Raw genomic sequence first — 110,621 nt, 5'->3', positions numbered from 1 at the left:
TTGTGAAGAGCTGAAAGGCAGTGTTTTTATTATATTGTGTAAAAAGCAGTCCTGCCATTGAGAGAGGGACTGCATGTTAATTAAGGCATTGTTTCTGTCATAACTGACCAAATTCATTAAAAAAAACAAAAAAAAAAACAGCTAAAAACATAATTGCCACTAGATTTGTCACATTTTGTTGTTATTTTAAACTAAAGTTGTAAATCAATGCCATGATCAAAATTGGATATTTATTAATAAAAAAGAGACTAACCTCTCAGCGTGTTTCTATATAATTTAAACACTGCAGGACACGTTCTAAGTAATGGAAAATTATACCCTTTGTTTGAATATAAAAAGGTATGCAAAATGAGGCAACTATTTTATCTGTTGTGTTTGTTTTTCTGTGAAAGGTCAAATGTACACTATCAGCTTCCACTTTTGTTAAAATCTGTGCTAGAGATTAGAAGTTCAAAAAAATATTCTGATAGTTTATTTTGGTATTATCATATTTGTTTGGATCAAGTGTGTCTGGTATTGCCCCACCCCCCTATTTTATTGGGAACAATATCAACAATCCAAGGTGCTAACGTCGAACCTCATTTTGTATACTTTGGTTTTTAGAGAAATATTACACAGAATACTTCCTGTGAAGCCTTACTGTAGACTGAAAAAACCCACAAATAAACTGTACATAGTGTATGAAAAAAAAAAAACTTTACAATTTCCAATATAAATGTATATGTTCAATGGTATGGTTTTGCATTTGGGAGTTAACAAAAATCTAAAAGTTAATAATTGCAAAATTCCTGTTAATAAGACTGGTATTTGCAAAGGGAGTACTATGGTAGACACGTTTCTTGCAGTATTGCTTCTACTCTGGCACCATAAGCAGGTTTCAAACAAAACCTCAATTTGAAACTTAATGGAAACGTGCATATCACAAGAATATCCCCATGCTTTTGCAAGATGTGTATTGCTAGTAACTTTAAGCTTGATATAGAGCTATTTTGAATTATTGCTGCCTCTTTGGGATGTGTTAGTAAACTTCTCTTACCTCACAAGATAGCTCAACATTCAGTTGGTTATCCACCCCACCCTCACCCCCAGCCCCCAGCCTTTAAAACAAAAATGACATAAATGTGTATGTTAAATTAAATATTTTAAAAATAACGGCTGAATGGTGGAATAGCCAGTTATAAACAGGTGCTTTCATTCCCTTACTCTTCTAGAAGAAGATAACGAAGAAGAGGTGGATATAGAACAATGTTGGGAAAAGTTTATGAGAAAAAATTGTTTTAATTTTTTAAATGTGCATGAACTAAGTAAGGTTGGACTTTAAATGGCTGTTAAAATAGGGAGTTTGATGTTAGCATGTGCGTGTGTACTGTATATATCGCTGCCTGTCCTAAAATTATACAGCTGTATAATCAAATGAAACAAACAGAAACAAATGAGGGAAGAAAAGTTTAAACACACAAATTAGAGGTCATTTTAACAGGAAACAAAATGCACTTTTTCACCTTGATAAAAAAAAAAAAAAAAACCACAGTCCCAAACTATGCAATCTTTCAGTCTCTCAGTTACTCTCAAATCATCAGACTTGAGAATTTACTCAATATTACAAATAGATATTATAAGAGGTTAAACCATATCAAAACTCAGGTTCAAGGTGAGAGTGCTTGCTTAAAAAAAATACTTTTTTTCTTGAAAGATTAACAATATAAAATGTTTGATTATGATTCCAATTAATTTTAAAGTGGCAACTTGATGGTTTTTTTTCTCCTGTTAATCATTGGTAACGAGATAATAATGTCCTCTACAGTACCACAGACAGTTTTGAGAAGGAAAAAAAAAGTTTGTAAATTTAAATTCAAGGCTGTAATAGTGGGGCACAAGTGTTCAAGGCACACTGCTTTTTAACCCACGCCAAGGTGGCAGAATCTGTGCAGTGTTATGTCTGATTTCTGTTTTGGCTTTCGTTTGTGGTTTTATGGCAATTGTCTCTTCTATACAATATATATATATATATATATATATATATATATATATATATATATATATATTATATCTTATATATATATTATTTGCCATATATTTATTATATAATATCTATTGTTTGCTTCTGTTCATGGAGTAATATAATAATCTCAAAAATGGTTTGCTCTGTTCTTTATACAGTAAATCCTACTTATGTTCTTTTGGGACCAGTGCTTCTAAGCATCTTGGTTATAGATTTTTGACTATTAATGGTGTAGCAGCACTGTACCCCTGGTAGTGGAATACTGTATATAATATCCCACTGCATTCAACAGTGGTAAAACTGTTTTCATCGCTTATTCTGTAATTTCCAAGGATGAAGATTGTATTCCTTATACAGCTGAGGACTGTTTTGAATTTAGCCAAATTGCCCCACTTCTGCATACAAAATTGAACGATGGGACCTTTAAAATGCTTCCCATTCATGTAAAATTACAAAGCTTTCTTTTTTTTTTTTTAATTGTTGCATTGTATGTCATAGTCAAACAAAGTCTTTACAAAGAGTTGTTTCTATGATGCTTTGGTGAAAAACAGTTGTTGCAAATTGATGAATATTGCTACCATAGAGACAACAACATGCTGTTTTTCTAGTGTAAACATGGTTTGTGAGTGTGTATTATTATTATTATTATTATTATTATTATTATTATTATTATTATTATTATTATTATTATTTATTATTGTTATTATTTGCATCTTAGTTACTGGGGGAGATGAGTTTAGAACCAGTACTTTGGTCCAGCCTAAACACTTTATTCAAACACTGGATTCATCGATCAGAACATCTGGGAGATCTACTATCAGTCCTTTAAAATGGGTTCTAACTGTTTTGGCAATTGGCTGAGGGCATCCCTAAATATCAGCAGAGCTGTGAAAGCAGTGATTTCTTGGTCTTGGTTGATAGTAGTGTACAATCATTGTTTTAGAATGCAGCTCACGACGAGGCTATTGGATGCCACACTGGCCTCCCTAGGTAATACACAATGACTGATCTGTGCTCCTTCAGTACTAGTAAGCTCTATTTCATGTGTGTGTTGACAACACTTAGATCTACAGCAGGCCTACTTGGTCCACTATCTAGTCTAATAGTCTAACCCACCAGTGACAACAAACCATAAAGAACAATATTGGTAAGACTGTGTCAGTCCTGTCATTGCAAATGGACTAAGGACCTCTTTCAAGACATCGGTGCTGGTTTGCAGCAGAAAAAAAAAAAAAAAAAGTACGTATATTAGTGGCTCCCTCTCCAAGTAGCTGGAAGACAATGATCTAATGAACAAACTGTGCTTTTATGTTATCATCCAGAATTCCTCTATCAGGATTTTGAATTGAATTTGTTGTGAGCTGTCATAAAACTGCAGAGTTTTTCATGGACTTCCAGTGTGCCGCCCCTCAAATTATTCCTCAATAATGTTGGATCAAAAGACACTTTCTGGTGTATAAAACTTGACTCTGTTTGTTAAATCTATTCCCAATTCAAAAAAGTAACTGGTTTAAAAGTATATATCCACATACAGGGAGCATTTATTTCATTGATTTTGGATGGGAAGCTTTGTTTGGGCTGGGCCAACCTGTGGGTTCTTTTTCCCCCAGTTGATGTGTACCTACCTCATCTACAAATGTTGAAGGTCGTGTCACTTGTAATACACTTATGTGGGTAAGGGACTCTTTTCAGTCATGGACCTTGTCCTTAATTCCTTTTTTTTCTTTTACATAAAGTTGTCCAAAATCTGAAATGCCCGTCTCCTCTCAGTTGTGACATGTATAAAGATTGTAATTCTTGTGTTCAATGCTCTAAAATTTGTTGTATGTTGGACTAACTGAAGCGGTAGTTTCATTTTGTTTGACTGACAAAAGATACTCCAGTCTGTTCTGCATCATTAAATGGGCTCTTTTTCCCCACTGAACACAACAGTATACTTGCAATATACCATAAATGTGTTATATTTACTTCTTTTTGCCATTTCCAAAACCTAAACACTGTTGACCATGTACTCACTTCCCAGCAGGTTACATTCCCAGTAATCACTAATACTAACATGTTTTTTATGTATTTTTGGGTTGGAAGGTGAGGTTCATAAGATTAATTTATACTAACATACTGTGCATAGAAATCTTCGAGTGCAGATTGAAGGTATATTTTTAAGCAGCATGGCATTGCACCATGGTAAATCCTAAGGTTCCTTTCCCATTTACTTTAATCCCAAAACAAGTTAATTTTCAACGGAATGTTTCACTTGCGTTTTCCAAATGACCTTTTTGTTAAACTAGAGTCAAGTGCAATCAAATATTATATATTAAGTAACTACAACTAGACAGTATTCTAAATGGTGTTGTAGTGGATTTATTCTCAGCTATCAAAAGATACTCAGGATTCAGGTTGATTATCAGCTCTAGATAATTAATGTATACAGAGGAAGGGTCTAGAAAAATATAGTTACAGCAGATATTTATACAGGATTTTTACAAGCTTGAAGATAGGGTGTGTCTGGTGCATTTTACAGTTGTGCTAACAGAGAGTTCAGCAGGACAATAACATAGGGTATAGCCCAAGATAAGATTACAATAGAGCCATTGTTATCAGAGGTGATGGCCTAAGGGTGGGGTGTAATTTTTATTCAGAAGCTTGAGGGTTAGCTGTTACCCTTAGCTGATGTAATCACTGTCTGCTATAGACTGAAAGGCATTTCATATTCAGTTCAATATATATCGTCAGAATTCTCCTCTTCGGTCCCACCTTTTTGGAACGCTGATGATTCTTAATCCGGAGATCCAAAGCCAGAGATTGCCAGAACGTGGTTTGTTTTAGTGGGGGTTGTCTTTACCATGACCCTTAAACCCGCTCCTCCTTTTGTTCTGACCCTTGTTCTCCTCGTTTCAGCGGAGTGTAGCCTTGGTGGCTATAGTTCTCGTGTCCTAGTGCAGTCAGGTTGTGGACCACTGCAGCTGTTGTGAGGTCCGACAGTAGTTTCCATTGTCGTTTCAAGATGGTTTCATATAACAAACAACAACCGATGATACAATCAATGCTACCACGAAACAGACAGAGAATATGTGTCCGGTCATATTCACCAGTCTGCCCAGTCAGTCCTGATATTGCTCAGAAGAAGATTCTAGAAAAGACTGTTAACACAAACAGAGTTATAGTAGATATTTATACAAGATTTTAACAAGCTTGATAGGTGTTCGGGAGCATTTTAGGACAGTAACATAGGGTATAGCCAAAGATAAGCTCAAACAGAGCCATTGCTATAAGAGCTGATGGCCTAAGGGTGGGGTGTGATGTTATTCAGACGCTTGAGGGTTAGCTGTTACCCTTAGCTATGTAATCACTGTCTTCTATAAAGTGAAATGCATTTCATATTCAGTTCAGTAATATATTGAATTCAATAATTTTGTCTTCAGTGTCTAACTTGACTACAGTATTAGAGTCTTTAGCATAACCTCTCCAGAAGTGTACACTTCCCAGCTATGACTTGAAACAGTGAAACTTGCAGCACTTACACTACCTATAGAAAGTCTACACCCCCTTGAACTTTTTTTATATTTTGTTGTGTCAGTGCCTCAGAGTTTCATGCATTTAAATGATTAATTTTTCCCACCTATCTACACACCATACTCCACAATGTTAAGGAGAACAAAGTTTTTATTGAGAAAAAGTTATATATTAAAAATGCAAAACTGAAAGATCATACACCCCCACTGAGTTAATACTTGGTGGAAGCACCTTTGGCAGCAATTACAGATGTGAGTCTGTTAGGATAAGTCTCTACCAACTTTGCACACCTAGATTTGGCAATATTTGACCATTCTTCTTTACAAAACTGCTCAAGCTCTGTCAAGTTCCTTGGGCAGCATTGATGGACAGCAATCTTCAAGTAATGCCACAAATTTTTGATTGAATTTAGGTCGGGGCTCTGACTGGGCCAGTCAAGGACATTTACCTTTTTTGTTCCTTAGCCACTCCAGTGTAGCTTTGGCTGTGTGCTTTGGGTTGTTGTCAAGCTGAAAGGTGAACTTCTATCCCAGTTTCAGCTTTTTTGCAGAGGGCCAGTTTCAGCTTTCTTGCACATGGACTTCTCTGTACTTTGCTCCATTCATTTTCCCTTCTATCCTGACAAGTGCCCCAGTCCCTGCCAATGAGAAACATCCCCAAAACATGACGCTGCTACCACCATGCTTCACAGTAGAGATGGTGTTCTTTGGCTGATGCACTGTATTGGGTTTGCGCCAAACATAACACTTTGCATTTAGGCCAAAAATGTTGCATTTTAGTTTTGTCGGACCACAAAACTTTTTGCCACATGAGTACAAAATCTCCTTAGTGTTTTTTTTTTGCTTACTTCAAACGGGATTCAAGGTGGGCTTTCTTGAGTAAAATACAGGCCAGATTTGTGGAGTGATGGGGATATTGTTGTCACAAGCACACTTCAACCAGTCTTGGCCATAAAAGTCTCTAACTCTTGAAAAGTTGCCATTGGCCTCTTGTTAGACTCTCTGCTCAGTCTCCTTCTTGCTCAGTCATTTAGTTTGGAGGGACAACGTGATCTAGTAGGGTCTTGGTGGTGCCATACACCATCCACATCTTAATAATTGTCTTGACCATGCTCCAAGGGATATTAAAGGCCTTTGATATTTATTTATTTATTTATTTATTTTTTATACCCATCCCCTGATCTGTGCCTTTCAACAACTTTGTCCTGGAGTTCTTTTGAAAGCTCATTAGTGCTCATGGTTGAGTCTTTGCTTTGAAATGCACTACCCAGCAGAGGGAGCCTACAGGAACTGCTGAATTTATCCTGAAATCATATGAATCACTACAATTTAACACTGGTGGAGGCCACATAACTTGGTGTGTGATTTTGAAGGCGATTGATTACACCTGAGCTGATTTAGGCTTGCTATTACAACGGTGATGGACACTTATCCAACCAAGCTATTTCAGTTTTTATTTTTAATTCATTTTCTACAAATTTCTAGAATATTTTTTTTCATTTGGAAGTTGTGGGGTAGGATGTGTAGATAATTGAAAAAAAAAAACTATTTTAATGCATTTTAATTCCAGGCTATAAAGCAACAAAAGGTGAAAATTTGGAAAAGGGATGTAGACTTTCTATAGGCACTGTATATTGCCTTTAAAATAACACAGTAGGTTAATTACAACATCCATCCTCCTGGATGTTGCTATGCACTTGAATGAAAAGTACTGTAAACACTGGTTTTCCTCATCATGACCCCTCCTCCTAATCTGCATGTTTATGGGTCAGATAAGCTTGCACTACCTGATCATGTTGTCCAGCCTGGGTCCGCCTTCATAACATTTGGTGATGTGATTTGTAAACCCCCAAGCAGAGCATAGAACAAAAACTCTGCACATACTTTTTCTTATAGAATCCAGCAAAATATATTCGTAGATATGAATGCAAGACAGATCCACTGAAATTAAATATTTCAACCTGTTCAATTCCTGACTAAATAAATAAACAATGCAGTAGATTTAAAAAATAAAAATAAAAATAAAAACTTGGATCTTAGAGAAAGGAATTAATTGTGGAACACTTAGTTCCGAGTCCTTAGTGCCAACAAATTCAACAAAGCCACAGCTGGGCTGGGATCTTATAGCCACAAGGTGCAGCATTAAACTGGGATAGAAAAGGAAACACATTCAATATGGACACAGATGTACTTTTTAAGAGCCAAATCAATATTGAAGCCTATATGCACCATCATAAAAAAGCTAACAAAATAAAACTGGAGTGTGACATTCAGACGCAATACAGTGAATCCTGTATAACATAGAAAAAACAGATGAAATAAATCAATGTAAACGTGCTTAGAGTCATAAGAAATGTTTACTGAAAATAATTTAGTAAGATTTGAGGTTCAGTTTACATAAAAACAAAAACTGCAAATGGTCATATTACCATTCATTTGATGGTGGAAGAAATTTGTATCAGTTCATTTTAAGATTTTCTATTAAAATGTAATTTATATTAACAAAACGGAAGTTGGCAGCATATTTTATTTACACTGCGATTACACAAGTAGTTGTGTTATTACAGAGTAGTTTAAATGTTACTGTGTGAAATTAAAGTGTATAAACAGCCACCAAAAATAAAGCGTGCCAATAATTCATAACCAGCACTGGGATCTCTTACAGCCAACAGCAGAAATGCATGGATGACCTTAGTACTGCAGAATGAGGGTATTCATCACAATCATTTTTTTTTGTGAAAAGAATTAGTGATTGCTGGGATGAACCTAGTGAAGCCAACATAGAAAGCCAAGTGTGTATAATAGAACATGTATGACTGGTAACCAGCTCCATTCAGTATTCTACCAAGCTATATTTCATCTTGTGCTTCTTCACTTACAGTATTATGTGTACAATTTCAAATGATTGATTTATTCAAAGGTGCTGATTTATTTTTCTTTTACATTAGGAGATGGTAGAAACTTGTCACTCTGCTATGCTTCACACTTTCTTTACGCTACTAAAACACAGATTACGGCCACCAAAACTTATGCCAAAGGAAGGACGACCCTGGTCAGAAAGTATGGGTTTATTTTTGGGGATTATGAAAAAATGAAAGCACAACTACACTCACATGTCAGTTTTATTTTTCTTCAATGTCTTTTAAGTAATTTTTTCCCTTTTTCTTTTAACCCTCCTATTAGGTTTCGGGTCTATTTGACCCGACTCTAGTTTCCAATTAGCTTAAATGCTATTTTCTTTTCACTTTCTGTATAATATTTTATGACTTTTCCTAAGTTGGGGTCATGAACTTATACACAGAAAACAGAAGCTTTGAGATATTTTTTTAGAACAGGTCATGTATACAAATAAGATGTTTCGGGTCACTGTGACCCATGGCATTTATCTATGTAGATTTGTGTGCAGGAATAGAACACATTTCTTCAATTTGTTATTTTATTATTATTATATTTGTATTACTATCTCTGCAAACGGCTGCACCTGTCTGGAGATATTTATAAACAAAAAAACAAACAATATATATCTACAAGGCTGAGTCTAATTTGCTCTGTCAGTATTAAACAGCATCTCACTGGTAAAGACATTCCAAAATGAATTTTATCACCGCTCCTGACTAAAAGAGAATAAAAGAGTAAAACCTTTGCAAATAAAAAACATTTAATCAATTTAAGGTTGTTTAAATTAGTCTGAAATTGCATTGGGTCAATATGACCCACAACATAACAGATGTACTTAAATTCTGAACATAATAGGAGGGTTAAGAATTGATATGCACTAAAATAATATACATACACACATATAAAGAAAGACAGATAAACTCTGTAGATTAATCCATACTCTTAATATTTAATATAGTAAAAAAGGTGTGTAAATTGATCATTTTATTTACAATGCATTTTTAGAGATTTAACAACCTCTGAAAACAGGGAAATTGAATTTACAAGTTAGGTAGGTATAGATATATTGATAAAAGAAGTGAAAGAAGTAAAACAAAACGAAAAACACAGAACAGAATTCTAGTGGAAAATCTAATATAAAACTATTTTCAATCTAAAACTGGGAACACATACACCAAAGATTAACTAAGACTGGAATTCTGTTATGTTATGTATAACTTTGTCAGCAGTGTTGCCACTGAAACTTCAAGAGCAGCACTAAAATAACCGAATATGTATTTCCCTTTAACCATGTAAACCGCTGAGCTGCTGCACACCATGTTAAATGCATCGCATAGACACGGAATTCACATTGCAAAGCTGCAAAACCATTACGCATGTTCATGGATCATCTGTCTAACATTTTTACTCTTAAAAGACTACCTTACTTTGCAAATGTCTACTGGTTTATTTGGGTGTAGTAAAGCTGACAAGCTTAATTTAAGTGCACAGTGCTTCAGTTTTGCCCTTGATAGTACATGTGCAAAGAAAATATTTTCACAGGGAATCATAGTTAAAATGGCAAACAGATTTACAAATCAAATGCTTGTGCTTATTGCTTTTTTGGGGTCATTTATGTCATGTAAATATACCTTTTCTTACCAAGTTAACATCGGTATATGTCTGTTCTGTATGATTCTTTGTTGCTTTTTGTCGGGAGACAATTATTAATATTGTTATTTTTGTTTGTATAGTATATGACCATTTTACCATTAAGGGATTTGTCTAATAAGTGGCTACATCCATGGTTAAAATGTTTCTTTTGAATCTCAGTATTAGTGGTATTATTGATGTCTTTCAGATGTCATAATCCCTGCAGTCATGATAATCACAGCCGTGTATGACCTCTCGATGTCTTCCACAAGACAGTGGTCCCTGAGTCTGGCTTACAGAGGCTCTGACTATGCAATCACTCACTAGGACGCCCCGTCTGCCTGATTTACAGCTAACTGTTCTAGTTACAGATCACAAGACATTTCATGTGGCTCAGTTTCTTTGCATAACATGCTGTGCCTACTTTATTTTATAAGTTCAGTTTGTTTTAGTGAGCTTTGAAGCCATTGATGACAACAGAGAAAGCAACAGAGAATCATACTAAACACCTACAAAGGAATATTATCCAGGTAAGATGCCTTATTTAACTTGAGAAAAAAAACAAAAAAAAAAACAAATAAGAAGTGTATTTAAAAGCTTCTCCTGTTTTTACAATAAAGGTGCTGACTATCAGTGCCTTTTTTTAAACCTGGGTGTGATACTGGAATCTAGTCTGTAAGAAAAGCAAAAAACAAAAAAAGGTGCTAGTACTATAAATTCTGTTTTGCCAGAATATCAGGGCTACATAAAATTATGTTTTTTTTTTCCTTATTTCTTTTTTTCAGTTACAGAATGCATTTTCATGGCCAAAATAATAATATATAGTTACGCTATCTTTCCTCAGTTGAGAAGCATAACAGGGTGATGAGTTTTATCCCAAACCTACCATCAATGCAGTTCAGACTTATTTTTCATGGGACTGAATTCATGTTTTTATTTTATTTTTTAAAGGTGTATGTATGTAAAAAGAAAGAATTACACAACTTTGTCTTTGCTATGATTTTATTTTATTTTTTGTAATGAAAAGAACAACATTAGTCTGTGTTTTTTTTTTTTTTTTTTTTTTTTGCTGGGTGTCTTTCAATCTGGTGCATGCAGTTCACAGTCAGGGACCTCTGTATACTTTATATCTTATACCAATGTGTTACTGTGATACTGTAATCTGAAACCCAGCAGAAAAATGGCAGTGATTTAGCCAATTTCCATTTTTGTTGTATATTTTCTGATTTGTACATGTATTTCACAAATGCAATTCATGTATGTATGTATGTATGTTTTCCATAGTACAGACGGGACTTTATATTTCAATGGATTAACTTCATGTTAGAGGGGGTCCTATGTGCATTGCTTCAAGACACCTCAACATGCGTGCTTAGAAATGCAAGATGGCCAGGGTCTTTGAAGCAAATTCTAGTTACAGCCAAGCCCCTTTGATTTAATTGCATTAAACATGACAGTTTGTCATTATATGTAATTTTCCTCAGAAATCTAAAGATGGTACAGTATCAGCAAGCTGTGCTTTCAAACCAGTTTGCTTGTGAATGAACTGGTTATTATTGCACCATGAAGCTGGTGCTGATGGAGCACACTTTCAGCCAGGACGGGAGTTATTATTGCTGTATTGTACAAAGTCAATATAAAAAGCTGATTGAAATGGATTGCGATGCATTGTTAAAACATATTGCCTTTTTATTGTTTGGCTTGAATAACTTGCAGGAGGTTCATGTTTAGTTCTACTGTGGTCATGCAACTCTTTTGTAAAAGCTGTATTTATAAGTTACTGTTTAACTTCTTCCATTTATTAGGTATTATACAAATAACATTGAAGATATTTTTGGCGTACCCTCTCTTTTCCTCACTGGAAAAAGTGGTGTCAGGAAGCAATGTGTCATAGTTACAGCATAGTTACAAATGGACAATGTGCCCTAAAGAGATGTTGGAAATAAAAGAAAAATGTTGGAAAAAAAAAAAAATAGAACATTATGATGTAAACCCGTTTTTGTTGGTGTTTTTTATAATACATTTATACCCTACCGTGTGTGTTGTCTTGATGTTATTCAGCTTTATATAAATATATATATATATATATATATATATATATATGATATATAGAATTATATATATATTATATATAATATATATAATATATTATATGATTCACTAATTTACACTTCGAAAATTGAGGCCATTTTACAATTGATGAGTAATGTGATTGGAAATCTTTTGTTGTAAACCTTTTATTTCCTAATGTTTAGTATTTAAAAACAAACAAAAATAAGAATTACAAAAATACTAAGCTGTTTTCTAGGATTGTGTAATGTTGTGTTGTCCGGATCCTGTATAAAACAAAAAGTGTATATGATGTATCTGATATTTGGCAGCCTTCGAATGGCTGTGTGTCTATCTGATATAATTAAAAAAAAAAAAAAAAAAAAAAAAAAATAATAATGCAAAGGTTTAAAACGTTAAAAAAAAAAAAAAAAACGTTTAAATTTAAATAAAAATATTCTAGTTAAGATGTTTGTGTAATCTTGCATGGTTAAAATGTACTTAGTGCATTGAGAAATGTTGTTGAGGTCTTCAGTGAAAGAAATGTTTTGTTTTGTTCTTTTCTCCTTTCCTCAGACTCTTATAATGGTGTCTGGTTTGTTGACCAGAATACTGTGTCCCCTTCTTTGTGCGGGTCTGTTTAATTCAAACATCTATTTTTGTTCATTTTCTTTGTTCTGTATTTTGTTCCAAACAAGAACATGTAAACTCAGTTCCTTAAAACCAAGTTGTACAAGCAAGAAAATATTTTAATGTCATCACTCCATCCATTTTTACTTCCATTTACTACCAGAATTGCATTTCAGTGCCAAAAACCCAGATCTGAAACATTTCTAACTCTTTGCATGACGGTATACCAAATACTAATAGTTTTTAGACACAAATAGTGTTAAACATAAGTCATAAAAACAAATACCAACAAAAAAAAGCATGGTAATCTATATTCTGTCCCACCTGTATTTGGTCTATGACTATTCAGTTGCAATAAAGATACCATTCAATATTAACTATTTAAAATACTGGCGGTATTGAACAATGATTAGAAAATCATAAAGATACTGTAAAATGTACCTTACCTCAAAATGCTGTTTAAAATGCCAACTCATAGACCAACTTTAGCAGAGCTCTTTAACAGCTGTTAGCATTATTTGTTTGTAACAGAATTGCATTATTTTATTGGATTCTACACTTGTAAGTGTTGTAAGCAACCCACGTGTTCTACTCTACGTGTCAAGGTAAGGAAATATAGTTAACTCTCACTCTAAACTCCACCCAACCTGTTGCCGAGTTTCTTCTTTAGCTTGGCTTTAAAATACCTATCACTGTACTGGTATCAAAGCCCTGGCTATCCTGTGACTAATATGACAGCTTTCAACCAACCCACTTTATTGCAGGAGTGACATTCCCAAAACTAAACAATAAACACAGTCAAACTCATAGACTATCCAATCCAATCAGACTAATCGAGAAGCTTATTAATCAATTAAAGACATGATTGGAACAAAGCTTTGGACTACTGAGTTCAATAATTAAGGCCATGGTTGTAACAAAGTCCCAGACTGCAACAGACTGAAAGAAGCACAAATGGGAACCACTGCAGTAGTGACAGTAGTGCATAACAAGTTCTCCAAAACACAGTCTAACCTAAGTTCATGTTTTTTTTAGAAATCAAAATAAGTTATAGTGTTGAAGTAAATGAACAATATTCTTCATCAGTTTTTCACACACAAATATATATATATACAAGTTTATTCCCTTCGAAAACAAATAGATTTTCATAGTGATAAAATGCTTACTGGTTTCTTAAGTCTGCAGCAGCAACGACACAATACAATCGGTGTATAATTTTACTTGAAGAGAGATAATTGGAATAAAAAATACATCTCCTTTGTTTTGTTTTAAAATATGTGCACCCTGTTAGTATATATGTTTCAGATCTGGGCTTTATCTAATCAAGATAATTAACACCATTATTAAGTAAGATAAATCAAATGATGGCCCTCTTTGTTATTTTCTCTTCCTGTTTTCCTGTCTAAATTGATGTTAGCCGCACACTGTTGCTCTGATTTTTTCCAGCAAGTTCTTTCTGAAAATGTTTTTAAAATGCCCAGAATTAGTGGCTGTCTTCCCTTTGGACAATAATGAATGTACAATAATGTACATGGAGTGGCTCATTGGAATTTAACATTTAAAAAAAAAAAAAATTCTGTGTGAAACATATTTAATTTAAAAATTGCAACGTTTGAGTACAGCGTTTACATTTTTAAACCACTAATTCAAATGGTTTTTGGGAACTTCCTTGTTGACAAGAAAATCATGTCAGTTCTGATCTAAAATTGTGTTTTTTTTATTCTCTTTTTTTAATTTTCAGAAGAAATGTTTTAAATGAGAATTCCAATGTCATGTCAAATGTTTTAATAATGAAAAGTAACAAAAACAAAAATCATGTGCAGATCATCCGGATTTACATGAATCAGAAAGTATTTATTTCCATTTTGTAGGTTTCCATTTTAATACATTATGATGTACTGACTGACACATATATTATATATATATATATATATATATATATATATATATATATATATATATATATATATATTTCATTTTAATAAAATATCTGTGTGGATTTTATTTCTTGTTCTGACTTTTTTTTTATCTAAGAAAAACATGTCTCAAAATTGACATCTAGAATTAAGATAAGGGAGGCATGTCGATGGAACTAAATTCCCTGCAACACCCTCTCTTAACTTCCCTCAAACTTCCCAGTAGTAAACCCCCCAATGTTGATTAGCATTAAGAATAGTGGGCAGTTTAGGGAAGTTTGGCAAAGTACAAGATATGTAGACTGGGTGTGGTTTGGGAGTGGAGAAGAACAGTCAATTGTTGCGCATGATTTTTCTCCAAAACACTTCCCCGTGAATAAACTGAGACTGCTGTGTATTCAATTAGCAATAGTTAAAAACAGACTACGATGTCGTACAGTACATATAAACATTAAAAATTGGTTCACTTACATGAAAAACTGAAATTAACACGCCGTTTAATTGACTGTTACTATATAAAGTAGTCATTTAACATTTCATCTTTATTTTTAAACTAATCTTATTGTAATCTATATTAGCATTTATCATAACTAGGGATGTACAGAAACTTGGTACTCCTTCTAGAAATCGTCTTTAAGGAATATTTAATAAACGAATCAATAGCCTACTTATACAGTAGTGTGCAAATTTATTAGAGAACACCAAGATGTGTCATTTATATTCTTTATATACTTACCTGCATGAAAACCTTGTGCTGTGAGAATTTCATTTTAATCATTTTAGTCAGTAATCAGTTATATAGAAACAACAGGCACTCGTGTGATCATTTTCAAGCACTTTATGCTTTAATTAGGCATCTGAAACAATTTCTAAAAAGTCTTATTTTATTATTTGTGGCTATGTGTTCCTTGTAGTGCATACATAAAGATATAATATTTAACATTATTACCGCAACATGTTAGGTCACACCCCCACAATGTTGGTACTATATAAATATATTTATATAGTAATATAAGTTAATATTAATTTAATATTAATATACAGGACACATCCTCCATTATGTGATTAATATTTAAATAGAAAAATTGGGTTTTAGCCTTTCACACATGTCAGATTTCTTATAAAATGATATTCACAATTCCATTGCTTGATTATTTCAAATATTTGAAAAGAACTATGGGCAAAGTAGAAAAGAAACATGAGGCTAAGTTATAAAAATATGCTTTTCAGTTTCAATATAATGAGAGGTTAACCAGTCAAATAACTAAGAGTCAAGACTAACATTAACAGCTCATAAATATATATTTAAGGATATCCAAATCCATCATAAATGTTTACTTTAGTACTCATGCCAGGCAAAAGGGAACTCAACTGATACAAATTATTAAGTTTATTAAGGTTCACAAAAGTAAGAAGAATATAGAATATAAAACAGTTAAACATTTTCATAAGCATGCAAGCTTCCATATGGTTACATATACATGCAGGCAGGATTCATGTACATTACATACAGTGACAGTGTTAAGCAGTGTCTGTTGTGCTGGAATGAAGACTGCATTTTTGTCAGGAAATGGTTGGGACTTTATGGTAAAGGATTACTACAGCTACCAATCTATGCTCTAACCGAGGAATTTAAGTGCGCCAAAGTCCAACTGGAAATGACATTAGTAGATTCACGTGACAAATGCATAAGGGAGGCAGCACCTGGGTTGAAAACTGGAAGAAAATGGATGGCAAAGAAAGCTGTGGAAGATGCTAAGACTGCCCTTCGAATCAAAGATATTATGGGGCAAGTTCAGCATGGAAAAGGAAGTTTTGGTCACAGTTCAGCTCCTCCTGCATGGCACAAGGCAACCCCAGCTCAACGGAAGAAGCTGGTAGTCAGTGTGGTACAAAAGGAGGAGGAAAGGATCAGGTGTGTAAAGGCCATTTCCCCGGCCAAACAGGGAGAATGGATGAGATGGGAGAGTGTGGAACAATGCAAGATCGTCTGGCAAAACCTATGGACAATGGAACAGAGCAGGATAAGTTTCCCCATCAGATCAGTATATGATGTTCTCCCATCACTACAGAACCTAAACCTCTGGGTGGGTGAGGATTCCTCATGTCCTTGGTGTTCATCACCTGCAACATTAAGGCACATTTTGACAGGATGTAAGGTGGGTCTTAGCCAAGGATGGTTTACTTGGCGCCATGACCAGGCGCTGAGATGTTTGGCCTTAGCATTGGAAGACAAGCTTAAACTGACCAATAAGTTGCCACCAGTTCCATCAAAGCATTACACACAAAAGACAATATTTCTCCATCCAGGAGAGCAACCACCAAGAAAAGGTGTTAAAACCAAACCTCTCCCAGGACAATTGGAAGCTGCTAGAGAAAGGAAGATGCTGGCAGATGTTGGTCAACGGTTTATTTTTCCACCTAAGATTGCCACCTCTAACCTTCGATCAGACATTGTCTTGTGGTCTGGATCAGAACGCCTTGTTCATCTGGTAGAGTTAACAGTGCCATGTGAAGATGCTGTGGATGAGGCGTATGAGAGGAAGAAACTTCAGTATGCTCAACTTGCTGCTGAAGTGGAACAGCTAGGATGAGTCCGAGTTTACCCAGTGGAGGTGGGTTGTCGAGGATTTGTGGCACACTCTACAACCCAGTTTCTCAGAGACATCAGGTTCAGTGGCCAAGAGTTGCGTCGCACAGTGAAGACTTATCTGAAGCAGCAGAAAGGAGCAGCAACTGGCTGTGGTTGAGACGGAAAGATTCTGGATGGGGATCTCAAGCACAATAGAAAGAAAGCAACGCTGATGTACAGATAAGTAAGCTGGGCTGAGCTGAGTGGGGGATGGAGGGGGATGGATGGAGATGCAGATGGATCACATTAGTTTACTGCAAAGCTACGTCTTAGTTGGTGCTTATCTTGGCGAGAGCCGAGTTCAAATCAACATGAAGTTCAACATCTACTCTCATGTAATGGAAATCATCAAGTTTGATTCGGAAACAGTTTCAATTGCATTTGGCATTTTGTAATCATTTTGTAATTTACTACAAACTTGTAGATAAACTCTGTCAATGTTTAATTGAATCTTAAGTCTTTGAAATTTAATACCTATTCTGGAGATGTGCTTGTTGTTGAAAAACAAAGCTGGAATGCACTTGATCTTCTTTTATCATGTAGAGTTGCAGTTGGATGTAGCTACGAGAAGTCTTCTTCAGGACGAAAATATGTATGACATTTAAATGGGTCCCCATTACAAGAAAAGAGAATGAGTTCATCCATGTTTTGTTTTAAATATAGAACCCAAAGAGAAATTTACTTTGGTGATCCAATCACTTCCAGGTAAACAGAGGCTAAGCTTACCTTAGTAAGGTGTCATGAACACAGGTAGTGTCCCAGAAATACTTCATTTTCTTCTAACTTCAGTTATACTGATCATAGAAGAAGACACATTTCAGTTTCATTCTCGTAACTAAATTACCGTTACAAGCATGTTAAACATGTTATACAATAATTACATTATTTTCACTTTAAACTTCATTAAACCACAATAAATCTGCAAGATTTGTTATTACTAAAACCAATTTAAATCAGTTAAGTTTTACTTATTCCTCAATCTACATTTGAATATCACAGTTTTAGTAAATATAAAACCATGTGATTGTTAAACAAGTCAATATTATACCCTGGTAATGGTTTATTTATTTTTATTCACTTAAACATTCCATGTTTCATGGTCAAAATTAATTCCATGGAAGAAAATCATGGCATCTCATATCCACCAGGGTTCTCACTTCTTAACCCTTTATAGGAAGAAAGTTGTATATTGCTGTGGCAGAGTGCCCTGCCCATGTGTGAATTTTGTGTTTAGGTTGTGTGTGGTGCATTAATGTTGGTGTATAGGTATTGGTGCATGGAATATAAATGGGTCTGTGTAGCACGAGTGATAAACCAAGTGCAAGTAGGTGCAGGTGCGTATTTCATTTGAGTTGTGCATCTCAAAAATGACAAGCATTGAAAACTGCACCTGTGCATCTGAATGTGGGCTGGAGTATTTAAATGAAATGAATGTGGTGCACATCAGAATAGTGTAGGCTCTGGATTGGGCTGACGGGGTAATTGTGTGGCTGTTGATTGAAATCCTGGCGCTGTGTCCAATACCAGTTTCACACACAAATGCCGCTACTGAGCTATCTCAGAGCCATTAAATAAATGTTTTAAAATACACCACTCATGCACCACGAAATTGATCAATCTATGCCAGTATAATGCCGTCATAACCCTTTCACGCAGGCAAAGCGATCATGAAAGTCAAAACATCGTTCTCATGGCTACAGAAACTTCAACAAAACTTTCGACACCCTGCAATGCAAATGAATTATATTGCACACTGTGTATCGTTTAAAACAACTATGAAGGTTTTAATAGGGTGTGGCAAAGTGGTTTGTAGTACACAGGTACAGTGGTGATGCGGTTCTCAGGAAATATAGACACAAGACAGTTCACAGTGAAAAAGCAGCTCTTTATTTACTGACAATAATTGCTCAGGAAATATAGACACAAGACAGTTCACAGTGAAAATCAGCTCTTTATTTACTGACAATAATACCTGGCTCTACACAATGATGTGTATCGCGCCAGTAAACCACAGGGTTCAGTCTAGAAATAATAATACACTGAACAAGCCACACACAAACACAACACGGTCACAATTCCAGAGTGAGTGCTCTTAGTGAAAGTGCTGATTTACAGGTTTATTCATGTACAATGGTGAAGTGTAGTCTGGGTTAATTTGCTGGTGGTTTAGCTACAGTTCCCAGAGTTTAGCCTTCTATAATGACAAATAACAGTTTAGACAGGCAACACACTAAACGCTTTATAACACAGTTTGTCCTTATAGTCGTCCTTATAGGTTGTTCCGTAGCCATACCAAATCCTTCAATCCATGACTGACACATCGCCTACCACATTAAGGCGATGACTTCTGGCATTATGACTCTGCCTCCTTTCTGGATGGCTGACTTCCCACTGACCCTGGAATGAACTGCCAAACCATCCAGTCCGGGGCACACTGAATAATCACAGGCAGACAATTATAATCTAGTTTAAGAAAGGATGTTTATTTTTTTAATCCGGGTCTGGTGACCAAAGAATAAGCCCTGGCAATACATACCAATGTGCAATGCACGGAGCTAAAAATAACAACCGGTTGCAGCCCAAAAACAATAAACACTTTATTCGTCCCACAATAATACTAAAAACGGTTACCAGTCCTGGGTGTGTGCAGTAGTGCTCATGGTGGGTGATAACAGGTTATTTTCAGTGACTGTAGTGCAGTGTTGATCCTGGTTTTTGTGCTGGCCCAAGGCTACAGCTCCGGATTCGTGTTTAGTCGTCTAGTGATAACAAACACAGACAGTTACTAAACAGACACGAACAAACAAACGAATTTCAGCACTCTTTTTCTGCATTTCTCACAGTCCTTCCAGTTCAAACCAAAGCAAAGGAAAACATTCACAATTCTCAGGCTCCTTTATGCTATCACACATGACCCCTTGGTAAACGATTGCAGCTGTCTCTATTGCCTGAAGCTGCTACATCATTTATCTTCCGGATCAATACATTCCTGCAACAGAGTCTCATTTTCTTCAAGGCTGACTGACTTCCCGACCCTGGAAATGAACCCGTCCAAAGACTTCCCCTTTTGCTGTTTAGCGCCCTCACAGGTCGGGAGGGAGATTTACAACCAGAACGCATTATATTTCTGTCACATGACCCATCCAGATAAAGTTGTGAGAACATGTGGTCAGCAGCGAGTGATTATTGACAAACTGGCTGTTGACCTCGCATATGAGAAACCCTGCGTCGAATGTGGTCAGAAGATAAACTAGGTAATTAATAGCCAGTTAATCCCTCTGCCACAATATACAAACTGCAGGTTTGGTTGAAAGTTGACTGTGTTTAGAGGCTGAACGAGACATGAGTGAAAGAGAAACTAAAAGCTTAAACATAGCACTTGCTATGCATGCTGGTTATACACTAACACGATACTTATTAGTGTGTCTGTTATGTTTGTCTGTTTTGGCCATTGTGTTGTTTTATTTTTTTATTATTTTTTTTATGATTTTTTTTTTTTTATTTGGAATTGGCAATTTTTTTTCTCGTTTTCTCCCCAGTTTGGAAAGCCCAATTATTTTTCTTATTTCAACATAGCTCACCGCTGCCACCCTCGCACTGACTCGGGAGAGACAAAGACGGACACCCGCGTCCTCCGAAACGTGTGCCATCAGCGGTGTGCTTCTTTTCACTCTGCAGGCCCGCCATCCAGCCACCTCAGAGCTACAGAGTCGGAGGGCCACGCAGATCTGGGCAGCTTATAGGCAGGCCCGCAGTCTACAGTGGTCGCTAGTGCGCGATGAGCCGAGGACACCCCGGCCGATCTAAGCCCTCTCCGCCCGAGCAGCGGTCAGCCAATTGTGTGCTGCCCCTTGGAACTTCCATCCACAGTGGGCTTGAACTGGTGACTTCCAGGCTAAAGGGCTTTGTTTTGTTTTGTTATTGACAATTAATTTGTCTTTTTACTGACGATTAAACTTGCACACCGGCGCATTTATTTATGTCAGTGCTGTCTGTGTGTGCTACTCCTTCCTGGCCTGACGCCACCACACAAACTCATCTTGTCACATGGTGTTCTGTGTGGGATTAATTTCCATTACCATTGTTACACCATCTCAATAACTGTACACCTTGAATATCAGACAACAATAAAACGTGCAAAACAAAAAAGTCTAGCTATATGTTCCTTGAACAAAACTCTTTGATTTACTCTAGATGTAGTCACTACAGTACTGTATTCACAACTTGTTTCAGAAAATAAATACATTCTGTCTGGAGACGCACTCTTTTTAAGATTAGCAATGCAGAATTAGCAAGAACCACAGAGCTCAGTGGAATGCGAGTAGTACTAGCACCATTTTTTATAGTTCCATAGAGATTACAGTAATATGTTATTCTGCTTTATCTGTCTCTCTGTTATATTGTGCAGTTGTGTTTTAACTACTAACATCCTTTTAACAATTATTGAAAAATGAAACAAATACAAATTACACAAAACAGAATCAGTCATCGCTACTGGGCTGATTTTTTCTTCGTCACTGTCAAGAAAAATTCATAATTGACAAGAGTGACGAGTGACAGCAAAAACATTGACCCCATTACAATAATATATGCAATGTATTTTTAATATATCCCTTCATAAAAGAAATAAGCCAAAACAAATGCAGGCACTGAGTCAGAGACATCACATCTATTCCCCAAAGGCATGTGTTTAAAATGAATATTTGCATTATTGGTATAAACAAGATATCTCATTAAAGGCCGTGACATGCACCATTTCTATCTGCCCATGAGAAAAATACCATAAGTCATGGCTTTTCATGTTCATCAGCTCTACACGGTCCGGCATCAATGTTTTCTGCTGATTTTTTAAAAGGTATTTTTAATAAAATGTTGGTTTCGTGAAATTCATTCATTTTTTTTGATTGTCATTTTTTAATTTCTTTAAGAAATACAGTGAGTTTTTCAGGTACCTACTTATCTCTGTCTGGAGAACACACTCATACAAGCACACCTTTTTATAGCCCGACACATCATTCAAATACAACTATGAATTTATCCTACAACCTTTTCTCTTACTATTTTAAATTAATTGTATGTGTGGCCATTTAAAGTGATCAACTAAATTAGACAATCACTAATTTGCCTATTTTGACAATTTAGTTGCACAACAAATCAAAACTACAGAAGCAATGGGGTGTTCTAACAAATGTGCACACTACTATATGTGTGTGTGTGTGTGTATGTATGTGTGTATATATATATATATATATATATATATATATATATATATATATATATGAATCAGTCATTGGAAATCCTGGTCTGTGATCACTATAGGAGGAAAAATAGATTGAACTATTGCTCTAACATTCTTACACAACTGGTCAATAGTCTTGATTTGTCATGTAATTGGTTCACATACTGTCAGTCCAACGCCTTTCTCCCCTCACTCTTCAAAAGAGAAAATGGACGATTCTGTGAGTCGACAGAAAATTAATTACAAAACATATTACAAAAGAAAGATGCTCCAAACACTAAAATAGTGATTAAAACATCACTGTCCCTGATTTCTGACTTTCTGAAATTCAGACAAATTCAGCTTGATGATGTAAACAAATATGACAGGCAGGATATAAACTGGATTATGCAGCAGCCAGCAAACCAGATGGAGATGGGGGAAAACTTTACTAACTAAATGGTATGAATGTCAAAAACATTTTCTGCTATTTATTTATTTACTTATGCTGTATCAGCTATATTTAAACACAATATAAAAAGTCATATTTACTATCCAACCTTGCCTAACTAATTTTCTTCACTGATTCATGTATTAAATATGTACTGCCGACTCATAGTGTCCATAGTGGAAAATGAAATGCCCCTCAGGAAGACTATTGTAACCTCCAACTCATTTATAGCCCCCTGTCAGTAACAATAGTCTTCTCTCGGTTCATTCATTTTTTTATATATTGTAAATCCAGGAACAGGTTGAGAGTGTGCTTAATGGAAGGAGCAAGATCAGAAGCACAGAGACGTATGAGATTTGTAGGCCAGGGGTCCAAGGGGCATGTGGAAGTAGCTGATTTGAACAATAGGCTGGAGACATCAATAATGGAGAGAGGAGAGAAGAGAGAGCAGAAGGGGCAATCAGAAGGGAGTCAAGGTGGTCAAGTACAATACTGGGTTTTTGGTAGGAGAGCGTAGAATAAATGGTGTCGATTTTGTTCCGAAAGAAAGAGGAGAAATCATGTCAGGTAAGAGAGGGACAATATATATAGCAGACTTGTAGGTCTTGAGGGGGCGTAGCCGTGGCCCCTGTGTGTGTGCTATTTTAAACATGTATGTAACAATAGGTAACATGTTAAAATAGAAAAATATCCCAGGAGTAATAAGCTGTGTAGGACTTACTTTACTCCAGTGAATTATCTACAAAACAAAGGATGCCAAATAGCAGTTCAAGTTAAGTGTTGTTTTGTTTATTACCGAAATAAATAGTACATAAAGTTGACACATACCATTTTATTTATTTATTTACTTTTTTTCATTCCTTGCCATTGCCGTTTCTTCACAGTAAACAGTGGCCATCGACACGTTTTCATAAAGCAATAACATGAGGTTTACTTGTGCCTTTTTGTAGCTGAACAAGCAAACGAAAACTGAAATTGAACTTTAAACACTTCAAATAAAACAAACGTGGAAATGGCCTTGTAAAGTGAAGGGGGGGGGGGGGGGGGTGACTGTTTTGGTTCTCATTTATTACATTCTACATAACAGAAACTCATAACAAAATATTTACATAACAATATATACAGTCTACGTAAAAATCACTACACAACATTTTCAGGAAGTTGGGTTCTGTTTAAGCGAGGCATTTCAGAATGACGTGTTTGATGTGTACACACACATAGTAAGTACATTTTATTTTATGGTAGTACAGTTCTGAAAGAAAATGTAAGATAAACTATGTACAGAAAAGCAGTCCTTCTGAAGTTCTTATATGTGGTTTTGTTGTTTTATTTTTAGTTCAATTGCAATTCCCGTACTCAATCTCGTACAAATAAAAACAATGTGCTTACTATCTATGAGAATATTTAGTTTCGGTTTCTCTTGTAGAGAAATTACAAACAAGCAAGTTACAATGAGAAAAAAAAAATAACCGAGTAGGATATATTGTAGTTTTTACAGAAAAAAAATGATATTCTGAGGTAATTTTTGGTGCAGAAAAATATCTACGTCACACTCTTTTCTTTAACTGGCACACCAGCATTGTCCCGCCCCTTAACAACCAATACATACTCCTGATTCGCTGGTACAGTACGCCCCTGACCTTTCAACTCCCACCTAATAGGCTCTCAGTAACTGTCACCGATCAATGTACTGTAGTCGAAGTAGGTTAGCCACACATGCTGCTACATACAGGTAGGCTACCGTATTACAGAAAATAAGCAACTGCGATACTTCTAAAATGTCATAAATCATGAATAATAAAATATGTCAGTGTTTGAAAATCATAGTATTATTAATAAAGGTCGCCCCTGTATAAAGGCTGCCCTCTTTTAAGGTTAAAACCCACAGGGTCATTTTGAAAATCAAGTTTAGTTAAATGTTCATGCTAACGGCTACAAATTCGAGTAATAGTTCAATTATATTTATATATATATATATATATATATATATATATATATATATATATATACACACACACACACACACACACACAAACACAATATGTTACTGTATTTATTTTCTGCCTCTCTTTTGCTGCTGTGTTATGTCACTATTACATTTGGAGAGAAGCAGCGTGAAGCCCGAAGAGAGACAGAAGACGGCGAAGAAGACCCTGGAGAGAAGCAAGGTGAACCCATAAGAGAGACAGAAGATGGCGAAGCAGACCCTGCAGAGAAGCAGTGTGAAACCAGAAGAGAGACAGAAGACTGCAAAGCAGACCCCGGAGAGAAGCAGCGTGAAGCCAGGAGAGAGACAGAAGACAGCAAAGCAGACCCTGGAGAGAAGCAATGTGTAGCCGGGAGAGAGCTCAGAAGATGTAGAAGCAAATACTGAAGAGAAGCAGCGTGAAACCAGGAGAGAGTGCAGAAGATGGCGGAGAAGGCGCTAAGGCTGAGCGAGCAGAGGAAGTGCATCACACAGCTATGCCCCTTACATAAGAAATGAGTAGAGTAGGAGAGGGAATAAATCCATTTGAATACTCTACCTCTTGCACACAATGCGCGTAATCCTTTCATTGACTTTGAATTGAATACATCAATGTCAATGTAAAGGCATGGAAACAAGGAAAATGCTACAGTACACACAACACACTACACCTGCCAAGATCTAATATAATCCAATACATACGTTTAAAAGTGTCATCTCTTTTGTAAGAGTATCAGCATGTACAGTATTTAATTTCTCACGTAGGCCAAGTTACTACAAAAGAATGTCTGCCGTAAGATGTCTTTGTGAGAGTGACAGATTAGATATTTGGATCAAATTGGTGTGCTGAGAATTGGGACTACCATTTTTTGAAGATGGGCGGGCTTCTTTTATTAATAAACTTGTAAGCATAGCACTAGAAAGTTTGCTTAAGGTGCCAAACTAGCAACTTCTCCAAAGTAATCCAAACACAGACAGTAATCCAAACTACACTGGTGCACATGGTGGTAGTGGAGTATGCTTGCGACAATTCTTCAAATGAGCTGCTTGTTTCAGGTATCTGATTTTACAAAAAGCTATATTTGGTTCTGAACAGGGCCACTACCGTCTACCCCTGACAGGAGCTGCCTGCAGCTGTCGCTTCGCTTGGCATGTCTGGAGAGATTTCTCACCAGCAGTCCTTCCGCGCGGGGCACGCTGGGAGCGCTTTCTACGCCCAAGATGGCGGCAGGATTGAAAAGTTGATGTTGTTTCATTAAGCTACCTCTTTCAAGCTTCTTATCTCGGGATTGTGTGGGTGTTTTCAGCGGCCCAAGGGGCAGGTTTGGAAGTCAAAGGGGAATTCTTTCGGAAAAGAGACAGGAAATGGTTACCGCTTGTTAAACTGTGTTTTGTTCGCGATCGGGGTCTCTCTTTGCACTGGGAAAGTGCCCCGCTGCTGGATCACTGTTAATGTTGTTGTGGCAGCAGTGATGTCATTTGGGTCTCTAGGAACTCTTTCTCCTGGTATGACAATGAAGAGGAGACACAGATAGAAATGGAGGATGACGTGAAGAAAGCAAAAAAGGTGACGTCTTTGTTTTAACAAGAAAATAAGTTGAGTCTCCATTGATTTCAATACTTTGTTTTGACGCGTTACGGCGGGTGCATACTACGGAGCCGTTATGAGGTGTTGCGCTAAGCTCCTGCTTGTGCAGTTGTTCTGCTGTGTCAAATGTGCATACACAGGGGTTTGTATAGGACACCGTTTAACTTGCCTTGGTTGGGGGTGAAGAATTAACTTATTTAAATACAGGTCCACCCATTCCATCCAATCACAATACGAAGGCAGACAGTGCAACGGTCTCGGATTCAGACAATTTCATTGACAATTTCCAAAAGTTAGAACAAGTAGTATTCATCGTAAATAAAATAGCTCCATGGAGTCTACGGCACAGCTATATAATTGCAGGGCTTTTTTGCCGGTATGTTACGTGTAATCTTACAGTTATCTCTTTAAAAAACATAGAAATTCAGTATCTTACCACGTACTGTATAATGTGCAGCAGTTTCATTTTCTACAACCAGAATGTTAAAAGTACACATAAACATTGTCTCAAGGGTGTGTCGTGATGATTGTTTTGATCGGTGACGTAAAGCCTTGGGTACACGTGTAACTTAAGTCAAATAACCCGATACTGTCATTTTCATGTTTCCTTCTCTCTTTTTTTATACACTATAGGACAGTTCACACTTTTCCTATAGTACGGTGCCCTGCTTTTTTATTATGGGGAAAAGGAAACCTAGCGTTATCTAGTGCTTAGACAGAACCTAGAACATTATTATTATTATTATTATTATTATTATTATTATTATTATTATTATTATTTGGAGTAAACGTAACAAAGGTAACACAAGTTATTAAGAATATCGGATTCTGGAGATACGGGGGCGAGTCTGTATTGTATACCATCCGTCTGTATACAGGGTTAGAAACTAACAGTATTGTGCTTCTAGTTCAAAGGACTAGTACCTTTTGAAACTTGCTAGTCCTGATGTATAGTGCTTACATTGGACTCCACAACAACAGTTGGGGTCCCTAAAAATAGGCTTAGATTTTATTTTGGTAAAAAATAAACACAGTTATAAATTTAGATTTACATTTTTTTTTAAAGCAGCTTCAACGTTCCTATAGCTCAATCAATCACCTGTTTATTTACAGAAATAGAAATGAAAATATTTGTAAATATTAGTTTTTTTTTTAAAATATTTCACAAGGCTTAGAAATGTATGCATATTTGTAATTCTGAAACCACTACCTCAATCAGACCCATGTTAGATATTTAATGAGAAATCCTGATCACGCTTGCACCAAAAGCCCATAGAATCCAATGGAATTCTATTCTCAATTTTTTTTTTCGTGGGTGGGGGGTGGGGGGGGCGCATATGTGTATGTATATAACACATTTAAATGCCCCCAAACAAATAAAAAAATCTGACTTGGTTTACGAGTGCGTAAAGTGTATTTCCACGCTGTTTACCATATGATCAAATATGAGCACTTATGCAGCCCATAAATAAAGTCAGAATAGGGCCCTAGAATTCCACCTATTTGGGCTGTGTGCAAGTGTGATATGTATAAGTATCACACTTATAATTATATTTTGTATAAAATAAAATGTATTGTTTTCACTTAATGCTATTAACTTTATTATACCATCAGGCATTTTATTGAATGCTTTGGTGATTTTGCCACCCAAATACGAGTGAGTTTCATTGTTAGTCATGCTCATGTGTATTGGGCATTTCATGTATACCTTCTTGGCAATCAAGTCTGCCACTTTATATATTTTAATATTCACACCTAGTATATTTTGTAATATTCATTAGAAGTAGAAGCAGAGATTGTCCCTTTACACCATGGATTGCTTCCCCTACAGCAGTAGCCTCTGCTGCGTCCGTTTTGTAGCTCTCGTTTGTTCTCTCTGGTGCAAAACTTAAAGAAAAAGGATACACTCGCGCTTGGCCTTTCCCTTTTTCTACCACTTTTCCTTCATGCAAACACCAATTACAGCCAAAGTGCCCATTGAACTGTTTTGTGTTTTGTAGTTGGAAGCGAGCAACAGCATCACACGATCAAGCACCAGGAAACAGCCTAGAGTGTTTGTTTTGTCCATTGGTATCAACCCATGCTATCCCTTCTTTAATTAGTGTATTAACAGTGTCAGTGAAGGGTTTCAAAAGAGTACTGAACTTAGCTTTTTCATCCCAAACCAAATTCCTGACCAGACATTTTTAGTGCGAAATGACGATGGCGGTTCATTGATAATGATTTGTAACGGCCACACTGAGAAAACAGAGGATGAAAATGTTACTGTTAAATCATCATTAATTAGAGGTAGATTTTTAAACGCTGTTAAATGTGTCTGAACATCTCGATTTCTTAATTGACTGCAAATCAAACTCAATAAAATAACTCCCCTCTTTTAGAAGTTCATCCTTTTCTATTGCTTGTTTACAGTTTTGACACTCAGAATCAATGTAATCTGTCGCAAAGTATGAAGAACACTCTTTACAATAGAAACAAAAGGTTAAACAACTTAGCACCATCAAAATGCTGGAAAAAAAATACATTTAGAAATTTGATACAATGTGCCTTCAGGAAGATGCTGAATTATTTGAGATAGTAAGCACTGGATAGCTTCTTTGCTTGATTGACTTTCTCTCATGGTCAGTTGAGCTCCCTGATAAAGAAGTTGGTCCTAAAATAATAAAGAGAAATACTTAAGTTACATATAAAGCATCCATTATATAAACTTGGGAAAATGCCCATTTATGTTAAAAAGGAAATTGTAATGATTTGCATATTCATGGAAAAGTACAATATTACTTTTTTATCTGCATATACACAAACTTTACATATACACAAGCATACACAAACTTTACATATGCACAAGCATGCACAAACTTTACTTTTGGCAGGTAGTGCTGTGACACTGTTTGTGTGACCCGGAGTACATGAAATAATATGTACCAGGTTGCTTGATTGTTCATTGTGTTCAATTGAAGCACCATTGTCACGTGACATGGAACTGATCGATCCATTCTGCAATGCAGTGGAAATGAACATGGTGATTGTTTTGTAGTTTTACAGTAATTAAACCCAGTGCATTCAAACAGATTGTTTATTAAGCCCTTATTAGGATAGTAATAACTGAGGTGGTTGTCACTGCATCATTTTTATTTATTTTTTATTTTTTTAAAACTACTAAATATGAAATAGTTACATAGGTAGCCTAAAATGTGTAAAAAGTTTGCATAGACTTTACACTCTCTTCATCTGTTTGGACAATTTTTAATACTTGTCGATAAGATGAAGTTGAAAGGGTTGCCTCACCAGACTGGGGATAAAAAAAAAGGTGGTTACTCTTACTTTTTCACAACACCTTGCAAAACTAATATTACATCTCAGCCTAATGTTTAGTTAACACATGTATGTCGAACAAGTCAGACAGGTCTTCATCTGAACCTAATCTTGATTCTTCGTCACAGCTTGTGAATGTTTGTTTTGCAGTGCTCGGGTGTACAGGTGATGCAGATGCTCCAAACAAGGACAAACACAGAGTTCACAGTTCAAGCTTTTTATTTGCTTTCCTGTTTCTTGTCGGCTAACCGAGTTAAATAATAAAGCTGACTCTACCTGACTCTACGGTGTGTGCTCTTAACTGTGGGTGCGGTGCTGGAAACAGTGGTGCTGATAGGTGTACGGGTGCCGTGCAGTCTGGGTTTGTTGCTGGAGTAAAGCTGCAGCTCCCGGATTCGTAGTTAGCCGTCTTGCAAAGATAAACCCACTGTTAGTACCCAAAACAAGACTTTCCCTCACGTCTTAACATTAACCGTTTCCTCCCATTAACCACAACAAAGGAACAAATTGCAGCGTCACATCCCCTCTGATAGCTAGTTCAATCACGTCTCCTCCAATTCGTGACTGAAACTTCGCTCACAGTACTAGGGAGATGACTCCTGGTACCGTGACGCTGCCCCCATCCTGAAATGTCGGCTTCCGGCTGCCCCTACAATGAACTGCCCAACCATTCAGTACGAGGCACACAGTGCTGACACAGGTCTAGAGGGAGATTGTTGATTCAGATTAATTTGGTTTCTGTCACACCGCTGTAATTAGATGAATCCTCTTCCATATAATGTGGATTGTCTTTGAGCCTGTCACTCCACATATCCTGTAAAGAAAATAATAATAATAATAACAGTAACATAAGTATCATAATACAAATTTTATCCGAACAAGTATTGATTTGTAATTAATGCCGGTGGTTTTCAACTTTGTCCTGGAGTACCACTGTGTGTGCTGGTTTTTGTTCCAACCGAGCTCTCAGTAACTTAAAATTGTAACGTTATAACAAGAACACTTGCAAGTACTTATCTTCAGAGCTGTTGCTGTGGTGCTCGGCAGCAGTAACTTTGGTGACAGTTCTTCGTATGTCTGTGAAGCATTCTCCTGGGGAGTTTTCCTTTTCCCTACACATACTCATTATAGGATGACAATTTTATTTTTCTTACATCCCTTAAATAATATAAGAAGAGTTCAAACTGTTTCCATAAAATAATGTTTTAACATAACTGAGTTTTGAAATAATTTCAAGCTAACCCACGTCACGCAATCTTGCCTCCCGCGAGGACATATGGGTGGTAGCTTAACAATTTAAATTAACTATTCTACTAACTTGAACTTACAGCTGTGTGGCACTTAGTCAGGGAGGGCACTTTTTGTAAAAATAAATAAATAAAAACTGCCCATGCAAATCCAGTGGATAGAAGACCCCCCTGAGTGACATGTCCTGAATGTTATTGGAGTCTTGTCAGACATGGAAAGTGCAAGTTTTGGAAGTATAATTGATTGTCGTTGGGAAGACAAAACATCACCAGCAAAACTTCTGGCTCTCGGTAAGTTGATTTTATGTCACCTGCATTATGAAGTCCACCTAGCTACAGTATTCAAAAATACACTCTAACAATGTTTTATTTTTTAAAGGCACACAACATGCGATTGAAAGATAACTTATAAATGTGGTTAAAGAGGTAAATTTAAAAGGAAAAGGTACAAGTCCAAATCTGGGATGTGGATTAAGAAATAAGAAAATCACAACACGGCTAGAACAGGAGTCAGAGAGTGATGACAACTTGGAAAACCTGGTAAGTATTGTTTTTTGTCAGTTTTTATTCTAGAAAAAAGGGTTCAATTGGTCCAATAAAGCCAGTTAGGTAATTAAGAGCTACATTGGAATGAAAATGAATGAAAGAACAGTTCTCCAAAATCATCCCTGTATAAGCGAAATGTTATTGTTTTATAGGCCTAGTATAGGCAATATAACTGTATTTTTTTTGTGTTCTTGCCTTTCAAACGCTGTCAGGACATTTAATACATAGCCTATATTTTGCAAAAATCAAGGATGGACAGCCGGGTATCTTTCACAAATGCAGAGTAGCCTAATCAACACAGTCAAATTGACTGTCTTGTCGGTTCTGTAGTTTTAAGACGCGGCTGAGAAAAACAATTTTTTCGATAAAACGTAGTACTCAAAGGGCTGGTTTCACAGATCTAGATTAGCACTAATCATGGGCTACTTAATCTTATTTCAGGCAAAGTAATCCAAGATTATTGTTAACCAGGATCTGTGAAACCAGTAAAAAATGAACTGAAAATGTGACAATAATAATAATAATATATATAATAATAATAATAATAATTATTATATAATAATAATATAAATAAAAACCAGCAACAGTTTCAGTTTTTGGTTTTTTAAATTTTTTTATTGGCAATATCTACTACCTCAATAGTTTTCCAAAAAAAAAAAAAAAAAAAAAAATTATAATGAAATAGATCCCACTACTTGATCAGATTTGAGAGCTGTTCCTTCAGTACCATGTGCAGAGAGAATTTGGGCTGCCTTTACGTCAGTCTAGCAAGTTTTACCTTGGTCCGGGAGCACTTTAATTAATTAAAAAAATAAAAACTATAACTTACCAAGATGGTTCTTGTTTCTATGTAATCTGTTCTGTGTAACCAGTTTCGGGACGATCAGAGTTTGTTTACAGCTCCGTCCGGTAGGTGTTGTTTTAGTCCAGGTGCATTTTAATTAATATTTTTAAAAAAGCAATGCATTCAGGGAGCACTAAAAAGATGCATTGCCAAAGGACAAAGTACAGTCAATTTTGGGTAAGAGTCTCTAAATACATACTTGCTTGCATACAAATCACTCGAGAACTCTGGCCCTGAATACCTGTCCACTTTACTGGCCTGCTATGTCCCCACACGAAACTCGAGTTCCTCGGATTCAGGCCTTCTTGTCATTCCAAAGTGAACGCATGTAACTTGCTGGGCGTTCTTTTAACTCTGTAGCTCCAACTTTCTGGAATTCTTTTCCCATTTGTGTTTGTGATGCTTCTGCCCTTTCTCTGTTCAAATCTATATAAAATACCTACCTTTTTGTTCCACTATCTTTCTATTATGTTTACTTACCATAGGTTTTAATAATATTAAAACATATATTTTTAACTGTATTTTAATTGTTTTTATGCATAGAGTGCTTTGTGAAGGTGGTTCACCTTAAATGTGCTATATGAAATAAAGTTTGAAACATATTTCTTAATGTAAATAAATTGCTATTGGGAGGGTAAGGGGGTATGCAGACAACAGTCCATTCTCATGCTGACAAGTGATTTAAAGTTGATTTGTAAAAAATTGATTTTTATAATTGTGATTGTGTGTTAGCTATAGGTTGTCATGCAGGTCTTCAGACACACAAAACCATAAGAAAAAGAAAACCCTGAATGTCATATGATATGGTGATACCACCAATGAATCTTGAAAAGTTAGTAGACTCTCTCTGTATCAATTGTTTTGCTGTAATATTTAATTACATGTTAACAATGTATTAATTAGTTTATTCCTTTTTGTTTTACAGATTACACCATCAAGAAATTTCCAGGCACACACCTGGGGACTTTTAGCTATTAAAATTAGAGAAGTAGCAAAAAAATGCAAATTAACAAGAAATGAAATGTGCCTCCGTCCCCCTTTCCACTTACCTCTCGTTCTCTGCCGAAGCAGTCTTACAGCTTGTAAGCAGTTCGGTCTGTACTGATGTCTGTCTGGACTAATAAAAAACAGTTCTTATTAAGCACAGTCTCTGAGTTTTCCTTGTTAGAATTCATTGATGGAGAAGTATTTTATGATAATAGTCATTTAAGTTTTATGTGATTTGATTGATTTATAACATTGAAAAAACGATAACTTCTGGATCGTTTATGAAGTGTAATTATGTTTTAATTACTGTGTGAAGACTGACAACTATAAGATTTATTATGACAATCAGTATGACTATTAGCTTAAATTTACATGAATTGAATAAAAGTTAAGCCCCTTTTTATGCTGTAAATAAAGTAAATCTTGTATGTTTTATTGTAAAAAAAATGTAGACATTTATGGGATTTTTTAGGACATTTTAAAAAATGTTCTTTGATATCTGGTATATATTTAAAATAATTTTTTAATGTTCTATCAAGTTCTTATAGAAACTATATAACAATCTGTACAGGTTGTATAGAAACTAGAATATTATATAAAGTTCTTATAGAAACTATATATAATAATCTATACTGTTTAGTTCTTTTTATAGAAAGTATCTTACTAAGATACTTCTATGAAATTCTATAGAAGTTCTTATAGAAAATGCCCCCCCCCCCCCCCCCCCCCCTTTTTTTTTTTTTTTTTTTTTGTTAAAGACATCGTAAAAGATATCATTTTTCTATAAAAATTTTTTCTTAAAAATTTTCTATAGAAAATCTTTCTATAGAATTTTTATAGAACATTTCCGTATGGGTAGGTTTAGATACTCATGTGAGCATAACAAATACAAAAACAAGGGAAACGCAGATCTTTTCAAGAAAATTTGTATAAATTGATTTTATATTTTTAAACTCTGCAATAGCAATTCTGCTTGTGAAGCATCCACACTATAATTTGACGGAACAGGTGATTTATTTGCACTGTGCGGGACCTTATTTTCCACCATTGGTGCTTGAGCCCCGCAGCACTCACGGAATCACTGCCTGTGCACCTATTATCAGTGATTTAAAGCCTGGCTTTCAAACAAACTGATTATCACTCACCAATAAATACTCTGTTGGTATAAGAAAAGTAATTTCAGCTTCCAAACATTTAAAATATGCTGACAATAATGTAAACACCACCAAGCTAGAGACAGTGAGTCCCAAGCTTTAAATGTGTTACTGTTTCATAGATAAGAACTCAGCTTTATTATGAATATATTGTGTTCTGTTTTGAGCACCACACTACGATAGTGTTCATTATGGTAATTGTTTATTAATTTTTAAATGTTTAGTAAAACATGGCCTATTGTATGACCTCGCTGGTACAACCGGCCCCCTTTGCTAATGACATCTTCAGTCAGGGTTGTAACCCAGTATAAAACTCCACATTTTTATAAAATTACTTTACACTTATGTGGAAGGGTTGTGGGTAATTCACTGACCAGGAGACAGACAGGTGTACTTTAAAACACCACACAGGTGCCCAGTTTTATTTTGGAGGGTGTCTTATTTCTTTTTAGCCCGCAGAGGGTGCTGTTGGTCCATGGTCTGCTTACCAACTATGGTAAACAGAACCATGGGAATACCATATGATGGTACGACAGTTCAGGGTGCATGCGCACTCGCAGGTGCTTCAAACAATAAGTCAAAAATAGAAGGCAGAAAGAAAAAGGGAAAATAAAACAGTAACAAAACTATAAAGAAAAGGTGCTGCACTTTGCAGCAATATCCCGGTCGCCGCTGCCCGTGCGACCCAGATCACCATCCTACGCTGCCGGCTAACTAGCCTGCTCAGCTATACTTATTCAGGGGTCTGCCCGAGGGTTCCCTGCCCTCACTGTCTCGCTCTGAACCTCCATTCCATTCTCTCCAACTGGTTCTCGGTCGTGGACCAGCGTTTCCACACTCTCGGCGCGTTTAAAAGGGCAGACCTGAGGAAACAACAGAGAGTTAACTTATAGGGCTAACAATCTCCCCAAGACCCACTTCTCAGCCACTCAGAGGGGGAAAGTCCACACACGCACTTTCCCACCTACCCGTGTCACTGCCATGACTCACAGGCGGTTGTTGGACAACTGCTGCCCTCTTCCTGCAGCACCATGAACACACCAGCAGAGTCAGCACAGATCTCCCCCTGCTACAACTTACTTCAAAAGATGCAACGCGTTTCAGTAAATTCAAATGATAAACTTCACATCCCATGCAGAGGGAGAACACAAATGTAAAACATTAAGTGGGGTTGACATTGCAGGGGAGATGAAGGGAGATTTCAGTTCCGAGTGACTGTTTTCTAAGCATTGTTTATGAATGCTTCTTCACCAGTGCTACACTCTGTTAGAAAATGAACTTTCCTGCATTGTTTTAAGACTAAATGTGAGAGTCTATCTGTACATGTGTTTTAAGTACTCGCCCAGAGGACTACTGAGACAGACATCAACTAGTCCTCATCAGATTTAATTTGCCTCGGGCGAGCGTGAGTTTCTAACCCTGGTATGTCACAGTTATGTTTTTGCATACAGAGCCTCTTATGTATGAGCAAATTGTAAATGAAAAGGAGGCAGACTTGGGGTGCTTTCCTGCTACTTCCTGCACGCTCCTGTTTATATTCAAAGGGTTGTGCTAATGATTTTGACTGGAAGGACTGTGATTTCCAGAGGCTAAATAAAGCTTATTGATTCCTGGAATGGATTTTTCTGTCTGCATTCCTATTTTTCCCTATTTTTGGAAGTCATTGGACAGAAATGGGTCTCTCAAAATGATTACTTTCAAAACACTCCTACGCTCACGCTATACAGTGCATTAAGTTCAAAGCATTTACGTAGATTTTTACAGATATATTATTACATTTTGTATTTTCCCAAAACGTTTTTCAGCTAAAGCTATCTGATTTAACCAACATAGCAATTTACTAATATAAGCTGTAACTGTACAAATGTACTGTATATCAAACTATGTAGATGAAATACAAAGCAAACAAAAAATACCAAAATTAACTATATACACATAGAAAAAAAAAACACAGTATTGCTTCTAGAAATTGTCAAGTAGTAGTAGTAGTGTCTTACATACAAATTGTGCATTGTTTGACTTGGACCTTCCTTGTTTATGGTAAATTGGTTAAAATTGATCAGTTATTTTTTAAGGCTTATTTTGTAAACATAAATGTTTTGTGTACCGATATATATACATTTTAAAAGTATTTATTCATTGGCACTCAAATTATCTCCATTTTTTAAATGTTTACACCCGGTTGTGCATATGAGTAAAACAGTTATAATGTGGGCAACTGTGATTCTCATACAGCAGACCCGCACAGAAATTTTACAAATTTTGTTGTACAAATTAACCAGTCTTCCTAGAAAATAAGTTTTGCTTGTCCTTAGATCTTGCTAAAGTAAGATAATTCCATATGAAATCAATAAAAAACTGCCATTTTTCACTTGACCTTCTGTGATTTTGATAAACTTTTGCACATATTATTGTCTTTGGAAGAAATGGTTACACTGAATTGTAGGTCTGAGTGACTTCCCATTCATGAGATACAGGTCATCACAGCTTGACCTGATTTGGACACCCACCCTACCTTTACATGGTCATAACTTCCTCCATAATTGACATAGAAAGCTGATATTGGTGTCGTTTTTAAAGCTGTCAAATAGGACTAATCATTATATCAAAATTATTGTGAAGTGCAAGATAAAAAAGTTCTGTGACCTTTGACCTCACCCAGGTCAAATCGCATAACCTTGATTTTTGTCAGTGTTTGATAGGTTGTAGCCTAGACCCATATCTACATTTCCTGCAAGTTTAATTTTGTGCCTGCCATTGGTTGAGGCACAGCACAAAGTTGAATGCAGAATGTCAGGTGACTCTTCTAGGTGGAGTGATTACACACCTAATACAATTAAACAAAAATATTTATTTGCAATCGAGTATGCTCTCCTCTCCAGTTAAATTGAAGCTGCAGTGAACTGGTGCAGCTGTAACAGCTATTAATATATTCATGAATTAACCAAGGTGCCCTATTTACACAATTGGCTAAAACAAACAAATACAGGTGAATTAAATATAAATCAGTACTGAATTGTGCATGTTTCATTTTGTCCCCACCATTGGTACTTCTGTCAGCGCATGTTTGGTATTTTAAGTGATGCTTCTCCAGGAGCTGTAATTACCACTGTTCAAATCCAGTGAATCACTGAGGCTAGAAAAGAAAACGTATTGTTAGAAGTGGTGGAAATATTTCATTTTCAGGTCTCTCTCCTTATATTTCTGCATGCAACACAATTTACCACTCACCTATGCTTAAGTTGCCCTTTTCCTTCGTAGGCACTCTGTCAAGGCTTTTGATGCTTTGGCCATCTCCTTGTCTCTCAGGGTGTATGTCCTTCCTGTTGCAGTTGTTGGCTCCACTAATGTCAGCACATCCCTCTTGTCTACAATAAATTGATCTGGATGGCATGGGAAACAGAATGATGGTGCTGGTCCATTCAGGTGCAGGAGGTTAATTTCACCCTCCCATTTCTTCTGATCATCAGACACCACCAGCCTGAGCCACCAGTGACTGTGATACTGATCAGTAACATATCATTTCACTTGGTCAAATGGTAGGACAGCCTTTTCGACTGTGATTGATTCTTCTCTTTGTTTTGTTGACTGAGAGAAATCTTGTACAAGGACTTTTGCTTTAGAAACTGGTTGAAAGAAGTGGAGATGCCGCGTGCCAGGCACAGTTCTTACCTTGAGGAATCACTTCTGATACTCCACTGTGTCCACCAGGCTATCTTGAAAGAGCATTTGTAGATGACTCTTGAAATCTTCAAGTGATGGACATTTTTCACACTTTCCTAAGTGGCAATCGACGTTAAGTGGTTAACACATGAGATAAGATAAGCAATTCCGATAGTGTTTCAAAGGCACTTCTGTACTGGCACTCAGTTGTGGAAGCTTAGAACAAATGAACATCAGCTTTACATTCTGGTGTGTTGTGCAGACACACACAACGTGTACTGCTACTGCCTGCCAATACACACTCCTTTGGTTTTAGCTTTGCAAATTTGGAGAAGCCAGTCTTAATGTCAGGATGCTGTAATTTGAAGAAACAATAGGCCTCCAAAAGATTGTAGAGAACATGCTGTTTAAATTGCAGCTTCAATTTAACAGGCGAGTATACTCAATTACAACTAAATACTTCTTCACCTATAAGATTCACCTTACACTGCTTTCAGCTCTGCTGTGCCTCAACCAATGGCAGGCACAAAATGAAACTTTTAGGAAACGTAGATAAGGGTCTACGCTACAGTCTATCAAACAGTGACAAAAATCCAAGGTTACACGATTTGACCTGGGTGAGGTCAAACTTCACAGAAACACACAAGTTTTTTTTTTTGTCTTACACTAGTGCTATTAGAGAGTTTTAAAACGACACCAAAACTATCTTTCTGTGTCAATCATGGAGGAAGTTATGACCATGGAAAGGTTGGGTCGGGGGTCCAAAATAGGTAAACTTTGATGAGGTGCATCTCATGAATGGGATGCCACTCAGGACTAAAATGTGCACTGCAACCACTTCTCCTGAAGGCAAATGGAAAATTTTATTCAAATCAAAGGAAAAAGTTATTTCATATGGAATGACCCAGTAATTAACCCAATGTATTTTTGATTAAGCGATAACTGAAGGGATGCATCAAGTGTAAGAGGATATAACATTACGTTGCAGTGGATTTTCTACTGTTGAGGGAGACACTGTAAATTCGATGTGTAGGGATGGACTTTTTTTTTAAGGTTCTGTATTTTATTATATAAAAAAAGTGCTGCTTGTTCTAAATCTGACTTTTACTGAATTTGGCATTCATCTTGACTACTGCCATCTCTAAAACCCTTTGAGACATTTGTTTATCCAAACTACCAGGTAATGTTGCTGCAAGGTACCAGGATTTGGAATCGACTACAGTTCTGTATAGTGGCGTAAGTTTGGTTTCAAACGTGTCGTGGTAATATAGTAATAACATAAAAAATAGAAGTTTATTTCATTCAGATTGGCTCCTTTTTGCAGGAGTGATCTCCCTCTTTAGAGGACAGGAGGAGGTATTTCATGTAAATTACACCTATAGGCCTGTATGAAAGTGAATGACAAGGAGATTCCACCTGTTATAATGATCAGTCAAATGTGATTTCCATTTAAATCCTCCACTAGATGGCCCGCTCACAGGGATCATATTTTGGTTGCTTGCAGTCCCTGTCCCTCTGATTTACATTTCATTTATACAGAAAGACTGATAGACATTACCACAGGGAATGTCACAACTCTATCTTGTAATGATAAACCGTTATAAGTCTGCATAAACTGCCATAAATATATATATATATATATATATATATATATATATATATATATATATATATATATATATATATACACACACACACACAAATATAAAATAAATGCAGTCCAAGAATATTGCAAATAAAATACTGTCCAAGTATAAAGCACTACGGTCATGGCATTTGTGGCATTTTCCATGAACAGAAATACAATAGTTTGGCTTCTTCCTACGGCATTATAAAGGGGAAGCACTGTAATAGTAGTTTCTAGAGTCTTGCAGTAAAGTCTAAGCTTCAATATTTCATAAGATATGGGCTCTAAAATACCCCAAAATGAAGTAGGCTACTTTGATAGCTGTTAAAGTAAGGTAGACTGTATTGTGCAGTCAGTATACTGACTGTATATTGATAGGATATTGAACATCATGGGAAAGTTAAATGCACGTTAGGTCTAAATCTGAGAAGACGGACCACTTTTTTTGGACAATCATGGTGCCTTGACTGGGCTCTGCTTAGAGCTTGTCTTGCACTTTGTTTTGTTAGTTAAAGCCTCTGTTATATATGTTTGTGGTTTTTTCAAAAGCGTGGAACGTCAGAATGCAGGCGGATGTGAGCAGTAAATGTTATGGCAGGAAGTAGCGGTTACTTTATTTCCTGCGCATCTGCCGTGGAGTCGAACTACAGTATAGTACAGCTATGAGATGTCTTAAACGTGCAGGGGGAGCGCAAGACATAAACAATCTGAAAGAAAAGTCTTAACTTCAGTTGAAAGGCCGCCGTGGCGAAAGCTACTGTATTGTGTCCTGTGAATTCCAGATTCTTTTGAAGTTTCATGGAGAATGAGGTAAGGTGTACCTGTTATCAAATTAGTGTTACAGGCAAGCAAGTAGAACAGAGCTGTCAGTAATCCCACGGGTCAGAGGCCACACAGTACATGGTGCCTTCTGCTGTACTGTAGCACTTTGGGAGTGCATTGCTTGATAAGCTTTGGTTTCTTTTTTAAGGCTTTAGGGTGTTCATGCAAAAATGGGATTATTTTGTATGAGAAGTTTTTGCATATTGTTAGTAAAACAAATGTAGATGTTTTATTTTTCTTTGAGTGGTACGTTTTGATCTTGGACATGAAATAAAGCGGAAGGAAAACCAAATTTTTTGTAAGTGTTTGGTAAACTTCCTGAACAACTGGGAGTTTTTGCGACACTGAACTTTTTTTTTTAATAATTAAAATAATGCATTTAAATAGTATTACATGTACTACATTTCTGAATATTAAAACCTCTGAATATAGTTTTAACAAACCATCTACAGGCATGTACTGGTACTGTAAATTGGACAGTTGTGTGTTGCTGTGTGGCAATAGAAGTCTTTACTGTACAGTTGAGTCCAGCCTGAAGCAGTATATGAAAGGGATGCCAGTGCCTTCTTTACCAAGGAGCTTGGTAATACATTCTGGGAAGATTTACTGATAAAACAATCAATTTTTTGGTACACTGGCTGCAGCAATAACAAACAAATTGTGCAGAAGTCTCAAGTTTTATTCCTCAGTGAGAAGATTATTTGTATTCACTTAAATAAAAATACTGATATTCACATTTTGCATTAGTACTTTGCAGTCTAACCTGTGCTTGCTTGTTCCTCTTCAGCCTGGTATCGTCTCACCATTCAAGCGTGTCTTCCTGAAGGGTGAGAAGGGGAGGGACAAGAAGGCACAGGAGAAAGTGACGGAGAGGAGACCCCTGCACACTGTCCCTCTGTCCCTCCCAGACCACCGGGTTGACCCTGACATACTGCTCAACGACTACATTGAGAAGGAGGTCAAGGTATAATATGCAGTATACTCTACAGATTAAAAACCTTTCTGCATATACTGTAACATTGGTTGGTATGTGTTCCACCCTGTGGGGGTAAAGCACGCAGGAGGCTGATCAAGGAGGGTTTCTGGTTTATCTTTTTCATGCAATTTAGGAAAAACAGTACAGAGGTTAACCAGCCTTATGAAGATTATTTAAATATGACAGTTTTAGTGTTAATGTTTCTGCCTAAACTTCAAGATTGTTTGGCTTTAAAGGTGTGTGTTTGGTTTTCTTTGCTAAAATACAACACAAAACACTTTTACACCTTTTAATCACAGTATTCACGTGGTATCTTCATGCTGTGTTTTAAACAAATAAACAAAATATGAGTATTTGATGAGGAAACAAAAATGAAAGATGGTTTAATTATCTACAGTGTATTTTGTTTACTTTAGTAATATTTCTTTAAATAAGCAAATTTTAGAATCTAAACTCTAAAGTCTTTTTTTTATGGTGGTCCTCGCCTCATCTGCTGAGTGCATATTTACCAGGCAGTTGACCCCATTGATCTCTGGTGCAATGATGCCTAGTGACGGGAATATTGAGCAGGCTATATCTTGAGAGTTGTTAATCACGAGTGATGAAAGATATTAAATATTCCACTGTTTTATTAAGGGTTTCAGAATCCAGGTTACAGTTATCCACTTTTACAAGAGCTGTGTTACCAGATTGTCTTTAATTGAAAGCTATGTCCTTAAACCCTCTTGTTAGATTTTGAATAATGCAACAGTATTTATAGAAGATGCATGAACTCTATAAATCTGGCTTTAGACTAGCTTCTTCTGTTCTCCCCTATAGTATTTAGGGCAGCTCACCTCAGTGCCAGGTTACCTGAATCCATCCAGTCGGACTGAAGTACTGCACTTGGTCGACAATGCAAGGGTGAGTTCTTATTTGTACTACAGTATTTAACACTGCCAGGAGGATCTTCTAACTGGGAGTTGCTACAGTTGTGTTCTACAATTCATGCCTGGAATAAAGAGTAGTATAAAGTATTTCCAGCTATCAGCTGAGAATCTAGCTGGAAAGGAGGGCCAGAGTCTCAGGGAGCTCCAGTAACATGCAGGACTACAGGCTACACTGTGAGTCTCGGTTGTATTTTGAACCCTGGATTCCTGGCTCTTCGTTGACTTAATTGCAGTAATGTGGAATCTAAATCATTAGCTCTAACCAGACTAAACTTGTGTTTGTTTGTTTTTTTTAACAGGGGTAGAAGTACTCCATTCCAGGTTTCACTGCAAACCTAATTAGTCACAACTGAGCTATAGCAGACAGAACATATGCTCCAGTGTGACTTCTAAGCATTTTAATAAAGTATGCAATAGTTTGAACCATCTGTTTATTACTATTTGCTTAAACTTAACACGGTTCCTTTTTTGAGTATGTGTGTTTGTGGTGGCTTGATTGGTGACTGGGTAACATACAGATGTCTTAGATTCTCTCCTTTCAGTCCAGCTCATCACTGGTAGGTATTCTTACTTTACGTACGTGTCCCTTGTTCCTTAGAAAGCACATCAGCTCCCAGGACAGCTGACCGCGGAGCATGATGCTGTGGTCAGCCTGTCTGCCTACAATGTGAAACTGCTGTGGAGAGATGGTGAGGATATCATACTCAGGGTTCCCATCCATGACATTGCCGCCGTGTCCTATGTCAGAGATGACTCCCTGCACCTCGTAGTGCTCAAGACAGGTACAAATTTAAAGTCAACTGTGGGGTCTGAGGCCTTACTACTCACCTAAACAAAAGATGCAATCATTACTTTCAACATGCATTTACACTATTAGAACTTGATGTCAATATCAAAAGCTGTCTGTAGCATGACAGTGGTTCTCAAGCCTGATTATTTCGTAAATGTTGGCCGCAGTTCTGCATTTCTGTGCTTTCATACGGCTCTCTAATAGGTGCCAATATAAAGAGAAGCATAAAGCAGAATTCGTAGGCAAGCCAAAAGTGCAGTGCTTAGCTGATCGGTGCAAACAGTGAGTGTGTGGTTAACAAATATCGGGCAGAGTCTCACTACATTAAGCTATGTGTGTCTGGGTTGCTGTAAAAAAAAAAAAAAACTCAGGTAAAGAAAGACAAACCAAGACTGCGCAAGCCAAGCTTTCTTGAGTGACAGAGGGAATGGAACAATGAACACTCTCTGCTGAATTATTAATATTCCTACAAAGTCTGCTGAGAAACAGGAAACTTGGGTGCTGTACCTGTAAAATAAAACAAGTTGCTCATGGTTACTCAGGGAAGGGACTGGTCAGGACTGATAACACTAACTGGCTTTCCATGTGAGCTCAGTAGACCATGCAGAAAGTACAGTTGAAGTCATGAAGGGTGAAGGGCTTGCTCATATTCCTTAAAGCCTGCCTGGTTGTTTTTCCAGCTCAGGAGCCTGGAACCTCTCCCTGTCCCAGCACGTGTCCTGAGATTTCCAAGTCTCAGGCTCTGGGCTCCCTGTCGGAGAGTGGTGCTGTGCTGGTCGAGGTGTGTTGTCTGGTGGTGCTGGCTGCAGAGAGCAAGGTATGAAAAATGTTCTGGTCATTTATTGAAAATAATGTATTGTTTGATCTTTGAGGCAGGGGAAATGGTAGTTTGTCAATTTTTGTGAATATATACATATATATACAGTGGCTCTCATATTCACCCCCTTGGACTTTTGCACATTTTATTGTGTTACAACATGGAATCAAAATTGATTTAATTAGTTTTGCCACTGATCATCACAAAAAAAGTCTATAATGCCAAAGTGAAAAATAACATCTACAAATTGTTCTAAATTAATTACAAATATAAAACAGAAAATAATTGATTGCATAAGTATTCACCCCCTTTGCTATGACACACCTAAATAAGCCCTGGTGCAACCAGTTGTCTTTAGAAGTCACATAATTAGTTGAATGGAGTCCACCTGTGTGCAATTAAGGCGTTTCACATGATTTCAGGTTAAATACATCTCTCTCTGAATAAGGTTCTTCAAAAGCACCAATCAGGGGTAGGATATAAAAACATTTTCAAGGCATTAAATATCCCTAGGAGTAAAGTCCATTATTAAGAAATGGAGAGAATATGGCACAACTGTGAATCTGTCTAGAACAGGCCTTCCTCAGACACTGAGTATTTTGGTGACAAGGGCACTATTCAGAGAGGCCACCAAGAGGCCTATGGCAACTCTAAAGGAGTTACAGTCTTCCAAGGGTGAGCTGGGAGGCACTGTACATATGGCAATAATAGCCCGGGTGCTTCACAAAACTGGCCTTTATGGGAGAGTGGCAAAAAGAAAGCTATTGTTGAAAAAAACACACATCAAATCTTAGCTAGAGTTTGCCTGAAAGCATGTGGAAGACTCTGAGACCAAGTGGAAGAAGATTCTATGGTCTGATGAGTCCAAAATAGAGCTTTTTGGTCTCAACGCTAAGCGCTATGTTTGGCGCAACCCTAACACCGCACATCATCCTGAGAACACCATCCCTACCATAAAGCATGGTGGTGGCAGCATCATGCTATTGGGATGCTTCTCTGCGTCAGGGCCTGGAAAACTTGTGAAGATAGAGGGCAAAATGGATGCAGCAAAGTACAGAGAAATCCTGGAGGAAAACCTGCTGAAGTCTGCAAGAGACCTGGAACTTGGGAGAAGATTCATCTTCCAGCAGGACAATGACCCCAAACATACAGCCAAAGCAACACTGGAGTGGCTTAAAAACAAAAAGGTCAATGTCCTGGAGTGGCTCAGTCAAAGCCTGGACCTCAATCCAATTGAGAATATTTGGAAAAAGTTGAAAATTGCTTCTCACCAACGGTACACATCCAACTTGACTGAGCTTGAGCAATTTTGCAAAGCAGAATGGGTAAAAATTGCAGTATCCAGATGTGCAAAGCTGGTAGAGACTTATCCAATTAGACTCATGGCTGTAATTGCTCAAGGGGGTGAATACTTATGCAATCAATTATTTTCTGTTTTGTATTTGTAATTAATTTAGAACAATTTGTTGATTTTATTTTTCACTTTGTCATTATGGACTTTTTTTGTGTTGATCAGTGGCAAAAACTCCTAATTAAATCAATTTTGATTCCATGTTGTAACACAATAAAATGTGGAAAAGTCCAAGGGGGTGAATACTTTTGAGAGCCACTATATAATTTCAAGCAAAGGTTAAAATTATTAATTTACGAGCTTATAAGTAATATTCCAGAGCCTGCTTTGTGTATACCTGCCATATAATAAACACAGTAAGAATGGAAATCTCACTTGTATGGTGCCTTTCATTTGCATAGGCTCTAAATGTAAACACTGAGTACTTGTTACTTGTGCAGCTATTAAAGGCTCCAATTAAAATGTGTGTCTGTATTTGTTAATTATATTCATGTTTGAAAATATATATATACATGTGACACTCAACATTGTCTTTATTTTAGGCAGCAGCCGAGGAACTCTGTTTACTTCTCAGCCAGGTCTTCCAGATTGTTTACACAGAATCTACTATAGACTTTTTAGATAGGGCAATATTCGATGGGGCCACAACGCCTACAAGACACATGTCTGTATACAGTGGTAAGTGTGGACAGCTTGGTTGACTTGAATGTGTTGTCAAACTGCAAATACAACATCTAACTGTCATATGACTGCTTCTTCCACCGTGGTGGCTGTAAAGTTGAACTTGCATTGCAAATGGGGTTTCCAAGTTATCCTGAAGATGAATCCTGTGGTGAAAAGTGAGTGTTAATTATATAAAACGTTGGTCTAATAAAAGATATTAAACACTGTTTTAGCGATTTAACTTTTCTCAGGGGAAACTATAATGTTTGTGTAATAACATTACACTTCTTATTAATATTGCAAATGTTGTTTAAACTATTTTTATAGATGATTCTTCTAGCAAAGCTGATGTCAAGGAAGCCTATGAAACAGAAGCAAGTACATTGTAAGTACTGTACAGCATATCATACTTCATCCTAATTAACTTGCTTACTGTAAAACGCACACATGCCTGGTTATCAAATTTAAGTGACAAAGTATTTAGTGGTGTCCCTAATTGCGGTCTCCTAGTAGAACCTCGTTGTGACAGCTGTGCCCTCCTGGTGTCCTTTAAGACTGGGTTTAAGCATTCCTCTGTTTCAGTTCATTTCAGGGATCCCTGGACACCGACGGGAACTCCCCTTCCTCCTCCACACAGGCCTCCCCTCAGGCTAAAACTGTCAGCGAGAGCGAGCTGAGCACCACCGCTGCCGAGCTGCTCCAGGACTACATGATGACAGTAAGCAGAACACTTATGATCTACATTGCTCCTGTATCCAGATCCTCTTATCATGTGCGAATGCTTCCCACTGCTAGTATGTATTTGCTGATTGATTGCTAAATGTTCAGCAAGTGTACACCTACCAGAAGGCTTATTGATAAAGTCAGTTTTTTTTTTATTTTTTTACAGTGTGTGTTTAATGAACTAGAAAACTGCTAATGCTTATTGGATTAGGCACTTTAATCTTAAAATGCTAATTGTGTGTCAGTATTGATAAATAACATCTTCTTTATATGGCACTGATAGGCTTATGTGTTTTTGCATCCTTTATTTAGAGCAAGCTTAGGCAGTGGCCGTAACAAACTTAAAATTCCATGCAGTTAATTCTTTATACAAACATTTGTGGCAGATACGTAATCAGTGTGTACTTGTGTAGTCCATACATAACATTAAACAGTCAATAATAACATTCAAGGGAAAATGTATTGGGCAAAAAATAAATAAAAAAATGTCATCATTGAAAAACAAAGTTAATATTGTTGATAATTACAGTATGTAATCGTCTCAAAAAACATAATGAAACTTGACAAAATAAATAATGAAAGCCCTCTTTTTGTTTCTAGTTAAAAACGAAGCTCTCCTCCCAGGAGATCCAGCAGTTTGCGATGCTTCTCCACGAATACAGAAATGGATCTTCCATTCACGAGTTCTGCATCAACCTGCGGCAGCTCTATGGAGACAGCAGGAAGTTCCTCCTGTTGGGTAAGCATTAGATGTAATAGCCAGGGTAGCAGTGTCCAAGATCTTCGGGGCACAGACTGAAACCCTTCTGGAACCAAATAATTTTACATTTACAATTAACACAAGACAAAAGTTATAGGCTATGTTTAATATTTCAATTTCGTTTCAAATCTGATGAGATTTTTGGAGCTGTAGGCGGAAAAACAGTTAAGGCGGCAGCAGCTGATGCTGACATGAGAATCTTCCTGTCTGCTCCCACAAAATTATATCTAGAAGAAAATCTTCGAGTCCCAACCAAATCTTTCGGCCACTGTTCTGTATTCCTTGTCATTGTTAAGAGACTGGGCGAGATACCTGCAGATCTTTGCTCGAAATCATCGTCTGCATGCTTTTCTTCAGAAAGAGAAAGAACACCCAGTTAATCTACCAAACCAGAAATAACCACCTGAGACATTTAATTTAGGCGGCTGTGAGTACTGTAGTCTTAAAATGGTTCTGATAAGTTTCAGAATTGGAATTTGTGTTTTCAAGAAAAAAAATATATATACATTGGCCAGTGTGTGGGGTGTTACATTTACTCTTTGAGGGAAATAGTATTAACATGTTAACATTATAATTGCATAATTACTTTGCTGATCGTCTTGAAACCTATTGTGTGACATATTGCTGGGAACAGTGCTAGTGGTGACTGCATCCGTGGCACCAGTGTCAGGATTTCAAATCCTGCTGTTTTGTTGTGCCTTGAATCTATAGGTTAGTGGCAATAGGCTTATATTCAAGTGGATTAATGCACTCACTCCTCTTCTCCGCCAAGGGCTCAGGCCATTCATTCCTGAGAAGGACAGCCAGCATTTTGAGAACTTCCTGGAGACGATTGGGGTGAAGGACGGGAGGGGCATCATCACTGACAGTTTTGGCAGGTACCGGCGGACAACAAACACCACCTCTAGCTCCACCACCAATGGCAATGGCGCGGCTGGGAGTTCCCATGACCATTCGGTGCCCCCTGAAGGCGATGAGTGGGATCGCATGATCTCTGACATCAGTAACGACATTGAAGCGCTGGGCTGCAGTATGGACCAGGACTCCTCCTGAGGAATAGGGGGGAATGGGATATGGTCTCCTGCTATTGTATTTGTATCATTATTTTGCACTGCCGTGCCCTTTCTGTAGCTCCTCAAGTGTCAAGCAGCAAGCTCCTTATAGGGATGCAACATAGATTGACATCTGTTTAGAGGGCTTGATTGAAATGAGGATTTGATTTTTTTATTATGTAACATTCATTTTTTAGGCTGAAGGATGTTTGTCTTGATGAACTTTTGTGAATGTGAGTCCACATTTTAAAAAGATGATGTTTTAGCACTTGTTTAAGTCTTTGGTAGCCTTGTCCCTGTCTCTTGGTATCAATCCAGTTTCCCTGTGACTCCCAGACAGACAGACAGGAAGGGTTAAGAGTGGAATTGTGCTTTTATATCGGTCTGTTCTCACAGCACAGGTTTTGAGTAATATTCAGTTTACTGCTTCAGATTAAATTTCTGTGAAGTGTGAAGTGACACAGCTAGCTACAGTGCAATCCAGTCCATTGGAACCTGCTGTGAGTTTGACGCAAGCTAAAACAGAGCATATTCCTTTGACTGCAGGTTGTCTCGGGATGATTTGAATATTCCTTGTTTTCTGTTTGACCTTTTGAGGGCTGATGGGGATTGGATCTTCAACCATGGTTTTGCCCCCCTGGCTTTAAAACCTAATGGAGATTAGGTGATAACTCTCAGATACATCTCCATTTACCAATTCAAAAATACATTATATATGTCATTAGACATTTAAATACCTACATTTTATTACTCTCTCTCTCTCTCTCTCTCTCTCTCTCTCTCTCTCTCTCTCTCTCTCTCTCTCTTTCTCTCTATCCATCTCTCTCGCTCTCTCTCTCATTTGTTTAATTGGGGACCATAAATAATATCAGTCTGTCAAGAATATACATGATTTAATTACATCCTACCTCTTGTGCAGATATCCGCATATCTGTGAATCTGAATAAGTATCCTGAATACTCATGACCCCATAAATTGTCACCCTTCACCTATGATTCCTCTGCTACCCAGAGTGTGAGAGTCTGATCTCATTGTATGTGTTATACTTTTCAGCTGGGCTACCCTGGGCAAATTGCTATACATTTAAAAAAGGAAGAGGAGAAATATGAAGTATGCTGCAATGTTTTTTTATTAAATTTCTTTTAAACAAATTCATTAATGGCCTACCACAGAGCCAGTCCTTTTTAATTTTTTTATTTTTTTGGTTACTGTGTATTTTTTGTTTTTGTTTTTGTAGTGAATAAAGTCGAAAGCCTTGTGTGAAAGACCTACATGTACTGTATGCTGACCGGTGGCAAAGAGGGATGAAATGATACAAAATGTGTAATGTGGTGAATGAATGAATGAATGAATCCACATTATTAATAATAATAATCCACATATTTATGGACATTTTTGTTTATTTTATTGTGTTCTCTTTATTTTTATTACTGGACGATTACTGAAATCACCAACTTTGAATCCAGTTCTAGTTGCAAGAGCAGAAAACACCTGGAACATGCTGTTATTGGAGAATGTGCCCCTACTCTTGTCCACTTTTGTTTTGGTTCAGCAGTGCATTTTTTCTAGACCAAGGGTCTGGATGGACAGTTAATTGGTTAAATTAAACAATTTAAATTGGTTTGAACAAAGACCAGGACTAATAGGGCCAACTTTGGCCACCCCTGGTCTTGATGCTGTAACTCAAAACAGGTTTGGGTTCAATTTGGTTTTGGTCTCTGGCAATTATTTGGATTTGCTTCTTCTAATTACAGGAAGCACTTTCATATATGTTTAATTTCAAAGGTGCTATTTTATGTATTGACTTAGTGTAGCTTTCATAAGGTCACCACCCAAACTGATCTCAAGAAAGTTTTCTAAGCAGCATGCAGACGCAGTGACTAACCAGATCCTTGTTAGACTTCTCTTCTAGATACGCTAGACCGTTTTCTGTTTTTCCTTTTGTCTGTTTTTTGTATTCTCTATTGTTATCTTTGCTGAACATGTACTAAATAGTAACAGTGTAGTTTAAAGTACATGTTTATATATTACTTACTGTTATTGGCCATATGCTGGAGTGTTTGTTTACCAATTGGAAGGTTACAAGACACAAAAGATGCTTAAAACATTGTGCCTGTGTTATTGAGGTATGTTTTTTTTCGACTATCCTTACTTAAAATATAAATAATTTACTTTGCTGTTTATTGACATGAAGTGTGCACTGATTGGGAAGGAATTGCAGTTTTTTAATTGTTGTTCCAGAGTAATTGCTGCCTTTACAAGCATTTCCTGTGGTTTTCCCACTTGCTGTTGGATCCCAGTTGTGATTTCCTGTATCTTCAGATGCAGAAGCAACAGGCCATGCGGCTTCAGATCCTTGTTTTCTGTTTGTCTCTGAAATACCAGCTGTTTAATTTTGCCAGGTCTAATTCACTTTGGTTTTTCAAGTCCTGTAGATTTCAAAATGAAACGCCAGCACTGCCCATCATACTGACAATTCCTTTGTCCTGTTTTACCGTTAGTAACATATCATTGTACATCTAGTTAAGTAAAGTTTGATTGCTATGGTTTCAAATTTGATGGATGGAAAATACAATATTTTAGAAATGGATTGGAGTATATTTTCTGAGCAGCATATAGTACATCCTTATTTTATTATTTTGTATATATTTAAATCCAGTTCATTAGCCTGCGGCTGTCTTAATATTCTTGTATTTTGAAAGTTTAAAATATAAGATTATCCATCCAAGGGCAACACTGTGTGTTTTTGGTATGGTATGTGATGAGTGTTATTCTACAAATTGAAGAGTGTAACTTTAGGGGTGATTCTTTGCAGGCAGGTAAGAACAAAGTACCACACACTGCCCCTTCAGATAGCAGAGATGAAAACAGTTTAACAGAAAAGACTTAAACATTACTTTTATTCCTGCAAGGGTTGTGAGGTTAAAGCAGTACCATTATCCTGTGATCTAACAGGTGCTTACTCCTTTAAAAGGTTATTCTGTACTTTAGTGTTCAAGAAGCTCTTGCGAGTCTCATTTATGTCCTAATTTCATTTATTTTGCATAAAGCCCTGTATTGTAAATAGTAAACTGCATTTGGTTTTCCTCATTTTTTGTATGTTTTTTTTTTTAATTTTTCTATTAATTTGTATCCTACAGCTTTGTGTGTAGATTATTTTGATAAAGATAAATATTACATTTCACGAAAAATGACATTTGTATTGAAACTGTCAGCTGTAGGTAGGGTTAAACACACATATACACTTAGTTTGATGACTCCAGTTTGAACTGCCTTGTGTGTAATAAAACACTCCAGTAGACTTTAATTTTTAAAATTGATAAATTCTTACATTATATGGTGTCCACTCAAGCAGAATGTTAAATATATTTTACAAAACAAAATTAAGCAAAACATTGAATTAAGGAATGTAATCATCTTTATTTTTATATAGAACCTTTCATAGTGGTTCACCATCATAAAGCACTTTACAAGATACGAGACTTGTGAACTGTGCAGAGTCAGCTGCAAAGTCACTTACAACAATGTCTCGCCTGAAAGACGGAGCACAAGGAGGTTGAGTGACTTGCTCAGGATCACGCACTCAGTGAGTAGCTGAGCTGGGATTTGAACTGGGTACCTGCTGGTTCCAAGCACATTTCTTTAACCACTGCACTGTTTCTTTAACTGCTTAACTAATATAAATTGCTGTTTTGAAAGTACAGTGCTGTGAAAAAAGTATTTGCCGCCTGCCTGATCTTCATTTTTGCAAATTTTTCCTATTGAATTTGGTCACATCTTTTTGTGGGTTGTAGCAGTATTTAGAGGGAGTCTGAGAGAAAAAAATGACACCAAAGTTTGGTGCTTCTTTCACTTGTTTGTTGTGCAAGGTAATGAAATATGCAATCTTCAGGTGTGAAAAAGTTAACTCAACCCTATTAAAGGGGATAATTAGGGTCAATACTATGGTTAACAATCAGGCCTGATTTGGGCCAGCCCTGTCCAATATAAATCTGATTAACTTTGGCCCTTACCATCACAGTGAAGTTGTCAACACACAGGTTCTAGAGACACATCATGCCACAATCAAAAGAAATTCCTGAAGACCGCTGGAAAAAATGTGTTGATGCCTATCAGTCTGGAAAGGGTTACAAAGCCATTAATGGCAAAATCATAGACAAAGAGAAAAAAAATAGCAAATACATAAAATGTACTTTTCACAAGTTTTTACAAAGGAGGATACGGACAACATGCCACACATGTCAACCTGTTCCTATCCAGTTTTAAATAACTAGCATAAAAGGCAGAAGTGCTCGGATGAGATCCTCCCAATAGTACTCAAAGAAATAAAAGAAGTTATTTACAAACCGCTAACCAAGATCATGCAACAGTTTCTTGATGGGTTGTACCGACAGACTTGAGAATAGCAAACGTAATACCGATCCACAAAAAGGGAGACAAAACTGAACCAGGTAACAACAGACCAATAAGCCTGACTTCTATTACATATAAAATTATGGAAACTATAATAAAATCCAAAATGGAAAATTACCTATATGATGACAGTATCTTGTGAGGCAGTGAGCATGGTTTTAGGAATGGGCGATGGTGTGTAACTAACCTGCTTGATTTTTTTGAGGATGCAACATCAACAATGGATAACTGCAAAGCATATAATGGTTTATTTAGATTTCCAGAAAGCTTTTGACAAAGTCCCACATAAAAGATTAATTCTCAAACTGAATGCAGTAAGGATTCAAGGTAATACATGCACATTGATTAGGATTCAATTGACAGCATTCAGAACTTGTTAGACACATGGCAAATTACATTTAATATAGAAAAGGTACTGCATGCACGCAGTAAAAATGTGCATTATAAATATCATAAGGGAGATACTGAAATTGAAGAAGGAATCTATGAAAAAGACTTAGGAGTTTATGTTGACTCAGAAATGTGTTCATCTTGACAATGTGGGGAAGCCATAAAAAAGGACAGCAAGATGCTCGGATAAATAGTGAAAAGTGTTGAATTTAAATCAAGGGGAGTAATGTTAAAACTTTACAGTGCATTAGTAAGACCTCATCTAGAATACTGTGTTCAGTTCTGGTCACACTACAAAAGGGATATTGGTGCACTAGAAAGAGTGCAAAGAAGAGCAACCAGAATTATTCCTGGTTTAAAAGGCATGTCATATGCAGACAGGCTAAAAGAATTGAATCTATTCAGACTTGAACAAAGAAGACTACGCGGCGACCTGATTCAAGCATTCAAAATTCTAAAAGGTATTGACCATGTCGACCCAAGGAACTTTTTTGACCTGAAAAAATAAGGATCAGGGGTCACAAATGGAGATTAGATAAAGGAGCATTCAAAACAGAAAATAGGAGGCACTTTTTTACACAGAATTCTGAGAGTCTGGAACCAACTCCCCAGTAATGTTGTTGAAGCTGACACCTTGACATCCTTCAAGAAGCTGCTTGATGAGATTCTGGGATCAATAAGCTACTAACAACCAAATGAGCAAGATAGGCCAAATGGCCTCCTCTCATTTGTAAACTTTCTTATGTTCTTATATATTTATTTCCAGTCTTTTGGATCATTTCCAAATCGCGTCTGGTGTGGATTGACATTTGACAACTTTGCTCGCGTCCAGATACAGCTTTAGTGATCATCAGATGTGGAAGCCGCACGAACAACACAGTGTGTGATTTTCACTAACTCTACTGTGCAGAATACATTTTTTTTTTTTCTATGTGTAAATATAGGGACGTGGGACTGTCCCGACCATGTAGGCACTGTTGGCATGTATGTATTTGTATATGTGGAGTAATTTGCATTGCTCTTTAGCAGAGTGCAGTGCAAAATAATTGCCTGGCCGCAATGCAATTTGAATTTGCAATTCTGCAATGATTTGCACTGCGCCTCTACTTACATCTACCCCATATGCTACAGTGCAAAACAAAATACATTGGTCATTGGTTCAGTTCAACTTTTTTTTTTTTTTTTTACTTTGATATAAATGCAAATCCAATTGTATAGCCTAGGGAAAACAAATGGCAGTTTATGCAAAAAGAACATATTTGCTGAATCCTTGGCTCCTATAACTTAAAAATAAAGGTATTGATAGAATCCTCGTATTTCAAGTGCTCAGCTCTTTACAACAAGCTGTTGCAGTGTTTGGCCAGCAGGTGGTGGCAGTGTTATCTATGTTACTTAAAATACACATTGAACTTGATTTTTTTTTTCCAGTCAATCATGGCTTTTGTGCGGTATGCTTATAACTCCAAGACACCCAAGAAAAAAAAATCGGCACAAACAGGACCCAGCTAGAAATAATGAGGACACTTCGGCTGGGATATATTAAGGAAATAGGTTGCCTTGATTTCCCTAAAGATATTAAAAGTTTAATAACTTAAGTATAACAATACATTTTCCTACCATCCCTCCTACACACACACTTTTCCACTTGTCTTTTCTTATATAAAGCTACAATACAAAGAGCGAGTGCATGCTTCACTATCCTGCTCGGAATAAGCTTATTCAGAATGTCAGTTTTTTCCAACAGTGTATAACAAGTAACAGAACCCCACCTGAGTCTCCAGCCTACAAGCTATGCTGGGGGTCATGCTGGACATAATTAAGGGTACCTCACGAAGCAAAGCTCCTCTGATGGACCTCAGTCTTGACCGCTTATTACTGTTACCTAATTCTTTGTGAAATATGTTGCAAAGCCCCTGCAGACAGTACCCTTGGAATTTAAAGAGTTAAGTAGCGGAGTTCTGAAAAAATATAGTGTAACACATCCCCAGGTGTTGCTACAATAGTTTAAATAATGTACCTGTAATTTTTATTTTCATTGTTAACATCCTGACAACTTTTTACACTTATAACTTTAAAGTCTCTGTCAAAGATCTTTTCAAAATGACCACCCTAGTGCAGTGATAGTGTAAGGATTATTGACCACATTGTCAAACAGGTAACACAGCAATAACAATCCATGATGTGGTATGGAACAGAGAAGCCAGAGCACTTCTTTTTTTTGTTTGTTTGTTTTTTAAATTTCTTTTCCTGCAATGATTTGGAGAACAAACCCCAGTGCTCTAGAGTAGCCATTTTGAAAGGATCTTTGACAGAGAGTTTAAAGTTATAAGTGTAAAAAGTTGTCAGGATATTAACACTTTGTATCAACCTCTGGGGACGTAAAACGTTATATTTTTCGGAACCCCGCTACTTACTCTTTAATATGCACAAAACCTTTAAAAGTTATGGTAAAAAAAAAAAAACTTGGACAGAAGCAAGACTTAGTCAAATAATTTGTAATGTTCTTCGTATTTTGTTTAAAGGGCAAAAGGGCATGAATGCAGTATTTTCCCGGATTAATGTTCCTGTTACTCTGGCACGTTATATTGACAAAGGGAATGTAAACGATGAAGTGGTCTTATCAGAATAGATTAAACTCTCTCGCTTTACTGTTAGCTTTTGACATCTCTCAGTTGCAGTCTGTACTAATATCTTTAAATCACTTGAATTAGTCTCATGACCACAAAGCAGTCCACTGGTATTTAATCATTGCTGTAATTGCTTTGTGTGAAGCTTTGTGTCAAAGATACACCTCTTGAAACTAACATAAAAGAGCATTTTGGTAACTCCAGCTTTTGTCACCATTTCATCACGGAGAAAATGGAGTGAGGCCAGTTTTATGTTTGCTGGTAGAAAGTTTCTGTTTCAATCATAGCACAGTTTTTACAGTTTCAACTATCAGACACAACAATATTAGTGAGGTGCCTTTCATGAGACCACCGAAAAGCACTTTTCAATAAAACACTCAAAAATGAACATGAACTGCAGCCATTAGGATAAAAGCACAGACATAAGGGTAGCAAGGCCACGTCTGAAACCTGAAGGGCTTGCAAGATTTTTTGGTGATTAAGAGGAAAGCTGCCTAGGAATGGAAATATACAGTAGTGTGGAGGTGGCTCTGTGTGCGTGTGTGTCATATATATATATATATATATATATATATATATATATAGAGAGAGAGAGAGAGAGAGAGAGAGAGAGAGAGAGAGAGAGAGTCACATCTTTCTGTGTATCTGGAAAACCTCTTATTAAATTGTAATAAAACTTAGTTTTGACTATCTTAAATTGCTCGGAGTATCAGACTGTGAAGATATATGGAGGTGTCTCTTTCTAGATTGTTTTGTCTGTGTTTAACACATACATTTTTATAGGAGTCTTGAGAACCGTTTATATAACTTTGATGAAAATGCACGCAATCTTTAACATGACTCATTGGGATGAACAGAATGATGCACTGACAGATCCCCACCATTGTACCTCAGCTGTGAGCTAAACAAATTTCTTACCTCCCCTCATATATCCCAGATGACCATTCTCTTTGCATGAGAATTTGACCTGAGCAGAGACTGAATGAAATTCTTTGTGGTGCAGCCAACCTAATTTACTTTAGTACAGCCTGTCCATACTCTGCAAATATGTGTGTGTCTATATCTATATCTATATCTGTATATATATATAGATATAGATATAGATATAGATATAGATATAGATATAGACACACACACATTTATATAACTAGTTTTTTTTCATAATTGACAATGTTTTACGTCATATACATTTCTGTAAATACTTGAAAATGAAAACACATGTTACAATATACAAAACAAAACATAAGGAGTATCAAAGCAATGTTCAAGAAAATTGAAAATTGTCTTTAAATCTTGGATTCCTCAAAATAGCCACCCTTTGCCTTAATAACAGCCTCACAAACATAAGGCATTCGGTTAACAAGTTTCAGCAGGAAATCACCCAACATGTCTTCCCAGCTCTTCTGCAGCAATTCCCAGAGATGTAGGGCACTTGTGGGGAGCTTTGCTTTGACTCTTTTGTCCAGTTCGTCCCATACAAGTTGGGAACTATAGGATTGAGGTCTGGCGACTGGGCAGGCCAGGTCATTAGATTGAGTTGTGCTTCACTTTCCTTCTTCGCCAGATAGTTCTTGCACAACTTTGAGGATGAGAATGAAGGACTGCCCAACTAGCCATAATCCTGATGGAATGGCATGCCTCTGAAGTATGCTATGATAGCCATGCTGGTTGAGCTTGCCATGGACTTGGTAAAGATCACCAATTCTGTCACCAGCAAAGCAACCCCAGACCATGACACTGCCTCCTCAATGCTTGACAGTGGGAACCATACATGCAGAACTCATGCGCTCACCCTCGCTGCGTCTTGCAAATCCTCGGCGGTTGGACCCAAATATTTAAAATTTTGACTCTTCGGTCCATAAGACCGACTTCCACTCCTCAAACGTCCAGTTTCTGTGTTTTTTTGTCTCTTCCTCTTATTCTGCACTCTTAACAATGGCTTCTTTGCAGCAATTCTTCCAGTTAGGCCAGCTTCACACAATCTCCTCTGAACAGTTGATGTTGAAACATCTGTACTTCTAGTAGCATTTAGCTGAGCTTGTATTTCAGGGGCAATTAATCGCCGGTTTCGCAGACATGTGACTTGAATGAACTTGTTCTCTGATTCTGCGGTCACCCTTGGCCTGTCTGACCTTGTTTGGTCCTCATGAGTGCCAGTTTCTTCAAATTGTTTGATGGTCTTGGCCACAGCAGTTACAGACACTTGCAAAGTTCTTGCAATTTGTCTTAAAGATTGACCTTCATTTCTTAAAGGAGTTTCTTTGCCTAACTGAGCTTATTTTGCCATTCATGGACCCTCGCCTGTTAACAATAATTGGTGACAAAAGCTAAATTAGATAACTTTCTAGTTAACTCAGCGACATCTAACAACAACACTTTTCTACTTAGGCCAGTGTTCTAATAGACTTTTAACTGACTTGGGCTTCAGACTGAAATCTCCTTGCTTTGGGTGACCATTTCATCAACAAGATTTACATTTTCATTTAAAAATTTAATTTTTGAATGCAATTCACTTATGATTATCAGCTTATATAAGTACACGTATCATATAATGAAATATTATGTGTTTATAGACAAGTTTATACAGTTAAAAGCATAGATAATCATGAAAAACCTGGTTTCAAAAAGGTATAATCAAACTTTTGACTGGTACTGAATATATATATATATATATATATATATATATATATATATATATATATATATATATATATATATATATACAGTGCCTTAAAAAAGTATTCAGACCCCTGACCAATTCTTTCATATTACTGAATTACAAATGGTACATTGAAATTTCGTTCTGTTTGATATTTTATTTTAAAACACTTCAACTCAGAATCAATTATTGTAAGGTGACATTGGTTTTATGTTGGGAAATATTTTTAAGAAAAATTAAAAACTGAAATATCTTGCTTGCATAAGTATTCAACCCCCACACATTAATATTTGGCACAGCCACCTTTCACTGCAATAACAGCTTTAAGTCTTTTGGGGTAAGTATGTACCAGCTTTGCACACAGTATCGTGATTTTGGTCCATTCTTCTTGGCAGATTTGCTCCAGGTTGTTCAGGTTGGTTGGACGACGCTTGTGGACCGCAATTTTCAAATAGTGCCACAGATTCTTAGTGGGATTGAGATCAAGACTTTGACTGGGCCACTGTAGGACATTCACCTTTTTGTTCTTGAGCCACTCCAATGTTGCTTTGGCCTTGTGCTTGGGATCATTGTCCTGCTGAAAGGTGAATTTCCTCCCAAGCTTCAGTTTTTTAGCGGACTGAAGTAGATTCTCTTGCAGTATTTTCCTGTATTTTACTCCATCCATTCTTCCTTCAATTGTAACAAGATGCCCAGTCCCTGTTGATGAAAAGCATCCCCACAGCATGATGCTGCCACCACCATACTTCACTGTAGGGATGGTGTGTCTTGAGGCATGGGCAGTGTTAGGTTTGCGCCACACATAGCGCTTTGAGTTTTGGCTAAAAAGCTCTATCTTGGTCTCATCTGACCAGAAAACCTTTTCCCACATCGCAGCTTGGTCACTCTCATGCTTTCTGGCAAACTCCAGACGTGCTTTCAGATGGTACTTTTTGAGTAACGGCTTCTTGCCACCCTCCCATACAGGCCAGTGTTATGCAGTGTTATGCAGAGCTCTTGATATGGTTGACTGGTGCACCATTACTCCACTCCCAGCCACTGAACTGTAGCTCCTTCAAAGTGATTGTTGGCCTCTCTGTGGCTTCTCTCACAAGTCTCCTTCTTGTTTGAGCACTGAGTTTTGAGGAAAGGCCTTTTCTTCGCAGTGCCTGGGAAGTGTGATGCAGCTTCCACTTCCTGATTATTGATCCAACTGTGCTCACTGGGATATCCAAACACTTGGATATTATTTTGTACCCTTTCCCTAATCTATGCATTTGTATTACTTTATCTCTAACTTCTGTAGAATGCTCTTTGGTCTTCATTTTCCTTCAGATTCACAGCCTTACCAATGATCCTTCAACAGTGGGTTTTTTATCTAGAAAATGTAACAGCAACTTTAATGGTTCACAGGTGGAGACCAATGGTAAGGTCGTTGTGTCCTCGTTAGGGCAATTTCTTTCATCAGTGCAAACTGGAAGCTTCCACAGCACAGGGGTTGAATACTTATGCAAGCAAGATATTACAGTTTTTTATTTTTCTTTAAAATATTTCCCAACATAAAACCAATGTCACCTTATAATAATTGATTCAGAGTTTCAGTGTTTAAAAATAAAATATCAAACAGAACGAAATTTCAATGTGCCATTTGTAATTCGGTAATATGAGAGAATTGGTCAGGGGTCTGAATACTTTTGCAAGCCACTGTATATATATAGTATATAAATTACAGATTTTTAGGTTCGTAAAATTAGGGAGAAACAGTTATACCGTCAACTTTGTCAATAGACACAGTTGCACTTTTGTGTCATCTGTGTTTTTGTGTTTTGTTTTTGTTTATATCTATATATATATATATATATCTATATACTATATATATAGTATATATATAATATTATTTTTATTTTTTTTATTCTTAAACCACTGTTTATCTAAATGCCTCAGCCTCTGTGTCTCTCACTAGTCTTGCATACATCACAATCACACGTTCATATATTAACCAAGTATGTGAAAGAACATTTGATCAGACTGAATAATAAAAATGTGTTACGATTTGAATTTATGTATTTCTTAGGCCAATGTGACATACATTGCCTGCTACTAGTAATCATATTATCTGTGTTTGTTTTTAAATTGATGAGACTGGTATTTATTTAGAGTTGGATTACATAAGTCATTGTAATTTGTACCTGACCTGATTCTTACCTCGTCCAGCCCATTTCAGTTTTGAGAGATAATAACTGAAGAGAACAGCACTCAGCTGACAGCCTGAGCAGTGTTCACTGCTGTTCAGGTATCTCTGACATTACTGGATCTAGTGCAGTATGCATTAACAATAACAAACAGCAAATATAAAACTTTTGTATTTTGTACTTTTTTACTTGACCATGTGGCTGCTGCCTCTTTTGGTTTGGTTACTATCTTTAGCCTTGAATGACACTGTCAGGGCTGCAACTGCTTGCTTAGATTTCTCCACTTGTCTCCAATCCTTCTAGGTGATCTACTTTTGGCACTTGGTCTGCCAAAATGGGTAGCCACCTAGAAAAGGAACTCCCATTTGCAATGTCTTTTGCCAGTTCCCTACATGTCAAGTGCAGGGGTCTAACAGCTGTTTGAATGGGCAAAAGTAATAAATGGTTTAAACAGACTGAACCAAGATGATGGAAAGAGATTTCATTGTCTGGCAGTTTGAACCATAAAAAATATGTATTGCTGAAGTGCTGGAAAGGGCCTCCGAATTGAGGAACATTGAGTCTCAGAATAGAGGTCATGCCCCTAGCCATCTGAAAGAACAGAGGGACAAGTCATCCCACAAATTGAATGGTCACCAGTGACAACAGCGTGCTAGCAGGGATTACTGACTGTGTTTGAATTGCATTCCCATTCATTCTTCTAATTACCCCATTCCTGTAATGAACACATTGTCAGCGATTTGTATTCTCCCAGAAAAGGATATTTTTCTTCTAACCTTGGGTTGACCTTCGTGCACAGCCAGGGTAATCCAATGATAATAGAGATCCAGCACTCTGTTCTCCATAGATAACATTTCTATGAAATAGATTGCTTTGGATATCACAAAAATTCAGTACTTTGATATATTCCCACAGTGACTGGTTGCAATAGGATCACGTTGCCAATCCTAGAATTTGCATTGTTTACATACTATATTAAAGCAAATATAGTAAAGCACAGTAAAATATAGCCCTGGCAAGCAAGATACATTCTTGACACATTTAGTATGGTAAAAGCGGTTAACTGCAGAAATGCATCATACAAGCATTGGAAAGGCATGGTAAAGTAAAGAACCTTAACAAAGAAAGGAGGCTGCAGTATAAAAAGCAGACGGGGGATAGGATGCCTGTTGGAATTGGCTGGAGATTACACTACTCAAAGAAAGGAAGGGAGACCACATCAAAACAACATAAAAACAAGGGTAACACCTCAGGTAAGAGCGCCATTAAATGGATTTATCTAAATGCTAGAAGCCTCAGAAAGAAAATATTAGAACTTGAAGCTACTGCAATAACAAGTAACTACGATGTGATAGGTGTTACAGAAACTTGGTTATCTGAGAGTGATAGAGACAAATATAATATTAGTGGGTATACACTGTATAGAAAAGACAGGCAGGACAGAAGAGGTGGAGGGGTAGCGCTATACATAAGAAACAGTCTTGAAGCCCAGGTGTTAAATCTGGACCTAGAAAAAAAACGATGCAGAATCAATATGGGTCAGAATAATGGACAAAAATAAATAATAGACGAAGAGAAAATAATAGCAAATATATTACATGATTACTTTTCACAAGTTTTTACAAAGGAGGATACAGATAACATGCCCCACTTGTTGACCTGTTCCTACTCAGTTTTAAATAACTTTAGCATAACAGAGGCAGAAGTGTTAAAGGGACTAGGAACTCAAACAAATGAAAGAAGTTATTTACAAAGCAGTAACCAAGATCATGCAACAGTCTCCTGACACAAGGGTTGTACCGACAGACTGGAGAATTGTAAATGTAATACCGATCCACAAAAAGGGAAACAAAACCGAACCAGGTAACTACAGACCAATAAGCCTGACTTCTATTATATGTAAACTTACGGAAACTATAATAAGATCCAAAATGGAAAATTACCTATATGGTAACAGTATCCTGGGAGGCAGTGAGCATGGTTTTAGGAAAGGCAGACCGTGTCTAACTAACATGCTTGATTTATTTTGAGGATGCAACTTAGACAATTGATAATTGCAAAGCATACAGCATGACATTGTTTATTTAGATTTCCAGAAAGCTTTTAACAAAGTCCCACATAAAAGATTAATAATCAAACTGAACGCAGTAGGGATTCAAGGAAATGCATGCACATGAATTAGGGAGTTATTAATATGTAGAAAACAGAAAGTACTGATTAGAGAAGAAACCTCAAAATGGAGCAACATAACCAGTGGAGTACCACAGGGATCAGTATTAGGTCCTTCTCTTCCTAATCTACATTAATGACTTATATTCTGGTATAGTAAGCAAACTTGTTAAATTTGCAGACAACACAAAAATAGGAGGAGTGGCAAACATCGTTGCAGCAGCAAAGGTCATTCAAAATGATCTAGACAGCATTCAGAACTGGGCAGACACATGGCACAAGTGGAGATTAGACAAAGGGGCATTCAGAACAGGAAATACGAGGCACATTTTTACAAAGAATGTTGTTGAAGCTAACTCCCTGCGATCATTCAAGAAGCTGCTCGACGAGAATCTGGGATCAATAAGCTACTAACAACCAAACAAGCAAGATGGGCCGAATGGCCTCCTCTCGTTTGTAAACTTTCCTATGGTCATCTGTTCTTATGTGTTATTGTCAATGTACAGTACATAGACCACAAGAAAAATGTAAATGCCCTTCTAAACCCTGATGCACACAAGAAAGTTAAACAAAGAAAACACACTGACTGAGCTCTGGCTCATTATTTTGTTCTGAAGTCACATCTCTGCTTTATAATACAGCACTGGAGGAAGCCAGATTCATGTTCTGCAGAACTAATGAATATTGAGCTGAAAATCTTACAGTACTCTCCGTGACACTTCAAATGAGTTGGTTTTCAATGCACCAGGGATTACAACTAGATGAGTTTCTATTTATAGACACAGCGCCTTGGCTAGCCAGTAAGGGATACAAGCCTTTACTGCAGCAGATGTGTGGTACAGGAGGTTGAGGTTTCCAGTGAGACCAGATTGCACTTTCATGGATTTCTTGCCAGGCACTGCTTGTGTCAGTGTATTAGTTGTCTTTTCCCAGTTATACTGGCTGCCAGATCCACACATTTCCGGCACACTTGGGCTAGTATGAAAAGCCACCTACAAGTCGGTCACATGCTAGAGTTGGTCCCTCATGTCTGTTTATTGTTTTCCACAGAAGACAACAATATTAACAGGGTGCCTTTTTTCTCAGCATTGCTGCTTGCTGCTGTTCTTTCTTTTAATTGTTTAAGGATGTTTCAAAATAAGTATTTATCAGGCAACTTTTTGGATGGTTTAAGTAAAAAATATTGGACTTCTGGAATGCTTTTTAATTTTTTAGTTATTGCCAATTATTTTCTCCCAGTTTGATATGCCCAATTAATTTTAGGCTCAGCTCATCGCTACCGCCCCCCTGCGCTGACTAGGGAGGGTGAAGACAAACACACGCTGTACCCAGAAGTCTATGCCATCAACCTACTGCTTTTTTTCACACTGCAGAATCACCATGCAGCCACCCAAGAGCTGCGGCATCGGAGGACAACACAGCTCTTGGATAGCTTACAGGCAAGCCCGCAGACGCCTGGCCAGACTACAGGGGTAGATGGTGCGTGGTGAGCCGAGGACACCCTGGCTGACCAAACCCCTCCCCCCGCATGACACTTGGCCAATTGTGCGCCACCCCCTGGGAACTCCCATCCATGGTTAGCTGTGGAATAACCTGGACTTGAACTGGCGACCGCCAGGCGGTAGGGTGCATCCTGCACTCCATGCTGAGTGCTTTTACTGGATGCGCCACTTGGTGCACTGTACATAACTGGTTATCTGTCCTTTTTGGTAAAAACTTGCTAACCATGTTTACCTTTATTCCAGTCAAATAATTGACTAGTGAGTCACTGGCTCACACCCTCCTCATAAAATAATATATACTGTAGATGCCTGTAACTAGGCTATTTGGTTCATCCCTCAAGAGAACAGGGGGGTGTAATTAGGACATTTAGTGTCTAAAATTAATAATTAAATAATTTTAAAGTGGGCATATATTAAAAGAAGACCATATGGATTATTTTAGAGTCAAATAGGGCAGTCAGTGCTGGTGTCGGCAGGTAGAAGGTAGAATCTGCTGTTTCCATAGTAACTGAGGGACCTGCTGAAATATTTAGATGCCAGCTGAGGGAGGTGTCCTGAGCAGTATTAATGCAATTATTAATTTGCTGAAACCAAAGATCTTACAGTACAGAGTTAGGTAAAGCTTAAACTGTCGTTCAAATTCCCTGCAATTTCCAGTGGGTGTCCTGACGCAGGCAATCAGTGCTGAATGTACGCTGCCTTTCTCTCCTGAGTGCCAGTCTCTTGCTGCACCTACGCATCCCTAGTGAGAGACTCAAAGCAGCCACAAGACAAAACTAAAAAACACAAACTTGGGCTTGTATCGATCGTCTGGGCTGCATCACTACATTTTCAATTTAGTGAATGCCCCTCCCAAAGTTAATAGAAGCAATGTAATGGTACGTAACACATCCAGAGAAGTAGTGCCCAAATATTCACAAACAAACCAGCCTTCCCATTGTTCTGGTGTCATGGGGAGGTTGTACCACCCTGGCTTGCTAGAATATTCTTTAGTTCCTCCAAGCCACTGAATAAATAGTTTTAAATTATTTAATTTTGTTCATCTTCTTCAGTAGAGGACACATTGTTTAGGTATCTTACATGTTAAAAAAACAAACAAACAAACAAACAAAAAACACTTTACTTGGTGTCTAGACTTATTGAATCAAAGCCATTTCCACAAAAAGTCACAGAATAATGAATAATGCAAATAAATCTATATATTTTGAAATAATGTGTACAATTAAACCTTTATTTTTTAAACACTGTGCAGAACAATATTTGGAAACAATATAGAATTTTTCACAATTTGCTATAACAAGAGAAATGTATGAGTACAGTTAGAGTTTGAGTTTTAATTCCAGCCAGGGTGTTTAGGTGTCTGTTTCTGCTTCAGTGAAAACCGTGAAATCATTTTTTCCCCTTTCCAAAGCCAGCAAATGGGCTAAACAGTGTGAGAATGACAATGTGCCAAACATTTGAAAGCTGAAGGGGTCTCTGATTAGCCACAAACAATCTTAGGTGGTTTGAGGTTGTGCGATACCAGATGTCAATGTACAATTCTAGTGCAAAATTTGTAAAATGATTATTATTGGTCAATTCCTAAAATATGAAAACCAATGGAAACCAAGTGATAGCTCTAGAGATTTCCATGTTTTGTCACTATATTAAGGGATATGATTTTCTAAAACACTGACACCCACCATTCTCATTATAGTCACAAATACACCAGAATTTTATTTCTGTAGTTTTGATCCCAAATTCAAATCTGTATAGCAAGTACAGTTTTAGCTAAATGCATTTGAGTATCAACTAATGTTTTTCATGTATCATGATCTAAAAATTTGGATTTGTGTTAAGCATCTTAAAATGAATATTATCACCATTGCCAGAAACTTTTAATGCAGTCAAACTGCCATAAATCATGTAGATAATTCGGATAGATTAAAGAGCTATTATGACTATTTGTCAGACACAGACACAGACTTTCAATAATTTATGATTGGTAATCCAGTGCAATCCAATGATTTCTTTAAAAGACGTTGAACAAGAAGCATGACCTGGCTAGTATGAGACAAGAACAGTAATGCTCATATTATGCAGTCAAAACTCCTTTCACAAGGTGTGGATCAGTAAAGTGAATCTGCATGTTGCAATCCCTGCATGAAATACAATCTAATTTTTACACATCCAAGAAAGATTTGCCTAAAATATTGCATGACAGCTCAACATAACCAGTTCCCTTTTTTATTTTAGGAAAATATGATGGTAGAGGAATGTATCATTGTATAATGCAGTGTTTTAATATTAAATTGATTGAGACAATTTTCCATTTTAATTTAAGTCATGTTACCCACATAGAGACCAGTAACTATGCTACATATAACATGTTCTATGCTACATATACCATGTGTTGTGCTTTCCTGGGGTAATCTTGCTGTTTACCTAGTTTCTCCCATGCATTTCCCAAACATTTTGTATGCTTTCCTGTGGCTAACCGTGGTTTTATTATGCTTGTTTTAAACACCTTAGTGAGTCACCATGCACTTAACATGGGATACTGCAGTGGGGCCATGAGTTTCATTCTGAAAAATAACATGAGCTACTCATTTCATTGTGTTGTCCCCTGCGATTTTTATAATATTGCACCCATAATTATTTTAAAATAATTTATCAATGTGCCTGTTTTAAAATACTTGATTATTGATTTTAATTTTGACTTGTAAACCTATGAACTATTACTGTTCTCCTGTGACTGAGTGTGCGAAAGAGAAAGTGTATTGAACTGCACATACTGCATTGTCATCCTAGCCTTTCGGGTAGTCTCCTTTTGAACAAGTCAGTTACTGTTTCTCTCTTGCACAGGGCTAGGAACCCTCTTATTAGCATTTAGGAGCTCTGGCTGTGTTCCATAGCCTTTCACAGATGTTTTTCATGGCATTTGCTTTAGGGCTTATCTTTCAGAAGAAAAAGAAAATGAGCAAAGAAATTAGAAAGATGAAAGAGAACAAAACATACACTCACAATGGGCAAAGAGTGAGAATCAGATGGGATGGAACTGGAACAGAATGTGCGTGTTTTATTTTAAGTATCTTTTTATCTAGGGTGTAAGCATAGCAATGATTTAATCTCTGCAGGGGCTGCTCTGTGGATGGTTGTGGGCTTGTGTTCAGACACTTCCAATGTTCCTGACCCAAATCAGCCTAGTTTTCAATGGGAAGTTTGATATTAATCAATAATCTAAGTAAGATTGATGTGTCAGAGGCAAATAAATGCTGGTAAATAACTACAAAGGAACAGCAGTCAAGGGCATGAAACAAATGACTGCAGCAGAATCAATCAGTAAATAGTGTTGAGCCTTCTTATGGTTTGTGTAGCATTTAAACTTGGCGAGTTATTACTTTTCCAGCGCAGCTTGCTGTGTTTGCGGTTTACAGATCATAAATGTGAATGGATTTTTTGAGTGCTATTACAGTTTGTTAATGGCACAGACTTGCATCTAATGAACTGGATACTATAATTACAATGTAATTCATGTACCTGCATTTTTAACTCTAACATTTCAATGACGGATTTAAATCATAGGTGAATGTGTCTGCACAGAGTTACAAACACCAAGAAGAAAATTATTTCGTGTAAAACAAAGTTCATGCAATCAATGCAATGTTACTTGGGGTGGGAAAAGATAATGCTGATAATGACTACAAAGCAGTTGATGGTGGTTGCTGTGTCTGACTGATCCACCCTGTAGGGAATGATCTTCAGTGAAGATGCAATTGCACTACAGTAGCAATGTTCTACTTTGGTGAAGTGGAAGCACAATGGTAGCCACACTGATATTGACAAAGCTAGTGGTCGACTGTACCACAGTGGTAACACTGGCTTGGTTTACATGCACATGGAAATCGACTGTAGTGTCATGACTTTGTGACGTTATCACGCGAATACATCTGAAACAACAAAACGACCTCCTTTTAGCAGCGCGACTTTAAGGGCAGAGTCTATCGCTTTCTAACGATAGAAATTGTTGTAAAACCCCATGTTAACTGGAGCAGGAATCATGCTTGTGGCTCACGAGATTTCAGCAGTCAATACTCTGTTTTTCGGACTTCATCTCACGTAATCTCCAGTAAAAAGGCCGTATAAAACATACCCTCCCCGATCCCAACACACATAAAATGGACATTTATGGACTACTTTAAAGAACCGGCGCGGTTATACTCATACCTACAGCCGTCGACGGCAGTCATTATAAGGATACATTTTAAGCATCACCAACATTAAAATGAAAGACAAACTATCGGATACAACTCAAAAAGATTTATTCAAGCACATCACATCAAACATCTGCACAGCCGAAACGCCGTATTTAAATGAACAATTAAAAATAAAAGGTTTTATTTTTTTTAACTTACCACGTATAATGCACTACTTCAGAAAATGAAAGACTGTACTAAAGTAAACATTTCAAAACAAAGTAGTGTGGTTTACGTGCATACAAAACTGTAAAAACCAGAGTAATTTTGAATCTAAAACGAAACGTAACATTCTCTTGCGTTTGTGTCACTCGCAGCACAGAATCCAGGTTGAGCTGCAGCAGCCTGCAGCTTCAAGATGAAATTTTTCTTAATGATATATAAAATATAATATTGTAGGTTATTCAAAATAAAAGCATATATTGTAAAAGGCGGTTCTAGTGTTAATGATATTTAACTTTTAGATGTTCCACAACACACACACACACACACACACACACACACACACACACACAAATATAAATTCTTATTAAAACTTGTATTTAGTAGAAATTATATGCTATATAAGTGTGTATGTGTGTGTGTTGGAAAGGTATCCAGACAAACAAGTAGCTAGTGTGCATGGTAATTCAGAATGTGTGCAGCAACACCTGAATTCGTGTATCTTGTTAAATGTTTTTATCTTCCTGGCAATATGTGAAGCTGGCATCAGGATATTCAGAGTGGTTATTTTCCTACAGTAAGCAGACACAGACATATCCCCTCCCCTAAATGACTAGGAATTGAGTAATCTGCATTTGTATGGCCAAAAGAACAAAAGAATGTGTTTATATTATAGGAGTTGGGTTTTATTTTCAATCTTGCAGGAGATAAGATATTTGCCAGTTTCAATCACAATGGAATGGTTTGTTTACAGGGCCTTGGCAGTCTTCTATCAATTGTTGCTATGACAATCCTGCTCTGCCTGTTTTTCACTAAGGGTTCATGTAAAATGCCTGACTATATTTTTAGTGTGATAACTGCCATTGGGATACCTGCAATTTATCCAGTAAGATGTGCAACATTCTTGCTTTTGCTGTTTATATGTGTTGAGGTCCTATTTGTGTAATAACATTGGGGGTGACTCAAATACTGTTGGCTAAACATAGGTAGCAAATTAATTGTTTGTAGCAAAACAAGAGGAGTATAAGATGAAGCAATTTCAATGAAGACGCTAGCTCAGCAATCATTTCAGGTTGATTTTTGGGTGCCAAAACTGTTTATTTATTTTTACAAAAATATTCACTTATAGAGATTCAATGCACTTGCAATGCAAGAAAAAAACAAACATACCAAAAAAAAAAAAAAAAAAAATTCTAACATAATTACTATTAAATACTGTAAAACTTTTCAACACGTTATTTGCATGTTGCTTTCTGTGATACAATGAAGTATCAAAATTAACATGGCACTGTTAGGGGCAACTTAATCTCTATAAACCTTAGTTTGTAAATATTAACTGTTGTCATACAACTTCTTGGGATGCTTGCTACTGTAAGTGATTTTAAAAATAATAAAAATACACACAAAACAAAGAAACACAGACAAAGAAATACAGTATATTGTTGAGCTGTTGCAGGAATGTTTAAATCTATTGCTGCATTTATGAGTCATTCCTCTGGGGAGAAAACAACAAAAAAAAACCTGGTAATTATTTAAATTAAATTATTTAAATCTTTTTTTTTTTTTTTATGTTTGTTTTGTGTGCCAAAACATATCCAAAGAATGTATGTTGTCACACATTTTATAAGTGGTGTTTTCAACAGCATCTGTGTTTTTCAGTCTTTGGCTCATCAGGGTTTTGTAGATCCACAGGAACCCCAACTGACAGTCCATACCAGCCTTCGCTTATTGGAATGCGACCTGCATGATAAAGCTCATAGATCTCCATGGTCAGGCTCTCGAATGCAAAGTCCACATTCAGGTCATCTTTGGCCGAGGCCTCCACGTAGTGTGTTATACCCAGCTCTTTTGCTAGCCCCTCTGCTTCCTCTTTGGACACCTGCTTCTCCTCTTCCAAGTCACATTTGTGTCCAATCAGTATAAAGACCATCTTTGACGGCTTCACATAATCGGTCACCTCAATGTACCAGTCTCTGAGGCGTTCAAACGTTTGCCTCTTGGTGAGGTCAAACACCAGGAGACAGCCCACCGAGTTCCTCATGTAGGATCTGGAGATGGACCTAAAGAAGATGGGGGGGGGGGGGGGGGGTATGATATAATAATAATAATAGCTTTATATAGTGCCTTTCATAGTGGACCACCATCACAAAACACTTTACAGTGGTAGGTAGTGAACTGTGCATTATATGCAGAGTCACTTACAATAGGACAGTGATTTAACATCACATCTGCAAAAAAGATAAGTGACCTGCACAGGGTCACACAGCAGTAGAGGTGGGGTTTGAACTGGTGACCGTCTGGTTACAAGCCCTGGACTTTAACCACTAGACCACACTGCCTCCTTGAATAAGGTGTGTATGTAACATCCATAACCCCTGCCAACAATATAGACCCGTCTCAGTGCCATGAAAAAGTAGAATATGTCTACTCTGTGTAGAATAGCATCTCATATCAAGTGACCATGCATTGTTTCATCAAAACTAATTAAGTGTTTACAAATGAATAGCCAGTCAGCTGGCAGCTGCTGATGTACTGTATATAAAACGACAACTCATCTCGGTTTCCACCACAACTTCTCTAAAGTAATAGGATATATTACTCATTGAGGAATGGTCACATACTATTCACAAATAGAGCATCAGATGACATCTTATGACATGCAATTAGTCGAATGCCATTTTCTGAGGTCGACAGTCACTTTTCTGCTCAAATAGCCAACTATTCTGTGCTAACCCTAATAGCGATTAGTTTAGCTGTACTTACTTGAATCTCTCCTGCCCGGCTGTGTCCCAAAGCAGAAGCTTAATTAAGATTCCAGGTTCAAATTCCAGATGCTTTACTTTAAAATCAATCCCCAATGGAGACTGCCTGGACTTGTCGAACATGCCTTCAGTGTAGCGCTGCAGCAGAGACGACTTCCCCACAAACGAGTCTCCCAGTATGATAATCCCAAACCTGTAATTCCAAGAGAAGTCCATTGCCTTCTAACTGGTGAGGGAGATCCACTAACAGAAATAAATATAGTCTACTGTGCTAGAACATATACACGCTACAGCCAGAGGCTTGCACCCTCAGCTTAGATTCTTAAAGGCTGTCGTGCAGTACAGTAGTTAATCTTGATTGTGTAGATTAACACCTTCCCACACAGGTTCAGCTAGTTTAGCCTGTTACTGTACTTACTTTAAGACATGTTGTGGCATCCCCATGAAAAAAGCATTGAAAAATACAATGCATATTGCTATTGTATTTGATTATATACACTTGGTATAGATTTTGTAAATACAACAGCACTACAGTTCACCATTCCTGCTAGTGATGCAGTGTGTTTCAGTTTTTGAAATGTGGGGTATATGTATTGAATATGGTCTGAAGGTTTGGTTGTACCTCTTTTTATTGAATCCCCCAGTACATCTCCACAAAGCAAAAACATGCTTGGCAACCTTATTTTTTACAGCTTGTCCAAACCTAACTAATTTATCAAATTGGGAAAAAAAATAATTAACCTTAATAGATTCCTTGTAAAAATGGTGCAACTTTTGGTTTGCTTCCAAAAAGGAAGAGAGAAAAAAAGATTGTTTGATATGATAGCATAATCAACTTATGCAGTGTCCATGACAAAAAAGCATAAAATACAGTACAATGAATGGGTGTTCAGTTGTTTTATTCACTGTAGCCTAAACCTCTCTGACTGCAAACCTGAAATGTCACTTTTTTATGCCAGGAATACATTTTTCTCTTTCTCACCCTGTAGCAAAGTGCCCACCCTTGGGTATTCTTGTATGTTATTATTATTATTATTATTATTATTATTATTATTATTATTATTATTATATTATTATTATTATATTGTTTAAATGTACGCAGGCGAACAAAAACCATCTGCTATTTTATATTGTTAATTCAACAGGGAGTGGGTTAACTTCCTCTCCCTGCCTTCACTGTGGAATGCAGGTGGTTAGGAGATAAAGGATCGTCAATTGTCTAATTAGCTCCTGACTACCTGCTATATAAGATCTCCCTATCAGTGTGTGGACAGTTGGAGAGAGACGGGTTACTTCTAACCTGTAAAAAAAAAAAAAAAACGAGTTCTACTTACTGTGAACCATCCTGAAAAGGACTTGTATCTGTGATTTGTTTTTGTTTTTATTTGTTTGGCCAACATGCCCTTTTAAGAGTTTTTTCATTTTTGCAAATCTTTTGTTTTTGTTTCAATAAAATACTGAGCGCCGTGGCACCTTAGTTTCACCGCCCTTCCTTGTTTCTGTGTTTCCTGATCCGTGATGTAAATATGAAAACCCAGGATGTATGGATAAGAGGAAGCAGATACGATAGACATTCAAAACCAGAAACCCAAAGCCCCCTCCTTTAATTTAATTCACTGTCCAATCATCATACCTTCCCCAATAATAAAAAAAAACAAACAATAAAAAGGAAAACAGTAGCAATTTTAATGAACCATAGTTTATTGTTTCATCTCAAAAGGGCACTAATACATTTAACATTTATCCCTTTCATTTAACAATGATTTAAAACAATTATATATATATATGAACTATATATATATATATATATATATATATATATATATATATATATATATATATATATATATATATATTTTTATATGCCTTAGCTTTCATCTATCTTGCTGCATCTGTTTGGAAATATGGTCCTGACAGTAGTTTTGAACAGCAACAGAAAGACTGAGAAACTATGTTAAAATTCCACATGAAATTAGTTATTTCTAACATATCTTCTCTACAGTATATTCTACTTACCTTGTTAAAACATGATCCTTTTCTACAGTGCCTAAAATGCAAAAATTCTAATACTAAAAAGGGTACATAACTATACATGCCTTTTTATTTTTATCCATTACTATAGATACAAACCCAGCTGTCACACTGACCTTTTGCAATTAGGATGCAAATGATTTGTGTTTCATCACTTCACAAGCAGAAGGGGTGGTTTTGCAAAATCTCCTTTATGTGATGTGGTCAGTTATTTAAACAAATAGCTTTCCTACAGCTCAGGCTGAAAGACCTTGTCTACCGTTTATGGTCTAATAGCCATCAGTTCGTTTTTATTAACACTGTACTAGACTGTGAAATCAACATCATCGTAAAACCACCTGAGACCATTTTCAGTGTGTCTGTGAGTGTTTTCAATGTCAGCCATGCAAGGCAACCCCAGACAGAAAGCAGGCATGTGGAAGAGCCTCAGACTTTGCAGAGGATTAGGTGAAGTGACGATAAAAAAAAGGCTAATTATGTCCTTGATCAAAATGGTGAAGCTCTCAGAAAGCCCCATGAATAAACGAGGCTGAAAAGCAAAGGAGGATAAAGGGTGTGGGCGTGATGGAATTCAGCTGGTTAACTAAAAGGCCTTTGCGATGAACTTTATAAGTAAAAAAAGAACTATAACAGGAAGCCAATCGATGTATCACGACAATAACTGTAAACTGAAAGAAAAGTCTAGTTCCTAACAGCGCAGCGTTTTGGTATACATACAGAAAGTGTTAGTTCAAGCATTTAAATAGCTTTAAAAATGTGAGCACTCACAGTACACACTGGCACGTTACTGTTGTGCCACACACAATTCCTAATTCGCTGGTGGGTTTAAATGTTTTCTTATATTCAAAAACAGTTCCATTTACACGTTGGTCATTATTGAAATGTATGCTTGGTGGGAGGGGCTGTGGGTTTTGAGGGTTTTTGAATTGGAAAATGTTGAATATAACCCTCCTGATCCATGTGCAATGTGAAGGGCTTGGAGTGTCTTAGTTTTTTTTTTTTTTTTTTAATGATTCAGTGCATTTCCTAGATTTTTAAACCACATTAGAAGTTTAAAAAATATCCTGAAAAACACAGAAAAAAGGCCACCTATTATTTTACGCTACTATGGTAAATTATAATCCTTTGCTATCAAGGTAGTGTCATGATTTTGTGCTTTCCTGATACACCAAGTGACAGATTCTTGCAACAGATGTTAGAGTTTGTGCATCTACAGTATGTTTTATTTTTTTCTTTAGAAATATACATCTTACCTTATGTTGTACATGTAAGTTATGTTGTATATTTAAGTTATATTTGGCAATTATATATATATATATATATATATATATATATATATATATATATATATATATATATATATATATATATATATTACTTCAATTTGGCGCCGCAGCGTTTATTTTAAATTGATTAAAATGACCGCGGCCCTTAAATGAGGGCGGTGATTATACAATGGCGGCCTTTATTGGTGATTTACATGATTTAAGGCATTTTAGAAGCGGCATCGTGAGAGGCTCCGATACGCAGCACTATATATAGTCTTGTGTGTTTTTTGGGGCTTGAATACAGTACATTTACTGACAGTTAACGAGAGCCTATTAGGTGGGAGGTAAAAGGAGTACAGTACCAGCGAATCTGGAGTGCGTATTGGTGACTATGGGGCGGGACAAGAAGAGGAGAGTGAACAGTGATGCAGATGTTTTTCTTAACGAAAAATATTACCTCTGAAAATCGGTTTGATTTCTGTTAAAAATAAAATAAAATATATCCTACTTTTTTCTTACTGTAATTTACCTACTTGTTTGTAATTTCTCTGTAAGAGAAACTGAAACTAAATCTTCTCATAGATAGTAAGCAATTTGTACGTAATTGTACGGGCAGCTTTAAGTTCAAAGTAATACGGTGTGTATATATATATATATATATATATATATATATATATATATATATATATATATATATATATATATATATAAAACCAGCACAGCACATTTACATTGAGGACAACTGATGCAGATTTAAAACAAGAACTGTAATGAACCCTCCACAACACACATGGGGACAGTGTCGTGTACACAGAAGGGGTGGCTTGCTGACGCTGGGAAGGCTAACAAAGAGAAAAGCGACGTGAGTGGATGTTCATTTTGGTGACACCAATGAGCTTGAGTGGGGTGGAAAGGCTGAAGCCTGGCGTGAGGGGGAAGTCACAGAGCAGGTCTGACAGTTCGTCACGCTCCTCCAGCTCATAGGTGGCGTCGTTGAGCATCTTCCTGTGCAGGTGGCAGGTCTGCTCAATCTTCAGCTTATTGATGTCGCTACACAGACGCATCAGCTGCCGAGCCAACTGCTGGTCTTGAAGCCGCATTTCAGTCTACAAAAAATAAATAATAAATAAATCCATTACATGAATCCATGTGCTGGGTGAAATAGATCACCAGCTTGCTTTCCAGACATTGCAGTTTGGAATAAGTATCATGCCTTATTTCATAACAGTCAACTGAACTGTAGATTATGAGATTTTTAATTACAGCAGGTCTGAGAGCTGTATATTCATTGGCTCTGTTGAACTTTGTCCCTAACACAGCACACAATTAAAAAGTCAAAATGTGCCAAATCAGCACTATGATTTTTCAGTTTTTTGTTTGCTTTTATTCCTTTAAATAATTTGAAATATGTAAATCAATGTTATGATTTTCAATGTTTTTCTTTTTCTTTTTCTTTAAATCATACATGGTTATTACACTGCCGTTCATAAACGGTTATTGCACTGCATTCCTGCATTCCAAATTATTGACCCTTCTATGAACGGATAGTTTACAGTTCTATTACATTGAAAAGGTCTCTGCTTGCCAGTTTTAAGTCAATTCGCAAGTAGACTGGACCAAAATCGCGGTCACACTAGCTTCCCTGTACACAGTCACTTGATATTTGGAGGAATATTGCAGGAGTTATGTAACAAAACGCAATGGCTAATGCCTTCATCAGTTTCTTCTATTTTTACCCCTCATGAATTATTATGCAATATGAATTATCAAACCAATTGTAAGACTCTTTAAATTGTTAAACAATTTGTTTCTGTTTGTCTAATAGCAAATTCCAATCACATGGAGCAGAATATGTACTGTAAATAAATATTTACTAGCTTCCTTTCCCGCTACGGAAAATGGACTGCTGTGTTTTCAAGAGAGCTGATGTGTAATACAATAATTGGAATTTAGCCATTCAACTGAAAGCATTGCTAACTTCTATGAAAATAATGAATCCAACTTTGACTACGAAATACTAAAAAAAACACATTTTCAATGTCTTTTGAAAAAGTTTGTCATTCAATTTTTGTTTCTTTCAGTATTCTCAACAAATTCTGGTTTGAAATACACTATGCGTGACTGGATACTGAGAACTGGACAGCACACAGTATTTGCTTCATATCTGCAAATACTGTCTCTTATAAATGTATTACACTCCTTTGCCATTTCCTACCCCGTCTCATCTACTAATGACATCAGTGAATTTAATTCCTCTTTTTTACCAATTCTTTTCTGAGCCAGATTAGAGCTTCATCAATACTCCCAAAGCCCTTCAGGTTCCCTGTGCTTTGGCTCTCCTCCTTGACCACACTGCTGCTGAGGAGGTGTCGCTGAGACCGTCTGAAGGAGCCCACAGCACCCTCCCTGGCTCTCCACTCTTCTTTAGGAGCCTCATCCCCCAGTAGTTTGAGGTCCTTGGAGCTGTGTGCTTCCACCTGAGCCCTCCACTCCAGATACGAGGGCCTTTTGGTCTCCAGCCTCAGCTTTTGGGTCAGGGCCTTGAGGCTCCTTAGGTGATCATCGTGTTGGGCTACCTGGCTGGCCTGTCCACGTTCAATTGATTCTTCCACTTCGATTTGGGGCACTGGTGCGGTACAAGACATTGTATCCTTAGGAGAAAATGAGGGAAGACTGATGGCTGATGTATACTTGGTGTACACTGAACATATCAATTCCCGATTAACACATTTTAGCAAGACAGAGAATCCGAGAGCTTTTGTGTTCAGAAGCACTTTGGCCTGCAAACACTTAATTAATCCACCGAAAGGATAGAGATGGTGGTTACAGTGTTCCTCACAAAAAGATTTTCCTTGAGAAATATCTGGAAGATGACCAAAAGCAGAGTGGACAGACAATACACTTTTCAGAAAAAAGTAAACAGGCGCAGAACTCCACAGGACAAAATTAGTTAGATCAAGTAGTGATCAACTTGGCACTGCATTCCTCAGAATGACTTTAACAATGTTTCTTGGAAGATAATTCTCAGAGGAAGAGATTTAGCTTAAGTAGATGGGTCATAATCCTCAGGGTTCTCCTAATTAGCAAGATTCAGTTGACATTTAGTCAAATTTGTTCCAATTAGGAGTTTAATCCAGAATATTGTACACCCCACCCCTTTTTGTAATATTAGGAAGGTATGCATCTAAAAAAAAACAAAACAAAAAAATCAGTTTAGTATGAATTGTACAGTATGTCGTTACAGAAAAGCTAAGCAGTTACATTTAGAAGTCTCCATTCTCCATTGACAGACTTGCTGCGTTACTGTGATTACATTAATTTAAAGCTTAGTGGCTCAAAGCAAGCAAGCAGGTTTAAACTCAGTTTGGAACAGAGTGATTCACCCAGTCGTTCTGTCATTTGCAAGATAGATTCCCAAATTAGTTCTGGTAAAAATACAGCAGACATAGTTATAGCTTGGACAAATGTACTATTTAAAGTCGGTTTTACAACCAGCTCAAAGGGGGGTAAAGAATAACTGCCCTCAGAACTACTGTTCAAATTTGTCCCCACCTCTCTAGCCTCAGATCCAGTCGTTGCTGTCCCCACCTCTCCAGTCTCAGGGACAGCCACTGCTGTCCCCACCTCTCCAGTCTCAGGGGCAGGGATTAATATTTTTCACATTTGATTTGGCTTCAATAATTGATTTGGCTTTTAGAAATGTTTTACATAGTTGGTGTATGTCTCTCTCTTCTGTGCTATTTAGTATCTTAAGTTGTGTTTTCACCACTGCATTACGTGGCAGATGTGCTTGTTTGATTTTCCAGGATGCCTTCTGCAAAACAATGGAAATTCAAAGGCAAAAACCTCTTTAAAGTAATGTTAAGGTTTGGTTGCAAAAGTCCAGAAGGTTTGTAAATTGCAAGTTAAGGTAGCCACGTAACCTTAACTCCACGTTATTTATATGTTTCCTGTCATACTTGACATCATACATGACAACATCAATGACATCGGCAATGACATCACTAAACAAATGACAAATTCTCCCCGAAGACTTCCATGTATTACTGGAACTAATGTTAAACGAGCCATATTTATCTAAACGCTATCAGCAATATTCATACAAACAATATTTTCTGTACCTGGAATCTGCAACATTGGCTTTCTTGTATTAACTGCACTGTTTCACGTGGTAAAAGGAGTCACTGCATTTTCTGCAGTGTGTGTGTTTGCATTGTGATTGACCATTCTTTCAAACTTTACAGTTGACTATGAATGCTTGCTAACATACAGTTATGCTGGAAGCCAATTATGACATTAAAATGTTTAAGTATAATTGCTTATTTCTGCAATTCACCATTGTGAAGATTTAATGGTACTTAATAAAGTACATAAACAAGAGGTGGATTGTGATGCGTGGATGTTATGCTTACAAGAGACAATAAACACTGCTTCGTGTACCACAGCATACATGTACCAACAGTATACCACACAGTACTAACTGTAACATACATGTAGCGTTTGACATATTGCATATTTCATCACTACTTAACTCAACAGGAATTACACATTTCTGAGTACAAGGAATTCTGTCGTTCGTTAAAGCACTCATTGACAGCAAAGTCATAAGTGTCCGAGTAATGTTTTTCTCATACCGATTTAATTTTGTACTTTGCACCTTACGTATTTTGGAATGCATATGTTTTTTTTTTGTTAATCTACTTTATAAAATTAAAAAATGTTTACGGTTTGCGGTCAGTTTTCTGGGATACACCGCTCACAACACTGTATTTATTTATTTGTTTTATCTTTATCTTTCTGGTAAGAAACTATATCTGCGCAATAACTAGAAAAAGCATTCTATAATGCAGGCTGCATGGTTATTATTATTAATGGTTCACACAGTTATCACTGACTGGATACTTTGTTGTTTTCTTTCCAATTTAGTTCCTGAGAAAAACAGTCGTCACAGTTATTATTATTGAGCTGTACTTGCTGTTGTGTGTTACTGTTTTCTGTAAAACCTTGACATCCTGTCAGTTAAGAAAAGGCTTGAGGCAAAGCTTGTTCTAACATTGTTTTTATAAGCCGGCTAAAGACCCACGCTTACAAATTAATTACTTGTCTATTTAATGTGGTGTAAATACACCACAGGTGTAATTCAGCATATATATATATATATATAATATATATATATATATATAACATATATATATATATATATATATATATATATATATATATATATATATATATATATATATATATATATATATATATATATATATATATATATATATATAGTATATGGGATGAACATGGGATTTTCATGTTCAGATATTTACTCATAATTTAAATATTCGTTTGTATTCAAAAAGTAATAAAAGCCATTATATTGCTCAGAATGCAGGCAGACAGCATAGTAGTAGGGGCAGGGGTGTGTGGCCCCTGTGTCTGTGTGCCTTTATTTTACAGCAAGACGTTACAATATGTAATACTTTAAAGTAGAAAAATATCCCAGGAGTAAAGAATACGTTACCCCAGTGAATTAACTACAAAACAAAGATTGCCAAATAACAGTTCAAGTTAAACATTGTTTTGTTTATTCCCGAATTTATTTACTTTTTTTCATTCCTTGCCATTGCCGTTTCTTCACAGTAAACAGTGGCCATCGACACACTTTCAAAAAGTAATAACAGGAGGTTTACTTGTGCCTTTTTGTAGCTGAAGTGTAACCTTAAACACTTCAAATAAAACAAACGTGGAAATGGCGTTGTAAAATGAAGGGGAAAAAACTCAGTTTTGGTTCTTGTTTATTACATTCCACATAACAAAATAACGCAACAAAAAATATATAATATAGTCAGCACTCGGATGTACGGCACTCAGATACACGTCATTTATGTTTTACCATCCTTGTATAAAGAAATAAATCAATGTATATATATGTGTGTGTTTGTAACAGATGAAAGCACTTACCCGTCACATGCGATTTCAGACTCCGTCACCAGTTTCAAAAATAAATTGTAACACTTTCAATGTTACAATTTATTTGATTATCCATCACAGCCTGGGTTTATTTTTTCCCATGCCAAGTCTCTTATTGTGCATTTAAACCGCGATTCCTCCAGTTTGACCTGACGAAAAAGCAGCAAAAACAAAGCAAATGAGCTACAGTAATGCAGAACAGTTCATCATTAAACAGTTTTAGATACTGTGATATATTTTATTTATTTATTTTTTATCTGTGATCTTCACTTGCTTTTGTGCATTTTCATTTGCAAGTGAACTGTGACATTAGGGGCTTATCAAGCCCTATATTCTGCAATTTTGAATACTGACTTCGGATACTGTTTTAATTCTGGAAAATGTGTTGTAGTTTTTGGGGTTTTTTTTTAAATCTTTTTGGCCTTTTACGTTTTACTCAGTTCTGTGCATAGGTAACATTTTCATTTAATTTTGCTGTTGGGTCGTTAATGGGGAATTTTACATACTGCTACCAGATTTAAAAGAATGTACTACATTATAGTCAACATGTCATCTCTTTTGGCAAGTGATATTTTGAGAATCAAATTGTTCTGAATTAAAATACTCATTTAACCATCACTGAAGTGAAAAACATTTTATAGGGTTGGCTATGTGAGTGCTGACTGTATATACAATCTATATAAAAATCACCAAACAACATTTCCAGCAAGTTGGACACTGTTTAAATGAGGCACTTCAGAATTACGTGCTTGCCTTTTTTTTGTCCTGTGAGATTTTGAGTCTCTAAAGCAGGGTGATGCTTTTTTGCTTCCATAGAGATCACTATGTGTTAATTTTAGAACTGCAGTTACGTCCGAAACTCTCAAGAGCTCTGTGTTGATCCTGTCAGGGTTACATATATATATACACAATAGGATATATATATTATTATATATATATATATATATATATATATATATATATATATATAATCCCACATATCACACAGAAGTATATATACCAACATAGCCCAGCTAGACTATGCACAAACAAAATAATCTGGGTAGCTGACTTGAAAGATTCAATACAGCCTTAAAAAGAAAGAAAAAAAAGTCTTTCATTCAGTCTCACACCGATATAAATCTGTGATTTGCTTATTTAAGGTTTCAGAGCTCAGACATATCAAGCTGTGAATCTTTTAGACCTGAACTAGCAGTTTCCATGGTAACAGCGAAAATGTCAGCTTTCTGTTTATTTTCAAAAGCTTTGTGCTCCATTCACTAAATGCTACTGAAATGCAACTGCTAGTTGTAGTACTACATAATATAGTTCCACCAATTCACAAGCAAACATCTCAGCTAAAACACTGAATTATATAACTGCAAATGGCATGCTGATGTCATGTTGTGGCAGGGAAGAAAAACCCTGCACATAATTAGAGGGGGCGGGGCAAAGCCCTGCTTGTAAATGTATTGTAAATACGGTATTGTTTATTTTAAACTGATTTATGCATTTTATCTTTATTTAAAAACAATGTATTATGATTTAAAAGGAAATGTATTTTGTGTTTTGTGTTTTTTAAAACGAGTATATTTTGTAATTGTTTTGGTTCAAATGTGGTCTGGCAGAGGCAGTGTTAGCAGCTCATCAAATTAAAAAAAACTAAAACAATTGCTACGCGTGCAGGAAGGATGGTGTTTGCTTTGAATGTCAGGAGATTTTGGTGTTCGTGACCTGTTTTTGTTTAAACCTTCTATTTTGGCTCTGTGAGCTGTGTTTTTATTAAAATATGTATTTTGTTTCAATAAAAACGGCGCATAAGAGCGCTTTCACCCGTACTACCTGTCTGTGTGTCTCTGTCAGCTTTCTGGTCTGGGAACGCCATCACTAAGTTACTAAAATGCAGGTGACACTGCATTCGGTATTAGTGGTCTGCCTTTTCAAAACCCTCATCCTAAAATGTGAAATGTGGCAACAGGATTACAATACAAACCTCAAAGTCATAGAAGTTACTAGTAATACCTAAAAGAAAAAAAAAAAAAAAAACATAATCTACAGTCTAATGCTAAGAGGGAAGATACATCATATTTCTTAATCATGGCAGAACTGGCTGGGATTGGCAGCACAGATCTGGCTGGGATTGGGAGTAGCACAGATCTTTTGATAAGTACAGTACTCAAGTACTAAATATACAAACCTAGTTCAGCCCCAAGATAAACCTAGACGGAATCTAAGTCGCCCCACAAGCAAACCACAACTCAGGAAAATTGAAACAGAGAACTCCCTTCACCTGTGTGCTGATTGATTGCTGCATGTCTCTCACAAGCCTCCATGTTTTTGTTGCATGGGCATTTTTTGTTTAAAATTAACTTTTGAAAGAGAAACAGCTGCATTGTAGATGTTTAGAATTACTATACAATATGTATAGGTTGTTCAAAACTACAAAAACAGTGTTGATTGTAGTTTAATAACAACAATAATAACTAGAAGTTGAAAGCAACTTTATGGCTTCCAAGGAGTTATTGTGAAATTTAAGCATTTTGATTGGTTGCCATTCAGTACTCTGTGAAGTTTCAAGAGTTTTTGTTCAAAGATGTTCATTTTATACGCAATATATGCAACTAGAGTAATGTAAAAATTTGATTAACCCACGGCAGCCATGTTTTTTTACTGTTCAACTTAATTTAGGCAAACTTTAAAGAAAACCATACTTGGATCATGTACGCCAGGTTTTGCTTCGATCAGATTAGCAGTTCTGCAGAAGACATTTGTGTGTTAATTAGGTTATTCAACATTGCCGCCATACCACTGAACCAATCAGCTTCATTTCGAGCACAGTGCATCTTGGACAATCCCTAACCATGTATATCAAGTTTCAGAACTCTGAGAAAAGTGGTTTTCGACAAGATGTTTGTAAATTGTCCAAATTTGTCGTAAAATCCAATATGGCTTCCAGACCATGTGACCAATCGTATTCATTCAGTTGTGGACATTAGTTCCCATTGGTATCTATAACTGTAACATTTCAAGACTTTTTCGTGCAACGGTTTTCATTTTATGCAACTTTTAAGGTTTTGTTGGTGGAAAGGAAAATAATAAGGCTCTCAAAAACAACAACAGGCTTCCCAGCCATGGGCTTGGAAGCTTAATAATAATAATAATAATAATAATAATAATAATAATAATAATAATAATAATAATAATAATACATGTGTGTGTATTATTATTATTGGGGAACCATAAATATATCATTTTAATTGTAGGCTTTATGTATACATTTTTACAATTTTATGTAAACTGCATTAATGGCAATTAATTTTACAATCTCCTTTTTTACTGTATGTTTGAATATAAATGTATGTATTTATCTTATAACATGTTTTCTGTTTTAATAATGTGGGTCTGCACAGCTGTACAATTATGTCTTCAACTACAATACAATGGATGGTCGTGTAAGCTTAGCAAATGTATGTTTTCTTTATATAGTTCCTTTATTTATTGTATTTAAAATTAGTTTAGTTTAATTTGTGCATTTTATTATGCACAAAGCAAAATAACTAACATTTATTTATTTTATTTTTAATAAGATACGTTATTTGAATGTTTCCTGGAAATATTAACGTTTCCTGCAATTGTATATGTAGGTCTGCATATTAACGTTCTTTCAATATTGTCTTCTAATTTTGATATTGATAACTGAGAGGTGAAAATGTGTTTGAGGTGACTGATAATATCAATACACAATGTCACACTCGATACACGAATAATGTAATGTTGATAAAACGTTGATAATGCTATTTTATTCAAGGATTTGAAGATGTAATCCGCTTCTCAGCACATCTCTCCCTAGAGACTTGTATGCTACTGTACAAACAATTAAAAAATTGACAATACAGGCTAGTATTACAAAGTAAGCCAACACTTTATACTTATATGTATTTGCCTTACTTGCTAACATCCTTTCGCAACCACTTCTAAAACCCGAACTACTGAAATTAGTATTGTTTGAATAATGACTAATAGGGGGTGCAGTTTCTGTCCCCTCTGAAGCTATGATTTTGCAGAATTAGGTTGTTCCAAATATGAAGAATCTAGTTATGGTTATATTTGCAACATAGGTTATAAAAATAAAAAGTCTGAAAAAAAACAACCAAAAAAAAACAACCAAAAAAAAAAAAGACACTTTAAATAATTGAGATGTAATTGAGATTTGGGCTCCAAAGCTTGATACAATTACAATACAGTAAATGAACCCATGGTCTGCACCTCATTTCCTTCTTTTTTTAAGTGAATGAAGAGCAGAACGTTGAATTCTCTTTCACTCAATCATTACCAATAACCTGAATAGAAACCAGAATACACAGAGACCATTATTCAATTCTGACCATATGAAATGGCCGGCGAGACTTTATGCAAAATACAGTCTTTTCAGTACTTGTATAAGATAACTAGGCTAAACAGCTTCACGCTTTTCAATGTTAATTAATACGGTATGCAAGGAAATATCAGAAGCGTAATGTAACTAACTGTTTTTTAAAATATGGTACTGTATTTGTTTGTTTGTTTTTTAATTATTTAAAAAATCTCAAAACCTTACATTCCGAATCATAGCCCGTGTTTATGTTTCTTCCATCGGTGCCTATTCTGAAATCATGCAAACAGCAGGAACTCACTCACCTTTTTTCTCAGTGGAAGTGATGCGATTCGACTTCTCGTTTGGTTTGGTTTTAACAACGACAACAATACTTGCGATATCTGGAAATTGCAGGTACTCTCCCGGCTGCATAGCACTCCACTTTCGCTTAGCTTTTGAACTCTCACTATCGCCAGACTGATAAGCACATGGGGTTATTTCTGCGTCAGGTCTCGGTTGCCTGGAGACAACGCAGACTTTCAGGACTAGACCGCTTCTTTCACACTATGGCGATCTCTGTGCCCCACTAAGAGGACCCGAATCTAGGCGATGCGTCCTAAAGCCCTCCAAGTTCATTTCATACACAAAACTGTATTAACGTGTACCCCTACTTGACTCGATTTCACCATAAACCGGGATATTGGATGACAAATCCAGGAACGTCTGCTTATTACAGAAGGCCATAGTACCACAGATAAAACGGGCGTAGCTAGGAATAGATTTTTACTGAGTCAACAATCTATTTTTTTTTGTCTAAAAATACTAAAAAACTGCATATCCTATAAATGTTAGGAAGGTGAAAGTTATCATCTTGTAAAGCCTGTAGACTATTAATGCAAACAGCAAAGCAATATTTAGCCAGTGACCCAAATAGGATGTTTGAAATTTCAACCCCCCATTTTTTAAAATACATTGTCTCCCAGCAAAACCACATCATAAAATTACTCTAATCACACTGTGAGAAATATGTGATATTAGAAAGGACAAGAAGAATAGAACTTATAAATATAAATAAGTATATGGGTTCATCCCTTCATTGAGAGACATGTGTTTGGTTCACTGATACTGAAGTTAATGCGAAGACTGGTGACACTGATGCTACACATGGAACTGATAAGATTGGTGCTGCCAGTGCTGGATGGTAAGACTGGTGCTGCTACTGTGGGGACTGGTAAGAATGGAGATGCCTCAATGCATGCTACACCTGTACAAAAAAAGTATCTATTGCTTTATTACTAGCTCATGGAGATGGAGTGTCTTCATACTGTATATAAAAAATACTTTGCACTGGTTTATGTAAGCAATAAGGCACAACATTGTGTATATTGTAGCGTTGCATGGAAATGAAGCCAGCTCACACAGATTTTACAGGTTCTTGAATTCATGGGTTATTAAGCCAGGACTCCACAGCTCAGCAGCACAGTACTATTCAGACTGTGACAAATAATAAAATAAAATAAAGCCCAAAGCACACTGTTTTGGCCATGTGCTACAGCCAACTAAGTGCAGTCTGGTTGTTTTAGTCCTGCTTTTCTTTGGCTCGCCTTGGCTGTTTCTTCTGCTCCTCTCTGTCTCTCTGTTCTTCTTACTCCAGCAGCAACCTGTTTGTCTCAGCAGCCCACTACTGATCTCCAAGTCCAGACCACGCCCCCAGTGCACCAGCCACCAATCCCAAGCATGTATGGTTTCCCACTTTTGATCCCTTGATGGTTGCAACAGTTCATCCCTTGATTTGTGACAACAAAATTGCAACCGATGGCAGAGCAGGACTGTCAGGTGAGGGGGAGGCAGGTGTTGCTGTGCCAGGCTGCACAGGGTCTCGTCCTCAGTAGGGAACGAGACAATCCCGGTGGAGTAGCACAAGCAGCCCTTTGAGTGATAGTTGGATCCTGTAGACGACCTCCCTGATTTGGTCCAAGACCTGGCAAGGTCCTAGCCAGTGGTTGTCCCGCTTGGGGCACCGGCTCTGCTTCCATTGGAGGCTGTACACCCAGACCGCTGTGAAGAGCCTCCCTCGAGCCCTGGTGTCGTAGTTTTTCTTCTGCCAGCAACCTGCAGCCTACAACTGGTTCCTGGTGAAGCCGTGGGCCAACTCCAGGCAGTCCTGCAGCAGTCTGGTACACTCTGGCGAGGGAGGTTCAGCAAAGGGGTCCGGCGGCTGGCCAAACAACATCTCAGCAAGGGTGCAAACTTCTCCACCCAACATCTAGAGTGCAGGGGGGCAGGAGGTGGAGTCCTGTACTGTGGAGTGGCAGGCCAGGAGGACGATCATGCAGTTAAACCACTTGTTCAAGCCATTGCTCTGCATGTGAAGGGGGGTTGTCTGCATCTTGCTGATGTCCAGCCATCGGTACATCTCTGTGAACAATCTTGATTCGAAGTTCCGCCACTGGTCGCTGTGGAGCTCCTGAGGGATGCCAAATTGGCTGAAGAACCCCTCCAGCAATGGTTCAGCCACTGTCTCCACCTCCTGGTTAGTCCGTGCTTCTTGGGAACAATCACAACTGGCAACATCTCATGTCTCAAGCTCTGTGATTTTGTGTCTGTGTTTGTTTGGCTAAGCCCGGCGGCCCCTGCAGGTCCATTCGCAGGGGTGTGTTGGTTCCCCTGGTTGGGCCAAGGCGATGGCTGGGCCCTCCTGGAAGTGTGATGACCAGCCTACCAGTGGTCCCATGTGAACATGGCCCGGTGCAAAGCAACGAGTTCCGGGAGCCAGGTAGGAGAAGGCTGCTTGGCTTTGACCCCCTCTTCACTGGTCTGGTCCTGGTGCACTGTGAGGTCTGGGGTTGCTGAAGCCTCAGGTGTTTTCGGAGGTCCCCTGCACCTAGTGCCTCCATGAACTATAGTCTGGCTTGCTCTTCTTGTTCAGCGGGGGTGAACATGCTGTGCTCTACCTGTCCAGCTCTGAGGCCAATTTGGCCAAGCCCTCCTTTGAAGGGCGTAGGTGGTGCCAGAGCTTGAGCTTCAAGCCCTTAGGGTCTGGCATGTTCCTGTACCGGCGAGCGAGTTCCTTGCTCAGTGCCTTGTAGTCCCCCAAGTCCGTCAGGGAGAAAGTTCAGCAGAACCAGATGGGCATCATCTTTCAGTGCTGCAGTCAGCCTGTTGGTTTTCTTCCCCTCACTCCAACCACGTAGCTTGGCCAGCATCTCCAGATGCACAGCGAATGCCTCCCAGATGACAGACCCATCAAACGCCAGGATCTTCAAATTCCTAGGCCATGTGCTCATCCTGACCTCCCCCACAGTTTATTTGAAACCTCACAACAGCTCCCCTACCCTCCCACTGCTGCTGTGGGGCTCATCTCGGAGCCTGTCTCCTGATCTCCCATTACCGAGTAGCATGACAATCGTTCCCTCAGTACCCCATAGTCCCGGTAGTGTTCTGATCTTATCACACGGTGGCAAGGAAAGGCCTCCCCTATCAAGCTAGCAACTAATTGCAGAGCTTTCTCTGTCTCAGTCTACTTTTCCAGCTGCGCAACCAGCTCAAATTGTGTGATAAAAGCTTGCCAGTTGGCCTTACCATCATATTGTAACAGGACGATGTGGGCTTTGTTGTCACGGTTGCCGGTAATGGGTTTCCTGTCCGTCTTGGCTCCTGTTCCGCCTCCACTGCTGTTTACTTCTATCCTTGTATCTGGTTCCTCTTCCTCCTCATTACTGTCAATGGCAATGACTCATTGCCCCTCTGTTTTGGGGGCAATGTAACAGCTCCGGTATTATAGTTTCTCCCCCTCTGGCTTCTCGTCACTCTCTGCTGAATTCATCCACGCTGCCTCCACCCCACTGTGCAGACTGTCAACAGTTCTTCCTACTCCAGCAGTGGAGTAAGAAGAATGGTTGCAACTGCGTACGGCAAGCCAAGCTTCGAATTGGTGTCAGTTCTCCCGCCTCTGATGTCCCTGAACACCTGCTGCAATTGAACCTTTGACACTGGGTCACGGAACCTTCCTGAACGCGGTTACAGAAGACCCAAGGGCGTTATAATATACTCTAATATCACAACGCCATGAGTGTGTCAGGAGGCGTGGTGAAATTATAGCATATCATACACCCTGAAGTGCCTTATTGCGCTTATAAAATGGGTTAGCTAACTAAATTAAAAAAAAAAAAAAAATGTAAAAACATTTTTAATTAACAAAAAAGTCATTTTTATAAAATATCCTTCCACCTAAAACTGAGCAAAGAAAAAACTTGTTCTTTAAAACAAATAAAAAAAAAAAAAACATTTATTACAAATAAATGTGATTTATAGATGTTGAATTGAACATTGCCATGAAAGTGCATATTTTCTTTATTTGATTTGTTATACTTGTAATTCTTGGTTTGTTCATTACATTTTAAAGTAAAATATTATTGGCCATTTTCATCATGACACAGCACAAATGAGTCTGCCTTTAATCACGCAAAGACCCTTCTTTACAAGATCTACAATAGTATCAGGTGACAGTGGTGTTTGTTTTTGTTTATTGTCCTTTGTTATCAGTGGAAGTGACAGGGGGTATCCACGCCAGATTATTGCTACCGCTTCACAGACGTTTGCATTATGGAATACCCGGTCACTTATCAAACTGACTTTATGGTTTATGGCTGGACAACATGGAGAAGTACTGGACCTGTGTTAAGAAACAATTTAAAACAATGCAGGGCACAGCAGAAGATAACATTGTACCTGGACGAATTTATGTGGAGAGAAAGATACAGCAGGAGCAGTGTTGCCAACTCCTACTTGGTAAGTCACTAGACCTACTACTTGTCTCCAGATTGGCCAAATGCCGCTAGAGCAGAAAAAAGGAGGGTGGGTGATTAACAACTAATACTATATTAAAAAATTGCACAAAATATATTGTCATTGTACACACACAAACTGGTGCCTGTGTAATGTTATAGAAGTAACATTAAATATAATGTATTTATCTAACCTTTAATAATTTCTACAAGTGTGTCTGGAGGACTGCCTTTCTGAAGGGGGCTCCTCCTCTTCAGAATTTGACTCTCTGCATCCAGATGAGTAGGATGCCAGCATGCCAATGTGGTAAGCATGCTGCAGGGCAGGGTGCACTAGTAGGGTACCTTGCCAGCAGTTTGAGACCATATCGAATATGAAGAATTGAGTTCACAGTACACCATGAGAGACAATTTTTTAATTAATTTTTAATCACATTAAACTGACTGAAGACACACCCTGCACCTTCCTTGCTGTGTGGCACAGCAATAACAGTACGTGCCAGATTACACAGCTCTTTGAATGGATTCTCACCTGTAGCATCTTTGTAGGATTTTACTTCACACCAGAGTTTTTCAGTGTCATCAACATGTTCACACTGGATATAATGTATGTTGTGGCACTGAATCTCAATTTAGCTTATTTCCTCTGGTGATGCCACAAACATGTCTGCCAGCCCCGTTACTGGTTTCTTTGTATGTTGAAGCACTTCCACAGATAATGTAGACATTTGGTGTAAGATTTTGATATTGTCTGGTTAACGATTTCAGATTTCCTGTAACAATAGCACTATGAAGTTTATAGAGTGCCCTCGTATTCTCACTTCTGCTTCTTCCCTGATTGTCTTCTCAGCCTCATATCCAGGTTGTGGATGATGATCCAGATGTTGGTGGATGGCACCTGTGAGGAAATCAACCTGTGTCATAGAAAGTGTTACACTGCATCCAAGTGTTACAAGTCTGTCAATTAACTTTGTTGGATCAACGTTATTTCTCTGGGATGTTTTGTTGACTGCCTGTACCTCCGATGGTACATTTTTCACAAATATCAAAACGTCTGAATTGTGGATTACAAAGAAGTCGGTAGAGCTGGTCTGCCATGTAACAACGCTACTTCTCACACGCAACAGCAAACAGTGCTTTCAGTTCAAGCCACTGCCGTGAGAATTCTCCTTACAGCTGGCTCAACAGAAATCCACCTAGTCGAGCATGCCTGCAAGATCTCCTGTGGCTCTGCCCCAACGTTAATTGCAGCGATTACCTTCTTGTAGCTTGTACCTTCTTTTTTTTAATTTCACACTAAATTACCATATGACGGCGCCAACCTTGACCACAGAAATGTCATTCAGTTCATCTATAAGTAACCTGAATGGACCACCGCCAACATCTGACACTAGCTCACTGATGAAATGTGGTGCTAATGAGTTGTTAAAGATAGCCAAACACTTAGACACGTGTAGCCTCAGACAAGATGCATGGTAATCCTTAAATCAAGCTTTGGACAGCTCAGATAAATGGGTCTGCTTGGGCCTAAATTTAAAACCCAATCCAAACCCGACCCTACTGAACAAATCTGAACCCAATCCGTGCTTGAGACCTTTGAAATATTTATATAATTTCAAACATACGCTATTGAAACTAAGTACCTTCTGTGTAGAGTCTATTCCTGAGTTCCAGTTAAAACGTAAATAAATGAAGAAAAAACTGCTTCAGTTTCTCGAACAACTACATTCCCAGTTGTAGACGAGGTGAATGAATCAATATGCACCCTTATAGCATGTGAAAATGGTTTTGCATAATCAGTGCGCTTTGTCGTATTTGCATGTTTAGTCAGGTCTGACTTTTTTGCATTTAGTGAGGTTTTACAAAACTTGCAATAAGCTTTGTTGCAGTCCCAGGACACACTTCAGCCAGTTCTAAAAAGTATCCTTCTCAATTGTTTTTGGATGACTTTCTGCCATTTTCTTCAAAAACACAACCGTTTTGCTAGAAACTAACTTGCACAGTGCGAAAAGAAACACTAGGCCATCGCCCGCCTGCCACCCGAGGCGAGGTAGATGATTTGCCATGTCAATCATAAAGATTGTCACCTCTGAACTGTGAAGAAAGACGGCAGGGAGAATCTAGTGCATCTGCTGCCAAAGTGACAGTCCTTACAGCTGATAGGAACATCAGGGGAGCTTGCGGTTTGGGAGTATTGTAGTATGTGGGGGCTGGATTTAAATTTAAAGTATTATTTTATTTACAATTTTTTAAATTTTATTTATTTAGAATAGAAAGTTGCTACAATGTCACCAAATTTAATTCAGAGCAGCTAAATTAGCTACATGTCGCATTCTCATTTATAAAATCTTCGTCGTGTTTACAAATTAGCTAAATTGGCAACACTGGGCAGGAATTGTAGAGATGCTTTAAATGCTCTGCATCAGATCACACAGCCAAGCATGGGGTGGACTGGAGGCAGCAGGTGGGGCAGGCGATGCAAGCATCGAAGAAACGGACATGGACAATGTGCATAGCTTTCCTTCTAGCTATCGAGTGTAGTTGAATTCTGGAGCTCTTGTTTTGTTAATATGTCAAATGTTTGGGCTACTCAGGTCTGTCTATTAGGTTTCTTAATATTGCAATTTTGGTCTCAAGAGATTATATATTATATATTATAAATATGCAGCACACAATTGTGTCTAATACCTTTTATTACTAAAAACTTATTGAAGAGTGAGGGGAATGACTTGATAATTAGCACCAGTAGGCTCTTGGTGCAAAACTTTCAAAACAGTTTAGCACCAAATTTCCAAAAGATTTGTCACATTATGGGTGGACAGTATCTGACAGACACTGCAAGTGTTAACAACAATGGGTAGTGGCACTGTAAAGACCTGTGTGTTTAAAGGATATGATAGCTAGTGCCAGGCTGGCTTAAGCATAGCCTATTATGTGGGATCATCAAATGTGTCACTATACTATTTGTGGACTATATGTATGAATTATATATTCGTTTGAATGGGGTGTCAATGAAATTGTGAGTGGTGTTTCGTAACAGTGCCATTGTAGCCTGTAACAAGTATAAGTAATTTAAATGTAATCGTGTTCAGAACTAGCCATTAAGGCTTCAGTCTCGCATGAGGGCAGGCAGTGGCTGGTGCAATCACAGTGTAGGTGGTATAGCCAATTGGACAAAAGAGGATTTCTCCAGTTTCCATTCAAATTCTGGATACATTGCAGACTTTGCTGGTTGATCTGCTCATGTAATTGAATTTGTTTAAAATCAAAAGGTCTGTTAAGTGAGAAGTGATCTACTGAAAAACTAGAATTTGTGACCTAGTTATACCCAGGATCCTCTGTTAAGGGATACCACGATGTGGGACAACAAATGGGTTCAAGCATCCAAGTCTCAAATGTGCAGTTTTTAAAGAAGCACACGTAAAGCAAACACGCATATTCTTTTTACACTAACTTAAAGAATGCTTTTAGTTTTCATACATTACTTCCAGGGAATCTGTTACAAGCACACAACCTTGATCATTTCAACTCAGCAGTGGATTCTAGGTCAGAGCATGTTACTGGCTGAACGTCAAGAGGGGAATTAGCTAGATGATAAATGACAGAAAACAAGGGGTGAAATGATCATGCAAGTGCAACACAATCTGAAAGCATATCTTATAAATATATATATATATATATATATATATATATATATATATATATATATATATATATATATATATATATAGGGGATTATATATAAAATTCCTTAAATTTTGCATTTTCATTAAGGATTTTTTATTTTTTAAACTTGAACTTTTACTGACGTGGGTTCCAAAGCAATTAACATTTTTTAAAAAAAAGACAAACAAACAAAAAAAAAACATATATAAAACTACTCAGAACAATAATTTAAGTGCTCCCTAACATTTAAATATTTAATCAGCACAAAGTCTGGTCTGGAGTAGGTTTCCTTACACAGACACTTCAAGATGCTACAGTCTTTTTAGCAGGTCCTCTCCCACTCAAGGTGCTCACCCTGCCCTCTGGTGGACAGAAGCGAAACAACCAAATTCTTTAAAGGTATCCTTACAATACTTGTGTAGTGTAGTGTTCTGTATTGCTGGGATTAGTTACGGACCAACTGGAGCCATGCAGCTCTGTGATTATATAATAGAATACTATCTATTTGTAATTTCAGTGCTGTGCAGTCAGCAAGTTTGGAGTGTCCTTTATAACAGGTAAAAGCCTCACTTATGTTAATAGCTTTGATCTGGTCTGTCCCAAAGTTAGGTACATTTCTTGGTGCAAGTTATGATTACAGAGCTGCACAAGCCACCACAGAGTTTTAGTGACTACAAACAGTGAAGTGATAGATTGCGTGAAAAATCGAACTTAGCTATATAAGGAACCTTTTGACTGTTGAACATTGACATTACAAGCTAAGCTATCTGCTTTATTCATCAGTCTCAAATGATATCAACATTTGAAAATATTTCTGCCTAAAACAGTTGATTTCTGGAAATCATTTGTTAATTACATGCTCAGATGGAACTGTTTTAAGAGGGTTCTTTCACTGAGCTGCTCTGAGCGTCTCATTTACTTAATGTACCCTACTCCAGACAACAAGTGGAGCAATAGCTCTCTGTAGAATTGTTGATGAATTATCAATGCTTGCACTTGCTGACCTTCCAAAAACTGCGCCTCCTTACAAGGCGCAAACCATTGTAGAAGTGACTAACTAAGAGCTGTATAAAAGCACACACCTGGCCTTGGCCTCAGGATGGCTGCTGTGGTGCACTTCCTGTTGCGGCGTAGCTTGGTTCTTGTTCAGGAGTGGCAGGAACACTTTCGGAGGAGAGGGGGGCAAGACGGAGAAGATCCTGCATATTCAAACCAAGGGTCACTTTGTTTGGGATGCTGGGTATGCAGTGGTAAGGCGTTATCGTCTCACTCTGCAGGTCATCCTAGTCTTGATAGCTGAATTTCACCTTTTCATCCCCTGGTTGACCAACAGCATTGTCTTTCTCCACTATAGAGGACCATATTTAACTGTTTCTGACCGTGACAAAACAAAATGCTCTACTTGTTTCCTCAGTAGCCTATATGAACTAAACTACACACAAAATGTTTACTTCTAAGTGGTGTTAACTTTTTTGTTTTCATTGTGAAGCATCTCATGGTTATTTTTCTGTATTTTTTATTTTTCAAAACAATTAGAAGGAGCAGCCTATCACAGTCTATCATTCTACCCAATAGTAAAGTGGAATAGTTATATGCTTTTATCTTAGAAGGTATGCACCAATTCAGGCCACAAAAAAGCTCCCTTATTTTGAAAACTCAATTTTGACAGGTATGCTGAATCCCATTTCACAGTCAGCGTTGCTCGAAGCAAGAGTGAATGTTACCATGGCCAATACCCCTCTCCCGCTGTCATCTCAAATCACGTGAACTGGACCTGAGTGACTTCGCGATAGTAACCGTACAACCCTTAATTGAACCGATAATTTGCTTAATTATACATTTTTAATTGTTTTCAGCTTTTAAACAGTTGCAGATTTCAAGTTAGCTATAACATTGTATAAGTAACTTGAACTCTGCAACTGTTCAAGAGCTGAAAACCATTAAAAATGTCTAATTAAACCTTGTGCTATGTACAGCGCTTTGCGATACGTTTGTATAAAAAACGCTATATAAATGCAGTAAATAATAATAATTAAATAATTCAGAGCTCATTTGGAATAATAACCTTTACAATTCTGTTTTTAAAATGTGACGATTGCTCGGGAGGTGGAAATTAGGTAATAGTTAACTGGACCTTTTTCTGATTCTGAAACAGCACATAACTAACGTTTTAAAAATTCATGACCTTACAAATGAAAGACCAAAACAATAGTTATTCTCACTGCTCATTGCTCTGGCTACAGTAGGTGATTTGCATGACCTTCACCACCTACATAGCACAGCGACCCAGCAGGGGGAGGTGCACACCTGCACAAGGCAGGCAGCACCTTTCAAGCGTTCAGTAGACAATATCAGCATCTGAACTGCAAAGGAAGAGAAAATGTGTTTGTTGACGAGTGTTCTTGAAAACCCTGCTATGCCACAATTTCACAATTTTACCTTATTACTTACTTACGGTAAATGAAAAACTACTTTCTGGAAAATGTAAATATATGTGGTGAAAAATCTTCACAAACATTTCAGTTTTAGACAATTGTATCTGGTTGGTAATAGGACGTAGATATACTGTAGATTAATTAACGATAATGAACTTGTGGGTGATCAAGGGGTAGATTAAATCGTAAATATCTTTCTGAGAAGCTGGGGAAATGAGAAGCGGAAGGGAAGAAACTTGTATTTTCTAATCGATCAATTCACGCATCCTGTCTAGTTTACATATTTAGAAGCACATGTATGCAAGCACTTTATTGTTGAAGCGGGTAGACTGTAGGGTAGATTGCTTTTATATTTTAGACTAATAATACAATAAAAAAGACGAATAACAAATGCAGTAGATCTTTTTTTTTTTTTTTTTTTTTTTTTTTTTTTTGTAAGGGGACGAAAATGTGATACGTTTTAATGAAAATATGTATATTTTGAAATAAATCACCTTATAGGCCTATATACTGTTCTATTATATGATAGGGTACATTATGTTTGTGTTGCTGACCCAGGTATTACATTAGTTTATGTTGAATGTTTATTTTCTTATAAGTTTTGTACCACAGAAGAGCAGGAATAAAATGAATGGCAGAAGATGAAAATGTAGCCCACTGGATCCTATTAAAGATATCTGTAAAAACGAAACTTATTACATAATTTGTACCATCCAGTAGTTGTTACCCTGCATCTCATGGCTCCAGAAACGTTTGCTGGATTATAGATGTAGCTATTTGTGATGGTGGCCCACTATGAAAGGTGCTATATAAAATAAAAATTTGATTGACTGATATTGTAAAATATAATACATTTGAAGGCCTTGAAATTGAAATTCATTAAAAGGGAATGGGAAGTGGAAATAGAAATGGGAATTGATTTGAGTGAAACAACTGGCCCCAAATCTGGCCTGAGTTACTGCCCCATGCTTGTGTGTTCAAGGGTGTGCTCTCTAGTAGAAAAAACAAACAAAACACATTTGAAACCAGGAAAGACACTTCTTGTCCTTGCATTCAATAGTTATAGCTCGTCATGGTCCTGCATGCAGGAAGAACTACACCAATAAATCAATGAAGTCTGTGGATCTCTATCCTGGGTGTCACTTCAATGGACAGCAATGGATCTATCAGCAATGTCTAAGACCTGCTGATTGATTACTCATCCCTGAGTCAGGACCATTGGATACTGGACACCTGTTCATGGTTCCTTGGAGCTGTCCTTGCCAGTACTATGGTCATTGCTTTTCTCCTAGTATTTTTGAAACAAGTTACTAACTACAAAAATAATTAAATCACAAGCTTTCAAGACCTGAGGTCTCTTCTTGAGGTGAGGTCTTAAAAGCTTATGATTTAATTATTTTTTAGTTAGTCCAATAAAAGGCATCACCTCTCCTTCTCTTTGCCTGTCAAATGATCTTAAGAAATGAGTCAAACACTTTTTTGTTTTTCAAAATGTCTTTACTATAAACTGTACATGCACACAAAGGTATACAAGTTCATATTTTGATATATTCTCATTTGGCAAATAATAAACCACATGGCAGAAGGCCTTTCGTATCCAAATTCCACATAAAGCTGTGGCGTTCAAGAACAAAAATTGACAAATGATGTTCTGTACCTTGGAAATAAAAACATTTATCTGGATGGTAGCAATGAAAACAGCATTTTTTGTGGGATGAGGCTGTTGCTATGGTAGGACATATTTCCCACAGGTTGACCATCCTAATTATCATATCTACTGCAACAAAGCACAGATAATTTAATAGAAACACACTAAATACAAGCAACCAGTATCCAGCACAAGTACGGTACACTGGTTGCCTCAATTTATGCTGTAGTTACAAAAATAAATACAAAAATAAACTGAAATGTAGGTTTTCCCTGCAGAAGTCAGTGCAGTAACAGTTATTTTCCAAGTTCTATTATACTTACTTTTTTTTTTAATAACTTATTTTAAATCTTTAAATTTTCCCTGACACACATCATACATTTTTTGTTTTTTTTAGGTTTTTTTTTTTGAGAAACTGGCCTATTGTTATCACTAACTATTGCATCTTGGAAAACTATCCAAAATATATATCTAAAACATATTTTCCAAAATAATTATTGCTTATGAAGTTTGCACAATTTCACATTTCCTATTCTACAACACCAATGAGAGGAACAGCCCTAATAAGTCACTTTCAGACTGTATAGCCTACGTTACCTCTGCCAAGTTTTCAAGCAAGAGTCATGCAACAAAAAACTCCCAATGCAATGAAATCAGTTGTGAACTGGTGGCAGACAGTGGGGTAAATATCTGCCAACATTTAACAATATTGTTTTACTAGGTCTAACAAATGCTGATTAAAGCTTCAGTGTCCCACAAACAACCATGTTTAACTTTACACTACAGTAGAACTTAAAAACTGGCCTGACTTCACACAAGCATGCATAAATGCAACCAGATAGGCAATGGTATAAATAGTGTGCTGGTCACGAAGGCGGAAATTACTGTACCAACAAATGTATCCAGACAAAGGTGCAACAGATTTAAAAGTAAGCCTGAAATGCAGGCAATTTTACTAGGAACATTTTAGTTATGCACTATAGGTTAAACTTATGGCACAATCTTCTAGGATATTTAAATGCATTGGCTTGTGACATAATTGGTAAAATTATGAACACAAAGAAAGTGTGTAAGACTTAAGTTAAACTGTTTGCAGTGCAAACATTGAAATGTATGTTTGGTTACTGGTGGGCACAAATACATTTCAACTACAGCACTGAAAGCTCTAAAACACCTCAGAAATAAAGACATTTTCATTTTGAAGATCTGATTCCCTAGATTATATCAATTGACAGAGGCAGTTTAAAAATTCACAAATTTGACTGAATTATCTTTGCTTGACTGGAATTAAATCAGTATGTGTTAAAAATATATTTATATATTTTTTTTTAACTAGATTCATGGATTAAAAGATCACTCCAAATTGATACATCTGTCCACATGGTGTCCTACAGGGTATTAGTTTTATTTATGAATATAAATTAAACTACCCTTCACATAACCCAATATATACCAGGTGTTTCAAAAGTCGTTGCATATAACACACTATATCATGCAGTGGGCCAGGACGTTTGAAATACCCTGCATTTTGAGCAGAATTCCAAGTTACACCACACAAACGCAGGTAGGTGCCTGGCTTTTGCGATTGTACTGTGCTGATCGGTGGGTTTAAATAGCAATTCAATGGAATGATGTAAAACTGAATGCATTCTACCCAATTAAGGGATCATCATCATCATCGTCCTGCAGCTCAAGGCGTGCGAAGGCACGAGACGAGGGCGACGCGTTGCTCTTCATGACAATCAGGCACGTTAGAGCGGTCAGCAAGATAAAGACACCAATGACTATCCCTATGACTTCTGGAAGATTAACACACCACTCGCTGGCAAGCATACACTTTGTGTTGGTAAAAGTGCCATTGTTGGGTTGCTCTTCCAGTCTCAGCAGATGGCACATTAGTGAGTAGATGTCCACGGTGTTGATGCTGTTCAGTCTGTAGCCCTTGCGAAAGGCAGGGCCATGGGCTGCCAGAAAGGGGTGCATGCTGGGTAAAGTGTTGTCATAGCCATGATCGCCCACTGGAGAGAGAATTAAAACTATGCGTTTTTATTATTTAACTTTTGTTTTAGATAATAATAATAATAATAATAATAAATAATAATAATAATAATAATAATAATAATAATAATAATAACTGGTATTAATATTTAAATAGCAAATACTGCAGAGTAGGTAAAGCCACGCATTTTTATGTCAATTCATCCTCTTACAGCAGAATTTGTTTTGTGATGAACCTGTAAGGACAAGAATACTTACACCGAGGAAGTGATCCATTCTGAACAATAGTCCACCCTTCGTCAGCAACAAGGATAATGGGCTGGATCCTCCTATTGTTCTTGTAATGCAGCCTATCTGGAATGTCCTCTTTCATGTACGCTTTCATATGAGGGTTACACTTCTTCAGCAGATTATAGACGTAAGTTACATCTGTAAAAAAACAAACAAAAAAAAAGTTTTAAATAAAGGTTTGTAATGCTTTCATGAAGGCTCCTGACTAATCTAATATGTACAGCGTTTTAAATTTCAGATAAGTAAAGCATTTCTTTGGATTAGGAGATAAACTGTCTTTAAAAGTAAACCACATACTGCGTATTTACAGGATTAAAAATTCATAACATTGCAATTACAAAAAAAAAGTGTTGGTATAAATCTATTGCTTTCAAGTACACATATATAGATTAGGGAAATGTAATGTAGATCTTCTGAGTTTTGTAAACTGTACTTTTAATGTCTGGTTGAAAGTACTGGGAAAATCAAAATAACTATGTTTCTTCTTTATAATGTCTAACCTCTTTAACTGCTCATGATATCTGACCTGGATACTCAACCAAGAAAAACATTCTTACTGGTCAGCGGTAAAATTGCAGAAACAGGAGTCAAATCCACCAAGGTGTAATTTTTCGGACCAATGCAGTCATCAAGCCGTATCAGCCTGTCTGAGGAACACTGGACCATTCCATGATCACTTGTAATGATGACATTAATGTTGCTCCATAGCTCCGTCTGTTTGAGTTTGTCAATCAGGTAGCCAATATGATCATCCACTTCTTTCAGTGCCTTTGTCATTTCCGTTATATTATCTGGTCCATATAAGTGGCCGGAGTAGTCTGGATCCTCCCAGTACAGTGCTGCAAACTTCACTAAATCTTGGCTAAGCCATTTTGTAAGGTTGCCAACTCTCTCTTGAAATGACACATTATGCTGATACTTTAAATAATATGAAGCTGTCAGATTGTGAATCTTAATGTCTGTCCCGGGCCACATGGCTGCAGCACTCTTGTAACCTTTCTGCTGAATGGATACCCAGAGTGGTGTGGCCTGCTCCCACCAAAACGAGTCTGAATCATGGCTTAAAGAAAATGTCTCATTTGCGTCCGGATCATACATACTGCTTGAGAGAATGCCATGACTTTCAGCATAACGGCCAGTAACTATGCTGTAATGGTTGGGGAAAGTTTTGGTAATAAAGACATTTTCCACATGGTCCACAAGGACGCCATCAGAAAAGAACTTCTCAAGATTTGGAAAGCTGTACTTCTTTAAGTAGTCTGCCTTGAAGCCGTCAAAAGAGACAATTAGTAACGGGGTGACAGTGCTGTTCCCCAACACAGTGTCGTTCTCAATGCCATGCCCATGACACGTAGAGAATCCAGAAAAAACAAGAAGTACAAATAAACAGCAAGCTAACATTGTGGAGAATTTGAGCTTCTTTTTCTTGCCGATTGTTCCTCTTCTGCTGCAGTACCTTCAAATAAAACACAAGTATTTAATGTTTTAATGAAAGAACAAGACAGTATAACAGAATAGCATGACAGTCTGTATGTTATGTAACATAAACAGAGTCTGATTTATATAAAAATGAGTACAATATTGAAAGTCAATAACTATCACACATGTGATCATTATGCAGGGGCTTTTATTAAAATGGCAAAAATGAAATGTTATTTTTTTAATGCTGTACATTTTCCAGCAATACAGTACTTCCCATTGCATCCCTGCCGTGTTCAGAAAGTTCAGAACATGTACACTATTTAGCAAATGCATAAACTGAAAGGTTAAAGAGTTTAAGGTTCAGTTAAGAAGTATAGGCTCCAGCTGAAAAGCATCCTTGTGATTATTTTAACCAAGACTCCGTCAGCAGTCTATTTAAAGGTTAACTGAATAACACCGACTTTAAAACCCAGCTATTTTTTTTTTTTTTAAGTATCATCTAAAAATGACTGGCCAATACATTAACAGAAAACGCAACTGGGCAATACATGTATTGCAATCCTTTTTTTTAAACTACATGAGACCTCATCTAACAGAAGTAATATCCATACACATTGCAGGAGAACACAGAGAGAAACTACTTTCCCCCAGCAGAATATTCTAAAACCTAGGCTTATTAGATACTGTGTTAGTGCCGTCATACAGAAATGTCACACACAAGGATACTTGTCATATTACCCCATTTCCAAAACTGGTTTGTACAGCATTTTTATAAACAGGGTCTCATAACTAATCATTGTTCAGTTTGGTGCCAAAATTGAATTTCGACTTTACTGTAGCATAAATATATTAATTTTTTTATAAGTATCTAATCCTTAGTATTAGTTGTATGTCTTCTGTCTTAAAAATACGTATTTCTTATTTAATTGTACATATTGTGAGACCTCAAAAAAAACAACCGTGAAACTTTGAAAACATTGAATTAGGGCAGCATAGTAATTTACTGTCAACAATGCATTTACAATTAACCAAAATATACAGTAGTTCTCTCATCTCTGAAGCCTGCACTGTAAACCCCACCCCCAAGATCTAGGAGTTAGATTTTTTCTTTTTTCAAAAGGACATTAAATTTTACACCTTCTGAGATGCAGCATGATATGGCATGCAACTGATAGTACAGCACAAGACCAAGGATAAACGGTAAGCATAAGATACAAGTTTAAAACACTGCAAGGTTTCTAAGAAAATAAAAAGAATAGAATTGTGTGTGCCAAACACAGCATACTGTTCTTCAGACATTAGAAACCTGACCTCAATAATGGCAGCCATATTAGTAGAGAAATGACTGTCATGGTCACCCACACGACAGTAGGATGGAGGATTTATATAACCCTGTAAAGTCACTATCGCAAATGGTCCGACATATGAGGCTCTGACACTGCAACGACAGCCGCTATAAACACAGATGCAAATGTAGTCTGACTCCCTTAGGCTTATACATTTTACATTTTTTGGTTAAGTGGTTCTCTGGATATATAAAAATGTATGCCTTGAGTCACAGCAAGAAATAGTGTAATGTACATCTGAATGGAAAATAAAAAAATAAAAAAAATTGCCATGCTCAGTTTCAAAATTGGACAGACGATTACGTATAGAAAGCATGTCAACAAATGGTAGGAGAACCTGTTGTATCTATTTAAACTCTCTTCTATGCAACAACATCATCTATTTATCAGTCAGCAGGGCCTTTGTGCCTCTTTCCATGCAAATATATATATATATATATATATATATATATATATATATATATATATATATATATATATATATATTGTATTGTATGTTGTCAAATACAAATAATGTAAGACCAATAGCATGAGGCGTACAATAATAAAATACACTACAGTTCATTATAGTCTATAAAGTACAGATTTATAAAATGTTTAAAAATGCATTGCATTTTTGATCTTATGTACTTTAAACAGTTCACAAATTTTACCAGACATAGTACAAAGACATCTTTGGGAAAAATAACCAGCCATGCAGATTCAAATTATATAGTGTATTAAAGGATGTTACATTTCCCAGTCTTCTTAAGCAATAAGAAAATCAGTAATGTACCATGTGAACCAAAACAACTGTTAGAATCCCTTCATGCTGTACTTCTCAATTTGCTCTGAAATGTTAATCTAATTTGGTAACATAATGTTGTAGTGAGGATTTCAAGATTATGGGATGTGATGTCTGATCGTTGTAAACGAATATATTAACAACTGACCAAACAGTGACATTCTTGTAACACTAAACATGCCGAATTATGCTCACTACGGTAAAGCACAGAAAAACAAACATGAAAGCTTAAGTCACAGTTAGTGTACAATAGCAGCACAAAACATTATACAAAATGTGAATTTGTTTCACAAAATTATATATCTTTGTACTGGGGACATTTCGCGTCAAATTCTGAGAAGCAGCTCCCAAATTACAGGCTCCAATAGTCAATTAGGTGCCACTAATAAGACACAGATCACACCATTAAAGTAATAAACATGAGGCTTTATCCCATATTATTGTCTACCAGTAATGCTTTTCACAAAATACATGTTGGGGGACTTTTTGCAGGGAAAATTATATTTGGGGTTTCCCTGTGGGAATAATTCCCTGATTAATTTCTTGAAAACAGTAAAGTGAAACAAAAACACATTCGATAGGCATATTTACTGTCATGTAATAGTATACTTCACACTTAATGCTGTAAAATATATCCATGTATTTAAACTCCCATATGTAAAATAAAATACATCTATACAGTATACATATATCCGCTGTATTTGAAAATGTTAAGGTGGCCTTCTTATGAGCTCACTACAGATTTCCACAGATAAACAGGAGACTGCTAGTTGTGCATCCCTCCAGAACAATTAAAATACTTTACAGACTTGTCATTTCAGTACGGTCGTGGCAGGAAACCATTGGTGACCACACAATGCTGTAACAATAGCTGGTATTTCTGTTTTCAAACATTTATATTTTCTATCAGTTCAAATTGCATTTTATTATTATTTATGTTGTGTTTTCATACAAAACAGTAACTACCCAACCTAAATATATTACATACCAGCATTGCCATGCCTTCCATCACAACGTTGACATTCACTGCACAGCACTAGACTTACCTGTACTACCAATACTTATTACTAGTTTGCCAGCGTTCATCTCATTCTAACAATAGATTTTAGGTCGGTGTTACGCAGATTTCTATATCCCCTTATATTTGACGCTTGCGTAGATCAAGATCGCTATACGTGAAGGCGTGATGCTAAAATGTGTTTTTAAAAAATAGTTTTATAAGGCAACTTTTAATCAAGGATTTCGTGAATTGAGCAACGCGGGAGGCTTAGCGTACTACTGTAGAAAATCAGTGGTGTTAAATGTGCCGTTTTATTTTGCTACATAATTAGTTTGGTCTTGTTTTCAATGTTTGTTGCAAACAACATCAGAGGTTTACAACACTACTGTTCATTTTTAATTAGCCAATCAACCTGACAGGAATTTATGCAAAACAATCAGCACCGGCGTCTTTAATCACTGACTAGAAGGAGTTGAAATTGCATAATCATTATGACTGCTTTGAGAAATATATATAAGCAAAACAGGTCTCCACAGATAAATATATTTAAAAAAAAACATACATAGATAAGTTATCAAAGTAAAGACATGTTTAACAAGTAATGTATAGTTACAATGTTAAAACCAGGAAGACAGTTAAAATTACGGAAACACAAACATACACACCTACACAGTATGGCCACAGTGACAATATACAAGTTACTTTACAACATGCAATTACTTCAACTGTCTTCTCAGTTTATCAATACTTACTTTCCCTTCTGCGACGCCGTCATAAACTAATTACTTTCCAGTATGTTTACCTAGTATTGCAATTAAGAACTTCTAGCAATAACTTCCTGAAAGAAACAGTTCCGTGACGTCTTCAGAATGGCAGTTAATCTGTCCATTAAGAACAGACTTGAAGGAGGGCGTGCACCCTACACTAACTCACGTGCATAAACAGTTGTGGATTTTTTTGGGGGGTGTGGGACGGGGGGGTCTGTTGCACAATCTAATCTTGCTTTTCTACTTCAGTGAGCAGAGACAGCGTTGCTGTTTTTCGTTTATAGTAGACTAACACGGTTGTTTTAAATTCAAGCTTCATACAGTGAAGACCTCATATTTTTACAACATAAGTTGTTGATACATTTTTTCTGTTAACAGAGCTGTGTATTGTGTATTATTGATGATGGCGCAGCCCAGAATTTGACAGTCCACGCCGGTTAATACTGCTCTGCATCTCTGACACTCACCTACCTGGTTCCAAACAACATGGCGCTGCAGTGTTTTCGGCGCTCGCTTTTTTTAAAGGGAAGAACAACTAATTAAAAAGGAAGAAAACTGTCTCAAATAAGGGAAATTGCATTATTATTTATTTATTTATTTATTTATTTATTTCTTAGCAGGCGCCCTTACCCAGGGCGAGTTACAGTTGTATACAAAAAATAAATAAATAATTACAGTACATAAGAGCAAGATACAAAACACAACAGTTACATCAGGGTTAGATGCGAGTGCAGGTGAAATACAAGATACTACAGATTGACTTAAATGCAGGATTAAATGCAGTAAAATAGGGAGCAGATAAGTGTATGTTAAAGTGCATTAAAGGCAGTGCTATATTGTCCAGAAGGGAAGAGTTGAGTTTTAAAGGTACTGTTGAAGGTGTGTCTTGAGGAGGCTCCGGGTGGTGGTCAGGGAATGGGCAGTCCTGACACCCGTTCCAACACTTCGGGGCGAGGGAGGAGGAGGGGACTGAGGCAAGGGAGCATAGAGGAGGTATCTCACTTTGATAAAGCCAAGTCACAGGCAGTAATTGTGCGTGTGCGCTTATTATTTCAATAATTTACATAAAAGACACAATGCAGTATTTTTTTTAAATGGCATGTTTACACAGATAACCATGAACTAAACTAAAAGAATAGATAGCGTCTCGCTTTGTTTCGATTTGTCAACACTACTCCAGAACAATTATTCAGAAAAAGTGGATTCGTAACTAAATATACTACGATGTTTCCCTTGTCTGGTATATATATATATATATATATATATATATATATATATATATATATATATATATATATATATATATATATATATATATATATATATATATATATATATATATATATATATATATATTGTGAGATAGCAGGGAGGGGGTTAAAATCCTTCCCTGCTAAAAACCTTGTGAGAATGCACATTTGGGTGTTATGGGGTTTAATTGTGTAATTGTTTTATTGTTTAGTTAATCCCCTGCACCTGGTGGTAATTGTAAATTAGAGCCAGGTGCAGGGTATTTAAGAGAGGCAGCCAGTCTGTTCCAGGCTGCTGCTGAGAGAAGAGCCCGACTGTGTGAGTGAGCAGTCGTATTGAGGTATTGTGTGAGGGTGTGTTTTTGAATGTTTGTGGCAGGTAAACGGTTTAGCCGTCCTGCGTGATAGTTAGGTTCCTGTTTATGTTTAGTGAGTGCTCCAAATAGGAGCTAGGTGTTTGTTTTGTGTTTTTTCATTTGGTGTTTATTAAAAGTGAGCGTGAGCGCTGTTTCAGTAGAATCCTGTGTGTTGGGTCGTGATTGAGAAGGGAGAAGAACCCGTGAGAGCCTGTGTGGCGAGCAAAAAGGTGACGTGTGTGTGTGTGTATATATATATATATATATATATATATATATATATATATATATATATATATATTTATATATATATAATTACACATGTCTTCTTATATATAAATTAAATTCTACATACTGAAATGTATTATTTTTCTCAATAACAGTCGGAGAAATCCAGTGCTTATCCGGCATATTAACACCCCGCCTCTGCTCACGAATGATTGGAAAGCTGTCGGATCTTTCACTTTCCCTTTGGCTACTCACTCGCCTTCGATTTTCATGCAGAATACCGTGAATGGCCTCTGCTTGCTTATGATTATTGGACAGCTGCGTAATTTAAGAACAGGTGCTGCGGGCACGGGGGCCTGGCTTTGCGGGCACCACTTTGAGGGTCACCGGGTTAGGGTGTTAGGAGAGATGAGGGTCTGGAGGTAGCTGGGTGCAGTCAGGTCAAGGCATCGGTAGTGGAGTTCAAAGAGTCTTGAACTGGATGTGAGCGGTGATCGGGGGTGTATTTGCCATGTGTAAATAATAAAAAAAAAAAAAAAAATTTAAAGCGTTAATATTTCAAACATCTGTTTTTCCAGATTTAACTTGAATCTTATTTTTCCCCAATATTTATAAATGTTGTGAAAATATTTGTTAAATATGTACATTCAGATATAATTTATAAATCTAATTACACTATTTAACATTTAGCTAAATATTTAACTGGTGCCTTTAAAGCCAAAGTTAGTGCCAGTATGAAGGCTAAAACTACCAAAAATGTTCAGAGCTCAAGATCAGAATCTCAGGATGATGATGACGATGAAAATGAGTGATGGCTCGAAAAATCAAAAAAATACAAGTCCCGAGAATTCTCAGCTCGCTGACTTCATCTTTCAAAATACTGCTTATCTCAACTAATCGTGTAGTACTGATGACAGTAACAACATGCTTGCAAGCTGAAGGTTATGGGTTAAAATTCCACATATTCCAGACCTTTATTTTTTATAAAGCTTTTTTTGCAGGCAAATGTTCTATTTTGAAAGATATAAATGATTTAATAGAAGTGATATGTGTGTTCCCTAGTCTATTTCCATGTTGACAAAACAAGTTAATTGTCGTTGAAACTGGATGTCCTGTAATGTACATATGCGTGGATAAAAGTGCCTGGCGTCTGCAGAAAATACGTCGGGAGAAGTTCCTCTGTTACCAGGATCGTTTGTTTGGTAAGCTGTTAGTACAGATCTGCACGCTTTTTTAGTTCGCATTTTAGTCACTTGATGTGGACTAAATCATCTTTTCATGTTCCCTACACGTTGCAGTTTCATTGTAGCTGATCATTCTAAAATAAAAAAAATATTAATAACAAATATATATTTAATTGAAAGCATCTCTTTCTGTAGTTTTTGTTCTGTACTAATGTCTCACACAATGTCACTTTTTTAATGGAAGCCTAGTGTGCGCACATGAATTCATGTATGGTATATACATGTAATGCCAGTTAGAGGCACAAATCCAACAACAGTAAAAAAAAAAAATAAAAATGATATATACAGGCTCCCTTGAGAAATATATGTACAACATATCAAAACGTTGGGCATCTGGCTCTTTGAGCTTATATATACACACACACAGTGCCTTGCAAAAATATTCAGACCTCTGACCAATTCTCTCATGTTACTGAATTACAAATGGCACATTGAAATTTTGTTCTGTCTGATATTTTATTTATTAACACTTAAACTCAATCAATTATTATAAGGTGACATTGGTTTTATGTTGGGAAATAAAACTGAAATATCTTGCTTGCATAAGTATTCAACCCCCACACATTAATATTTGGTAGAGCCACCTTTCGCTGCAATAACAGCTTTAAGTCATTTGGGGTAAGTATGTACTAGCTTTGCACACAGTGTCAGAGTAATTTTGGCCCATTCTTGGCAGATTTGCTCCAGGTTGTTTAGGTTGGTTGGACGACGCTCGTGGACCGCAATTTTCAAATAGTGCCACAGATTCTCAATGGGATTGAGATCAGAACTTTGACTGGGCCACTGTAGGACATTCATCTTTTTGTTCTTGAGCCACTCCACTGTTTCTTTGGTCTTGTGCTTGGGATCATTGTTCTGCTGAACGGTGAATTTCCTCCCAAGCTTCAGTTTTTTAGCGGACTGAAGCAGATTCTCTTGCAGTATTTTTCTGTATTTTACTCCATCCATTTTTCCTTCAATTGTAACAAGATGCCCAGTCCCTGTTGATAAAAAGCATCCCCACAGCATGATGCTGCCACCACCATACTTCACTGTAGGGATGGTGTGTCTTGAGGCATGGGCAGTGTTAGGTTTGCGCCACACATAGCGCTTTGAGTTTTGGCTAAAAATCTCTATCTTGGTCTCATCTGACCACAAAACCTTTTCCCACATCGCAGCTGGGTCACTGTCATGCTTTCTGGCAAACTCCAGACATGCTTTCAGATGGTACTTTTTGAGTAACAGCTTCTTTCTTGCAACTCTCCCATACAGGCCAGTGTTATGCAGAGCTCTTGATATGGTTGACTGGTGCACCATTACTCCACTCCCAGCCACTGAACTCTAGCTCCTTCAAAGTGATTGTTGGCCTCTCTGTGGCTTCTCTCACAAGTCTCCTTCTTGTTTGAGTGCTGAGTTTTGAGGGACGGCCTTTTCTTGGCAGTGCCTGGGTGGTGTGATGCAGCTTCCACTCCTGATTATTGATTTAACTGTGCTCTCTGGGATATCCAAACACTTGGAAATTATTTTGTACCCTTTCCCTAATCTATGCATTTGTATTACTTTATCTCTAACTTCTGTAGAATGCTCTTTGGTCTTCATTTTCCTTCAGATTCACAGTCTTACCAATGATCCTACAACAGTGGGGTTTTTATCCATAAAATGTGACAGCAACTTTAATGGTTCACAGGTACAGGCCAATGGTAAGGTAATTGTGTCCTCGTTAGGGCAATTTCTTTCATCAGTGCAAACTGGGAGCATCCACAGCACAGGGGTTGAATACTTATGCAAGCAAGATATTTCAGTTTTTTATTTTTCTTAAAAATATTTCCCATCCCATTAAACCAGTGGAATGTTATTTAACTAAGACTCAAAGTCACAATTTTTTTTATAGTTTGTCTTGCTCTTTAAAGTTACATGGTACACATTAAGTCATTATACTCTCTTACCATCCCCAGACCTGGTCCCCAACTC

The 110,621-nt window shown here is 37.1% G+C and overlaps 4 protein-coding genes and 1 long non-coding RNA gene across 8 annotated transcripts; 2 read left to right on the top strand and 3 right to left on the bottom strand.

Moving 5' to 3' along the window:
* Nucleotides 1-26,115: 26,115 nt before the first annotated feature.
* LOC121315627 (cerebral cavernous malformations protein 2 homolog) lies at nt 26,116-51,836 on the top strand. 2 transcript variants are annotated; one of them, XM_041249881.1, is made up of 10 exons: nt 26,116-26,473; nt 41,487-41,663; nt 42,495-42,578; nt 43,203-43,386; nt 44,075-44,211; nt 46,105-46,240; nt 46,553-46,610; nt 46,808-46,943; nt 47,549-47,687; nt 48,481-51,836. In XM_041249881.1, exons 1-10 carry the CDS (start codon nt 26,444-26,446, stop codon nt 48,759-48,761), a joined length of 1,362 nt encoding a protein of 453 aa, XP_041105815.1. In that variant the 5' UTR covers nt 26,116-26,443; the 3' UTR covers nt 48,762-51,836. The 2 variants fall into 2 exon arrangements, with proteins under 2 accessions (XP_041105815.1, XP_041105816.1); XM_041249882.1 differs by lacking the exon at nt 26,116-26,473 and adding an exon at nt 40,451-40,687.
* LOC121315628 lies at nt 27,343-33,553 on the top strand. The gene is made up of 3 exons (XR_005950288.1): nt 27,343-31,596; nt 33,179-33,278; nt 33,372-33,553. It is a non-coding gene; the product is annotated as an uncharacterized LOC121315628 (long non-coding RNA).
* Nucleotides 51,837-70,180: 18,344 nt separating the features above from the next.
* LOC121315251 (ras-related protein Rab-39B-like) lies at nt 70,181-72,169 on the bottom strand. The gene is made up of 2 exons (XM_041249294.1): nt 71,852-72,169; nt 70,181-71,148 (listed from the first exon to the last, which is right to left on the bottom strand). The coding sequence occupies exons 1-2, from the start codon at nt 72,064-72,066 to the stop codon at nt 70,725-70,727; spliced, it is 639 nt and encodes a 212-aa protein (XP_041105228.1). The 5' UTR covers nt 72,067-72,169; the 3' UTR covers nt 70,181-70,724.
* Nucleotides 72,170-75,834: 3,665 nt separating this feature from the next.
* LOC121315250 (protein FAM167A-like) lies at nt 75,835-86,117 on the bottom strand. 2 transcript variants are annotated; one of them, XM_041249293.1, is made up of 4 exons: nt 85,773-86,117; nt 81,108-81,265; nt 77,414-77,800; nt 75,835-76,255 (listed from the first exon to the last, which is right to left on the bottom strand). In XM_041249293.1, the coding sequence occupies exons 3-4, from the start codon at nt 77,792-77,794 to the stop codon at nt 75,992-75,994; spliced, it is 645 nt and encodes a 214-aa protein (XP_041105227.1). In that variant the 5' UTR covers nt 77,795-77,800; nt 81,108-81,265; nt 85,773-86,117; the 3' UTR covers nt 75,835-75,991. The 2 variants fall into 2 exon arrangements, with proteins under 2 accessions (XP_041105227.1, XP_041105226.1); XM_041249292.1 differs by lacking the exons at nt 81,108-81,265; nt 85,773-86,117 and having other exon boundaries at nt 77,414-78,328.
* Nucleotides 86,118-97,820: 11,703 nt separating this feature from the next.
* On the bottom strand, nt 97,821-105,686 carry LOC121315626 (bis(5'-adenosyl)-triphosphatase enpp4-like). Of its 2 annotated transcripts, none has more exons than XM_041249878.1 (4): nt 105,579-105,686; nt 100,832-101,730; nt 100,242-100,412; nt 97,821-100,021 (listed from the first exon to the last, which is right to left on the bottom strand). In XM_041249878.1, the coding sequence occupies exons 1-4, from the start codon at nt 105,599-105,601 to the stop codon at nt 99,636-99,638; spliced, it is 1,479 nt and encodes a 492-aa protein (XP_041105812.1). In that variant the 5' UTR covers nt 105,602-105,686; the 3' UTR covers nt 97,821-99,635. The 2 variants fall into 2 exon arrangements, with proteins under 2 accessions (XP_041105812.1, XP_041105814.1); XM_041249880.1 differs by having other exon boundaries at nt 97,821-100,003.
* Nucleotides 105,687-110,621: the final 4,935 nt, after the last annotated feature.

This window comes from Polyodon spathula, chromosome 5 (assembly GCF_017654505.1).
Source record: "Polyodon spathula isolate WHYD16114869_AA chromosome 5, ASM1765450v1, whole genome shotgun sequence".
NCBI lineage: Eukaryota > Metazoa > Chordata > Actinopteri > Acipenseriformes > Polyodontidae > Polyodon > Polyodon spathula.
The sequence above is the reverse complement of the archived record's forward strand: the minus strand, read 5'-3'. Positions and strand labels throughout refer to the sequence as shown.

Coding starts and splice junctions, on each gene's coding strand:
- LOC121315250 (XM_041249293.1), bottom strand. CDS start 77,794: ATGTCTTGTACCGCACCAGTGCCCCAAATCGAAGTGGAAGAATCAATT. Junction 76,256..77,413: donor TCTGGCTCAGAAAAGAATTG/GTAAAAAAGAGG, acceptor TATTTTTTGTAG/ACTGAAATGCGGCTTCAAGA.
- LOC121315627 (XM_041249881.1), top strand. CDS start 26,444: ATGGAGGATGACGTGAAGAAAGCAAAAAAG. Junction 26,474..41,486: donor ACGTGAAGAAAGCAAAAAAG/GTGACGTCTTTG, acceptor GTTCCTCTTCAG/CCTGGTATCGTCTCACCATT. Junction 42,579..43,202: donor ACTTGGTCGACAATGCAAGG/GTGAGTTCTTAT, acceptor CTTGTTCCTTAG/AAAGCACATCAGCTCCCAGG.
- LOC121315626 (XM_041249878.1), bottom strand. CDS start 105,601: ATGACGGCGTCGCAGAAGGGAAA. Junction 101,731..105,578: donor ACGGCGTCGCAGAAGGGAAA/GTAAGTATTGAT, acceptor TTTTATTTGAAG/GTACTGCAGCAGAAGAGGAA. Junction 100,413..100,831: donor TGCAATTTTACCGCTGACCA/GTAAGAATGTTT, acceptor GTTTTTTTACAG/ATGTAACTTACGTCTATAAT.
- LOC121315251 (XM_041249294.1), bottom strand. CDS start 72,066: ATGGACTTCTCTTGGAATTACAGGTTTGGGATTATCATACTGGGAGAC. Junction 71,149..71,851: donor GCCGGGCAGGAGAGATTCAA/GTAAGTACAGCT, acceptor CATCTTCTTTAG/GTCCATCTCCAGATCCTACA.